At 47.0% G+C, this 144,179-nt stretch overlaps 1 pseudogene; it reads right to left on the bottom strand.

Moving 5' to 3' along the window:
- Positions 1-33,603: 33,603 nt before the first annotated feature.
- Positions 33,604-132,916, bottom strand: LOC142590327 (calcium-binding protein E63-1-like; annotated as a pseudogene).
- Between the last annotated feature and the right edge of the window lie 11,263 nt (positions 132,917-144,179).

Here is a 144,179-nt window from a genome sequence, read left to right as displayed (position 1 = left end):
CCTCCCGCTGCTCTTCTGAGGGATTTGGAATGGGGTCAACTATGGGATTAAATTGGCATGCCCACGCCGTGTGGTAGAGGTTAGCTACCTCTCCACAGTGTGGAAATTGCGGAGAGTATACTGTAGGGTACCACTGGTGTAACTTAGCTGGCGTTGGGTATGTATTGGCTTGTAGTCTCCTAAGGGTGTTCTCGTCTAACTTATTGAGGGATTTATGTGGTGTTGGGTACTCCTTCCTGGCTGTTCTATATGGTGCGAGATTGTCAGCATACACTGCTCAAGCAGTTAGGTCCCAGCACCTTTCAAGGTCATCAAGGGGAGACGCCCGGTATAGAAGAGCTCGGGCATGCCTGTGAGCGGCTTCGTTTCCTCCTGGTAGTTCCAGATGACCGGGAAACCACATGACTGAGACTTGGCTGGGCGGATGCTTAACCAGCAATGACAACTCTGACCTGTGAATTAATCCATTATTGAAGTTGCGAGAGGCGTTCTGGGAATCAGTGAGCACAACAGCGTTGGGGTTAGATGCTATAGCTAATGCAATAGCTGCTTCCTCTGCGTGAGTGGGGTTGGATGTTTTCATCGAGTTACTGGGAACACCAGTTCGTTTCTGTCGGGCTGTACGTATTGTTACCTAAAACATCTTTTAATGCGATAGAATTATATGGCTCATGAAGCAGAAAATCCGGCGTTGTCGGCATTGGCGTGACCACGGTGGTCCAAAAGCCAAGTGAGCCAATCGAGGTAGTTGACGTCAGTAGACGTGTGTGATGACTGTGAAGTAAAAAAGCTTGCAGATACTTTAGCATACGCTAAAGCGGTTGAAGGCTAAACCCTGCGCACTCACGACACATTCATTAAATTACTTTATATTCACATTCGAATGCGTTGTTACTTCCGATTAGTTGTTTCCTTCTACCAAAGGTCGTGGGCTTGAGTGCCTTAATTAACATAATCGTAATTAACTGCACTTGTCCTAATTAGCACCACTGGCTGTGGTTTCGACTCCCACCAATGGTTGTGGGTGGCACCATCAATTTTCGTGCCATTGAATCGTGGTGCCATAACGCCAGAAAGAGAATTATCGGCCCTGAGACATTTCAGGCTTTCGCCTTAACAATTAAAGCAGAGCGAACTAAGGCAAAGTAATGAAATGTAATGTTAATTAAGAACACTCTAATTAGCTGAAATTAAGTCAAATGTTATTAAGACAGGATGAATTGAGGGCGAGGTTAATTAAGGCAAGTTTCATTAAGATAGATTTCATTACGGCACCCGAACCCACTATTATTGGTGCGCGTCGAACCCAATATCTTTGGTATTAAGGCGAAGTTAATTAATGCAAGTTAATTAAGGTATCGTTAATTAAGGCACTCGTACCCCCTACCTTCGAGGGGAGTCGAACCCACGACCTTGCGTTGTGCGCACCTTGAGACTAACACCGTTGGTAACGAGACTGAAAGAACATTGACAACGATCGAAAGAGCATGGGCGTCACGCGGTGATTACAATGCTTTCGCATTCATCGACGTAGGGATAACTAAGTGCCGCTTGAACTTTTTTAGGTGCTAAGGGTGTTATGGGCTGTGTTACGTCTCAACACGACCAAGGGCATTAATTAGACGTTTAACACAAGGCAACCCCACCCATTCATCAGCGCCCATCCAGAAGTCAACGCAGCTGACACCGACTGCTGACGGGCCAACAAAACCTGACAGCCTGAACGAATGCTAAAAAGGGCCAACGTCGAATGCTATCGTGGAAACTTGGAAAAGGGGGCACCATCGAGACACGAAAGATGCGTACACAAGGGATGGACGTTAGACACGGACGGACGCTCCAGCGTCCCAGATCGCTACGCGCTTGCTAAATATGAGGGGGCGAAGATACAACATCGGAGGCAGAGTTCGGCAGAATGGTGTGACATCATGGGCGGAATATTGCGACCGATTCGACAGTTGTGATTGGCCGCGATACAGTAATCAGATTCCCTAGTCTACTCACCCGGGGAAGACGACTCTATTAAAACCGGATACCTTTTGATGCAGTGAGAGTGGCTGACGTGTGCTGATGGGAACTCGGACGCTTAATACGCTCCTGTATGGAGTGGGCGTCCGTATCCAGAGCCAGTGTAAATAATGTAAAAAAAAAAACACTCTTTCCTTCATTCCTACTACCAGACTTACTCGTCAATGGGCTTGGTGGATTCCTGGCCCAAGCGCCACCTCGAGCCGCAACAGCTGTCAATGCACCTTCTCGTTGTACACGTCAACACCATTCTGATAACTGGAAGTCGCAAGTCGAAAGGCATTCAATACAGGGTCGTTTTGTACTAACAGGTCACTGTGTTCTTGAGGTGCCTATCCACTGACTTTATCCAAGAAAGTATTCTGCCCGGATTTATTATTTAATTACGTAGAACAGAGGTGCAACCGTTGCTACTACACTGCAGGTCGAAATACAATGCTAATATAAGCCGTTCATCAGTCAAATGTTTTGCCGAAACCCTTTCTAGCGGGTTTTAGTGATATCTATCGGTTCATCAACACGTTTTAGTTGTTTTAAGTGATTCGGGTGGCGCTGTCTGATGATTATTCGCTACAATAGCAAATTGAAGCAATTAACGGCGCGTGCATACATTGGTTCTAAGGAATGGATGTAATTGAATCGCTTGCATCCTTCAGGGAAAAGGCTGTCATGGCAACTGAACGCACCCGTTGTATGGGTGTTTTGGTTTGCGGAAAGACATCTTTATAGGGTGTAAGTATAGACAGAGTATAGTACCCTTAACTGCGTCAATCGGTTTACCGTGTATTCCTTCCTCGGCTTCCTTGAAGGGACACTAAAGCTAAATACTAACTCGACGTAGTCTGTTTAAATACTATTCCTGAAACTTCGCAGCGGTTGTTTCGGGCCAAGAAAAGACAGATTTCGAGAAAATCGCATCCGAAGGGTCCGAACACCTTAATGACAATTCAAATCTCCCGCCATCCAACCGGGGATTGGTGACGTTGCATACGCCGTCGCCGCGCTTTGCAGCCGTCGGTGAGTGAAACGGCGCCCAACAGACGGCGGTGCGGTGTTTTGCACAAAACGCGCACGCCCGGCCATGAAGAAACCGAGCCCCGACAGAGCGGTGGATTCGTCGCTGCCGCTACTTTTGGTCAAGTGGCCTGGTCTGTTCGGGCATCGCGCGACATCACGTGGACCTGGATTTCTCTGCTACTTGCAGTTGGTGCGAACCTCGCGAGCCAGCAAAACTAGCGCAACACTATGCGATAACGAAACTACTGCAGCTACTGAACGCGCGGGCGGAGTCGAGCGAAAACGAAACTTTTCGACCGCCCGCATCGTTGTCAAGCGTAATATCAATGAGTTGTTTTTTTCTAAAAGAGAAATAGAACTGGACAAGTAGCATTTTATTTCGCCCTATATTGCAATACAGTGATGATTCTTCTAACGATTGGTTGGGTACTAGTCACAGAACTTAAATGAGGAGTGTCTTTGTCATATGAAAGTACTGGAAGGTCCCGGGTTACTCAATTTCTCGGTTACTAAGGTTCTACTCTCGATAGTATTGACGCCTTAGAGATTCTCGGGCATTAATTTATCAATTTAGCTTGACTTAATACTTGCCTTTAGCGTCCCTTTAAGAGGAAGCTTTAGCTCGGGGGGTCCTTTATAAGTACATGGGACAGGATAAATCGTTTTTCTTGGCAACCACTGCACCAAGTTTGATGAGGATTCTTGCATTTAGAAGAAAACGTTAAAACCTAGCTGCTGTAGGTAGCGAATTTAGGAGCTAAGTGGCAAGTTATTTTGAGAAGGAATGTTAAATATCGAAAATATTCAGAAAACGAAACCATCGCGTTAAAACTCAACTGAGCAATGGACGATATCGAAATTATGGAAGTAGCCCCTATAAGTACATCTAAAGTGGACAAAATTCGTGTAATATACATGAGTCTGAAATAGACCACTAATATGTAGGTAGGACGTTTGCAAAACCCTCGTAAACAATGCTACGAATTCACGTAAGGTGTAAATTGATGTATCAACTTTTCCCGCTTTCGATGCTCGAACAGATTCAGTTTACAGAACTGCGATAGCTGTTATGCAGAGCTACAAATTTGTAAACTCCGTGCTTCTATATTTTTTGTTTGGGCTTGCCAATTTAAAAAAAGAATCCTGCTAGAAATTCAGGCCTGGAATCGAAATTCCGATTCAACAGCTACTTAACTTTAATGTTCTCTCTCAAATGCAATAAATTTCACTAAAATCGGTCAGTTGGTTATCTCAGAAAAACGTCTCTGCGTTTAACATGTATTTGAATAGGCGGCATCGGAGTTGGGCCCGAGCCAAAGCTTCGCTGTCGACTAGCAAAAATCTGTCCCTTTGGTATCGTCGCCCCACCCCCCATTTTTTTGTACATCGAAGCTGTTTACGACTACGCTCCCGTGCATTTTTCGTTTGCGGGTGCAAAAACATGGGCCGATCCCGACGATAGTGTAGAAAGGGTCCAAGCGCAATGACGCATACCACTGCGGTCGTCGGGAGGTTGGCAGAGGGACCTGTAACGCGCCCTTGAACTACCCTTGTCACACCTGGGACTCAAAGAGGTTCCAGGCGCGAGGGCAAGAACAGAAGATGTTATTCGAATGTTAAAAATAATATTAAGGGTAAGAAAAAATCGAACCAGAAAAATGAAGTGTAAAAGTAAACAGAAAATGACACAAGAGTCAGTTCATGGTATGGTGACCATAGGGCTAATGATGCGCCACGTGGTGATGGTAGACCTCACGGGATGCAAAGATAACTTCGCTCACGACCAGTTTTTTTTTAAAAAGCTACGATCGGAGCGTAGCCCAAAAGGCCGACCCGCATCGGCTATGTCTGTAAATTCGCACCGTCCTCTCTTTGTCGGCGTTCCAAGCGCTTGCGGGTCTAGTTTCCTTCCGCTCTTCCGTGGTGGCGCTGTCATCGAAATGTCACGCGTGTCTACTTTGCTCCGGCTCCTCGGGGCGGCTGTCCCGTCGTCCACGCGAATGACAATAAATTTGTTTGCGTACCTTTCGTCACGATGACCACTGATCAAGGCAGTGCATGAGTTCGTACCTTTGTTCAAAATTCTGTGTCATCTCTGTGTCGTGTGCAAAACGGCTTCGCTGGTCATACGCCTTCAGAGAGTGCAGTGGCTCATGATTTTTTTTTGTCGTACAGAACATTCCTATAGCATGCGTGAGTGAAGCGGAAAACACATTTTACGTTCCGGTATTTTCTTGACGCTTTTTGTGCGTGTTCGACTTGCGTTATTTTCAAAACTCAACTTTCGGCTACTTTTGCACTGACTATTGTATGTTGCGCTCCAACATGTAGTTAAAGTAGCTGGTTATTGTGGCCTCTACTCCACCGCATGCGCATACACTTACCCGCCTCTTCACTTTGTTTTCAGTTCTCTGTAAAATACAAAATACTCACCGAGCGCAGTTAAGAAAGATTCGCCACTCCGAGTGACAGCGTGTTGGAAGGATCGGCATGGGGCCTGTCGTGCCAAACTATGTGCCTTGCCTAGAGGGAGCGTGCGTGTACCTTCGATGACCTCATCACGAATGCTCGCGCCGAGAGGCGTATATGCACAAAAACGCCACAACCTAACGTATAACAGCTCCGTTGTAAGAACGCCTAGACGTTTCTGATTATCAAAACTTGTTGCTGCTGTACAATTTGTTGTCTATTTCGTGGCGTTAGCCTCATCCTTCTATTATAACGCTCCTAGTTTCAATTCAGCACTAAGTGGTAGCGATGTAGTGCCTACGGTTTTTCTCACCATGCGGTCTACGGCGTGAGCGAGCGTATAAGTACGACAGACGGCCATTTTGCGATAGGAAGATGGAAGTCAATACGATAGCATATATATAAAAAAAGAAATGACGAATGAAATCAAGTGCCACCATCGATACGAAAATCATGTGGAACGCTCGAGCAAGAGTGATGCTTTGAAATAAAATACATTTCACGGACGGAGCAAATAATTATCGTATGATCCTACACACAGAAAGGCACACACTTGGCACACACGCACGCTCACACACATCTACATAGAAAATCGTACTGCCCCGTATCACTGAAAACACTTTGTCGTTGACAAAAAAGAAAGCGCGCAGGGGGGTATTTTGTAAATGTGCACCTAGTGGATATGTCCATTTCGTTTGCTGTTGAAGTTATGATTGGCTGGGCTTGCGTAAGCTTCACAAGGAGACAGGCGCCTTCAGCCGATCAGTACTTCAGCAGCAGACGAAATGGACATGTCTTCTACGTGGACGCTTACAGAATGGCCCCCCAGCATAGCACCTATAAAGGAGCCACTGCGTTCGTGTTTTGCATACGCAAACCCAGTAACGGCAAACATGCCATCGGAAGACCAGGACAAAGAAAGGCGACAGCAGACGCTAGCCATCGTCGCGGACTGGAAATGCGTATTATAAACGCCGGACTAACGTCTGTCTCGGGCGAAATGACGTCACTCACGTCTTTCAGATGTCTCGTGCAATGTTTTTTCCATAGTTTCCTCCTCTCACTTAAGAAACATTTCATAGGCGTTTGGGAATTCAACGCAAGAATTTTCTTCCAGACGGCGACAGTCTTACCAGTAGGGCTAGTTTCGGTATGGAAAATAAAGCGGTGCCATGACACTGAGGGCCATAGGAAAATTCAACAGCTTTTGCATATGTAGCTCTATCTTTTCAACCTACATAGCAATAAAGTGAAGCGATGTAATTATGTATAGAAATAAAATGATGTTTTTGGTTATTTTCTTTTTCGGCGTCTTATATCTTTATGTCGTCACTTCATTTGTTGCTTGCGCCAACGGACGGCGCCTTCGCTCTTATCGCTTCGGCTGCCACTCTCTTCGTCTGCTGTTGCCGCTTTCTATGCACGCGCACGGTTCTTCGTATGCTCTGCAGTTAAACATTTTCTTTCTGTGCGGTCGAACGTTCCGGCAATGTTGAAAAACTGACGAATACGCATAAGGCGTGCTGCGCGACTGAGTGGTGTGGCGACTCGGGGAGGAAAAGCAGGACGGAATTTTTTCGTTTGCCAGCGGACGAGAGGTAAGCACAGTTTTTCTGCAGTCGTTCTGAAGAAACAAGCGTTATCCTTATCAAAACGGGTATAGTACGAAATGAAAAAGCTTCCGCGGTTGTTTTCAAGTGGGTAGATATCTTTTGTTTGGTGCGGCGCATTTTTCTGCGGTGTTGTAAGAAACTGAAGCTACTTGTTGACAGTTGCACATGGGCCGATCGATGCTAGCTCACGCGCAGCCGGAAATTTCTCTTCGATATATGTTAGCCGTCGCTCTTCATTTTTTTCCACGAATAGAAAACTTGCTATTTATATTTTCATAAGGTATTTGAATGCTTGCTGCACAAAGTGGTCACTCTGGAGTGCATTTAGGTGACCACTTTCTTGTGACATTACCACCTTTTAATGTTCTTGAACACGGCAGAAACCAAAAAGAAAACAGAAGTCAGTTACGTAGCTGTCACTGTGTTTTTAATTACAACCAGAAGTTCGAGTTACCTGCGCGTCGACCTTCAACCTGTGCCTAAAAGTAAAATTGTTTCATCGCTTTCTCGTACTCCCAACTTTGCTTTCACTTTTAGGCGCTCTTTAATCATTACCACGCTGTATTTTGCCCCTATTTGGCAAATTTACGTTAAATGGAGAGACCTCGCGGGGTTGGCATAGTAACAGATGTACTGTACGTACAACGGCTACCGCCCCTACTCGGACCCCCTTCAAAGGAACAGACTACGCCAACCAGGCCAAAACGAGACTTCTGGTCGGATATGCCATTAGTTGGAGTGGAAGAGCGGTCCCTGGGGGCGGGGGGGGGGGATCGATGAAGTTAAGGAAAACAAGTTACTAGTGGTTGCGAATATGTGCTTCTGTAGTTCATTATTTTCGCACAGAAACCACTTCACTGGGCAAGGCGCGAGTGCCATGAACACGGTGAGCGCTGTCTTTTCCATGTTTGCTACGGCGCCGTGCGCCATGTGACGTTACGCAGCGAAATTTGCCCCCCGCGTGCCAAAAAGCCGCGTGCTTGTCAGTTTCTCTTCATCGCTTGCTCGTCTGCGGTGCGCGATGTTCCCGATTACGTGGTAAGCTAAAAAGCCGAACAGTTTTCGCTGTCAGTGAACGAATTCACGTTCGTAAAAAGTCGCGCTGCGCTTGGCTCTACAGAATGCGATAAGGCGAAGCCAGTTCTTTCCGCGCGCTTCCGTTTTCTCCCGAAGTTTGGTTTGCTGCTTCATAGCAGAAATTCTTCCGGAGCAAAAATTCTAATGCAGTAATGCCCAGCAGCTTTAAACGATCGGTAGTTTTCCTCTTATGGGTGTTTTGCCAGGATATGAGGTTGTGAAACACTCAATTACCTAATGCTTAACGAGATAAATAAAAAAAAACATTCATCGATCAAGAACACTGGCTCTAAAGAACTGATGCATAGTAGCTATAGAGAAACCAGCCCTGCTTGACATGTTACACGAATATATATCATCACTAAAACTGTGAACTTGGCGTATTAAAGTTTGAAATTGTATTAAGCGTATAACCTTTGAAACTTCAAATTCTGCGACCAAACATAATCGTAACCGACCTGCATGAGTTGAAAGCACTTGAAGGAAAAAAAAAAGCGCTAAAGAGATGGAGACGAAAAGAAGGAACATGTACGTACGACGGATGGTCCGTCGTGTCGCTGTACTGAAATATAAGCGAAACAGCAGCCTACTAAAAAAAATATTTTGCTTTAACAATTGTTGCATAGACCTGCTGCAGTAGTTCTGCTATGCGTGGCTTATGATGAACATAAATGACATCTATCTGCGTCTGAAAAAAGAGCGTGAGAGAAAGTCCGCTGCAAAAACAAAGGTTCAGAAGCTTGAAAATTTTGAAACATTTTCTTACTCATATTGTATTCTTTTCCTAATTCCGATAGCTCTTAGGGAGGTCTCCTGATAAGCCTATCATTACAAAATGTTTCGGTATATCTCAATATTTACATTAACATCGTGCAGCGTATTCTTTGTGCAGACAATCACTGCTCCCACATTTGCACCCTCCTCTTTAATATTATTACATAACTACCCCACGCGGATGTTGGGATTGTAGAATCTTCTTGAACTAACTTCAATAAAGCTGTGCAAGTACTAATGTTACTCGACACTCTTAACTTCAGTGGTTTCATTAATACGGCAAACATGTGCGTGTGTGGGGGTTCGGTGGCTGCTTTCGGCAAAGGCACGAATAATCTTTATAAGAAAAGAAAGCATGCTGGGCCAGAAACGAGCGTTCTAGAAAAGTTGAAATGCGTTCGCCTCCTTATTGCGTCGACATCGAAATTCTCATGACGGATGACCTCCGGCCAATGATTAAACTATGCTTCAAACAGTTCGCACGAAACTGAGCCTATGGGTTTTGTTAAAGAACGTGCATAATGCACGTTCAGCGTACTAGTGGAAGGTCTTGAAAACCATACAAAAGAGAATTGTTCTGACCAGTTTGCCCTGATACATTGAATGAAGCCCGATTTGAGTTACTTAAAAACACACTCCGGAGACCCTGGTTCGATTCCCACCCAGCCCATCTTGGAAGTTGCTTTTTATTTATGTAGTGCCTTCCGTGATTTATTGCTCACGGCCAACGCCGCGGACGCCGACGCCGACACCGACGCCGACGACACCGGCTTTTCTGCGACACGAGCTCCTTAACGCTATCGCGTTAATATTTCTCCCTGCCCCGAAGCTATGCGTTCAATAGCACCCTTGTGCATAACTGTGTCCTTGCTCTACCTTAACTGACGATCAAGCGCCGATTGACACATGCCTTTTGTTGCATTTACTTTTCGTGAACAAAACATTTCGGTGCTATTTGTTGTTGTTATCTTGGAACTGTACAATTTATGCTTAGATGATGATAGAACAAACGAAGCACATTACAAATTTTAAGAAACATCTGCAATATTCTCGCGAGTGATTTCGTAGTAATACCTTGTTCACAACGTTAGCGTTCCGAATGAAGCTCTAGTCGACTTACATGTATCGCGAAACAACACCAAATGTGAAAAAAAGCTATGGACTTTTCAGTAAAATTTGCTAAATAATTATCGGCACATTAGCACAAGGAGAGCTATGCAGAAAATTTACTAGATATAGCTTGTTTTTTAGACTAGGGAGTATACCCTTTGTATGAAATGAAGAAGATAGTTGTTTTTGGTGATATGCAAAAAATATGCATCTGCTGGTTTTGATAATCTTTTCACTATTAAAAAATAACTGCTGCGATAAAATGCTTTGTTAAAATTGTGCACAGCAAACAAACACGGCCTCCTTAGCAATTTTCTGTCTAGGAAAAATTGTAGGGATACGAAAGGCAGGAAGGTTAACGGGAAGATAGATATCCAACTCGCTGCCCTGCTCTGGGGAAAGGGTAAGGGGAGACAAAAGATAGAGAAAAATGCACGCATATAGAAAGAGAGGAAGATAAAAAAAACACACGAAGGAAGTCGGGAGTGTCACAGTCGTTCAAACAGATCGCTTGACCGGAGGAACTTAAGTAGTGCCCTCATCGCCTTCTGGTGTGCTTGTGTGCTTCAGTGCATGAAACGACGTTTTGTTAACAAATTAACTGGAACGCCAATGCATTTCTCCGCAAAGTTAGGGAATTTATATCTCGAAACTGGTGTCGTCCTGAGAATTCGTTCCAAGTGGATCCGCCTTGCGAAGTCCACTGCTAGAATTTGTAAATGGCAATATGGGCCATATTGTAATTAGGTAACAAGTTAATTAGTACATTTTTATTAATTAGTCGATCTTGCACCTCAATTTTTTGTGCAAGTATTGTCCGCCGCGTCGAGTACACCAGCTGATGAACTAGAATTGTGATATCTGTCACTGGAAACTTTTAAAGATTTTTGAAAGTGTTCGCTGAAACACCCTGTATATTTTTTTGAATACAGAAAGCAACAAAGAGAGCGTATCCGTCTAATAAGAAAAGCTGTTACCACCAGGATTCGATCGTATGACCTATGGAACACAAGCCTGGTACTTCACCACTACACCACGCCAGCTTTTCGTTTTTCTTCGTTACGTGGGAGCAGAATCTTAAGCAAAACAAGAAAAAAACAACAACAAAGTGCTACAGAAATTTAAGGCGGCTGAAAACACATTGAAAATTCAGACAAGCACGTGCAAGCGTCCAATAGAGGTATCCAATGCGGCGCTGTTTCTTGTGAAGCATACACACTACGAACGTAGGCAACAGATTGCTGAAAAAACGAATTGGGTGTGAATGCATTGCCATGTCAAGATCCAGGCGCAGCTTTAGTTTCGCGTCTCGCACAGACATGGTAGATGCGCTATCGCCCCTCAACCAAAACTTACGCCTGTATCAGAAAGAAAAAAAGTTGTCCGTATTCATTAGTTTGCACGGAAGAGCCACACCACTGATTTTCTTATGCGATTGGTATTTTAACTTGAAAAAAGTCCTAAATGAACCGCCAACCTGGCACGTTGTTTGGGCTGTTAGTGCCTGTTTTCGTAGCCTTCCCATGTCAAGGTTGGCCACTTCCGACATGTCGTGCAGCCATTCGTCTCCAAGCCCCTTCAGTGCCATAACTGCATGAAGATATACCATGTTAAGGGCGTCTGTGCAAAGAGTGCGGTTTGTCCTCGCTGCTCTGAGTCGTGCACTGTGGATGTTTGCCGCGCAACAAATTTAAAGAGCGGTAGCTGTGATGGCTCCCATGGTTCGCATGAGTTGAACCATGCATTTCAATCGACACGTCTGTCTACTCGCATGTCTTCTTCAGAGGCGTATAGGGTAGTGCTGGCAGCCTTTGGCTATAGCGCGCGCGCACACACACACACACACACACACACACACACACACACACACACACACACACACACACACACACACACACACACACACACACACACACACACACACACACACACACGCACACACGCACACACGCACACACGCACACACGCACACACGCACACGCGCACACGCGCACACACGCACACACACACACACACACACACACACACACACACACACACACACACATATATATATATATATATTTTTTTTTCTATAACGTGTCCCATCGGCGCTCATCGCTTCTTGTGCTGACACTCTAGACACGAAAAAAAAGGTTTATTTAAGAAGACCGATGCGAAAGTTGAAATATGGAGTGATTTATCCTTGCTAGACTTACGGATTCCTAAAACCAGACGGGCCGATAGCGTGTAAACGGACTCGGCGGATACGCTGTAGTACGCTAGGCCTAAGCTTCGATGGAAAGGAACGATTTTGGCGCGGGTACCGGGCTATTGCTAAAATGTATTTGAACCTCAGAACCTTTCAGCCATTTTGTTTTAGTACCCTAGGGAAACTGGAAGCGCACGAATCGCCTCAGCTTTGTTATTGGTGTGATAATATAAGTAAGCGGCAGGCTTCCTGGGGGTCCGTTCGAACGCGTCTGAGCGACTTCTTGGTTTCGTGTCGACTCCACAACAGTGCGACAACGGCGACAACTCGCAGTCATCGGTCGAGCACAAACTAATAAAACCAAGGCGACCCCTCCGTTTGCGTGGTTTCGTTCAAGAATGGCGCTATTCGCCCAGTCAGAAAGGAAAATGCAAAAAAGAAAAACGAAAGCTATCTTCAGTGGCAAATATGCATGCATACAGACGACAGCTCACGCACCTTTATCCCACGCAGCGACACGAAATGGACATTTATGACTCCAATATATAGCGTCATTTAGGACACGATATTAGTATGTAGCGATGAATACTCAATGGCGCCTATACTCCTTGTGTAATGGAACCAGTGGGACACAAACGCAGCCAGCGCAGTTTCTAGTGCAAGCCAGCGAATTACAGCAAGAAGCAGCGCGTGTAGAGTACACGCCACTGCGCCCCAGCGTCATGGCGGTGAAACCAGCGTCTCGGCCAGCGTGACCCAGCTCTTACCCAGCGTTCTCACTGGAGTTCCAGCGACTCCTACTGAGCGCCAGCGTCCCCAGTGCTATTCAGTGTCAAAGAATGCGTTGGGTTCACATTGGAAGGCACTGGAATGCTGCTTCTTCTTTAACCTTCTTGGTTTTTTTCGCTCTCTTTCATTCTCTCTCTAATCTTTTTCTCCCCACTCCCCTTACCCGGTGCAGTGCTGTTGAGGTGCCCTCCCTTGAGAGACAGTTACGGCACTGCAGTTTTCTCTTCCTTTCATCTTAAAAAAAATCACTACCACTAAGACAATGGTTTTTGCAATAGGGAGTGACACCAGGCGGGGAGATTCCTTGGCAGGCTGCGTGCGCGGAAGCGCAGGCCTGTCACTCGCAGCGTTAGACTTCTCCCCCTCAATCCTCTTCGTGTTTGCCTGTTTACTTGTGCTCGAAGGTGATTAGTTGGGTACATTCTGCACACGAACAGCACCCCGTCTTGTACGCTTCCATCGACGATTACGCCGGCGTCATACAGTCTGAAAATCTCCTCTGTGGGGTGAGCTGTCTCTAACCATTTGTTTAAGAATGGCAATTTCTCTCTTGATTTGCGGGCAGTTTCTGGATAGGGCATCCTGGGAGCCGTCACAGCTACCGCTCTTTAAGTTTGTTGCGCGGCAAGCGTCCACAGTGTGCGACTCAGTACAGCGAGAACAAGCCGTACTCTTTGTGCAGACGCCCTTGCCAGGGCCAATCTTCATGCAGTCATGGCACTGAAGTGGCTTGGGGACGAATGGCTGCACAACACGTCGGAAGTGGTCAACCTTGACATGCGAAGGAATGGAATCGCCCTTGAATGCCAACTTTACGCAGCGGGTGTTACCAAGGCGAGGCACATGTATGATGATAACTCATTCGGTCGCCGGTTTGATGAGAATTGGCAAGTCCGAGTTCGTTATGGCCAAATCTGTTATGTCGCGCTGTGGTACGCAAAAGGACTACATGGTGAACGCAGAAAAAGGGAACATTTATTGTTCGCTCCGCGCGGCTACATATATATGAGGTCCATGACGTACACGTCACGTGTCTAAAGTCCCGCATGATGTCCCGGGTTGCCAGCTGCAGACACAGCATCATCTCCCCCCTACAGATGGTGGTGCATAGGAGCTATGCGTTGTCGAGTTGTCTTTCGGAATGAAGTCTCTAGGTTTGGAGCTTTGACCACCGGCATAGCCTCCCGGTCTGACTGGCGGCTCAGGTCCTTGTGCAACCCCGCCAGATAGTCCCGGCATGCCACTCGCTGTCTCTCGGCTCTTGATCTTGTTCCGTTGGTTGATCCCTCGCTGTTTCTGCTTGGCCTTCTCGTCGTCGTACTCGATCTCAAAGTCTTCGTTGAATCCCTTGCTGTGTATCTACTGTGACAATTCTTGCTTCCTGTTATTCCTTCCCTGTGGCAGCTATCCATCACGATCTCGTCCAGGTTCGTGTCCACACTAGTTGATCCTGTTGCCATTTTTGCGGACTCGTGTTCTGCTTTGTATTCGTTGCTTGCATGCTTGGTGGGATGCAGTCGGTCTTCATCCTTATTTGGAACCCAAGTAGCAACTCTGCAGGAGACTTTCCTTATTTTCCTGGGGTGCGACGGTAAGCGCACAAGAATCTGGCCAGCCGTGTCTGCATCTTCACCTGGCTGCTTGCTTGAGTCGTTCTTTGGCTGTGCGTACCAGCCTTTCTGCGATGCCATTGGATTGTGGATGATATGAAGTTGGGGTGAAATAATGTATGTGATTCTGATGCACGAAGTCCTGGAAGAACGGAAGGCTTTTAGCGTCTCCGCTATTCCGGCAAACGGGGGTGGTTCGGGCGGAGTGCCGGATGGGCGGGTGCGTAAAGGTGGGGGGCCGGAGCGATGCAGCCGCCTGGTGGCGTAGAGCTCAACCGGACAAACACGGAGCGAAATGTGCAGTAACGTACTATCTTCGGCTTCGCTGCTGGGGCAAATTTTTGGCAGTGGCGTAATTTTGAACACGATTACTCTGCTGTCGAAAATTTACACCAGTAGCAAAGCAGAATATAGTGATTGGCTCTGTGTTTATGTGGTTGAGCTTTGCACCACCAGCTGGCGCCCCCATTCTGGAATTTGAAGACGTCTACCCAGTGGTCGATTTAGGCACCACTGGCCTCCTTGAAGCCCTTGGGTTCAGCGGGAGCAGTGGTAAAGCAAACATGTCCGCAATAGGTATTAGTAAGAGGCGATTGGAGGATTGTTGAAAGAAAAGTAGAGAAATGACAAAAGACGGAGACGTACAGAAGCACAGTTCGCAGAAGGGGATCAGAAAATTTGGGCGTGGTAGTTCATAGTGTTTTTTTCCATTGTTTAACCTAGGTAGGACGTTAGGCAGTATAACAGCAAGAGCTTGGTGGCGCAACCCACCGCCCCGTTCCAAAGGGGACGCTCATAACATCCATCCATCCATCCTCACGTTTACGCCCCCGCTCATCCGGCAAACCGCTACCGCTTGCCGGAATACCAGATGCAGTAAAATTAGAGAATTTTAGCGCTCCAGCCGCTCACGTTTACACTCCTGCACATCCGGCAATCCGCCCGCACCATCCCCGTTTGCCGGAATAGCAGACACACTAAACGTTTCTATTCTCGGGTGACTCGCGCTCCGACGCCGGCGCAGCTGTCAATACACCAAACCGCCCTTTCCCGCAGCTACTTTGATCTGGGAGCAACTGCGCTTTCTTGCGTGAGCACGCCGCCACCGAAACGTGTGAGCCAATGCAAGCTTCTTGACTATACCGGACGCGCGCCTGTACTAACGTTTGCTAAGGCCGATGCTCCCAGCCAAGTTCTGTTCATGGCCATACGGTTTCCGAGGAGCTCATCCGCTGCTACATTCTAGCACGTCAATGCCAAGACAGGTCAGAAGCTGGACACATGTGCTTCAATATGAGTGGTGAATTTGCTGATGCAAAATCGTGGCGTGTGTGACTGTAAACTATGTTCGCGGCTCGCTAGGCTCTGTGTTATGGCACAGCTGTTGGCAGGCGAAGCTTCAGCGTTGGTTGCCCCTAGCCTCAACTACACATTCATGATGTGCGATTATTTATTTATTTTTTTTATTTCCACAAGCAAGGATGCACATGGTTGTGGCGGAAAAACAAGAGGAAAAAGCTGCAGAGAAAGCTGCTTCACTGGCCCCAGGTTCCGTTTACAATGGCAGCAGCAGGGCAGGTGGGAAACGCGTTTAAGAAAAAAAAAGAGGATAGAAAGAAAAAAGAGCAAACATACCAAGGGCAAAATTCACAAAGTACGACCGTACACAGTCAAAATCGCAGAAATACTTCATGTAGATTTTTTGCGGAACAAGTGAGCACTTCGAAATTGCATCTGGTGAGATCATTGAGTAAACTGGGCAGCCAGTGGCATAACATTTGCTGGCCATAATTAGTACGAAGTTGAGGAACACACCAAGGCTCAGGAGCTCGAGTTGTGTAAGGGGTTTCCTCGTTTTGTGAGTTTAACGAGAGAGCTGAGGGCGCCGATATTTTTCTCATGTCTTCTGTAGGTTGACAACAAGCGTAGGTTTATTAGGTTTAAGCGCGCTGAAAAGAGGAGCGAAATGAAAATCACGAGGCTTATTACAAATGACAAGAAGAAATTTCTTCTGGATAACAAACAGCTTGTGAATATTTGTGGCTGAACTTGTTCCCCATACGAGGAAGCAGTAATTTAGGTGACTTTTGACGGTGACAGTACATTGTGTTGCTATATTGATTCATAGTCATCGTAACGTGGTTTCTGCCGCAGATTTTTTTCAAGAACCGCTTTCGCTTGAGGGTGCCTTTGTAGCTTTCTCTTCATTGCCACAAAAAGGTGTCCGCGAGTTGGTGCTGTGCCGCTATCGGCACCGCATGCGGAGCCCGCGTGCAGAGACGCGGAAAGGAACGAAAACGAAATGAACGCACTACGTCAACGCTCCACTACATAGGCTCGGTGGTGGAGCCAGAGCAGCGTTCCACCTTTCGCCACTAACAAGAATGTTGCGGGCAAACACACTGTAATCACGCAGGTTGCAATGTGGGCTTGTTGGTATAATGCATTTTCAAGGGGAGTACGGTAGCGCGATTAGCGCTGTGTGTGTCCCTATGTGTCTTTTGTCCCGTCTTTTAATCGCGCTACCGTACTCGCCATGTAATCACGCTACCGGTTCTGTTGGGCTGCTGTATGTGTTACTCGTCAGGTCAGAACGGACGGTGAAGACTAAGCTGTCGTTTAGGCGCTGACTAACGCCATTCGTTTACCGTCGGTCTCATGTCGTGCCCCATTGGAGTGGCGGGGGGGGGGGGTGCCACCTGCAACGCCAATGACGGCGCTCCCCATAACGCGAGCGTTGTGAGACGCCCGGTAGCTGCCAGGGCGCTGTTCCTTCTGCTCAGCCGCGGTGCCTTGCGGGCTCCGTGGCGCCAGCACGGGCCACGCGCTTATAGTGAGAACGCCGCCCGGCGGGGGTTCAAGCACTAAGCTAAACCTTGCCGTCGCTGCCAACGCCTTCCCGCTTTAGAGTTAAACAGCCAACTTCTTATTTCTGTGTTTTAATTAAAAGTAGAAATAGCTTTCCCGCGCTTTCACTCGCTTCGCTGTCTATAATCGTCGTGTTGCTGAAACTAACGGAAAATTGAGCCCTTCAGTCTCCTTATTTCTCGACATCTGCGATTCGTTACATAAGCCAAAGGAAGCCATGTGTGAGCATTTTCCCTCACCTTGCCACTATCGCGAATTTCTCTTAAGCTTTACGAATTCGGGCGCGTTTTACGATTTGAAAAATGTTGCATAAAGATTTATAAAAACAAGTTCCGCTTGTGAAAGTTCGGAGGACCTCTAACGCTCCCTTGGAGTTGTTCCTGTGCATGGTGAAAAGAATGCAAAACGCGTACTTGCTTCGAGCAAGTTTATACAGACAGATTCCTGAAGCAGTAGCGGAAAAAGTCACTGTGATACATAAGCGATGCGCTGCTTGTCGCTATTAGGTGTGCCAAAAATTGTCTCCTGTGTGCTGCGTCGAGACCGGAATAATTTTTATTAAGGTGCATTATTACTTACAGCGCGAACGAATCAACAGGGACAAAGAATAAAGACGTAACATTTGCCCAGCTGGCTACCGTACTTCAATAAAGCCTGCACGTATACCTGCAAAGGCGCGTGCTCGGGGCAAAAACAAAAGGCGTGCTTAGGAAACGAGATAAAGACACGAGATATGCGCCATAAAATGGGGTTGGCTCAGTGAAGAACGTTTCGAATTAAAAATTGAGCATTCGTTTCCCCTCATTTCATTAGCTGTATGATTTATTACATAAGCCAACGTATTACTTCAGCAAATGTTTTACACTGGGCATGTGTAGAAAGGCTCAATTATAAAGCATGCACTTACGCCATAACATGCACAGGAGAGCATTATCCAAGTGGTTTAAGGCTTCACGCCAGCCGCTTGGTAGTGGCGGGTCGGAGCCCTGACGCGTGGTTTCGTTCTGCCGCAGCCGGTGTTCGGCGACCGTTGAGGATATACGCTGACCTCGACACTCTCCTGGAAAACACAGGCAACGACTCGAGGCCACGGGACTCGGCCAACTATCTCTGCTCATGGGGGAAAAACGGGCAAGGGTTGTCGGGTAATAGGGCGGCGCGGCCGCAGGCACACCTGGGTTGTAACTGTTCTCCCAACGAAGGGCAGTTGTGGCAGCTGTGATGTGCCGACGGGCTGCGCCGATGGCATTTTGCGCTGGTATAAGTTTATCAGTTGTGCTCAAACATTTGCACCAATCATTGCCCGTTTGGCTCTTGTTTGGGACCGTGAATGATGGCACCCGGTGATACGCTTAGGCGAAACGCTGGGATGTGGGAAGGCTTTGAACGCGTCGTTGCTGAAATATGAAGGCTAAAACGGGCGCAATTTCTTAAAAATAAATTGCATCTGACGTCAATCACGGAAGCTAGTTTTACATGCCACGAGTTCTGTGGGTCGCGAGTTCTCTCATCAAAACGCCTGCGCAATTTACACGGCAGTGCTTTGTAGATAGGGAAATGCACCGAGTTGTTAGGCAGTGAAACACGCTGAATGCAGTCAACCGACAGCATAAAAACTTTCAGCGACACATTTTTGTATAAAACGCCTCACTTCAAATGAATCAACAAATAATTTTTGCTATGCTTTTCTTGACTTCACTAACTGTTGACTTCACGTGGTTATGCCTACCAAAAATCGCGCCCCTTGTTTATCCCTATTTTTCGTACTGAACGCTTATATTCTAAGTGGGAAGTATCATGGCTCCTCGCTTTCACTTTTCGTTAAAGTGCATGTGTGTTTTCATAACATAAATTGACCGTTTTATCTGCGGGGAGGAAGGTAGCACTTCTTCCAGCGCCGCGCCGCTCTCCTCCTGGCACTGTCATGTGGGGATCGTAGCTTCTCCCAGCGGCAGCTTAGAATGGTAGAGGTGTCATATCAAATTCCTGCGATTCTAATTGCTACGATGCCAAATTATTGAAAGTCAATGGTCAACCACGATTCTGTATTCGGCTGCAAGAATAGCTTTCGGAAGTTAATGTGAAGTGCCTCTCCAGCCACGGCGACTCCGGAGACCCCGCCGCTGCGGTTGCAGACATGCGTCCGCTTTGGGTTGTCAGCACAAATAAATAGTCGCTGTTTTACCCGAAAGGTACGAAGTATGGATAGTAGTTTTATCGGCCGCATTAACTTGGAAACATTCGCTTATTAACTGAATTAACAAGTATGGTGTCTGCACGCGCGAGCAAACATCAACACATCACACTCGATGAGCGCGAACACTCGCGGTGAAAGCGCTGGTATGAGCAAGCGCGGCAGCAGCAGCGAGCGAAGCGCCCTTCGTGTCGTCTGTCGCTTCAACGCAACAGCGGCTAGATCACAGCGCGCACAAAGGTATGAACCGTCTGCAGATCCCTTTGAAGATAAGCGCGCGCGACCGCGCGCGGTCGTGCAAAGTACTCCGCTGTTGGAGGAGTCGAAGTCGACCCCCCCCCCCCTCCTCCCTCCCGTGCTGCCTCCCCGTTTTCCTCCATATATGGCGCGAGAGATCAAGCCGCCATCGTCAGCTCCCCTTGCGCCCGGTCGTGAAATGCGCAGTTGCTACCGGAGCACAACGCCGCCCCTCCCCCTTTTCCCTCCCTCCCATTCCCACACGGACTTTCGCGCGACGGAAGACGGCGCGTCTGCTATGCGGTTTCTAACGTTTTCTCCTTCGCGCGCGCCAGATTAAGCCGGGACCATCGGCTTCCGTCGCGTGGTTTCACTCGAGCATATAGCATACGACGCACGGCGGTGGTGTTATCGCACTTGGAGTTTACACGGAACATCACGGCGACGGCAGAAATGCTCCTGAAGTGCCCACATATTTGCGATCGCAATAAAAGAGACTTGGAGCCATCAGCTTTGTCGCATATAGTTTCAGAAGATCTTGTTTTCAGTGAGAATACAGCGACGAACCCGGCGCCCGCGATCAAACTGGGATGTGGACGAAAGGTGCGTATTCGGGTCGGTCAATTAGTGCGAAGGGGCGAAGTCATCTATTCGCGCACGTACACTAAAGTTATTCTGTTCAAATCTGTTCGAAGATTATCACGCTTGGCAACCAACGTTCTGGGGGAAGCTGAGCGAGGACGTGTTGCGAGAATACTACTATGTGCCGACTAAAAATTAAGGCGTGTGCTTTTACGTTCTGTAACCAAAGCCATGCCTTCCGTGCGCCAGCCGTCCCTAGTTCTCATGGCCTATACCGTGCTTCCCAATCTCAGCGGCCTGGTGTCTGTCTGGTTGGCGTCACGCATCGCGCGCTATATTACTTCGGACAATAAGTTGCTGTTGGAAAGAGTAGTTGAAAAGAGAGCAGACACCGCATGACACACGGATATATCTCTGATTGTGGTCACCTAAATTATGTTTTAATAGCGTTCAAGGCTAGACATTCAATCACACATTGCAAGCGTTACGAATCCACAATGTCCAGACTTGAATCGCCTCTTATTTCGATCGCGGGTAGAGCTGGTGGCACACCGTGTAGGCCTATCGCTGTTCGATATTTCGGCTATATCGAAGCTCAAAGCTTATAACGAATTGCTAAGAAGTTTGCCAAGTGCAAAAACTTCTTAAAACCTCTCAGGAAAACGCGAAAACTTGCCACTCGTCGTCAACACATGCTCACTGTGCAACCTCCAGCGCGATTCCGCATACCAGCATAGCACCGGGCGATCGACGGCGATGTGATCGCAAAGTGGCGGCGCTTTCGCTAAAACGTTCTGTACACTTACCGACGATAATTTCTACATAATTGTAATGGGTTAGCACTCTGAGGGCACTTTACGGACTTTCCGGGGGCTGCCTATCTATTTTTCTGTGCGTGCTTGCACCTAACCATTTTCCATCCTACCTGGGTCACTGGGTAGGCTATAATCGAATGGGTCGCGCGTCAGGTTGCTGTGCTGAGGGAACAGGGTTCGAAACCAACAGTCGGACTAACTTGCGTGGCTGAGTATGCGGCAATGCTCACGTATGTGCCGTTCTTCAATGAGCCTCGTTCAGGCCGACACGTAACACTGCAGGTGCGGAACTAGGTATGCACTGCTGTACAGCGAAACTCGTTGATGCCGACCTGGAACACTGGGTATGTGCCACTCGCTCTGTTCTGGCCTTCGGTGAACCTCTTCGAAGCCAACTTGGCTTCAAGAAGGCTCATTGTGGCTCAGTGATTCAATGGGGTCAAAGGTTCAATGTGGCTCAGGGCTCCCTTTAGACACCCAAAGGCGCCCTGAACCACTTTTTATCGAAGTCGGTAACTGCACTTCACGTAGAAACAGAATATTTCAGAAATACTTTGAAACATAAAGTACTTCAATGCGTTTAGCAGAAGCTGAGTTATGGCAATCAAAGATAGTATTTGATCCCGTTCGCGGTGCTCCTGGTCCTTCTTCAGTGCCTTGCACTGCGAAGGCTACGGAGCGGGGTGGTGCCCACAGTGCTCGCCTACTGCACGTCACCGTGGCATGCATTTGAAATTTCATTTTGGCTGCTCACATAGACGCCGCTACTTCCGATGCAAGCGCCTATGACGCGCAAAACTCGGAGCCTATCCCTCAGTTTATGGTGTCTCATTCCTTTGAGGTGCTGCAGTGCACTAGATAGCTACGCGTGGCTATTCTCACACCGAGTGACATGAGTAGCACTAGCACATTTCCTATCGCATTTATCTCCACGACAATCACACAATTTCCGAGGGTTGGACAAGCTTCACTTTCATGTTCGCTCGTGCCAGGATGTCAGCAATGCGAACATCGGCTAAGCGATGGATGGTGTCGCACTCTGGACTCGCGCTGAAAGGATTTCTAACCGAACGAGCTTCGACCACGCTGGCGACACACCTTGTGGGTGTGAAACTCGTGAAGCAGACAACCTGGTCTTCAGATGTTGGCGTTCGGGCCTTGAGTGACGTCACCCTCGTGTAGATACTGATCAGAGCACGCTGTTGTCCTCAGCCAGCCGCAGGGAGCGGGCTCATCGCTGTGCTACGGACGTGCATAGTGGCTAATCCGTGCATGACCGGGATGGAGCACACGCTCACACTCCTGCGCTCCAGTCTGGCCGCGCTAGGTGGCGCGGATCAGTCTTGTCTTACACCAGCTTGACCGACGAATAGTAGCCACTTCAAAATTGAGTATTTTGCGCAATAGCACAATACGAAGCGAAGTCTAGCAGGACGTCTGCAGCCAGGAGCAGCCAGGAGTGAGCGTGCGCTGGCAGGCGTACGTCTGGTTCTGGTCTGACCTTAGGTTTCTCATGCTTCCAGGCGAGTTGAACGTTCAAAAGTAATCGAAATTAGCGGGACCCGACAGCTACGACACCCTGACAAGCTGTGTGGCCAAGGTTTAACTTCTGTGCGGGCGGACGCGGTCGGGAGTTAAGAGCACGATATTCGGCGATGCTACGAAGCAGTACTTCCGGAAGTACCTGTTCCTATCGAAGTTCGAAATGCGGGTTTTTATCTTACTCCAGGCAGTTGATTGAACTGCGTCAGTAAATATACACAGCAACAGTATAAAGAAGCGTACTGATCCAACAACCTGCTTGATTAATGTCAACTGTGGGTCAATAGCAGCCGCGTTTGCCAATCTGCCGTATGACGAAATATGGCAGCCCCTAAAAGAGTGAAGAAAAGGCTCCTGCTGAAAAGAGTGTTTGAGGGAAAGGGCATTTTGCGCTCTGCTGGCGAGCTCCACGTGTTGCAAACAAGCGACTGCAGAATTTGGCCGAGATGTTCACCGCAACATATGCTAAGCGCGGACTGTGGTTGTTTTCAACAAGCCCGAGGCGAAGTTCAGCGCCTCTTTGACAACAAGACACGGACCGTACCACCAATCCCACTCTTCAACCACATATTCTGCACGTACAGAACTCTTTAAATGTGAATTATTTGCACGATTCATTTTTTCACAGGTCCATTTAGTTGAACACAAATAAACTTCAGCTGAATGCGCCCAAAACAAAGTATAAGAACTTTGCTCCTCTAAACAAACCAATGAACTTAGATACGGCTAGCTTCTTTCAGCGTACACGGCTAGATCAGACTAGGAAACAAAAATTATTGGGAGTGTGGTTCCAAGACAACCTGTCCTGGAATGCACATGTTAATAACTTTACTTCAGTAGAGTAATTGGATGCTTATGCAAGTTTTGTTAATTATTACCGAATGCTTAAGGATCGGCTCTACCAAACGCTATTATATTCTAGGATATCTTGTTACACTTCAGTGTGCACAGGGAACAATAACAACCGTAAAATTATAAGAGGTTTTCAGCTTTAAACCATAATGTTTTTCGACTAAAACAATTTACTGGCCGACCTCGAAGTTTACCTATGAAACCTATATAAAAAAATATAGGGAATTCTCAAAGCCCAGCAAATGCTTGTTTTTAGGCCGGGTAGAGAGCATTTAAAAATAAATTGCATATTGTGCCTAACCGTGGCCCAAAGAAGGCTGTATATTTTTACAGACAATTTAAAAGGGATGAATGAGAAAGCACTAGGGCAGGAAACGTGTAGAATACCCAGTATCTCCTCACTTTGAAACAAATTTAACAAGTTCCTCTATTTCAATAAGGAAGTGTCTAAAAGGGTGGTGAAATCTGTAATAACTGAAAATGATGTGCAATATACCTAAAGTGAATAAATTTCTTCGAGTGAAGCTTTTTTCTCGGGTGTTTCAGTTGGAGTGTGTCACTGTGTTTGGCTTTGTTATGGTATTGTACAAATGTATGTAAAGCACAAATATTGAAATAAGGGGTTTGCTTTTGTTGTGGTTATCGCTATTTTGCGTTGTGTTGTTTTCAATGAGTAGATGATACATCCATATATTTTTTTATTCATGTGTTCGTGAAGCTGTTTCTATAGATTGCGCTGTTGTGGCATATTTATGTTTTCATTTTGTTATGTATATTCCTCTAGCCGGACGGCATGCGGAGGAAAAGCTAACGTCAGGCTCGGAATTTCTAGCTTTTCCTATGCTTTTTCTGTAATCAGGCCTTGTCTGTAACATAAAATGAAATGAAACTATTGAGGACTGGAAGTTTTGGCGTACCCAGTTTGATATGAATGACTTTATTCTTCATGTGGGGAGATGCTGAAGGACCATCGGTGCTTTGGTGGGGTAGTTTGCGTGAGTGTTATTTGATTGCTGTGTTGACCACCATGCGCGTCTTACTGTTCGATTATGTTACTAGAATATCGTGTATGACTTTATTTTCTTGTGTGTCTGAACGTAAATTGTACCCATCCTGCTTGGACCTGTACACGGACAGTGATATTTGATAAATAAATAAATAAATAAATAAATAAATAAATAAATAAATAAATAAATAAATAAATAAATAAATAAATTAATTGTAGTAAAGAGGAATGCCCGGCGCCACAGCCACATCGCCAGTTGCCCGGAAGGCGCGACTCGAGATTGCCTGAACTGATCTGGTTGAGACACGCTGCCTGCTGCTGTCTTAGACCGTACTCATATTAGATTCTGGTGGAGGTGCTGCGGTTTTCTCCCAACCTGGAATTATGAATTCTGCCATCCGTCATGCCTGACGACCCCAGCCTTACTCCAGCCATCGTATTTTGCGGTGTTCAGCGTCAGCGGGATCATGATATTTTCAGCGGCACAGATGAGAAAGACGCTGAAGATTGGCTGGAATCGTATGAACGCGCCAGCAACACCAACAAATGGGACCATCCCCTAAAGCTCGGCGACGCGATCTTTTATTTGTCGGGCGTCGCCAAACTGTGGTTTAAAAACCACGAAGCTGATCTCCACACGTGGGCTAGCTTCAAAACCGGCATCGCAGAAGTTTTCGGCCGCCCTGGCGTGCGCAAACTTCGCGCTGAACAGCGCCTACGAAGCCGATCCCAGCAAACTGGTGAAACGTTCACCAGCTACATAGAGGACATCGTCGACCTCTGCCGGCGTGTCAACCTGACGATGGCGTAGGCGGACAAGGTACGTCACATAATGAAGGGCACTTCCGACGATGCCTTTCATATGCTCCTCTCCAAATACCCAGGCACTGTCGTTCAGGTCATTGAGCTTTGCCAGAGTTTCGAACGAGCTCTGCAGACAGCGCCTTCTCACGCGGCGCCCCCCTGCGTCCGACGAATCCCTCGCGAACATGACTGCGGCTCCTGAGATGGACTCCCTGCTTGGCCAGATCAAATAGTTCGTCCGTGCTGAGGTCGCTCGTGAGCTTTCGCTGCTGTCCTCAGCCACGCCACCACCTTCGCCTTTGCCGGCCAACCTTCGCCAGGTCATCCACGAGCAAGTGTGCACAGCTCTCCCTTATGCCCGCGAGGCTACGCTTGTGCCGAATCCCGTTGCTTTTCCCGAGGTGACTGCACCTCTCAGCTATGCCGAGGTTCTCGCGCGGCGACCACCTCCGACCTTTGCGCCATCGCCATCGGTCGTGCCACTGCGTCCAGCTCCTCACTTCGTTGAACCGCGGTGCAGCAATGGACAATGGCGCACTCCTGACAACCGGCCAATATGTTTTGCGTGTGGTGTACCTGGCCACGTTGCACGATTTTGCCGTCGCCGCGCAACGTCATATCGCCGTAGCTTCGACGCCGCACTACACGCTTCCGATACCCGTCATTCTCTGCGTCTCAGAACCCCGGCCAGATGTCCTCCTACTCGGACCACCGCCCTCTTGTTGACCACTGTTCGCCATCACCTCTTAGCCGCTCGCTTTCGCCGATGCGCCGTTTTCCTTCTTCGCCGGAACGGGAAAACTAATCGTTGCAGTTCCAGAGGCAAGAACTGCGTCACCCACGAACAGACCAAGACCTCTCCCTTCTCCGACTAATGTTATTGACATATATGTGAACGGCGTCGCTGCACTCGCCCTCGTTGACACTGGTGCCGCAGTTTCAGTTATTAGTGCCAAACTTTGCCGCTCGCTCATAAAAGTCACGACGCCACTGTCCAACGTGTCACTTCGTATTGCCAGCGCAGACCGCATCACGCCTGCAGCTGCGTGTACTGCTCGCGTTGTGATCAACGGCCTCCTCTACAATGTTGAATTTTTGGTGCTGTGTTCTTGTTCCCACGATATTATTTTGGGCTGGGACTTCCTCTCCGCTAATAAGGCCGTCATCGACTGTTCTCGTGCTGAAGTGGAATTTCAAACGCTGTGTAATGCCCCACTCCTTGACGCTCGTGAACCTGAAGATAAAGTATTTGTTGCCGAAGACGTTACAATTCCACCGCACTCATCTGCCCTTGCCACAGTTTCATGCAAAACATTGTTGCTGATGCCAGCGCACTTTTTACGCCATCTGCGATTTTCGCTCGTCGTAAACGTTCCCCGCAGCCTTTCGCTCTTTTGGACGTTCATGCCTTCCTCTGTAGATTGCTCGTCGCCAACCGATTATCCTGTCCTCTCACTTTGCTTCGTGGGGAGTGCGTTGGCTGTGCCCAGTGTGTCGACCCTGCTGCCGTCATTGACATGCCAACTGGTCCCATCGCCACTCATGAGGTCGCCGGAGTGACCTGCAACCCCGCGCAGGAGCCGACTTCGCGCGATGTTTTACATAGCTCCATCATCGACACGCTGACTGTTTCTCAACGCGCCCAGCTTCTATGCTTTCTCGACAAGTTCCGTTCGTCTTTCGACTGCCAGCATGTTCCCTTGGTCCGAACTTCAGCTGTTTGTCATCGCATCGACACGGGTACCAGTGTGCCACTGCGATAAAGACCATATCGCGTATCCGCGACAGAGGGCCGTGTTATCGACGGCCAAGTAGCTGACATGCTCAAGCGCGGCGTCATTAAGCCTTCGGACAGCCCCTGGGCATCTCTCGTTGTTCTTGTTAAGAAGAAGGATGAATCGATACGATTCTGTGTCGAGTACCGTCGTCTTAACAAAATAACTTGTAAAGATGTTTACCCTCCTTCGAGAATTGACGACCCCTTTCACTGTCTCCAAGGCGCGGAGTTCTTCTCTTCTATCGACTTACGCAGCGGCTATTGGCAAGTCCCCATGGCACCCGAAGACCACCTAAAACGGCCTTTGTAACACCAGATGGCCTATATGAATTTCGTGTTATGCCTTTCGGGCTTTGCAACGCCCCCGCAACATTTGAGCGTATGATGGACAATTTTTGCGTCGTCTCAAGTGGAAAACGTGCCTGTGCTACTTCAATGATGTGGTTATTTTTTCGCCCGATTTTCCAACCCATCTCTGTAGGCTGGATGAAGTGTTGCAGTGCCTAACTGCCACCGGCCTTCAGCTCAACCTGAAGAAATGCCACTTTGGCGCAAGTCAGCTCACCATCCTTGGTCATGTAGTATCTAAACGCGGTATTCTTCCTGACGCCGCCAAGCTCCGTGCAGTTGTTTATTTTCCCAAACCTTCCTCCGTAAGAGAACTTCGCAGCTTCCCTGGCTTGTGTTCTTACTTTCGCCGCTCCATTCGGAATTTTGCGTCTATCACCGCTCCCTCGAATCAGCTTCGACGGAGCGACTTGAATGACTACGCCTGGTCGTCCGCTTGTGACGATGCCTTCCAAGAGTGGCGTCGTCTACTGACCTCGCCGCCTATACTGCGTCACTTCGACCGGACAGCTCCGACCGAAGTACACACCGACGCCAGCGGTGTTGGACTCGGCGCAGTCCTCGCGCAGCGCAAATCTGGATTCGACGAGTACGTCATTGCATACGCAAGCCGCACCCTCACCAAAGCCGAAAAGAATTATTCCGTTACGGAGAAGGAATGTTTGGCTATGATCTAGGCACTTGGTAAATTTCGACCCTACCTATATGGTCGTCCCTTCGACGTAATTACAGACCACCATGCACTTTGTTGGCTGTCCACGTTGAAGGACCCCTCAGGTCTATTACCTCGCTGGGCTTTGCGGTTGCAAGATTTCAATGTGCGCGTTGTCTACAGGTCTGGCCGCCGCCACACCGATGCTGACGCGCTTTCCCATTCGCCCATGTCCACCGAAAGCGATGCCTGTCTCTCTGCCGTTCACCAAGTACTTTCGTTCCCAACAGGCTGCGACATGGCTTCGGAGCAACGCAAGGATGCCTGGATTAGCACTCTTATCCGCTTCCTTTCAAACCCGTCGACTGTTCCTTCACCTTCTCGAGCTTTGCGCCGTCGAGAATCTCACTTCGAAATTCGGGATGTACTTCTCTATCGTCGGAATTACGTCTCTGACGCCCGCAAGTGGTTGCTGGTCATACCTCGACATCTTCGTGGTAAAATATGTTCTGCGTTCTACACTGACCCGCAGTGTGCACACGCGGGTGAGTTCAATACATACACCCGGCTTCGCTCCAGGTTTTATTGGCGTGGCATGTACACCTTTGTGTGCAAGTACATTCGGTCGTGCCCTCAGTGCCAACGGCGCAAGGTTCCTGCTCAGCATGTCTCTGGTCTACTGCAACCAATACCGTGTCCTTCGATCGCATTGGCATTGACCTGTATGGACCCCTTCCGAGCACTATTTCCGGGAACCGCTGGATAGTAGTCGCCATCAACCATTGGACGCTATACGCAGAAACAGCCGCTCTGCCTGCTGCCACCGCTCGCGATATAGCATCCTTCCTCCTGAAAAACTTTATTCTCCGACACGGTGCACCTCGCGAACTTTTGAGTGATAGAGGACGTGTCTTCGACTACCCTCGACACCATTATTCCGTACAGACCCGACTCATCCGAATGAACGCCCCTCTCTGAAGGTGCCCGCCGCGCAGAGGAATGCCATCAGATCGCCCGTTCCTTTACAGCCATCGGACCAATGGAAACAAAAATCTAGACTTGACGATGATCACCCGCACTGTAACTTTCTTCCGGACTCCCTTGTGTTGCTTTGAGTTCCCGCCGTTCCTGCTGGACTCTAATCCAAGCTTGTGTCCAAATATCAAGGACCCTACCGTGTTGTCGCGCGGACATCGCCTGTGAGCTATATTGCCGAGCCTGTCACGCCCCCTACAGACCAACGCTGTCGTAGTCGTGAAACCGTCCACGTACGACGTCTGAAGCCGTATTACGACCCCATGATTCCATGTTCACCATGAGTCGCCAGGATGGCTCCTTTTCCTGTGGGGGGCGATTGTAGTGAAGAGGAATGCCCGGCGCCGCAGCCACATCGCCAGTTGCCCGGGAGGCGCGAGCTCGAGATTGCCTGAGCTGCTCTGGTTGAGACACGCTGCCTGCTGCTCTCTTGTGCTGTATTTATATTAGAAAATAAATAAATAAATAAATAAATAAATAAATAAATAAATAAATAAATAACGCAGCTGGATGCCGGCGCGTCTGTAGGTGTAGTTGAAATGGCTATATATATAATCCTATTCGTTTTGTGGGGGCTGTGCTGTGTATGAGCTGTTAAGCAAGAGAGTGGTTACAACGGCCAACAAAGATCGGGCAGGTTGGAAAAGAAGGCTTAAAAGATGACGCTCTTAAAGATCTTAAAGATCAAGAGCGTCATCTTAAAAAGATGACGCTCTTGATTGCCTCCACGGTGCTAAATATTGTTCAGCAATAGGATATAAGAAAATTTCTGTGGATGATACGAACCAACAGAAGACCACGTTTTTCACTCCTGACAATCCATCTCAGTTAACTAGTGCCTTTAACGTATCAGAGACTGTATCGAGGGTTGAGATCGTCAACCGGCCTTTGTTTCCTAGAAGGCCGTCATTGTATTTCACCATCCACTAGAAACACACATCAAGCGCCTATAGGCTATTCTCAACGTCTTCCACAAGGCTGAGTGAGCTTGAGCTGATGTCTTCGAAGTGTCACTTTGGGAGCCACCGACAAGTTTGACCTAGAGAACCTCATTGACGCTTTTGGTCTGCAACTTGACCCGGAAAGAAATTCGTGCTGTCCCTTGTCCTGTACGCCGTCTTGATATATATGGGAAAATATTCTCGCTGGCTCCTTCACAAACAAGAAGATCGTTCAACATTCAAACGACTAAAACATGAGGTGATATAAAAAACGGTCCGGCAAAAAAGCACATTTCGCAACCATGGTTATAGTCAATATAAAATTAATCGACACCAACGAAACAGAATGATTTCTAGTTACTCAAATTAAGCACGAGTCAATCAACCAAGTCAATGATCAATATAAATTCAATAAAAATGAAAGCAGACCATTGTGACCTTTTGAAATCCCATCCCGACTTTTAGTGAAGCTGTTCCCTTCGAGCGTGCGTACTAAGGATTTAAGTTGATTGCAAATAAAAAAGAAACTTATAAAGCTGTTCGCTTAATACTGGTCTGTTAGAAGACTTGCCTGCATACAGTGCTTTAGAGCACGTTTTTAGAAGCTTTTCACAGGGATTGTTATCAGCCGCACACCCTTAACTTCACTAGCACAGTTGAAGTTGAATTCTAATTTTTATTGGACTTTAGTATTTAGTTCTCTCCAAAACGAAGGGCTAAATTTCTTGCTTTTCGTGAAACACCTTTATAACGCGCAGGAGTATTTGTAATCGTAAGTTATTGCACAGTCCGTAATTAACCCACAGACTTCGAACTTCGCCTACACGCTACCCATATTAGGTTCTTTATTTTACCTAAATTAAAGAATGTCCCTTGTTTGATTTACCGCGGATGCCAGAGAAAGTTAATGAGAGCACCATACTCTATCGCATGAAAACAGAGAGAAAAGAAAAACCAGTGTTCAGAAATTATTTGTAAATCCAACACAGTTAAGGTTTCGCCGCATATTACAGTTAACATGCCTCCAATTTCCAGCTAATGGTACCTTCACATGGTGTACAGTTTTTTTAGAGCTATGGGAAACATTGAAGATAATGGTCACGTTGCACTGTACAACGCTTAGATCATGTGACAGTTTTGCCTAAATGCCGAAGCAATGACAGCGGCAGAAGGTTTAGCGTTGAGCTTGAACTTTTCTGACCGTGCTCTAAATGTTGGCGTGACGCAAGGCACAAGGAACAGTGCCCTGGCAACTACCAGGCGTCTTGAAATGCTGTCATGATGAGGATCGCAGTCGTTTAACCTCAATGGCGCGCAAGGTGAGACCGACGGCAAAGATCAGGCGTTAGTAAAATACAAGATGACGTTAGCATGACCTTTACTGCTCAGACCATATCATACACCCAGCAGGGATGCTAGTGTGACTGTAGTGGGCGTGCCAACAGTGCCCGCGAGGTGTTCATAACTCGAAGGATGCTCAGCAGCATTCAACGGGATATTGACCCCCCTTCCCCCCAAAATATATAAAGTTGGCCCACTACCACATTTCAAGTTGGCCCACCCCCAAATTTATGTTGGCCCATCCACAAATTCCAATGTGGCCTATGCCAAAATTTTAGGTTGGCCTACCCCCAAATTTAACTTGGCCCGCCCTCAGATTTCAAGTTAGCCCACCTCCAAATTTAAGTTGAGCCACCACAAAATTCCATGTTGGCCCATCCCAATTAGGGTGGCGCATAACTAAACTTCCCGTTGGCCGATCCCAGATTCAAGTAGGGCTACTCTTAAATTTGAACTTGGCATGCCTCTAATTTAAGCTGGCCTTCCCCCTAATTTAAGTTGGCCCACCTCCGAACTATAAGTCGGCCCAATCCTAATTTAAGTTGGCCCACCCCACATTTCAAGTTGGCCCAATTCCGAATTTGAAGTTCGGCCACTCCCAAATTTAAATTGGCCCACCCTATAATTTCAAGTTGGCCAACATCCAAATTTCAGTTGACACACGTCCAACGTTCACGTTCACCCAACCCCAAATTTCAAGTTGAGCCAGTCCCAAATTTCAGTTGGCCTATCCCTATTATAAGCTTTCCGATGCATTTTCTAAGGAGCTCTACGTATCTGTATGGGTATTCTGTTCTTATTGTTTTCTTTAAATTGCTCCTTGTCGCTTAGAAGCTATCATTAAGCTACATTTACGCTATCATAATGGTTCATTGTCCGAACTTCGCAAATTACGCATTTTTTTGCTGATACAAGGTATTACACTTTTCGCATGACAGGGCCGGGGAGCTCGCCAAAGAATGTTTACGCAATAATAAATATGATTTCCATACTGTGGCACACACACAGAACGGGGGAAAAAAGGCCAGTAAGGGTGTCTGTGTGTTTGTTATGTTCATGATGGTTTCCATGCATTGGCACATGGTCGCAGTGGGGTTTCGCCAAGAAGCGGGCGGTACATAATGGCCATGCCAACTAGCTCTTTGAGAAGATCAGCGCGTGTTGATGATAACTGTGATTTCCATACTGTCATAACCACAACAGCGAGAGGCCAGGAAGCGTGTCGGCCCGTTGATTGTGTTTATCACGATTTTCATGCAATGACACATTGCTACAGCGGAGGGTTGGCCATGAAACGGGTAGTACATGCCGATTCGAACTAGCTTTTTCAGATGATCGGCGCTTGTTGATGATAATTATGATTGCCGTACAATCTATCATGCACATACCCAGAACGGGGCATTGGCCAACAAGTGGCCGGTTCATTTACAATATATAAGAAGAAATGAGAAAGTACAAGCTAATTTTTGTCACATTGCCTATAGCATGGTTTCGCGAAGGCAACATATGCGCGCCAGCTTCCTTTACGCCAAAGAGTCAGGGATGAAATGGACTTATTTATGGCGCTTCATTAACCGCATCTAGAAAGTTTCATTTCACATAGGTTTCGACATGTACGTTGGGCATAATTCTTTAACGGTCTCGTATGTCCCTGACTTGTTTTCCGAAAGTGGCTGCCAGAATCCCGTGGGGGCAGTTGCAAAACTGTTCCTTAGCCGAGCTTTGAAGGAAAATCAAGGAGCACGAGAACTTGTAGACGCCAACGATTTCTGACATACTTACATGTAGTAATGAAACACAAGGATTTCAAAATCAATTCACATCCCGCCACATACATCCCGTCTTACAGCCGGTGCGTTGCTTGAGGACGTCAGGTCCCCAGAATAAATGTACGAGTTTCTAAGGAAAAGGAACACAATGAACACGTCATGTTCTCCTGTCGGACTTGTGGAGCAAGATTTATTTGCATCCGGGGTACTGGTTTTACACAACACACTCCTTGAGCAGATAACACTTTCTATGTACATGTGTCATGGACGGAGCGAACAGCCGCCTGAGCCGCCGAACGGCCGACAAGGCGTTTGAATTCCTCGCCGAGGGCCGCTGCAGTCGGGTCCGTGCCGATTGCGGGCGATGAGTATATCTCGATGATTGAACGCATCTTTGAATAAGTTAAGGCTTTCATGGCATGCGTCGGGTAGGGACGGCAACGCGTGACACCGCTATAGCAGGATTGTGACGAACTCTGCAAAGAGCGTAAATAGAAGCCACAAAACACATTTAACAGCGGGTGATATGCTTAGAGGCACTGCTTGGTCTACGTGAGAGCAGCTGAACTCCGAAGCAATGGATTTACATATTAGCTTTCAAAACTTTAGAAGCGATTGTGTTGCATTTGCCAGAGGAGTTTTATATAAGCATCTTCCCTTGAAGCAGACAAGAGAAGGCATTTTAGAGCACAGTGCTCTCCACAGACGGTCAAGAACCCCGCGCGGTCAAACCTAGTTCGGATACCACACAGCTATGTATCCTCCATAAAACGTGTGTTGCTCTAGGACGATAGTTCCCATAACACGTTTTCCGTATTACTTAATTCTGTTAAGAGAGACGACTAGTTGGAAAGAGTCTGAACGGACCCGAAGTTCGGTCCTACATCTTAATGTCTATGCAACAAAGTTGTTCGTTTATTCCGAAAGCTTGGTACACTTTAACAACACTGCACGATTATATATTTTTTGCCGCTTTTGACGCTGCTACAGTTCTTATGGAACACTTGCCCATGTATCTGATTTCTTGTTACCTACCTTCATAGTTTATCCTCCCGTCGTTGTCGATGTCTGTGGCTCGAATCATGCTGTCCAGCTGGGCCTCGGACATGGGTTCTCCGATCATTTCCATGGCGAGCTTGAGTTCGTCCTGCGCAACGCATTACGATGGAGCGGGCAATGAATTGCGCGAGTCCTGTGCATTCTATTTCCATCAAGCCTTGGTCACACGTATAAATTACGGTTATGTCATGTTATGCATCGTCCGACAAAGTATTGAGTAAAAAAAAATCTGCCTCCATTCTACCCTGTGAAAATGCATCTATAGGGCGAAGCTGTTGCCGACGTTAGACAAGCGCAACGTATACGTTAAAGTACCACCACTCCAAATGACATTAGACGACGTTACACAAGCGACGTACGCACTCATGCGCGCTCATGTGCGGAAGTAGAGCATAGATTCTCACTCTTTCGGGCTCTCAGCCAAGCGCAAGTGCCTTATTGAGCTAAGGGGATGTAATAAGTCAAGTGCCTTAGAGAAATACGTAAAGTATGACTTACACACAACCTGCAGACATGATAGCATCGGACTAATTCGAATTTACGAGAAACCATAGTGCTGTTACGCAGAAAATGAAACACAAAGCCCTTTTCCAGCTGCCGCTGGAGGTCTGTCTGAGTGACCGCGGCCGCTAGTTTGTGGTACTGTTTTTTTGAGTGAGCAGAGACCGAAAAAATTCCGCGACGATCATGATACTCCCTAACGCGAAAATTAAGCTCAGCGTATACATGTCTTCGTTTCGCGATATATTCTGGCAAAGAATTTGAGAGTGACATGTAGCAGAGTCGGCGATCGTCGAAAATCTGATCTGCGGATCAAGCGCTTCGGCTCTTATACATGACTTCTCGAAAGTTCTAGTTTAATCGCTAGTGCCGTGTGGCTTCCAGAAAGTACTCCACGATTAGCGTCGCGCGTACGATCAGATTACGAAAGAATCGTAAACCATGACAATTGAAACAAGCGCGAACGAGACCAAACCAAGCTAACCATACAAGCGCGAGCGAGAGCTGACGTGGGCAGACGACAGTACAAGCGAGCGGTCCGGCTGATACCATATACGAGGTCGCATCGAGCGGTCGCACGGGTCCGCATGACACCAGTTTCCTGCGCGCACGTCATTGAAGGGGCCGCTCTCATTGGTCGCGGCTTGCGTCTTTATATTCCGCTCCACGTTCACTCTTTCATTTTTCGCTGTGCTCATTTGTTCGGTTACGCCGCCGATGCCGCCGACGCTCGCCGCAAGGAACGGGCGCCTAAGAGCGCCGCTCTAAAATACCGGCCATCTAGAGGCTAACAGCTTTGCTGTAATATCTCGACTAACTACAGGCTAAGAGATTCTCTGCAATATATTTTGTAATAATAACATATTTTCATCAAAAAACGTACCGTAAGTGGAGAAATAACTTGTATGTTGGCATAACACTTGCGCTAAGTCAGGCGGGACATGTTATACTGAACCATATTGCTCCAGACTTACAGAAGACCAGGGTTTTTTCTGCTCTCGCATTCGAATCTGCAAATGTGCGCTTATTTAACTATATTTGTTGTTTCCATAAGCAAAGCGTTGGCGCATCACATGCCAGACTTGGTCAGAGGTGGTCTAAAATTGAAGTGTACTTCTTTACCTTGCAGCTAAAATGGTGTCTGAGACAAAGTGATCACGTCGCAGAGAAACTTAAAAACCCACGTCGCCTAACAGTTATACCTAAGAAAATACCCAGTTATACGCGGGAACCACTGAAATGGAACTTCTGCTTAACGGTATGATCGTAATTCATGAACTTTCAGCCAGAGATACACATCGTATGCATCTCTCCGTTTCGAAGCTAAACATTCGGCAGTTATCTGCCTGGTTGATGACAGCTGAATTAAAGAGCAAATTAGGAGCAACCAAAACAAAATAAATTTTGTTGGAGTTTTCCTTGCTCTTTAGCCTTTTTTGTGTCATACGCGATAGGACGAAAATCAGGAGAGATTGTCACTTGTAGCTTTTACCTAACAGCAAGTCTGCAAAATAAACGCATTGTAACGATACTGGTGCTTCGGCTTTTTGCTCACGTTCGGAGGTGAGCTGGCGGCATAAGTAGCTTCGGCAAAAAGTAAGCAACACTTGGGCGAATATCCTGAAGAGATTGTGCTGCCTGTGAAGAGCAGCGCAGTTTGTTATCTCACCGCTGAAATCTTGAGCTTGGTTCGAACTGTATACACAGTTGCTTAGTGTTGTTTTCTTCTGCGCTTTTACCTGATATCGCAGCACTTATCTGCACCTGCACTTAGAGCCAGAATGGCCCGTATGCTCGACAGTGGCGTTTCTTTCATGAAGTTAACACTCAAGGGAACAAAAAGTGCGCTAACAAGCATTACAGTATCTTTAAGGAAGGATGAACCGTTTCTTTGAGCAAAATGTAGTGCTTTTGTTAGGCAGATTAGTTGTCTATAAACCTCATATTTTGATGGGGGAGAACTGATTTTATAATTATGTTTTGTTCGGGATAAGTGGTCAATTACTACAGCAAATTGATTTGTTTCTTGTGTTACTTTCTTTAGTTTGCGAATGTAGAAAACGAGTATATCAGTATACGTAAGGACAACAGTGTGATGCCGGATGGGCACAGCCATGAGCAGTGAACAATTGGAAAAGTCAGAGATCAAAATATTAGCAATTTCTTGTGTATAATTATGTGATGTGTCTGTTGAAAAGAAGTCTATAGGTGTACCCTCTTAAGCAAAATTACGCCCTTTGGGTCGTATCTTGCCACACTACAATAATCGTCATTCGTCTTCTCCGCATTTCCTTTCTTTAACGATGCAAGCCCGGTACTTCCAAGTCACGAACGGCATGTGCGTTATGAGCACGACAGAGCATTCTCGACAAGAAAGTAGTGAGCGCGGCGTTTTCAAGGAAGGAAACGCAAGCAGGACAGATGGCGATTATATTTGTGTGGCAAATATACACCCCAAAGGGTGTACATTTGTTTAAGAGTGTAGGTTGAAGAATCATGCCAGGCTTTAGCCATCGCTGATCAAGCTCATTACGTAAAATAATTCAAGTATTCATGGTGCTTTTCTGTATTACAAGGTGTATTCCGTAGGCATACTAACGGCCCAAAATAAAAGGACCGATAACGAGAAAGGAAAGCAGAAACACCGCGCTTCCTACAAATATTTTATTGCGGGATGATGCGTTTGTTGGAATGCCAAGGGAGTGTGATTTTACTGCATTCATCACTGCTTATGAGCCGTTAATATGGATCCGTACTACGTTACCAACATACCCGACTACTAACATGTTGTTGAGTCGCACATTGAAGAAATGACGCCCAGGGATTTCAGGTCATTTAATTTATTCGTGCAAAACTAAATAGCGTTAGGAATGTCCGACTGGCTCTCCCTATACCCGTATTTTGTTTCTGTTCAAACTAACCTCCAGAAACAAATACCTTTAGTTTGTATTTTCATCTTAAGCTAAATCGCTGAATATTTAGACGAGAAGAACATAAGGATACAAAAGTAATGAAGAAAACATGAAGCAAAAGCAGCGTAACTGTGACTGGGTAGGGTTGAAAAAGTTGTTCGACAACACTTCTTGTCAACAACCACATTGAGAACTTTGTTGAATACTTGTTACCTTAGTGCTTATAAACGGGTGGGGAATACGTTTTTCCGTTGGCAGCCTTGAAAACTGCACGTGAAAGTAGAGGCGAGCGAAAGATACCTTTGTGATGTAACCGTTGGCGTCCTTGTCGAACACCCTGAACGCTGCCAGCAGGTCTTCCATGACGTCATCCTTGATGCTAGTCTGCCTGGCCATCCAGGCAAGGAACTCATCTTCGCTGATAAGCCCGTCGTCTGTAATAAAGGAGGAGGTGTTAAAGCTTTTGCAACGTTTGCTAAACCACGTTGGATGTTGATAATAGCGTGCGCAGGCAGCATATCACCTGATTAGGACGTTATAATTACTCTTTCTCCACGATATATAGCTGTTTCATGTAGCCTCAACCCCACTTCGCTGCTACCTCGTAAGTGATAACAGCCCTGATGGCTGACTGTTGCTACAGTACTGCTTTAATATTTGCAGCAGGAACTTGGCTCTATGACTTAAGTCTGACAGATCCTTTGATTTCCAAGTAGACAGCGACTTTTGATAAATACCTTGTGACAAGTATTTTTTGTGCATTTTTTTGTTCCTTTGCACTACCATGACCTGATCATGCTTGGTTTTCTGATGGTGTTATAAAGCTATAACCTTATGTTTTTTCTATTTTCGCCATGACCGACGGACGTTTTTGGTTATTGTTTTGTTATTTTGTGACACTGTCTTGTGTATTCGTTATTATAGGTATTGAAACTCTGCGCTCGCTGATTTCCATGTAGAACGATGTGTAACGCAGATACGCAAATACCGTTTGTGAGATGAAAGTACAAGGCGCTCAGCGCCTAACAAAGAAAACGGACGCAACATATAGATGAAGATTATACTTTGGGGATAAGATGACTCCAATAGGGTGCAAAGATGGTAAGGGTCAATTACACGTCTTGAGATATATTGCAGTTCTGTACTCGATTAGATTATCAGTGAAATAAGTGGCTTGTGTGAGAGTGACGCAATATAGTTACTGTTGAACGAACATAGAAATTATGGGACAGTACACGGATTCGTCTAAACTTCTTTCAGGCTTCAAACTGCCCAGCTCCTTGACGCTGATTTGGCTTCATTGTGCGGCGATTCTTAAAATGTCCTAGCCTCCAGTTGCTATAATTGCACTCTCCTCTGAACACTAGAAATATAGGCGATTGTGTGGAGCATAGAAATAAAAATTGTTTACCATTATGAGTGACCCCTTTTAGAGTGTTATATAAAATATGTGGCACATGTACTGTAAATTGTGATTGTTTGATCTACGGCAAGTTGCGTGATGGGAACGTAAACACTCTAAGAAAAGTTTACACCCTTGTGAGTGCCCCTTCTGCCACACAACAATAATCGTCATCTGCCTTGATGCGTTCCCTTTCTTGAAAACGCCGCGCCCGCTACTTTCGTGTTGGGAATGCTGTCATGCTGATAACGCGCATGCCGTTCGTTACTGGAAAGTACCGGGCTCGCAGCGTTAAAGAAAGGAAACGCATCAAGGCAGATGACGATTATTGTTGCGTGGCAGAAGGGGCATTCCAAAGGGTGTAAACTTTACTTAGAGTGAGACATCTCACTTTTTAAAAGAAGTTATTCTGGGGCAATAATGCTACACGGCTTCAAAAGCAATGAAAGGTTGACGTTCACAAAGTGGGTACGGCGTATTTATTTATTTATTTATTTATTTATTTATTTATTTATTTATTATTTATTTATTTATTCAAAATGCCTTACAGGCCTGAAGAATGGACCTGTAAGGTATCTTGAAACCCTTTTGTGGTGTTCGTTCGCAATGTGCTAACAAGCCTATTTATGTATTTTTTGGTAGAGTGGTGGTAGTCCGAAAAAAAATAAGTTTAAGGGTGGGTCGTTAAAATGCTTTTATTACCATGACCAACTCTCCTTGGCACTGCGTTAATTTAGCAGTGTCAGTAGCACTTAGCCACACATGCTCCTTTCGTAGTATGCGAGGGTGTAAAACTTGACGCCTTTATTCATGAAGAGAGCTCTTGCATTAAAAAAAAACTATTCTGCTAAGGTTCGAACGGTAAAACTTCATGTCTTGTTTAGAAAGGAAGATAATGGTATCGTTGAATGATGTTGATCAAAGAACCTATCGAACTATTATGACAATAAGGAGTAAGGACAAGCGCAACTAAGGAATATAATGTAATTGTATAGTTCTACGATGACACGAAAAGACAACGGGTTGGCACGTACACACGGAGCATGGTGGCTATTATAAGTCAAGAGATCTTCACACAAATCGTACATTGTGCCACAATGTTGCTCACAATATTTTTAAATAGCGTAAAGATGCGGGCTACGGTGTCTATAGAAAGTAGGTCATCGGAATCGTAAGGTTACATCTCCTATAGACCCAAAACTTTATCAAGCTCAAAAGGGCATTTGCGTGTTTGAGCGCATTGACCGCGCTCATATTGTGTCTTTACAGAGAGGTGTTAAATAATAGGCCAGATGTTGAACTTGATTGAGCAGTTCGGTTCCAATTATAGGTTGCCCCAAATTACCAACCAGAGGGCTGGCTTACCGCTTCATAGTTTGTCTTACGTAGGCAACAGAGATGAAATAACCATGTCAAGTGTTTTTTCGACAAGTCAAAGCTTAGCCAGCGGAGTATTGTAGCTGTGATTTCGTATTATCATTAATGTCGTGATTATTATCTTCGCACACATAATAAACCATAGGAGAGAGCGAGAGAGAGGGTATAAAACATGTAGCTTGAAACTGCACCACAACCGGAAAGGCGGAGTAAGAAGAAGAAAGAAAGGCAAAGCAAAAAAAAAGAAACACCAAATACGAAGTAAGGGCGCAGACAATAATATCCGCATAGCGCTTTTGGAAAGCGGATTAGGTACCATGTATCAAGAACCTGCATTTTGTCAGCTGTAAGTTACACTATAGAAGCAGCAGATATTCTAGCAGCGTCTTGCATGCAGCGTTCAATTAAGCGGAGATAAAACGCGACACCTCCGAAACTAGTGACTGACTTTCCTTCGCCAACACTAGGCGGAATCTGGCAGTTCTGATGTATTGTTCGAGCACATAAATTGGAACCCGATGCACCACTCCTAAAATTTTAGGATAGCCTGCCCCACTTGAGCTAAATTTCCCATTTTCCACATTTAATAAAGCAGAATGAACCAGATATGGCGTGACTATTAAACTGAAACATATGGTATATATACCGCGTCTCTCCCTTATTCAAAATGGCCCATACACTCCGTAGCATAATCCTATATAGTCATAAGGGTTTATGCGGTCACACATGGGTTTTCATATAGGAAGCTATATGATCACACAATTTGGACGGTTGAAGTATGGGGAGGGGAAGAGGGAATGCGGGTATACTTAGTATGGTCGGGCTGGCAAATGGAGGGTGTTTCATCGGGGCACTCACCCCTGCCCGATGCCTGTACGACGAGCTTCTGTATCATGGAGTCGTTGAGCAGGATGCCCAGGTTGTCCAACATGTGCTTGATCTCGGCGGCATTCACACGGCCGTCCTGGTTCTTGTCTAGCAACAGGAAGGCCGCCTTCAGCTCTGCGTGTCATGAAAGAGAACGTGCCTTTTTCTTATTCAAAACGAGGTCAGAACCATCTCCGTCAAATTTTACTTCAGCAAAGAGTCTGTGTTGGTCTTGAGAGTGCACACAAGTTACCCTTAAACGGGCAGCAAGGAAACTAACGGTGAATAAATTTACATTTGCACACCTTTATTATTAGCTCTTATTTCCATGTCTTTCAGCGAACAGAGCTTTTCATTATGGCAGAAGAGGCGCACCGAAGTTAACCTTGCGCATATCCCGAGCAAAGAAGGGGCAGAGGGCCTAATGATGGTGTGGTATCCACGGATGTGACGGCATTTTTCGCGTACCCGGGTGCCTTCTTTTTTTTTTTTGTTGGAAGAAACTCGAGAACTTGCCAGATTGCGTTTCCGCTTACCCTCAGTGCGTAACTTATGGTTTTTATTAAGAATCAGGTGACCAGTAGGGTGTAGATGATGTCGAAATGTCTAACATAGTGCCCACTGACAGATGGGGCTGCAATTTCAGTATAACGTCAACACCCATGCATCGTTCCGATGCATTTTTTAGAGGCTTAAACATCTGTGCTGATGATAAGACTGACATATTAGCAATCTCACAATGTTTATGGAACGATGTGAGTGAACTTTTTCATTCCTCCATTTCTAACTCTGGGTACCGCGCACGCACAAACGCACGCACTCAAGTGCCCTCACTTGATTGATCACTCATCGACGCACGCGAGCACACAAGGAAACACACGAACACACGCACACACGTTACAGATACTATGGGCCCGACACATACAATGCACTTCATTACGAGTGCGCGCAAATTCGGCCACTCACTCTTTCAAATCACTATATCTGAAGCGAGTTCCAGGCGAGAACACTACAATGTGCGATATCCACACGTGAGCAATTTACGAGACGGAAGAAGTTGCAGTCTCATTGTAAATGCCCCTGTTCGCCAAACATGTGCATTGTTTAATGTGTCAAGCAAGAAATGTCAGCTCTTCGTTCAAGCGTGAACAGACTGAATATTTCAGCCGTTTTTTACAGGCTAACATAGTATACCGACTCATGCACACGCAGAAAGAAAGAGTATATGAACATTGGGTACTCATGCCATATTTCTTTATCATTTTTTTTCTTACAGTGTCACTGTACGTCTCCCCTTGTGGACTTTGTTTCCAATGAATAAAAGGCTCTGTCTTGTGCTAGCAGCGAAGCAGGGAAGAGCTGACACTTTGTTGTGCCGCTGAGGCGGCCTGTGCCGGGCGGCTTCGTTTGAACATGAAAAGCGCGTACGGTGGCAATTGATATGCGGTAGGCTGCTGACAACGAAGGACTGCAGTGTGCCGCTTTGCAACAGGCTCAGCGCCATTTTCCGAAAGCCAGGCGCGCCTTTCTATATTTTGAGGGCTTGATGCCGCACCACGATAAACATATCCGCGTTAAAGGCAACTTGCAGCTGAAGGCGTCAGGCTTTTCACCGAGCCCTCTCACACCTCCCAAGGAAGATTATTGGTACCTTTTTAAATTAAAGCCGTTATATATCTGATGATGCGTTCAATAATTCGCGTGTAACTTCAGAATGAAGTTGAGCAAGTGATTGACAATTGGAGTAGCGAAAATTGGGAAGACAAAGCAGAGCACAATTTGTAAAACAGTTCGTCGGAAGGGGAACTGAGGCACACACGAGAATTTCAAAATCAGATGGATCTCAAGGACGCGAATTATTATTGAGCTTTGCAGCAGCGTCGAACCGCACAGTTCAACGTGGGACCGAGAACATAATATGAAGCATGGAAAAGCAGAATCCTGGTTGGTCTGGACCGAGGGTCCTGTGTCTGGGCCGTCATGGAACGTGAACTGCGCTAGAGTTAATTTCTTTGCATTGCAGATCTGGATCGACCCTACAAAGCACCCGGATTCTTTTTCATGGAGCCCGGTAAGCTTAAGGCGCTAAAATAACAATAATGATGATGATGACAAAATGTATTTATTAAAGGATGGCGCGAAGGCCTATAATGGGGAATAGGAAGAGGAGGGGGGAGGCGTATTCAGAGCCGTCCTAGGAGCTGCGCGTCCTTGGCGAAAGCCAAGAGCGAGTCCAGAATGGCCCTGTCAGAATCCATCGATCCAGTTGCCGGTCTAATCCACTCCTCGTAGGACGACACTCGCACCGCTCTCAGGTGGTGGTCCCGCTGTTGAGCGTGTCGCTGGCACTCCCAAAACAGATGGACTGCGGATGGCCGCGTAGCCATGTCGCAGTCAGGGCACCTGTGTGGCGTATGGAGCGCTTCTTGGTCCGCGGAGGCTGTGGGATGGCCGGGTTCCTGCGATGGAAGGGAGTTGGGAGACGGAGATGGAGGGCGTCTTTCCCGGCGTGGCCGGTACTGTCGCCACCGTTCCAGCACATCCGGTGTGAGGACGAAGCCGGAACGGAGCCTATGCAACAGCACCTGCCCCGACCTGGGAAGACCCGCTGGAAGTGGGTCTGGGTCTGAGGGCACACTCGCACGGAGTTCCCTCTTGCGTCGGTTGGTTGCTGCTCTCAGAGCTCTGTCGGGGTCATACGGGGCTCCATTTGTCGTGTTGCCTGTGCTGGTTGTGAGGGCTTCTGAAGGATACCGGGAGACGACGCGGTTGGAAAGAAGGGCGCGCGCCGCCTCGTGGGCTCTCTCATTTCCCTCGATGCCCTGGTGACCAGGGATCCAATGAAGTGTTGCAGTGACCCCGTGGACTTCCGCGCGCCTGAAGGCCTGCTTGACGAGGAGTACTTCCGATGATAATGTGTGGCGCGACTTGCAGGCATGCAGCGCATACTGAGAGTCGGTGTATATATCGATGTGTTTTAAGAAAGATCAGCAGACAAATAAAAAAAAACATTGGCATTAGTTTAGCCAATGTATATACCCGCACTCTGGGACGCCATATTTGTGTAGCTAATCAATATTTGCAATTACATTTTGCCGCAATATACGCAAAAAGTTGTGCGTGTACGTTCTTGAGGCAAAAAGCGCGCTTCCTTTAGTGCAAACCATAAAAGAGGTACCTCATATATTTAGAGCACGTGAAAGGGCATTCTGCTTTCATGGAAAAATGATCTGCAAATACCATCAGCCAGCAAGTTTTTTGGCAGGAATACTGCTACCACGGCGCCCGCGGGACTGTGATGATCCATTTGCAAACATCTGGGAGTAAGGAAACAGAAAATTGGAGGGGTGGGGGAACGCTCGAACCGTTTTGCCTGCATGCAACCTCGTAGAAACGATTGTTATTTTCTTGTTCTCTCCCTTTCTTTAATTCGGTGAACCTGCCGCAAGGCATAAGTGTAAAGAAATTATCAATAGGCGTCAAATAAATGCATGCAGTCCTATTTGATGCCGATACTTCAGAAATGAATTAGCACACCTGTCCATTACACAACGGGTAGAGTCATCTGGAACATTCGGCTTTAGTTTGGTCTCTCTAAGTATGTTGGGCCGAATGTCCATAGTACTATAATACAGCCACAAAATATGACGAGCGGATGCAATTGGCACAGGTACTGGGCACTCAGGACACTTTGCATCTGATTGTGGCTTAGAGAAACTTGTTCTGCAATAGCGCAAAACAATGCGCCGCTTTCCACAAGCTACGCGTTCAGGCATTGTGCTTCATCCTACATGTTATTTCCTCTATGAATCCTTGCTCACTTTATCTCCTGAATGATTACCGTAGATTCGTAATGCACCTTTGAAACAGACTCAGGTGCCTTGTAATTTCGATGATTTATTTGAATTTCATTTATGTTGCAGAGAAGCCCATTGTTCTCTTGTCAGCGCGACAACGACCATGAAGTCATCCGGGCTTCACAATAGCTAGGGCGAATGCTGCGATTACAACCTGCGCTGGCTATAAGTTTACACGCTCTAATGGTTTGCTGTCGTTGTACAGTATCGGCCATTGTGGCGCAGATACCGGCGTCCATTTCAGATGTGAAAGCAGCGCGCAGTGGGCTCCAACATAATATAAAGGCGGCAGAATTTGCTCGTCGAGTGCAACGTTCGAAGGAAAATTCTGTTTTCTTGTATAACCTCGGATATTTTTAGCAGATCACAGATACGTTTGTCGAAAGCTCGAAATTTGCAAGCCCTGATTGCATAGGACACGGCATTCTTCGGCACTGACGCATCGCCGACAACGGCACACTCAAAGAAAAACAGACGAAAGTGAAAGAAAGAGCGGGATCAGGGGGTAAATAGAAATATTCAAATGTGGTATGGCTGATAATTGAGTGAATGATTGATTGAAACTATTTTTTTTATTCGACATGAAAATTTTACGAGTCGGATTGGACGGCAGCCTAGCTGGTGTCCTCCGCTGCCTTGGTCCGACCGACAAGCTACTGCAGTTGGTCAGGGTCCTCGCTGCGAAGGATAGCCTCCGATTGCAAGAAAGGGTGTTGGCGATGGGGTTTATACCACGCGGCTGAACTGGCAAGCCGATATCTTGTGACATTGGCCCGCGAGCTCTCCGCAGTACGGGCAGTGAGGTGTGATTTTGTGAAAGATGAGGATGCATTTGTTTGTAGCCTTTCGAGCGTCTGCTCCTCTAGTCTGCTAAGGTCCGGGTGTGGTGGAGGGGAAAATCATTTGACCTGTCTGTAGTGTTCATATAATTTCCCATAGCGTTGTGGGTTCGTGTCTGTTTCCTGGGTCACTAGTGCGTGTGTCGGGGAAAGGTCGGTGTGGAAGGATCGCGAGCGAGCTTGTTGGCAGCTTTGTTTCCTCGCGATGTCCACGTGGCGGGGGAACCAGGCCACCGAGTACCAATAATTACAACGCTTTATAGATACGATGGCTTCTATCTGTGTCTTATACAGCACATAGCGTCCACTTTCACAAGACACAAATAACAAACCACCAGAACGCGCATGCATGACGAATACCTGCCAACTCTCCCGAATCCTTCGTACTGTTTCACAAATTTCACATCGTTCTTCAATTTTACGGATCTTGCGTCAAATTTTATGCAAATTCCTGCTCCCGATAGAGACTCGCTCATCGTACTCCGAAGATGTTCTTGCAAATCTTGCAAGAACATCTTCTACATCATAACTTAAGAACATCATAAGAACATACATAAGGACATCAGAGTATCCCTCTGGTGGCCTTGCAATTGCAAGGCCACCAGAGGGATACTTGCTTCGGGCATGTTTATTCAGAAAGGTTCCTACAGCAGGCGAAATCGGCAACAGTATAGTCGCTCAAACGAATGTGCAGCCTCTGATCTTTATAGCCTCTAGCTGCTTATATGCTGTGTCAAAATAAACGTTCGTTAATAAAGTTCTTATGCATGCCGCAAAATGTGTGTGCTCGCACCAAGTAAAAGAAAAAAATCGGTAATATGTCTTTCCCCGTCAGATCTGCAATATCTGTACGAATATTAAAGTTCACTGGTGGCCATGTAGGCAATGACTCTCCGTAATATGTGCGTCCAAAGGCAGGCGCCACAGAAGTTCTCAAAAAGGAACTTCTTGTAATTCAACCTGCATGAACTGCTGTATGATCTATTTCGCCACGAACTATTTCGCCTTGAAGTTGACTTATATTCAATTTGAAGTAAGATGAATAATGCCCTTGCAGAAAGCCACTTTGCTGATAATTCTCAACACTATATTGAGAAGGGGAACCAAACAATCATGATTTGGTATATATATATATATATATATATATATATATATATATATATATATATATATATATATATATATATGTGTGTATGTGTGTACACGCACGGTCGCCGACTATCATCTGCACCGGCCAATAGGTGTAGAAAGCGCTGTGAGAAATACGTGGAAGTAACTGTACTAAAAGTGAAATAGACCAAATGATATTTTGGGGAATGGGAGTCGGTGGACTCCCGGACGACCGCGCAAGGGCAAACATGCGGAGTGGCGGCAGAGGAACCGATCCATGAACGCGATTTATCCTTCACGTAGCCCACGGACGGGTAAAGGAAGCGCACGCCTATTGGTAAGCCTTTTAGAACCCCCTGTCCACGGGCACATGTCTATACCCCACCGAGAAGCGCGGCCACAGGGGCGTAGCTCAGCAAGCCCCTGAGCCGTGGGTGCTGATTGGCTGTCGCCTCGCAGCGCGGCCGAAACGGCTGATAGCGTCGCTCGCGTGTGCTATTCTTCCTCGTTGTGTACCATTCCGCCCTCGGTCGGTTGCCGATAATTATGACAAAGCGCGGGTCACACCTCTCCGCGCACTGCCAGGCCGCTATTGTTTCGGGCGTTGGCAACACGTCGCTGTCAGGCCGCAGACGAGATAACCTGCGTGGCTCCGCGATAAAAGCACGTTGTGTGCTAATCGGCACAACCCGGTTGTAACCGCATCTGAGAAATGACTCAACGGCTGCGCCCGATAAGGGCTCCTTGCTAGAGGCGAGTTCCCGAGCAATTTCTCCTTCAGAGTTGAGGAAGAAATGTTGGTTCGAAATTGAAATATCCCATTGTGCGTTTTTTGAGTGAGAGCGCATTCGTGTATTGGTTGGTGTAAGGACGCCTGTAAATCATGATAGAACGGTGAACAGACAATAGCAGTATCTATGATCTGTCGTGGGCAGCACACACCATCAGCATGATTTGAATCGCGAACACAAAAGAACCATCATCAGAACTGATCATGGAAGTGCGCCGGGTAATCGCTCTGCGACCGGTTTAAGAGGATGAAATAGGGACGAGTGTACTTCCTTCCTAAAGCCTGAATCAGGACACTATTGCAAATACAAGCGGTTCTGTAAGCAGAAGAACGCATTGGAGTCGTTTCCGACTTGTTCGCGTTTAGGTTTTATGCTGAGTCGCCAATGTTTTGATACACATCCCGATTCATAAGGCGTTGAGTGCATCGTACGCAGTGTAATCGTACGTGAAATGAGCACGTGGTGCATAAAATTCAAACCGATATTGCTTTATCTTATTGATACGTAACGTTGCAAAGAAGCACTACCTCAGATTTTCAGAGGCTTGGCGATGAAGCGCCTTGGAATCGTTCAGATGCCCTGGTGCTCACTAACACGCATCCAAGTCTAGTCCCACGACCGTTTTGAAATGTCATCGGCGCTCGGCCACCGCAGCCACGAACGGAAGCTGTGAGCAAGCAAGCGCACGTCTGCAAAGCCGCAGCAGCTGGTGGACAGCTATTGGATATTGCATTTTTGTTTCATTGTTTCACTTTCCTATCGCAATAGCATTCACTATTTACTAATTGCGTAAGTTCTCTCCTAACAACGCGGAGAAAATACTCGGCATGCACGCCTTACAAATTATAGCGTTATAACAGCCGTGTTTCTCAAAGCGTTGACATAAGCCGTCTGCCATCGGTGGTTACATTCCGCGTGCAACGAGGTCAACGAAAATTTGAAGCCTACTTGCGTAATTCAGCAAGCAAGTTATCGCTGAATGGCTGACATGTTCTTTTGCTGTGCGCGGAAAGCCACAAGTATGTATTTTTTAAAATGCGGAGGAACCGATATAAAGCGGCTCATTATAGCTGGTGGAATTACACCGTACTCATTATAGATTTGTAGCAACTTATGAAGTTAATGTGTACGTTTTCTAGTGTTTCAATGCAAAGTATTATTGACATATATCTTATGTGAATTCTTGCGCGGGGCCTGTGAAGTTGCTCAACATATAAACTGTATATATATTTGTGTGTGTGTCTACAGTTAGTACTTTCGAAAGTTTGTCCGGCATGCTTGCTTTCGAAATTTTTTTCCCGTGTTTTAGTAGGTAGTATTGGTTTGTAAATGCGTCTTGAGACAATTGGCCCAAAAGTAGGCTGTGTATGCATATGTGTGTCATTAGTAAAGAAATGGAGAACAAAGGAAGCAATTTAACTTTCTCTCGTTTTTAGTCGAATTATAATTTTGGTATGGGAACGTAATCAGACATGCGAACAAAAGGTGCTGGGGCTTGTACATTCTTAATTCTGTCAAGGTCTTCTCTCTACGTCAGAGGCTCCACTTCGAATATATATAAAATATTTAGTATTTCACAAAGAAACTCCTACCCGAAGTTAGCTGCAGGTGTCGAAATTCCCCCCAAAAAGTTCCTTTCTTGAAGGATAAAAGCCAAGCTGCCATATATATTTTCGAGTGCGCCATGTAGTGCAATCGGATCTTAAGCCCTGTTGAAAATTAGCATGAAGGAGAAATGCTACTGCGCGGAGCGCATTTAGCTACCACTGTTGTCACCCCTTTTCAGTGGGATTCTTTCGTAATTCGTGGCACCACCATGAGCATATTTCGAAACGATTCCTTTCACTTCGCGTTTTTCCAGTCTTTCTTCGTTGTATTTGCAGAAAACAGCGATCCCGTTATCACCGATGTCGGCAACTCGGCGAGACATTTGAGAAATAAATAACATCGAAAAAAAAATAACGTCTTTCAAGATATGGGCTAAGAACTCTAAAGGAAAAGAGCTATCTGCTCTAAATTTTATACCAACGGAACGCTAACGGCGCTGTACTGGAGATCAGCTACACGACCTCTTCTCAACAGACGCGGTTAATTACTCGTTGGATTACACGCTTGCGGAAGATATGCCTTGAGTCGCCATTAACTTGCGAAATGCTGAGATGGGTCTGCACATATATCTCACGTGCTACAGGGCTGTCGTATGCCGTTTGCAAAGGCCAATATAAGTGCGTGGGCTGGGAGTTGCTTTGCCCCTGAAGCCTCGCCATCGCTAATCTTCTGGCAAAGCAACCAGTGCTCACGGATTCACCTTATCGGGCTGCTTATAATGAACACGACACGTACGACTAAACGCTCTTTTAGAATCTGTCAGACAAGCGAGCTGGTCCTGCCAGATATTCTCTCTAGCTGGCGTGAGAGTGCGAACTGGGGTTGCTCTTTTATCTATATCTAAAGAAATGTTCCGCTCGCCCTTCCATGGCAGGGGCCCGGTGTTTATCAGTTTGTGCAAGCAAAATAGAACAATGCACAATGAGTGCTGCCGGAGTGTTGCGCACGACACGCATCTCTGTGCACGGGCGAGTCAACCGGCAGGGCCGAGGGGCTCGCGACTGCCGCGCCCGTTTCTAGAGACGGCCGTCCTTGTAAATTGATAAAAGATAAGCGAGCACAATAAAGTTGCTCAATGGATAAAAGCGAAATAGCGTGGGCGTGGCAGCGGACTTTTTGTGTCAGAGAAGATACACACACGCGTGCTCTTGGGGTATAGCGATCGCCATTGTTGACATTGGAGGCTGAGGACGTGCGTGGACTAAATCAATAAACGTTGATCTTGCGTGCTACAAGTGCGAGAAATTGAGGCGCAGGCATAATAACGACAAAAGAGGCGAAGAAATGCGCAGGATCTCGACATTGATCGTTCCTCTGTGCTCTGTCCGCTTCACAATTTGCACTATAACATTAGAGCATCAAGCAGGGCAGGTTGTAAAGCTTGTTCGAGTTTTATAATGGTCGTACTGGTTTTTGTCGAGTATGCTGACAGGAGAATCGTACTTTTTGCGAAACGAACTGAAAGCAAATGATGCCATATTTTGACGTGGGCCAAGAACACTCCGACGTTGATTACCACCTTCAGGTTACATTACAGGTCGGCAAGTCTAGGTAAGTATTACTTACGCTTGCTAGTAAAGCATCACAATACTTGAGAAGCGCGCATGAAATAGGGCATGGACGAGAACAAAGGATGAACAGAATGAGTGCCTCCTGTGTTCGTCCTATTCCACGTCCTTGTCTTTCCTCATGAGCATTTCAGTAGCACACGGTGATGTTGTTTTACCTCTCCCAGCCTTCATGTATACTGAACGCCATTTATATAAGACACATGGGCCACGGAAAGCTGTGTTGAAATCCGTACCTACTGCAAAGCTCGTGATAAGTGAAATTTTAGAGCTCAATACTGACTAAAAATAAGCACGGCTGGCCGGAACTAATCAGGAACGTCTTAGTATACATCAAAAAGCAGCACGGATATCTCGTCAAGAAGTCATATTTCAGTTGACGTAGCACGCGATACATTGTGTCAGTGGACCTGCAAGTCATAGAGTTCATTCTGGCGCTACATACTATATGAAAGAACTCATGCTAGCGGCTACAAAAGCATTCGCAAAGTATTATTCATTGACGAATCCAGTTCTAAAGTTTCAGGCAATTCAGTTGCTTTGTGATCATTTGCCTGGAAAGAAACGTAACTAGACTTCATTGCGGGATACGGTATTAGAATACTATCATGTTCACTTAAAACATCGAAGATTGCAATCAAATTTTAGCGCTGGCCGCGCGCAGACCTACAGAGATGTCGAGCCAGAAAAGTAGAACGGCTATTGTGCCACCAGGACTTTCGCGGCACAGTGTCAACGTGCTGATGGTGGGAAGCTCATTGTAGTCCTCGCTGATTAGTGCCACTAACAAGTTGCTAACAAGCAGCTGGGAAGCAGCGAAAGCGCTGCTCCTCAAACACTAGAGACAAACTTGTCAACCGACCTTTCCTCTCGCTGTTGACAGCGTCGTAATCTGGCGCCAGGAGACACGTCGCAGAAGTCATGTCGACCGCAGATGTCTGGTCTCCTCCCTTGTTTGGTGCCGTGATGGGTTACTACTGGATCGTTCGGGCGCTACTAGCTAAATTGCTTTGGGGGGGTACCGGTTTAAGATTCAGGGGTGGTTGCGTGGCGTAGGCTTCTTTAGTATGCCATGGCTTCTTCGTTACTGTCCTTGCGTGGGGCAGGAGGAGTTTGGCTTCCGGAGGGCCGTAAGGGGCGGCTGACTTCTCCAGCAAGTCCGGCTGAGGAGACAGTGAAAGCGCTGCGGGCGCTCTGGGCGTCGCGTAGTGTCGCGACTCGCGGCACGTTGGCTGCGATCAGCTCTCGCTCCCGGTTGACAACTGAGTTCGCTCGGCCCCGTGCGGCCGATTATCACCGCTCAGCGAACCCGAGATAACAACGCGCATAGCTGTGTGCCGGCATGTCTCCAATCGGCGCTCTCCCACTCTCCTGGTCATCCCTCATCCTCCCCTTTTTTTGGCATTTGTTGCTGCTGATTCGGATACTTCGCAGCACGCTGCCATGCTACAAACGAACGAACCGAGGTCTGTTTGCTCGCTGGTTCACTTGCCTTGCGTTCGTTAGTCCATTGTTCGAGCTCTGGACTGTTCTCTCACTTGGCATGCAATGTGCTCGCGCTGTTTCGATTCTATCGCTCATAACGGAAGGGGTGTATTATTTCTAGAACGGCGGAGAAGTTACGCGAAGTGAACCAGGTGGCTTGATGATCTTGGATTCGCCTTATACGAATCTGACAAACAGATAAAACACACATTTTACAAACGCACTTGAACATGTCCAAGAAATCGCTTGCCAATTTCAGCTGTCATTTATGGCAAACCAGTTTTGCGGAATTCAGCAAGGTGTGGGAAGGATCGTGAAAGGAAAAATTGACATCTACCGATAGGTAGCACGAACCTACAACGGAGACCCACCTGGGTTTCTCAGAAAGAAAGCTTCGTGGTTGAGGAAAAATTCGCCCTGGCCTTCAACTGCGAAGTTTTCTTTCTGCGAAACCCGTCTAGTTTCCGTTGTAGCTTCGTCGATGGATGGATGTCATGGGTGGATGTCAGTTTTTCCTTTAGGCTATCATTGATGTTATGAGAGAACGTGACGGCGACCAATGAGCCGTGCCGTCGTCCCGACATTTCAGCATTTCAAGAGAAGGGTGAAGGGGGGCGGCGGAGCGGAGCGGCGGCTGCGACGACCAGCGTTGCCGCCTTCTAAAGCGACACTGTGCGTGCTGAGCTTGTCCTGTCTCCCAAACACTGACGAAGTTTTTGTCCTCGGTTGCTGGTTTTCCTCCCGTGCTGCAGGTTTTCTCCGTTTATATGCTTTTCGTGCATCAGTAACAGGCAACGACGTTTGTGATGAGCCCTGAAGACTCCTACTCTGCTGGGATATCCTCCCCGCGGAGCTTGCCATGGTAGATATGGTCTTGGATTCGTCTGGCGGTCAGCGTAGACTGCCCGCGGCTCGGAAGCGCCTCAGTTTGGCAGTAGGATCCGACGCTACTGATTCTGAGCTTTCTTCATGACTCAAGATCGGGAGATTCGGATGCTTTCATACCTGTCCAACACTATCGTCCAAGACGGACGTCTGCGGCATCGTCCTCAAGTTAAGCGACTATCATATGCAGCAGCATCAAAACGAGAGTTGCTTTCATGCCCGTCGACGCGATGGTGAGCCTGAATGCTATCTCCCGACAGAAACTTAATGATTTCTTCTTCAATCTTTCCCCTGGACTAATGCAAGAGGCTCACGTGAACCGCCTTTGAACGTTGTAGCGCGTAGTTTCGCGTTACTGTGTGAATTTTCTCTTTCTTTTCCATTTTTTTCCCTCTTCTTCTTTCTCCTTTTATTCCCTTTACCCCTTTCCCCAGCACAGGGTAGCCAGCCGGTAGTTACACTAGCTTACCTCCCTGTCTTTCCTCTCCTTTGTCTCCTCCTCCTCACGTGAACCCCTGGAAAAATGCAATTGCCGTTGACACAACTGATGATAAGGTAGTGCAAAAATCTACTTGGTTTGTCTGAAATCTGTGGGGTCCACCCGCGGCCCTGCATACCACAGGGTGGAAATATAGCAGCTGGTGTCGTATCTGATGTCGACGTGGATCTGAAAGACGACGTTTTTGAGAGCATGATCGTATGCACGCCACCAAGAGAAATAATTAGCGTTTGAAGGCTGGGCTCGTCAAAGTGTATGAAGATACTTTTTGCCTCTGGAAAGCTGCCTAGTCATATAAAGGCTGGACTTGTGCGCTATCCTGTTCGACCTTTCGTACCACGGCTTTTGCAATGTCATCAGTGTTTTAAGATTGGTCATGTTCATGGCCTATGCATCAGAGATCTGGTCTCTGCCAAATGTGGGGGGAACAACCATGTAGATTCCTGTGAAAGTCAGACATATCGGTGCCCTAACTGTAATGGTGAACATGTGGCAACGGATAAAGGATGTCTCTCATTGAAGAATGAACTAAATGCACTAAAAGAGAAAGCTAAGAAGAAGACAGCTGGAGATGAAAGCTTCCGTTGCCGTAGTGCTGCTCCAGCGACTGGAAAAGCGGCGCGTTCAAAGAATGACAAAGACACAACGCATCGGAAAGTAGGGGAGCGGACCTTCTGCCTTTCAGACACATCGTGGCCAGCGCTGCCATCGAACTCATTGGAACAAGTCTCTACAAAGACTTCGACCACAGCGGAAAGCACTGCAAACACACCGCCTCCAATCACACCGCCTGCTCCTGTTCATGATCACCTGGCCCCTTTAGTCGCCCGAGCTCCGAACCCGTCTTACTACTCTGACTGGCGTTCGTCGAGGCCTATCTGTTATTACTGCGGCTTTCGAGGTCATATCTCCAGCTTTTGAGTTTTGCCGACACCGCCAGCAAGACGAACGTCGTGGTTACGCTGACATTGCACGCGATGAGTCGCCTCCTCGCGTCTACCGCACTTATGACGATAATCCTCCCGCTCGCCTATCTCCAATACCACCCACAACCCACGTGCCTCGAGACGCCACTCCCCATCGCCGCTTCAACATTCTGTTCCGCCACTTTGGCCTGTCTCTCAACTCCATGTCCAGCGACAGGAAAACTAACCAGTGCATTGTTTGGAGGGAAAACTGCATCACCGCGTCTCAGCCGACGACGATGTGCAACTTGTCAATCTTTTGAAGATGCTTGTCAACGTCATCAGATCTCTACTCGCCGGTCGTCAGACAGCAGCAGAGCAACTTTTGGGGGCCTTCGTTCCAGTCCTCGACGGCCTTCCGTAGACGTTTTACCGGAAACATTTTTAACAGTTGTCAGCAGCCTCGCCCCTTTGTGCTGCGGAATGTCAGGTCGATGCGACCGCCGCATGCGGATCTAGTCCTTCGACTCATCGCTACGAAGACTCCACCAGACGTTATAGCGCTTCAGAAACTAACGTAAGGAAAGACGAATAGCAATTGCCAGACTTCGTGGGTGTCCACGGTAACACTCGATGCGTGGAACCAGCTTGTGGCTTTTTCCAGTGTGTGGACGTGGTGCGTGCACGCAATGCTTCGAAATCATCAGTGTACGTGCGTGCTGACTAGGATTTCGCGGTTCTTGACACAGACGGCATCTGTGACGATGAGTTTGAGTGTGTAGCTTTTATGTCACATTTTGGCATAAAAACGACTTGCGGCTCTTGCCCGCTTTTAGTGTGATCAAGGAACCCGTACGGGTCCCGAAACGTCTCTATGTGTTTTTTCGCCTTGACTTGGTCAGTGGCCGCAATTTCTTCATCAACAGTGTGTAGCTGTTGCTGTGAGCCTCATAGGTGTGCCTACGACGGTGGCAAGCATATACAACATGCCGACATGTTCTTCCGATACCTCATTACTTGAGTGCATAGTATCTCGGTGTGGTGCATCGTTTGTGTTAAGCGGAAGCGGAGATTTTAATGCCCACCATCCACGATGGTGTAGCCGTCCCCAAGATAATGATGGGGTACATATTAACGAGATCATTATCAAGAACGATCTCCAAATGCTGAATGATGGTTCACCTGCATCTATAGGTAGAGGAAAGGAGCATTCCACTATAGACCTTGCGATATCAACGAGAGATGTGTGCTTAGCCTGGTCATGTGAACCTGACCCGTGGGGCTCGGATCACCTACCAATTTGGTTAACACCAACACATACTGCGGCTCGACAGGCTGTCGTGTATACAGTGACAAACTGGGACAAGTTCCGTCAGCTGATCTCAGAGGCACCATCTCAAGACAGCCTGTTCAAACTGATGAGTGAGTTTTTACGAGAAGCTATAGTACAACGACGACGGAGTATCGGCAAACCAAACCCCGATCTAAAACTTTTGCGGCTCCGCGCATGTCGACGGCGCGCTTATACGCGGGTACAGCGCTCTAAACGACGCACCGACTGGACTATGTATAATCGCATTGATGCAGCCATACGCCGGCATAAAAAGCAACTTCGTCGCAAGAGCTGAGAAGCATTATGTAGTTCGTTGCATAATGGAAATGGTTTTGGAAGTGTATGGCGCATACTTAAGGCTCTACGCACTCCTAAAATCTGCAAGAATCCTACGGCTGCCTTGTGCATAGCGACTGGCCAGTCACCAAAAGTTATAACGGAAGCATTTGGAGCCATTTTCGTCTCTCCTGCATCCAGTGACATCACAAATGGTAACCTTCCTTCTTTGACAAGTCACAGTACCATAACCGCTTCCTACGGTCCAGGCTGCCAGATGGACGAGGCAGATTTCACTCTTGAGGAACCGCGACACGCGCTGAGCCTCTCCAAACGCCGCACTGCTCTAGGTGAAGATGGTGTGACGTATCAAACATTGCGGAACGTTGACAAGAGTTTTCATGGCCGTATATTGGACGAGCATAATGAAATATTGAGAACCAGCGTAATCCCCGATGAATTGAAATCTTCCATGGTGATACCAATTTTAAAGCCCGGGCGCCCTGCAAGACACCTCAAGTCCTACCGGCCAATATCCCTAACTTCAAATGTCATCAAGTTAATGGAGCGAATGGTCTGTTAGATGTCAGGCTAGAGAAGCAGATCTTTTTTTCCCTGATGTCATGTGTGACTTTCATCGCCACCGTTCAGCTCTGGACAGTGTCCAGAGCTGTCCAGACCTTGTCTCAGCGCTCGAATTTGCTAAAGGAAACAAACACTCCGCCTACATGCTCTTCCGAGACATACAGCAAGCTTTCGATTCAGTTTCGCGTAAGGCGATTATTTTCGCTCTTGCTACCGCGGGAATTTCGGGTCGTCTGCGCCGCTTTGTGCATAATTTTCTATCTGAGCGCCGGATGAAAGTGCTTGTCGGAGAAGTAACTAGTGAATACTGAAGTGTGAAGTGTGGTGTCCCACAGGGCAGCTTTTTATTGCCGCTTTTATTTAGCACCGTACTCACCGCGCTTCCAAGTCGTTTGCCTTGGGACAGTGACTTCGCTGTGAGCATAGCTGTCCACGCAGATGACATTGCTCTGTTGATAAGCGGCCCTCCTTCGTACCTTGGTCCGCGGCTTCGCGCAAGCTTGCAAAGAGCTCTAAACGCTACATCGGAGTACTTGGGTGAAGTTGGTCGGCTCATATCACCTGCTATTTCGGCTGCAATTGCATATCACCCGAAACAACGCGCTCGTCGAACAATGAGCCGACTGTAGCTTGACGAAACGCCTATAAACTGGGCGCGACAACACCGTTATTTTGGGTTAATTATGGACGATCGCATCTCTTGGCGTCCTGCCATTAAATTTGTACGACGCAAATCGCACTCCCTCCTTAGGTATGCGGCCGCCTTGACTGCTAGATGTGCTGGCTGTGACCAAACAACGGCTCTCCAGGCGTACCAGTCATCTGTACTCTCAGGCGTGATGTATGCGTTACCAGTCTTGAACATACCACCTAGTTTGATGGCCCAATCGGAACAAGATCATCGCGTTGCCCTTCGACTAATGCTTGGATTACCCCGTGAGGCGCAATCTGTTGCATTACTCACTGAAGCGCATCAGTTACCCCTGAGGCTGCAAGCAGACCAGAGAGCTCTGCATCATATTGAGCGTCTGCACCGCACATAGAATGGCCAATCGCTTCTTGATCGTCTCATTCACCACCCGTTATCTCGCATGAGAAAAATGGTATTATTTATGACTATCACTGGCATTTCTGAACATGCTGCTTCAGTGACGCCTCCGCTTCTAAAAGATATCACGAAACACGTATTCTCCATTTATCTCACAATCCCTGACATACGCAAAAAATCTGATATGCCTCTTTCGGCAATATTCCAATTGGCTCAGTCTCATATGTCTGAAAGGTTGGCAGGTTATCTTCAAGTATTCACAGATGCATCTGTACACAGGGACGGTCAACGCACCTCTGCAGCTTTTTTTCTGCCCTTCAACTCAAGTACGGCGTATCTTTCAAATACCTTACCCAACATCGTCAGCAACTGCGGAGCTAGCTGCGATTAATGTTGCACTGAAATACGTGCAAGAGGAGTTAACTACATCGAAGATTACCGTCTTTACGGACTCCTGCGGTGCCCTTAGCAGGCTACAACGCAGTGAGATTGATTGCCCAGTTGTGTGCATCATTACTGACTGTGCAAGCAAAATTTCATCACGTGGAGTATCTCTCGTTACTCAATGGATACATTCACACGTAGGAATCGCCGGAAAGGAAGAGGCTGGTCGACTGGCTTCAACTTGCTCTCATAACAACTGTGATTACCCGGAAATTTTGTGCAAGCTTGATGACACTCGTCTGCTGATTCGTCGCACCTACTCAAGCAGCCTCCAGAGCAGCGCGTCGTCAATGGAACGTTCCCGCCCCGTGTTCGCGGTCGAGGCTTGCCTCGTCGCGCTACAGCGCAACTACTCAAGCTGAGGGTAGGCTGTGTGAACGTGCACGAACGTTTATACAGACAAGGACGTGTGGCCAGTCCATCGTGTACGTCTTGGGGCTGCTACGAGGCACTTCAGCACCTTATAATATGAGTGTCCCGCTTTCAGTGCGCAGCGCATGTCACTGGTGAGAGACTATCATCTCCTTGGCCTGCGGTGTACGACCTCGACGAATGTTTGTACCCCAGTGGTTGTGCGTCTAAACGTGATCAGGCTCATCGCGCTTTACTCACTTTTCTAGAGTTAACTAACTTTGTAGCGTCAAAACTACTCTATTCAACATTCTGTAGTAGCGTGACCTTCAGTGGCTGGCCCTACTGTATATGATCTGTACTGTGTGTTCTTCATTATTTCGATTTGCCATAACACACTAGACGTATATCACTTGTTCTGGCCGTGTGGTCGGACCCACGCAAACAAGGATCAAGACTCCGCCAGGCTACGAGAAGCATTACGCAGCACGGACCTGGCGGAGCAGCTCTGGGCCGTTCAGCGAGCCCACGATGCGGCCAGGGTGTTAAAACTCCCGGTCCCAACGTGGGAGTAGCCTGCTCTGTGGGGCCTTGCGCCCCCGTAGCTCGCAGGACCTTTCAGTAAAGTTATTTCATCCATCCATCCATCTTCCTTTTCTCTTTTCTCTCCCCTCCTTCCTATTTTCCACTTCTGTGCTGCTGTCACCTCCCTTCTGAAGAGTAGGCAGGCGTTGTGTCTGTTCCCGTGGTAGTTGCCACTCTACCCCTCGCTTTCACTTCCCTGTTAATTGTATATATGTGTTCAAAACAAATAATAAATAAACACTGGTGCATACCCACCATGTGGGATCGGCCAAGGAGGAGGCAGCTTCCCGTACGTTTAGAATTAAAGCAAAAGTAGATTTGAAAGTAGAGCGTGGGACTAAAGAAATGTAATTTAGAATTTCAATGAACATATTGTCGAGAATTTTTGATAAGTTACCATAAAGAAATGAAATAATAGAAATAATTGAGGATTTTAGAAATTCAGCAAGGTACTCTTTTTGTCTCTCTAATAAAATTGCAAACTCGAGGAAAGCATTCCTTTGACTGGATCCCAGTGAAGTCAGCCCAAAAGAAAGAATGGTTGACGAGGTTAGCGACAGGCCAAGTTTGCTAAATGACTTTTCTAAAAGTCTTCTTTGTCTAGAAAATCGGCGGCACGAGAGAAAGTAATGACCGATAGATTCAGGTGCATTGCAAAAATAACATGGAGGGTACACAGCGAGATCATACCTGTGTAAGTAAAAAATTACAGGCGGTATCCGACATCTCAATTTCGTAAAGGAAACTTCCAGTTACCATGAGGAACACGCAACTATTATTGCACGGGAAGCCAAGATTTTGAAATTCCGAAGACGGTGTTAACATGGATATTGAGAATTTCGCGAGATAGAGAAATTTCTGTACCTAGCCGTGGTGCACATAAGCTGATGTCGGCAAAACAGATATGATAGGGTCATTGAAGGATGCTCGTGCGAGTCAATCAGCCATATTGTTCAGGTGCAACCCACGATGTCCCGCTACACAAAGCAAACATACTTTCCGTAAGTACGGAGGTACTTGCACCTCGAGCACCCACCGCCCAACTTTATTTTCTTCCGAGCGTCGATCAAAGTGCCCCGCGTTGCAGCGTCGGAATTAACTAATCAACTTCTTCAATATTATAATTAGACAAAGAGTGTCAAAGAGAAAATTGTATAGCAACACGAAAAACCCCGGTACAGTTTTCTGTTGCTGAAGATGTGCTACGTAAGTGTTTTTCCGAGCGTGAAAAAAGCCGGTGAATACACGCAAAGTGCCTCGAGTGGCCTGTCGCGCGGCGATTTTGCGCGTATTTGTGGGCTTCTTTCACGCCCGGAAAAACACTTTTATTGTAGCACGTATGGAGCAACAGAAAGCTTTATCGGAAGCTTTTCGTGTTTCCGCCCAATTTTCTCATTGACACTTTTCGCCTAATTACAATATTTGAGAAATTTATTATTAATTAAGACTAAATATGTAATTAAGCCAAATGCAAAAAATAATCTCAGTATATCTAAGCGACGGCAACAACATTACTTTGGTTCTGTCCAGAAACGTGGAATCTGCATATCTGTAAATCTTCGTGCATGATTGTTGGGACACCCTGTATATTCAAGGAAAAAAAAAATTCGCGTAAACATACAAAAACTTGGGGAAAATAACAAATTGCTGCAGTGCCTTCATAACGGGACTTATTATTAGTTGAAGGGGTAAGGCATTCAAAACCTCTGTTACAGGGTCTCGCTGACAGCGTAACACCGCGCTTCGCTGACGAAAATCGTCAGCTATTGTTGGTCTTGAAGACTGGCAGCTTGGGCCGGTAACTCGGCGGAGGCTTGGGGATGGGGGCGAACGAGAGAAAGCAACGGCCGTGGAGTGAACTGGGCCCATTTTCAGAAAGAGTAAAGCTCTTAAGAGGAAGCTTTAGCTCGGGCCCAACTCCGACGCGGCCTATTCAAATACATGTAAAACGCAAAAACGTTTTTATGAGATAGCCCCTGGACCGATTTTAATGAAATTTGTTGCATTTGAAAGAAAAAATTAAATTCTAGTGACTGTTGGAAGCGGAATTTCGATTTAGGGCTTGAATTTTCTTAAAACGATTTTCAAATATTTGACCGTTTGAAAAAAAATAGAAGCACGAAGTTTACAAATTCAGCAACACTGATTGCACAACGAGAAAGGCTCAATTCCACGGAGCAAGGTCGAACACTTCTCCGTCGATTAGGGTATCCACTCAGACCGGCACATTGTAACGACCAAAGAGAACTCCTCCCACCGAACATACGAGCTCAGATCTCCGTGTCCGGAATCCCTAAAAACATGAGCGAGAAATACCACAGACAATGGCGCCTTGCACGGGCCAGGACACTCGAACGCAGGTTCGGTAGAAATCCGGAGGTTTATTACACGGACGCGTGCAAACAGGATAGCAAAACTTTCACTGTGGTAGCCACAAACGCACAAACTACTATTCCCGCAGCAGTCAGAACAGGGTTGGTGGCCACAGCAGAGGCTACTGCGGTGGCTCTGGCTATACGTGACGCTGAAAATAGAGCACGTTCTGAGTTAATACTAACCGACTCGCAGTCGGCATGTCGCCTTTTCATGGCAGGCACCCTGCCCAAACTCACCATCAAAATCCTAGGAAGAAATCTAACGGAACACCACGCTATTACGTGGTGTCCGGCGCACGCCGGAGTGAGCGGTAACGAGAGGGCGGACCGCCTCGCTCGCGAATATAGCATCCGAGCGACGGAACGCACCCTAGTAGAATCTCCGATCACAGCAAAAGATATCTTGGAGGCACAGAGACGAGGAAGGCAACGGTATAGCTTTCCAGACACATCCTTGGACTCAGCGCAAATGCGGGACTGGCGCCGACTACAAACCCGTACATACCCACACCTACTCCTATTACGCCACATACACCCCACCCGGTATCCCAACACTTGCCCTTGGTGCGGAGGGCGGCCATCTCTTGACCATATCACATGGTCGTGCCAGAGTCGGCCACAAGAAATCCAATCACCCCTTATGGGGCAAAACTTCAACAGTAGGCAGTGGGAGGTGTGGCTAGCCAGCACGGTGCGGGAGGACCAACTGGCCCTTCTCGACCAAGCCCGGCGTGCCGCGATCGCCAGTGGGGCCCTGGACTGAGGGACCCACCCACTGGACCTGAATGTGATTTTTCTTTTTTTTAAATAAAAGTTTTATACTACAACTACTACTACATAGCTCTGCGTCAAGAACTGATATAGCGGTTCTGTAAATTGCATCCATTAGATCATTCAAAGCGAACAAATTCAATGTGTCATTTTATATCTTACGTGAATTTGTTACGTTGGTTACAACCGTTTCGCAAAAGTTGTATTTTTCTATGAATAAATTTTTTTATATTCATGTGCAACAAATCAATTTTGTCCGCTTCAGATGTACTATTAGATGCAATTCACAGAATTGTATCATATTTAGTGGTTGAGTTAGAGAGTTGTAAACTTGATAGTTTGGTTTTTTGAAAATTTTTGGTTTTGCCAATTTTTAATAAAACATTGACGACCTAACTCAGAAATTCGAAAACAGCAGTCACTAGATTTTAAGTTTGTCTTTTAAATGCCACAAATCTCGTCAAATTTGGTGCAGTGGTTGCCGAGAAAAACGAATTCTCCTTTTACATGTATTTAGATAGGAGCACTCGTGCTAAAGCTTCCTCTTAAGAGGAAGTTTTAGCTCGGGCCCAACTCCGACGCGGCCTCTTCAAATACATGTAAAGCGCAAAAACGTTTTTCTGAGATAACCTTTGGACCGATTTTAATGAAATTTGATGCATTTGAGAAAGAAAGTTAAGTTCTAGTGACTGCTGGAAGCGGAATTTAGATTTAGGGCTTGAATTTTGTTAAGATTTTTTTTATTCAAGTACCCTGAAGGCCAATGCGGGCATTACATAGGGGTGTTACAGTGAATTAGTGATAGATACAGTATACGCATTTAAACAGATAATGCATGCTACATAAAATAACACAAGCGGAAAAACAGGAAAACAAACAAAAAGAAACCAGTAAGAGCAATACAACGACACGTCCTAAACGCTGAGATACATATAGATTAAAAATGGGTGTTACACAAAATCAACGTTGCTTGGTCACGTTATACAAGGAAAAATACTTGACCAAAACGTACACATACCAGCAGATACTGCATGACACAATGAAAAGCACAAGCAGAAAAAATTTTATGCGGTACAAGTGACCCTGCGCTAACCTAGAACAAAACCGTTTGCGCAAGGAACATCAAAATATGGTGAGGGGAAAAAAAAAGGCGCGCAACAACACAGTGATGCCTATAACAAATGAGCAAGAGAATACTATGTTAGTACGTTAAAATACTGTTTTAGTTTTGCTAGGAAATCCTCGTGTCTTATAGAGCTTATACGATTTCATTTGGTGACATATTCCAATGATAAATCGCGAGAAATAGGGGCGAGTGTCTCAAGAAGTTAGTGCGCGCAAGAACGGGCTGCACTTTAAAGGAATGATCAAGGCGCGGGAAGATACGATGGGCGGGCCTGATGTGGCATGCGCTGAAAGATGACCCGCAGTGATAGATCTTAAAATATTCTACAGCTTGAAAAAAATGTAGAAGCACGAAGGTTACACATTAATAGCTCTGCATAAATAACAGATATCGCGGTTCTGTAAACGGGATCCATTAGATCATCGAAAGCCGACAAATTCGATATGTTATTTTGCATCTTACGTGAATTTTTTACGTTGACTACAAGGAATACATCTACTTAGGACAGGTAGTGACTGCGGATCCGGATCATGAGGCGGAAATAATCAGAAGAATAAGAATGGGCTGGGGTGCGTTTGGCAGGCATTCTCAGGTCATGAACAACAGGTTGTTATTATCCCTCAAGAGAAAAATTTATAACAGCTGTGTCTTACCAGTACTCGCGTACGGGGCAGAAACCTGGCGGCTTACGAAAAGGGTTCTACTTAAATTGAGGACGACGCAACGAGCTATGGAAAGAAGAATGATAGGTGTAACGTTAAGGGATAAGAAAAGAGCAGACTGGGTGAGGGAACAAACGCGAGTGAATGATATCTTAGTTGAAATCAAGAAAAAGAAATGGGCATGGGCAGGACACATAATGAGGAGGGAAGATAACCGATGGTCATTAAGAGTTAGGGACTGGATTCCAAGGGAAGGGAAGCGTAGCAGAGGGCGGCAGAAAGTTAGGTGGGCGGATGAGATCAAGAAGTTTGCAGGGACAACATGGCCACAATCACCACATGACCGGGGTAGTTGGAGAAGTGTGGGAGAGGCCTTTGCCCTGCAGTGGGCGTAACCAGGCTGATGACGATTATGATGATGATGACAAGAGTTCTGCAAGATATGTATTTCCATTTTACTAAATTTTTTTATATTCATGTGTAACATATCAGTTATGTCCGATTTAAATGTACTATTGTATGCGATTCCCAGAATTTTATTATCATTTTTCATTGTTGAGGTACAGTGTTGTAAACTTGATAGTTTCGTTTTTTAAACATTTTTGGTTTTTGCCAATTATTAATAAAAATTTGGCGACCTAGCTCAAAAATTTGAAACCAACAGTCTCTAGATTTCAAGCTTTTCTTTTAAATGCAACAAACCTCGTCGAATTTGGTGCAGTGGTTGCCGAGAAAAACGAATTCTCCTTTTACATTTATTTAGGAAGGAGCACCCGAGATAAAGCTTCCTCTTTAGCTAAAGCTTTTCGTACCAGCCAAACATGATGGGGGACGTACTGTTACAGCAGGCGGTCATCCAGTGAGAAACAACACTTATGAACAAAGGGCTACGTGGATTCGGCCAGTCATTCGGCACGAGCAGTAGAAAAAGCGTGCCGCTTCCGATGCGAGCAGTAGGAAACGACTTTTCTGTCAATTGAACAATACAATTTTTTTTGCGACAAACGGACTATTGGAAGTCATCTTAGGTTACAGTGTGCCCACGACAAAACTACATTTAATAGTAACAACAGTATATGTGCAGGGAAACGTGGCTTAGCGTTTGATCATTCGAATTTCTTTGCTCGCAGTGCACAGATTCGTCCTTAAACGTTTCGCAAATTTACGCGCAATTGAAATCAGCTTTGCGGCTATGTAGACTATTCGCAGTCACGGAGTGCGGAAGTTTGCTGACGCCCATAGCACTACATACTGTTCAGCACGGATACTAGACAGCCGAGTGACATTAAGGGCAGTTTCGCTTTGTTGATCAGCGGATAGACTACCAGCCTCTTTACAGTCGGTTTGACGACAAATGAATACCTTCTTCCGCAAGCGGGATAGCCGAAAGTGGACGTGGAGGAGCCCGAACGGCGAGACTAGAAATGAAATAGACTTCATACTCTGCGCTAACCCTGGCATCATACAAGATGTGGACGTGCTCGGCAAGGTGCGCTGCAGTGACCACAAGATGGTAAGAACTCGAATTAGCCTAGACCTGAGGAGGGAACGGAAGAAACTGGTACATAAGAACCCGATCAATGAGTTAGCGGTAAGAGGGAAAATAGAGGAATTCCAGATCAAGCTACAGAACAGGTATTCAGCTTTAACTCAGGAAGAGGACCTTAGTGTTGAAGCAATGAACGACAATCTTGTGGGCATCATTAAGGAGCGTGCAATGGAAGTCGGTGGTAACTCCGTTAGGCAGGATACCAGCAAACTATCGCAGGAGACGAAAGATCTGATCAAGAAACGCCAATGTATGAAAGCATCTAACCCTACAGCTAGAATAGAACTGGCAGAACTTTCGAAGTTAATCAACAAGCGTAAGACAGCTGACATAAGGAAGTATAATATGGATAGAATTGAACATGCTCTCAGGAGCGGAGGAAGCCTAAAAACAGTGAAGAAGAAACTAGGAATTGGCAAGAATCAGATGTATGCGCTAAGAGACAAAGCCGGCAATATCATTACTAATATGGATGAGATAGTTCAAGTGGCTGAGGAGTTCTATAGAGATTTATACAGTACCAGTGGCACCCACGACGATAATGGAAGAGAAAATAGTCTAGAGGAATTCGAAATCCCGAAGGTAACGCCGGAAGAAGTAAAGAAAGCCTTAGGAGATATGCAAAGGGGGAAGGCAGCTGGGGAGGATCAGGTAACAGCAGATTTGTTGAAGGATGGTGGACAGATTGTTCTAGAGAAACTGGCCACCCTGTATGCGCAATGCCTCATGACCTCGAGCGTACCGGAATCTTGGAAGAACGCTAACATAATCCTAATCCATAAGAAAGGGGACGCCAAAGACTTGAAAAATTATAGACCGATCAGCTTACTGTCCGTTGCCTACAAAGTATTTACTAAGGTAATTGCAAATAGAATCAGGAACACCTTAGACTTCTGTCAACCAAAGGACCAGGCAGGATTCCGTAAAGGCTACTCAACAATAGACCATATTCACACTATCAATCAAGTGATAGAGAAATGTGCAGAATATAACCAACCCTTATATATAGCTTACATTGATTACGAGAAAGCGTTTGATTCAGTCGAAACCTCAGCAGTCATGGAGGCATTACGGAATCAGGGTGTAGATGAGCCATATGTAAAAATACTGGAAGATATCTATAGCGGCTCCACAGCCACCGTAGTCCTCCATAAAGCAAGCAACAAAATCTCAATAAAGAAAGGCGTCAGGCAGGGAGATACGATATCTCCAATGCTATTCACAGCGTATTTACAGGAGGTATTCAGAGACCTGGATTGGGAAGAATTGGGGATAAAAGTTAATGGAGAATACCTTAGTAACTTGCGATTCGCTGGTGATATTGCCTTGCTTAGTAACTCAGCGGACCAATTGCAATGCATGCTCACTGACCTGGAGAGGCAAAGCAGAAGAGTGGGTCTAAAAATTAATATGCAGAAAACTAAAGTAATGCTTAACAGTCTCGGGAGAGAACAGCAATTTACAATAGGCAGCGAGGCACTGGAAGTCGTAAGGGAATACATCTACTTAGGGCAGGTAGTGACGGCGGATCCGGATCATGAGACGGAAATAATCAGAAGAATAAGAATGGGCTGGAGTGCGTTTGGCAGGCATTCCCAAATCATGAACAGCAGGTTGCCGTTATCCCTCAAGAGAAAAGTATATAATAGCTGTGTCTTACCAGTACTCACCTACGGGGCAGAAACCTGGAGGCTTACGAAAAGGGTTCTACTCAAATTGAGGACGACACAACGAGCTATGGAAAGAAGAATGATAGGTGTAGCGTTAAGGGATAAGAAAAGAGCAGATTGGGTGAGGGAACAAACGCGAGTTAATGACATCTTAGTTGAAATCAAGAAAAAGAAATGGGCATGGGCAGGACATGTAATGAGGAGGGAAGATAACCGATGGTCATTAAGGGTTACGGACTGGATCCCAAGGGAAAGGAAGCGTAGCAGGGGGCGGCAGAAAGTTAGGTGGGCGGATGAGATTAAGAAGTGTTTGGATCAGACTGCTGGTACGATCTGTTGGGAACTCGGCGCTGACGCCCGTGGTTGTACCTGGGTCGCAAGCCCCAAGGGTAGCGTTGGCCTGGCGGCCTGGGGTACAACTGGAAGCATCCGAAGGTCCCGGCAAAGCATGAGTCGACTGGTAACAACGAAACAACTTGTTTATTTTAACATCGCAAAGAGTTGGCGGTCAGGTTTGACCGTAGTAGAGAGACGGGAGAGCACTTCACTCAACAGAAGAAATCGGAGCCCTCCTTTTGGCGTCCGGGGGCAGCTGTTTTTATACTCTCGCAGTTGAGGGCAAGAAGGAACCCCTCAAAAGACGAGCACGTGAATGTACAATGGGCTAATGGTGACGCACACTGTCGTAGCGATGCCGTAGCACCATGTCGAGCACGATCTCGTAGCACCCTGTCGTGGCGCTGCCGGTCGGACACAATGACTGTAATGAGAGGATGGTCCCTGCTTTGGCATCGCCTGTTTCGGGCACAATGACTGGAACGAGATCCCTGCTTTGGCATCGCCTGTTTCGGGCACAATGACTGGAATGCGAGGATGATCCCTAGGCGGTCGCATCGCCGCAGTCGCGCCTGGAAACACCTGGCGATGAGTGTTGCGGCGACGACGATCGGGCCAAAATGTCTGCCGCCCCGCCGCAGTCGCGCCGGCCAAACCACGTGTCGCAGGCGAAACGCAACAGACCGCCCCGCCGGGGGAAGGAGATCCCGATGGACAGGGGACTGCATCCGCTGTCCGGAGGGATGTCGCTCGATGATGCTCATAACCGAAGTCGGGCGTCCCTCGACGTTTCTTGAGCGCAGCGCACAGAGAAGGCCTCGTTCTCTTGTTCAGGTTCGCACGGGACACTGCAAAGTGACTTCGGGAGAGTTCACATTTTTGTTCTCGTTCCCGGCAAGCGTTAGAACTACGCTGAAACTCAACCGCTCAGTCAGCAAGCACGGCACAACCCTCACTAAGCCCTGCCAGGCTCTTTCCCCTTTTTATACCACTGCCTAGTTCCTTACAGTAGTCTAGCATCACTCAGAACGCGTCCACAAATTGAAAAATTGCACTAGAAAGCATATCATCACTTTGAAACACTAAACAAAAGCAATATGTTAAAAAAAAATCCTGCCTCAGGAAGAAAACATCAGTAACAAACAATTTTGAGGCTGATTCCTACGTTAGGGGCTTCGACTTAAGCCATCGGCGTTACCGTTGAGACTCCCCTTTTTGTAACGCACCTCAAAGGAATATTGTTGTAAAGCGAGGCTCCAGCGCAGGAGGCGGCCATTTTTGGGAGAGATGGTCTGCAGCCATTGGAGAGGGCAGTGATCCGTCTCAATGATAAACCTCGAGCCGGCTAGATAGCATGACAATTTCTGAACGGCCCACACGAGACATGCACACTCTTTCTCGGTGGCGCTATACGCCTGCTCACGACTGGTCAGCTTACGACTAGCATACAGGACGGGGTGTTCTACTTCTCCATTTTCCCGTTGGCACAGTACAACGCCCATGCCTCGCTCACTAGCATCGCACTGAACAATGAACCCTTTTGTATAGTCTGGCGATCGTAGCACAGGCTGGCTTGTTAGGGCACTCTTTAGGGCGCTAAAAGCTCTTTCCTTGGTCTCGTCCCAGACGACTGTTTGAGGCTCTGTCTTTCTTAGAGCATCCGTCAGGGGAGCCGCGATATCAGAGTACCTAGGGATGTACCTCTGATAGTAGCCGGCGACACCCAAGAACGACCGAATATCGGTCTTGGTGCGCGGTTGCGGAAAGTCTCGCACAGCGGCCACTTTTATTTCAGAGGGGCGGCGACGACCCTGACCAATCACGTGACCGAGGTAGACAACCTCGGCCTGTGCTATCTGGCACTTAGGAGCCTTGACTGTCAAGCCCGCTTCGCGCAGGCGGGTTAGCACTGCCCGCAAGTGTGCCATATGCTCAGACCAGGATGCGGAGAATATCGCTACGTCGTCTAGATACGGTAAAGCGAATTCTTGCTGTCCCCGCAACACTTTATCCATGAGACTTGAAAAACAGTATGGCGCGTTCTTCAAACCAAAACTCAACACTTTAGGACGGAATGTTCCCATTGGTGAAATGAACGCCGCATACCTACTAGCCTCTTCTGTAAGTGGAACCTGCCAATAACCCCTGACAAGATCTAGGGTGGAAATAAACTGAGCGCTACTAACTTTCTCAAGGCGCTCCTCGATGTTAGGGATCGGATAAATTTGATCCTTAGTGATGGAATTAAGCCTGCGGTAGTCGACGCAAGGACGAGGTTCCTTGCCCGGTACCTCAACTAAAATCAAAGGGGAGGTATAATCACTCTCACCTGCCTCAATAACACCGAGCTGTAGCATTTTCTTTACCTCAGCCTCCATAATATCGCTCTGGCGGGGTGACACCCGATACGCCTTGGATCGTACTGCCTCTGTGGAGGTAAGTTCTATATCATGAGTAAGTACAGAAGTCCTACCAGGCCTCTCAGAGAACAGACCTTGAAACTCTTGTAATAGCTGGTGTAGTTCGGTTTTCTGCTCAGGCGACAGCGGTGCTTTACTGATAAGGTCACTAATGACTTGGCCGGTGTCTTCCCTGTTCGTCACTGAGCCTAGTCCCGGAAGCTCGACTGGAAGCTCTTCAGGAACGTTTATCATCATGCACACCACTGCTTCCCGTTGTCTATAAGGTTTGAGCAGATTACAGTGGTAAACTTGCTGTGCTTTCCGCTTTCCTGGCAGACTTACCACGTAGTTAACGTCCGACAGTTTCTGAACAATTCGTGCTGGGCCCTCCCACTGCACGTCTAGTTTGTTGTTTAGCGATGTGCGCAATATCATGACCTCATCGCCAACCTCAAAACGACGGGCCCTGGCTGTCCGATCATAATAAACCTTGGCCCTCTGCTGGGCCTTTGTCATTGCTTCACCTGACAACTCCTGTGCCCTTCTTAAGCGTTCGAGGAGCTTAAGTACGTACTCCACCACGACTGGGTCGTCGCCCCTACCTTCCCATGATTCTCGAAGCATGCGAAGCGGAGATCGAAGCGAGCGACCGTACACCAGTTCAGCTGGCGAAAACCCCGTAGCCGCATGCGGCGCGGTCCTTAAAGCAAACATCACCCCAGGCAGACACAGCTCCCAGTCAGTTCGATGTTCAAAACACAACGCTCTCAACACGCGCTTCATGACGGAGTGCAGCTTCTCAACGGAATTCGACTGTGGGTGGTACACTGAGCTGTGTAGCAGCTTTACCCCACACCTTTCGAGAAAAGTTGTCGTCAAAGCGCTAGTAAACACTGTGCCCTGATCTGATTGGATTTCCGCAGGAAAACCAACTCGCGCAAATATGGACAGTAGTGCATTGACTATCTCAACTGAGCTGAGTTCTTTAAGCGGCACTGCTTCAGGGAACTTTGTCGCTGGGCAGATCACAGTCAAAATGTGTCTGTACCCCGTGGCTGTTACCGGCAGAGGTCCCACTGTATCAATAACGAGCCGTCTAAAAGGCTCCGTTATGATAGGTACCAATTTCAACGGCGCCCTTGATTTGTCCCCTGGTTTGCCCACCCGCTGACAAGTGTCACATGTCCTCACGAAATGGTCTGCGTCCCGAAAACACCCTGGCCAATAGTACTCTTGCAAGAGACGGTCCTTAGTTTTCTTAACTCCTAGGTGTCCGGACCACGAACCCCCATGTGACAAGCGCAACAGATCCTGACGATAGCATTGAGGCACGACCAGCTGATCGAACTCCACTCCTCTGCGGTCTAGATACTTCCGGTACAGGACTCCACCCCTTTCCACAAAACGCGCAGTTTTCCTGGCGATACCTTCTTTGACATTGCAGCGCACGTTTTCCAGGCTGCCATCCTTTTTTTGCTCGGCTATCAAAGCCGACCGGCTGACTTTTAGCAACCTATCAAGTCCGTCTGACGTAGGCGCGATGAGCAAATCAGTAGATAGCTCTTCTAACTTTCCCGTGTCGGGCATTTCCTCTCCAGTATCTGGCGCCTTTAACGTTACAGACTCAAGTTTATTCAGTTCGGGCGTGCTCGGAATATCAGCTTGCTGCGCCTCTGACCCTTTTTCGTTGTTTGATAACGTCGGCCCCGCAACTACCGCCTTTGCAGCGAGCTCCCGAACCTTCGATCTGGTTAAGGCCTGAACACTAGCTTCACCAAACAAAAGCCCCTTCTCGCGCAGGAGGTGATCGGACCTGTTTGAAAATAGGTACGGGTACTGGGGTGGCAGCATAGATGACACTGCCGCCTCCGTCTCAAGCGCTCCGAAAGGTCCTTCAATAAGCACCTTTGCTACTGGCAGACACACGCTATGAGCTTCCACGGCTTGCTTGATCCATGCGCACTCGCCCGTGAACATATGGGGTTCTACGTAAGACGGGTGAACTACATCCATCGTAGCTGCGGAATCGCGAAGCACTCGGCACTCTTTCCCGTTCACGAGGAGGTCTCGCATGTAAGGCTCGAGAAGCTTCATGTTCTCGTCAGTGCTGCCTATTGAAAAAAACACAACTTTTGGTGTTGTTTCCGGACACTGCGCCGAAAAGTGACCCGGCTTCTGGCACGTATAACACAAGCGCGCTCGCCTCATCTCGAACCGCTTTCTGCGTTTGGCTGCCGCCGTCTCTTTACGTTTGGTCGGACTGCTTTCGCTCGCATCCGCACTACGCGTGTCCCCCTTTGCTCTCATGGGTGTGAACTTCGGCCTCTCAAACTTCGAGCCAAATTCACCCTTTTGACCGTCCTTAGCTCCGCGAGCTCGACGCGTCACAAACTCCTCGGCTAGCTCAGCGGCTCTAGCCACCGTACTCACGTCTGGCCTATCCAAGACCCAGTATCGCACGTTCTCCGGTAACCGACTATAAAACTGTTCTAGCCCGAAACACTGCAGAACTTTATCGTGGTCACCAAACGCTTTCTCTTCTTTGAGCCACTCCTGCATGTTCGACATAAGCCTATACGCAAACTCTGTATATGACTCACTTCTGCCTTTCTCATTTTCCCGAAACTTCCGACGGAACGCCTCCGCAGACAGCCGGTACTTTTTTAGCAGACTCGATTTTACTTTGTCGAAATCCTCTGCTTCCTCTCTATCCAAGCGAGCGACTACGTCGGCCGCCTCGCCGGGTAACAAAGTGAGCAAGCGCTGTGGCCACGTTTCCCGAGAGAACCCCTGCTTCTCGCACGTTCGCTCAAAGTTAACCAGGAACAAACCAATGTCCTCTCCAAGCTTAAACGGCCGCATCAGGTCCGTCATTTTGAACAATACGCGTTCTCCTGCACCGTGTGCCTGACTTCCATTACGAGCGCGTTCCATCTCTACCTCAAGACGCTTCATTTCCAAAGCGTGTTGACGGTCACGCTCTTGTTGCTCTCGCTCTTTCTGTTCTTTACGTTCACGCTCTTCTTTTTCTTTCTGTTCTTTACGTTCACGCTCTTCTTTTTCTTTCTGTTCTTTAAGTTCGCGCTCTTCTTTTTCTTTTTGCTCTTTAAGTTCGCGCTCCTGTCTTTTTGCAGTCTCTCTCTCTTCAATGGTCTCAAGGCATTCCGACAGCTCGTCATCCTCAGCCTCTAACTCAAGAATAGCCTTTATCAGTTCCGGTTTTCTTAGTTTGTCTGAGACATCCAGACCCAACTCTCTTGCAAGCTCCAACAATTTCGGTTTGCGCAACGACTTCAAATCCATGGCTGCTCTGAATGCTGCTTTCTCTACTGCTTACTATTGTCTTGCCGCAACTAACCCGGCAGCAACGACAACCACAATTACCAGCTCTGTTTCTAACACTAACAAAAGCCTGGCAAAGCTCAGAAGAAGAAAGTCCCGCACTCACCAAACCTCGCAGGCAGGAATTCCGCGCAGTCGTTCCGCTGCAGGCAACCAGTCGTCACACAGGGCTCGTTGCACTGCTCCCGGATCGTCGTTGAGCTGCTCAGCATACAGTCAACTGCATCTCTTCGCTGCTGGCCTCCGTTGTCGCGATCTCACCGCTGGCAGACAGTTGTTTGAAGTCGGAGGCGATCTCACCGCTGCCAACCAGATGTTTTGGATCCGTAGGCGATCTCACCGCTGCCAACCAGATGTTTGGATCAGACTGCTGGTACGATCTGTTGGGAACTCGGCGCTGACGCCCGTGGTTGTACCTGGGTCGCAAGCCCCAAGGGTAGCGTTGGCCTGGCGGCCTGGGGTACAACTGGAAGCATCCGAAGGTCCCGGCAAAGCATGAGTCGACTGGTAACAACGAAACAACTTGTTTATTTTAACATCGCAAAGAGTTGGCGGTCAGGTTTGACCGTAGTAGAGAGACGGGAGAGCACTTCACTCAACAGAAGAAATCGGAGCCCTCCTTTTGGCGTCCGGGGGCAGCTGTTTTTATACTCTCGCAGTTGAGGGCAAGAAGGAACCCCTCAAAAGACGAGCACGTGAATGTACAATGGGCTAATGGTGACGCACACTGTCGTAGCGATGCCGTAGCACCATGTCGAGCACGATCTCGTAGCACCCTGTCGTGGCGCTGCCGGTCGGACACAATGACTGTAATGAGAGGATGGTCCCTGCTTTGGCATCGCCTGTTTCGGGCACAATGACTGGAACGAGATCCCTGCTTTGGCATCGCCTGTTTCGGGCACAATGACTGGAATGCGAGGATGATCCCTAGGCGGTCGCATCGCCGCAGTCGCGCCTGGAAACACCTGGCGATGAGTGTTGCGGCGACGACGATCGGGCCAAAATGTCTGCCGCCCCGCCGCAGTCGCGCCGGCAAAACCACGTGTCGCAGGCGAAACGCAACAGAAGTTTGCAGGGACGGCATGGCCACAATTAGTGCTTGACCGGGGTTGTTGGAGAAGTATGGGAGAGGCCTTTGCCCTGCAGTGGGCGTAACCAGGCTGATGATGATGATGATGATGATGACGACAAATGTCCCCTTTTATCTTTCGCGAATCTTTCTCCACCCTGCGTACTTCAGCAGAACAGTCTTCGTATATTCAGTGTCAACCGGCGCTTCGCGTTGTAGATGAATTCTGCCTCGCTCTGGCGATCTGCTAGCCCTTGGGGATGTGATGTTACTCCAAGTATTTGTCCAATTCTCCCGTATGGTAGAATTTGCGACCTTCTCAGCTCTCAGGTAGGGATGGCCGATTAATTTTATCATTCGATTGGCAAATAATAAATAAGAATTTTAGCATTTGGTCAGTTTATCGCTTTCGATGCCGGGTTTTTCATCGATTAATTGATTAATCGAATTTATTGCCGGGCTCTTTTGGAAAGGTTGAAACACAGCTACCTATTTGTGTAGGACAATATTTTATTTCTTGGGAAGTGGAACGAAGGTTAAAACAGGAGTGTACTGTAAAGGATAATATTTAACTTGTTAAAGACTAAATGTTGTTGGTACTAGAGGCCTTTGAAAAGGTAAACAATATATAGTATAATGTGGCACGTAGTACAGAATTAAATAATATACATGGTGCTAGTGAATCCCTGTACAGTACAGTTAACCAAGAAATAAGAAAAATGACAAAAGTGAAAGGTGATGTCCAACTTAAGTGAGCAATAAATTGCAGTACATGCAGGGGAAATGAAAATAAAATTACTGGTATCAGATTTTAAAGCACCTGCTTTTTTCTACAGAGTGAAGGAATCGCAATTGGCTGGCATGTTTGGATGAAACCGATGCATTCTTTGAATGGCCACACAACCAGCATGCGAAAATCGACGCTCGGACGCTACAAATTTGCTGGAATCGAGACGAACTCCATCGCTATGTCAAATACATGCTCCAGAACCACACGCATGTTGTGCGACGTCTTTAGTGGACTGGGAGCGGCACGACAATCAACGACTGGGTTGCTATAGTAAACCTTGGATTGTGAAGGCATTGCAATCCTCCGGCTTCGGGTGGCGCAGTGGCGTGTGGGAGAAGATAAGGAAGGCGCTCGGTTCGGCATCGCTCGGGACTCGGAAAAGCAACTGACAGTAGTCGCTCTACCAAATCCGTGCAGTTACTGCTTGCGCGCCGCGATTCCAGTACGATTTCAAAATTTTCTCGACACTGCTGTCGAACTCTCGAAAACGACGGGGGCTACGTCTCGGGTTGATGTTAGTTACACCCGCCCTAGTTTTTCAGGTGTGGCTATATCCAGACTTGGCGAACAAGTCTGGGCACACGCGCAATGTTGCCGTCTGCCCCACGACGCGCACACGAAACAGCATATCGGTGTTGGCGACCTGCCCACGGGCCGAATTGGTGCCAAAGACTATCGCTAGAAGACGGTGACGGAAACATTCCACTGACTCCGAGACTCCCAGAATGGAAGGAGTAATGCACTGTTGGTAGATTCGGTTGGTTGCTTTGGAGCATTCCAGATCGCTCTGGCGGTGCGCGTTGCATTCAGCTGTTTGAGAATCGTGCGCTCGGAACGCATTGGGCTGGTTCCTTCAGAGAGCCGCGGCCAGAACCTTCGGAGACGCTCTCACTTTAAAGTTAGGTGCGCGACTTTGATCTGTCAGAGTTACAGTCACGTGACTGCTGCAACTTCTGTTTGCGCGGCATCTGCAGTTGCGGGTGCCCCTGTTGGTCCACCGTATTTGCTTGCAAGGAAAAAAAAATACACGAAGAAGAAGCCCTGATGCGTTTCTGCTTGTGCCCGCCGATTGCTTTAGCGAGCGAATGTACGATCGACTCCGGTATGCTTTTTCTTGCTTCGATCTTGGTCGGGCTCAGCATAGGTAGGTTTTGAGTTGGAGTACGCTATTGGAAGTAGCCGAATGTGCATACATTAAAAGGATGCGCTGACTGCGGTGGATAAGTTAAATTCAGAAAAACTTCGATATTTCGTGCCTTCTTGTTCCATCCCGTCGCTCGATGTAAAAAAAAAATAATCCTCCGCAGATGTATGCCGATCTTGATCCACCAAAGACAACAAAGCTGTATACGAGCGCGTTCTCACACGCTTCGGAAGTACGAAGCTGTATACGAGCGCGTGAATTCGGCGTCTGTGCGTGCTCGGCGTGAAGACGATGACGACGCCCAGAATGCGTGCGAGAATTCCGCGTCAACAGAAAAGCTAAACAAAGGTCCAATCAGACGTGCCGAGAAGCAAGAAACACATCGGTGGTTCGAATCGGTGGAAGATGGCTTGGGGTGCGAAGGTGCGCGCTCGTATGGTCAGAGGGACCCTAGCGTGCAAGATGATCACCCATCCGCGTAGAAGCTTCAGCGATGTCGCGGCGTTTCTCGATGACGAGGTACTTTGATGACAGCTGGGGCGGAAGGCAGCTGAGGTGCGGAGGAGCGGGCTAGAAGGGCGCGTCGAGACAGGCCCGGTGCGCAAGGCCTTCACTCGTCCTCCTCAAGACTCCCGCGATGGCCTGGCGACTCCAGACATCAATCACTGTTGATGACAGCAGTGGTCAGGAAGCTCCTGAGCATCTTCGGCTTCTGGGTGAAACGACGCAGCAGCTTTGGTTCTACTAGTCCATCGACCAAGTCACTGAGTCGTTCGGTTTCGGACCGCACAGAGGACTGCCTTCCTCAACTAGGATTCGGTGACTCTTGCAACTTTTTTTTGTGTGGTTAAAGTTGCACGGACAGTTAATCTTGAAGACCTGGATTGTGTTGCGGGACTGGTAATTATTGTAACGCACCGGGCTATTAGTATCCGGTTTTGCGTTTTTACACATTTTAAGGTAAGTTTCCCGTGAGTGCATATGGTCGTTTTTTCGTTGTCAATATAATGTTTCCCATTGACTTTCGGCATTTTTACACTTCAGAACCAAGGCAACACTTAGGTTATGAAAGTCACTCCCAAAGCTTACCACATCCCAAATGAGGTCCACGTCTGCTTGTTGGCGCTTCTAATGGTGACTGAGCACCGGTGCTCCGGTAATACGGCTGCTTTAGGGCTTCCACGCAGGAGGCTTTTCTAGACAACGCCGTCAGCTTTCATCGCCGCAGCCGTACAAACTTCGAACTGGCCTCCCATGAGGAGGTGGTGCAATGCGATGGGAGAAAAAAAGAAATAAGGGACTACCTGTTAAAAAAAATGAACAACGCTCATATAAGTTGTCAATTGTGATGAGCTATACGCAAGGTAATTTTTATATGGTAACTTACTCGTACGTTTCAAAGCAATTCCGGGGCTTCGACACACGTTGCGCCGTGTTCGGCCATGAAGCCCAAGCTACTCAAATCGCTATAATCTGACCATCACGAAGAGACCACTAAATGATGCAAGCTGCCAACGTGGACGGCTAGGCTGGAATAAGCGTTGCATAATATGGGGTGTGCGGGGGTGCGATTGCGCCACATTAGGAGCGGAGTCCAGCAAGTTGGTGCGACACCACGAGGCGAGTAGTGCGACCACTTCGATCCGTCTGATTGGCCGGGACAGAGTAATCGAATCTCATCGTCTGTACACGTAGAAAAAACAAGCGCTTAAAAAGATCTTGAGTTGTGTGTGCAGAGTGTTTCTCAGACATGAGGTGTGATCAAGCATGTAAAGTGCTCCGACACGGACTGTGGTCCTCTATCCGTGGCGCCAGTAGTCAGTTGTGAAAATGTAAAATAAACCAACACGTTTCATTCAATCTCGCGCCTGCATCTCCTCACCACGAAGCAACTCTCGGCGACAGAGACGTTCGACGGCCCGGGTCCACTTAAGGGGACAGCTCGGTATAGCGCAGGCCAGCTACCACGTTCTAGGCGCTCCCGCGGCGTACGGAGGCGACCCTCTGTGTGACGCCCCAGTTCGAACCAGGAACCCCAGACCAGGATTCCAACCTTAGCTTGTACTATATATATCGACCATGCCGTCCCTCCCGCAGGCCCTCGCCACCACACAAAACCGTGACGGAACTCACCTTAATGGCTTCGCTGTAAAAACTTTGCACGCCTCTGTAGCTCGTCGCCTCGTAGCGTTAAAGAAATATGGAGCGCGCAAGACAGATGATGATTAATGTTTCGCGCAGATTAATATTTTGGGCTACGTAGTTTACTTAGCCGACTTTTCATGACCCGAAATAGGTGGTTTAGTGAGCGTCGGCGTTTGCTTGTTCGTGAAGCATGTCCTAATTTTCAGGCATAATGCTTGGAATACACGCAAGAAACTCGTACACAAGTAAGGGAATGAAACACAGCGCAGCATCGCCGTTTAGTTTTTGTTTACAATGTTGTGTTTATGCGTCCCGAGCAACGCGAATGGAGATATCAAGTGTAAACTACTCTGCCATATATAGGGATGAGCATCAAGTAAAATATTAATCCAAATAATCGGAAGGTTCTGTTGGATTATTTAGTCAAATAAACGGATTTATGGATTACTTACGTCAGGCAAAAAAAAATGTGATTATATTGTGCATAAATTTTGAAGCAAGAGCAAGCCGTGCTGTTTCAGTAGTATAGGCGGATTATTTTAAAATCGCGTCGAAGGCACCGCACTTGAGTGGATGCCCACCAAACGTGTCAAACCCACAGAGGCGTAATCGTAAGTCCACCTGGGGTGAGGGTATTCAATTGAGAACTTTCCCGGTCGGTTTGAAGTACAGTGCGCGCAGACTTCTTTCATTCCGGTTTCTGTCACACATACACGGCAGGCGACACCTTAGGGCTCATTCCCAATAGGAACTGGGAGAAGTCGCGCGACCCAAATTGGCCGTAAAGCAACCGCTTGCAAGTAGTCACTTTGGTTAAGTAGCGACTGTTTTGAGTCAGTCCGCTCGCTGCTCGCTTTTTGTGTCGCGTCACAAAGCTTCTAAATTAATCAGCGGAGCCCACGCAACGCGTCTCTTTACTCTGGCGCTTATATTACGTGGCGGTGTGGCGACGGCCAAGTCGAGCTAACCGGCGTGAACGTCGGTCACCGTCGATTAGCTCCTTGCTCGCGGTCGGTCACGAGACCTCTGTCTATCGGCGGTGTGAATGCGCCTTTAGTCGTGAGGCTGTCGCTTGGTCTGCGATTCTCTTCATCGCTGTCAATCAAGCGAAGTGCGCTGATCGGAGCCGACGCCTGCTTGGTTTTGACTCGCATGTCCTGCACTTCATCTTAACCGACGAATCGAAAAAAAAAACCTTACAAGAGATCGAATACGATTGCTGTAAGATTAACCGAGGCTAGAAACGTTTAGCGAAAAGTACGTTTCAAATTAAACGTAGTGCGAAGACACACATGACGCCTGCACGCTTTATTTTATTTACAGGTATGAGCAAGAATTGTACACGTTCTTTTCCAGTCGCATCACTTTGGCTTCGTGCGGTAGTGCGCAGGCAATGGTTCCTGCTGTGAAGCGCGTTTTGCAGCATCGCAAATACGTGCCTGCTCCTGCAGGACGACAGGACGCGGATACCCATGTCATGCTACGCGTGGGATCCACGCGACCGGGATCGACTGAACTGGCGGGAAACACCAGTGTCAGGGGCATTCGCAAAAAAAGCTTCGCTTTAAAATGATCAGTTAGTGTATTGATTGATTTCTTACTCGATCACTCGCTCAGACCATAGTCAGCGATCGCGTAGATGTTTAACTCATACTTGATCGCTCCAGAATCACACGCCTCGTCAGCTACATTCCGCAAATAAAGACAGTCGCAGTCGCCTCAACTGCGGCCCTCAGAATTTACTGCGCAGTCTCCGTAAGTCAGGTGAATTCGCCTCCAGATTTTGGCGCTTGATAAGCATGTACTGACGAGTTCATGCTCAACACAGAAAAAGCCAACAACTCGTATTTCTACAAAAGTATTGGAATTCACGATAGGACAGATGACAAAGCCTCAACAACCATCGACTATCGTTTTGTTTTCGCGATTCGAGGTAAAACAAGCACGCCAAACACTCGCGAACTCTGGGAATTTCAGCAACCAGTTGGAGCCGGGAAAATGACACTGCTACCCGCGTAGCAACTAAATGATGCCGCGAGTCGCACAATGCTCTTCGAGTCGCGTTTGTGGGCAGCCGTGCGATAACGAACGCACTTGCATTTTGTGCCACTGCGTCCAGTGTGCACGGGTTATCGGCTCGTTTGCACGTACTTAACAAAACGCTCGCAGAACAGGCGCGAGAAATTTCCAGACAAAAGCGATTGTTCCGGAGCTCTAACGTGACCGGGGAGCAGCACGATGTCCTCACCGGTGGCGTGCTTAGGTTTGCACGGCTGCAGCGTACTTTAGTGTCCCTCTCCTCTTCTGCGCCCTCCTCGCCTTTTGTAAGCCATGTGACCAGAAAAAACCTACCGCGGAAGGCAATGCTATTCGCTTTGACACTAAACAAAAGTTACCTCCTTTAAGCGAAGGGAGCGTTTGGTTGGGCTGTTGAAACAACCTTGCGGATTTCCGCCCCTGATTTCGTCGGCGGTTACGTTAATTTGACGTCAAAAGTTTGAAAAAAAAAGTCAGGATAGAATGCTCTCACGTTATAGAACGCCTGATGTATGCGCCCTACTTGGTGCTGTTAGCGGACAATGCAAGGGATTTAGGAGGACTCGTGAATACATGTTGGCAATGAAGCGACTTGCGGGAATTCGAGATTCGTGATGTTTATTGAAGAGACGAGTAATAGATGTCGCATCAATTCAACATAAAGTCATATCCATAGTCCAGCAATATTAGTACCTCGGTGTATGCATAAACGAAGGAAATACTTATTCAAGCGGCCACGAAGATAAGCTGAAAATGAAGGGGCAGCGGAATGCAACGATAATGTAACACGGAGCCTGTGTCTGCGATAGACATGAGGCGGGTGCGAGGAATTCAGAAAGAAGTAATGCGGGCAGCGCTGGAGTTCGCAAGCGCCGTTGTATGTTTAAAATGAAACATTTCGGTGGTGGTCGGAATTTAACCAGAGGTCGGTTAAATTCCGACCTCATGTTTTAACCTGGGCATGTGACCCAGGTTGAACCAGATTTGCGCCAGTGCAGGGGGACGCGAGTTGAGCTTCTTGTGGAGTCACAGAAGTACATAGCACAATTAGCTTCTACAGAAAGATTCAGCAACACGGTTAAAAAGAACTGGGTGGCAGGAGTGCACGAATATGTGTACCCGAACAGCGTGGACACGGAATGGAGGGAGAGGTTAAAGTTTGTAACGAAGTTCAAGTTAGTGAAAAGTCATTAACCTGAAGTCATTAAAACGAAAATGGGAGAAACAGACCGTAAACTGAACGCAAAAAAAGGAAACGAAAGAAAATCTAACTCAAGGAAAATTTAGTAATCCCGCTAGAAACAAGTTGGCAAAAGAAATCCACATGACCCATCAAAGGTAGGACCTGACTGTCAGAGGCCAAAAACGTAGTGCAGCGAAGATAGAGAAAGCAAGGACAGGAAAGGAAGGGATGTCAACCAGAAGAGCACCCGGTTTGCTACCCTACACTGGGGGTGGGGGAACGGGGAAATATTGGCAACAGAATGAGGCATGGTGGCGGCTGCAGCAAGAGTCGTCAGACGACTTCGCCCATTTTAATGGATGACAGGATATTTCACGTTGCAATGATTGTAGGCAGTGGCCTCCTTCCAGAAGTGCTTGGGTTGAAAGCGGAGCGACACATTAACTTATCAGCGGTCGAGATAAGTGAGAAACGTGTAGAGCATTAGCAGAAACGGCTATATGTGGATTCCATGCGCTGTGGCAATCAGGAAAAGCGAGGTTTTCAGTGGTGTTAGCGAAGAACTCTGACCGTTTCTTTTTTTGCAACTTTTGCAACTGGGAGCCACACTTGCACGGCAGACGTTCAGTAACATTGAAAACAGCAAAAAAGAAGACTAATACATTTGGTGAATATTGTTGATAGCACCTTTATTAAGCATATTTGACTAGTTCCATGATACGTCCCAGCTATTATTCAAGCTACTTCGTGCCAGATAGGCAGCCGTCGACAAAGCTTTTGTTGGTACACGCAGCACAGGGCCTTCGTAATGTGAAGTCCGAATAAACCAAACAGCTGTTTATCATCCGGGGCATTCTTTAACCTATGTCAATGATATTGTTATATTTCTGACTGTGCTTATTGTCGCGTTCATGTATGTATGTAAAAAAATACAGTACGAAAAAAGAAACCTAGAACCGTATGCTGCGGATACATCACCCTTTTCAGCGCAGCAAATTCAGTTTGTTTGTGTGTCCCGCCAACATGCTATGAGATGAAGTCGAAGCACGCACCAAAATATTGCAATGGTGGGAGTGAAATTCAAAACGTTCATTTTTCTTGGTTGGTAGCGCAAATTACTTCGATTAAAATTTCCGTGGCGAAAGTTGGTATGCTTCTCAATTGTATCTGATTCTTTTTGTGTATTTTTGCAGGGACAGCCTTAGTGTGTTAACAATTTCTAAACATAAGCCCAAATAGCATTTTTGCTACAGTGGGGCTTTTATTATTTTATAGTCTGTGCGCAGCACAACGGCGAAAATAAAATATTTAGGAATAGTACGCTTTAGGGACAGTTCTATAAAATAAATAAGTTTTCTTCCATGACCGTGTTTTGTGAAAAATTTCCATATAACGCTATTATGTGCGCATTTTCACCTCGGTGTTAAGGCTTAAAGAACATAACAGAATTTTGTGAAACTGCTTTAGAATGATATCACAATGTTCGGACAACGCAAAATCCCAAGATTGAAATGTTGCGCGAAATGGGCAATTTTGGCAAATTTTTGTTTCCCATCTGATTTTCCACCGTTTGGTGATGTTTAAATGGCCCTCTCGGGATGCGAAAATTTTTTATGCTCAGAATATTTTGGGAAAGTATTACGCAAGTAATGCTTACGTGCGTGTAATATTTGTGTCGTTTTTTGAAAGAAAATGTATATTGCTCGGGATAACGCTCGGGATAAGGACACACGGGGCAGTGCTTCAATGACAGAGCTTGTCAGCGTAGCAGTAACGTAAAGAATGGCAATGAAAGTCCTTTACCGGGACATTGCAACAAGTGTCCATGCAATCCCATATTTGAAAAGACAAAATTCATAGCGAAAGAAAAAATATTCGCAGTTCCGCCGAAAGGCGAAGCACCGATTGCGATAGCAAATTAGTGGATAGCTGTACGAAGTAAGGATAGTAGAAAGCGTTGTCTTTGTGTGTCTGCTTCTTTCCACGTCCTTGTTCAGTCGCGCTTACTCATTTTATCATGGATTCAAACCAACTAGCCCGTCAGAGTGTTTGAACTAAATTAACCAGCACGGTGTCACGCGCACACAGGTAAACATGAACACACACCGGTCGATGACAGCGGGAGCTGTCTGTGAAAACGCTGGAGTTAGGAATCCCGGCAGCAGCCGCGAGCGAATTGACCTCCGTGCATATGTCGCTTCAACGCGTACGAAACGTCCAAAGCACAGCGCATCCGAAGCTACCAGCACTACGCGCACTATGCAAACATCGCAGATCGCTTTGGAGATGAGGCCCGCGCGGGCGCGCATTTTAGCCACGTCACAGACCGCTTTCAAATTAAATTAAATTAGGGGTTTTACGTGCCAAAACCACTTTCTGATTATGAGGCACGCCGTAGTTGAGGACAGCGGAAATTTTGTCCACCTGAGATTCTTTAACATGATCCTAAATCTAAGTACCCGGGTTTTTTTTGCATTTTGCCTCCATCGAAATGCGGCCGTCGCGGCCGGGATTTGATCCCGCTATCTCGTGCTCAGCAGCCCAACACCATAGCCACTGAGATGATGATAGTGATGTAAATAAAGGAAGGACGCTTGATTCTGCAACCCGCGAGGGAGCACGGCAAAGCGTCGTCAGGGGAGAGGGAGTGGGAAGTGAAAGATGATGGAGAAAGAGGGAGGATGTGGCCTAATAGACTCCACTATGCGCGACAGGTGGCAGTCCTCAGTAATGTTGCCAGCGTTGTAGCGGGCGCTTATAGGGTGTCTATTTCCGTGGAACTTATAAACTCTAGCAGGCTTCGCAGCGCAGGAAGGTGTGGACACACCGGGAACAGCAGGTCAGTCTCTGTGGCCGCTGGAAGGCCGTGGCGTCTGTAGGCGTTGATCACTGAGGAGCGTTCCTGCGCCAAGGATGGGCAGGCACAGAGAAGGTGCTCCAGAGTCTCGGGGTCCCCGCACCTCTTGCAGGCAGGTGACGTGGCGCGGCCCTTGGCGTACAGCCGGGCCGCAGTCCAGGTGCAGCCAGTCCGCAAGCGCAGGAGTGTGGAACGGTCTCTCCTGGAGAGGCCGTTCTCTGTAAGCGGCTTGGGGGCCCTGCCACTAGCCACTCGGGGGTCCGGGTGAATGGAGGTGAGCAGGCACCGTAGCCGATGTCTCGTGTAGTCCGAAGCCGCTACCGCTCTGGTAACCGGGACTACATCATGATGGGCAGCTTTGGCGTAGGTATCCGCCTCCTCGTTACCGGCTACGCCGACATATGAGGGCAGCCAGTGGAAGGATATTGGGATTCCGGCGGTGGCTAGAGCCGTTAACTTGGCAAGCAGCAGCAGCACTGTAAGTCCTGCCCGCCGTGGGTTGACGAGGGCCTGGAGCGCTGGCTTGGAGTCGCACACCACCGCCACCGGCTGCTGGGGAAGTGCTCAGCAAGGAGGTCGGCAGCCAGGTGCAGCCCCGCGAGCTCAGCTGCAGTAGAGCTTGCTGTAAACGGGAGCCTACACTACCTGTGACAGGCGAGAGTTGGAACTGTGCATGCCGCTGCTGCCGACCCACTGGGGAGGACTGAACCATCCGTGAACACCAGCAGGTGTCCTTCCAACTCCTCTTGGAGCTTGCAGGCTGCCGCCTGCTGCAGGGCTGCGGCTGGTGCTCTCCTCTTGGCTATCCCCTTGAGGGAGAGATGCACATCCGGAGGTCCATGATGGGGAGGAGGAAGAGTCACTGCCACAGGTAGTTGGGGAACTGTGTCCTCATAGAGGCGACACAGGCCGCCCATACGTGAAGCCGGCAGGCTCCGGAGCCGGTCTAGGAGAGCCTGGCCGTCTGGGGCGCGATGTAGCCTGTCAATATGCCCGAGTCCCCGTTGCAACATGAGCAGTGACAGTGGCCATTCGCCGGCCTCAGCCAGTGTTGCGGCGATCTTGGAGTGCCTTGGAAGCCCCAGGACATTTCTGATGGCCGTCCTGTGCAGGACCTCTAGTTGTGCTTTCCTGGCATGCGTCAGGGAAACCAGCGGCAGGGCATACAACAAGGACGATGTTGCTGCAGCCTTGTTCAGGCGCATGGCCCACTTGGTGGAGCATCCTCGGCCTCGTTGAAGGAGTCGGCCCACGGCTGTATGTACACGGCGCACCTTGGCGCTGAGGGCCTTAGTAGCCGGGATCCACGTCAGCAGGTGGTCTATGTTGAGGGCAAGGTACGTCACTGTCTGCTTCCACGGAAGGGGGTCGGTGCCGATTCTCAACTGGTGGATAGCCACTGAGAAACCACGGCGGGTACCGCTTTCAAGACACACAAGCGCCGGCAACGCTTTCCTACGGCGTCCACCAAAGGCGTCTACTAAGGCGTCCGTGATTCGCGTGGTCAACGCCGTAGGAGACGCCGCGGTTGTCTCCACTCTGTATGGGGCGGTGGGCGAGGAGGACATCGAGGCACCGTAGCAGCCGCCGGGGAGAACGCCTATCCTCCCTCGCCTCACCCCCATGCCTCACGCGCCACAGGAGAGGGCACGCATCCGGGCCGCGTTCCTCGCTCGTGGACGCGAGATTGAACCGCGTTTGCCGGCTCGCCCTCACACGCTTTCGTTCATACGGAACCTCACGGCGACGGTGACGGCAGAAATGCGCCTGGAGTGTCCATATAATTGCTTTCGCAAGAGAGAAAGAGAAATAACAGAAGCACATTAAATTCAAAAGCAAGGGGATAAATGTGTAAGTGTTCCCTTTCTTGCTTTCTCGGAAAAAGAAATAGCTCTTTTGTGCATGAAAAATTATGATGTCGCTGATTTTGCTGATTTATATTTCACTGGTGTTCCCATGCCTATATGCTAGAAAACGTATCAAATGGCTGGAGAACTTCAAGTAAGACTTCCAGGTGGCAATCAGTGCTTTTTTGTGGTATTTGTTTAATCGTGTCCTTGTTTTACTTGTGCTGTTTAACCTCAGTTCTTATTGTGAACCAACTGGCCCCCATCAATACCTTACTAATGATATCCATACTATGGTACATACCAACAACGGAACATCCGGCAAGAAGCATGTCCGCTGGTTGATGATGATGATGATTTTCATATTCTGACATGTACCCACGATCAAGGATCTGACAAAACGGGCCGCTTACATATTCTGCCTTACGCCAACTCGTTTTTTGAGATGATCGACGCGTGCCGACAACGATTTCCATACAATTGCGCACGCCCAGAACGGTGCAGTTCGCCAAGAAGCGTGTGGTACAATGGTACATGGTCACGACGGGGGATTGGCCAAGAAGCGGGAGGTGCTACATATGGTGCCAATGCCAGCGAGCCCTTTGAAATGACTGTCCCGTGCTGATGATGATTATGATTTACCTACTATGGCACATGCCCACAGCAAGGGAGCGGCCAAGAAGGGACGGGTATTCTTCAAATAGATGAGAAGCAACGAAAAGAAACCGGAAAGAAAAGTCTATATAAGAGCTGTCACATTGCTTAGCACGGCTACAGCAGAGCACACGCGCGCGTCAGTTACCTTTACGCCAGACAAGTAGAAATGATGGTGGGTAAATTTAGAGTATTTCAGTGATCGCTTCGCGACAGTTCCGTTTCACATACATTCCAACATGCGCGCTAAATCTGCATAATTATTTTTTTTGTGTACGGTTGCGTTGTAGAGAATTGACGTGATGATTCCAGCCCGCTGCGAAATTTGTTGCTCTGCAAATAAGGACGCCGATTATCGTGCGCTTTGCATATGCAGGTGCGGTGCCTCGCAGCTGGTAAGCGCGACCGAGGTCTCGCACTACGCGGCGCTTCCATCGGCACCGTCAATACAGACATGCACGTTGCTAGAGCTGCGAGCATGGTCAAGACGGTACTGTAGGATAGCGTACCGTTGTTACTGAGCTACATTTGGAGTTCGCCCTGCTATAGCGGCATGGAGGCAAATGAAGCGCGAGTGCAATTTTCGATTTTGATGGGAGGTCGCTACTCGTATTTATACATGCAGTATGACGTCTGTGTGTGTTGTGTGTGTAGTGTGCAATTTTTTTTTTCGATAGACCCGTACAAATGTCGCTCGCGATGACCGCGTAGCCAGAACAAACGTGCGAGAAGCGACGTATACGTGGAGAGTTTCCGCGCGCTTCGTGATTGTTGACGGGTGGCAACGAGCATTTCTTTCGAACGGGCGCGACGAGCGACCGTATGTGAACGAGCTCGCTTAATTTGCCGCCGACTGTCGCGCGACGAGTCGCGCGATATAGTTTCCCGATGTGAACGCGCCTTAATAGTTGAAGTTCGCCGGTTCGAGGGCAAACGTGACTGCTACCGCCCAACACCAACCACGAGAATGGGCGAAAGAGCCAACAAAAGCTATTGGCTTTTAAAAATTAAGTGATTTATGTGCAAAGTTAGCGGAGTGCAATGTGAATGAAAAGCTTCAAGACTAAAAACTTCCATAACTTGCTCAGAGACTGCAGAATACGCACAAAGCCGTCCTGTTTCTTATACTTCGTCCTTCCCAGGCTGGCAGAACGATAAGAAGTAATGGGAGTAGTGGACAGTAATGGGCACCGACAGGCGTATCATTTACTGCGCGGAGATGCTTTTAGTCATCGTGCGTACGTAGCACGTGCGCCGTGTCCTGCGCCTATAACTTTTCTTAAAGATTTCTAAGGGCTTTCTGGTATATGCCATCGTTCTCAAGGAGAAAAATTTCCGTCCTTTCATGCCTTATATTCCAGGGTCTCAAGGCACGCACGCACACAATGGGTCACAAGTGAGTCAAGTCACTCCGGTCGTTAACACTCGAAAGCATGTAAACGCCCGGGACGCTTAGTAACGCCGACTTCTTTCTTGCGGTGCGTGGTTCAGCGTGGGAGCAGTTTCTGCGTATTCCAGGTTGTCAGACGAAGAAAGGGTCTCCGCGTCGTCGTCGCCGTCGTCGTCGATCGAGACAACGGACGTTACTTCCTCTCCTACAACGTTTCTCGCCGTCTCGAGCAGCTTACCGCGGTAACCGAGGACGTCCGTGTCGTTCAGGCTGCCGTTGTAGTTGCCCGCGGTCGAGTGACCGCTGACGACGGTGAGTTGGGCGTCGCTGCCGTGTTCGGCAAAGATGGCCGCCCCGAGGATGGTCAGAAGCGCGGCCATTACCACGAAAATGCTCGCGCCGTAGGCCAGGTTGGCGCGTCGTTCGTGGGTCAGCTCGGATTGCTGCCGCATTCGGGCGTCCCCGACGGCCAGCGCCTTGTTGAACTGCACCGGGTCGACGCGGGCGGGGTCCTTGACCGGAGACGAGCGACTCTGTTGAGGACCCGCCATGATGGGCGAGAGGACGGCGCGAACGCCGCCGCCGCGAGCTGCGGCAACGGTGGCCGACGCAGGATGCAACTCGGGTCGGTGGTCCACGTCCAGCAATGCGTCCAGGTTCGTCATGGTCGAGTGGTACGCCGGCGGTGGACGCTGCTGCACGGCCGTCGACTGAACTGCCGGCGACGGTTTGACCGACGCTTTCAGGGCCGACGGAGCCGTGGGTTTGTCAGTGGCAGCCATTCCTTTGCCTAAAGGTTTCGATGTTACCGGGCGTTTGCGCTTGTAAAGCGCTTGGTGAGCGAATAACGGTGGTTTGGCGAGGTCAGCTGGTTGCGGACGGAACCTGGATCGGCGGTGGATGTTCTTCTTCTTCGTCTTCCGCATACCCTGACGGCCTCACGTGAACGAGGCCGTGGCGGTGTCGTTGCGAGCGTAGTCGTTAATATATGGCTAATTATGGTAGACAAATGCATTTGCAGTGAAAAAAAGAAAAGTAAAGCAACTAAAACGGCCTCATATGATTGCACTGACGCACATTTCAGAGACTTATTAAGTGCCGTCTTACTTCGAACGCAGGAAGGAAGAAGCAGCTTTTACTCCAGGTGAGAAAATAAATGTGAATGCCATAGTCAAATAACCAGAATTGAAACAACCCGGCCATATATGGGTAACAATTCATGAAGAAAATTGAAATAACAAGGCAGAAAAGACGGTGTAAAAATTAAATATTATTCTCGGGTTTTACGCCCCGCGAAACAACAATCTGTTTATGAACCGCGCCATAGCAAGGGACTGTTCATTAATTGTGAGCAACTGGGGCTCTTGAACGCAAACCTATACCTATGTACATACACGAGCTTATTCCACGCCCATCGGAATGCGGTCGCCGCGGCGAGGATCGAACCCGTGATCATGAGATGAGCTACAGTGGCCAGTGAGGTGCAAAAAACGGCAAGCACAGCTAGATCATGGGAATCGGGAAGCTTGCTGGGCCTGGAGGTGCCATGCTTGGTATCTTCCACGGGTAGCGTTAAAACCAGCCCCCGACGGCACGTTTCCGGTTCGGTCTACACGGCGCTTTTGGCTTATACTGCTTATACGGCGCTTGCAGTAGGTGAAGGGGTGGCCAAGGAGGGGCGTCTTTCGTCACCCCGACGGCGCTATCGCTCGTGTGCTGACATCGCGCACACATGGCTGGACCTCGTGCGAGACTCGAATGAAGGCTCCCGGACCAGTTATTCCAAAATTCGCATTAAGAATATCGTCTGTGGCGTCAGGAGAAATGGGCCGTGGGCACCGGTGGCGTAATGCAATCCTCCTTCGAGACCCCAAAAGCCTGCTCTTGCATCGAGAATCTCTGAGGACACGAAGCGCATATTGCGTTCTCACATTTGCTTTTTTTCATAAACGGTGTCCGCGTCAAACATTCGTTCTGACAACGTTTTGTGGTACGTTGAGGTCGCACTTGCACCACCCTCTTTTACGCTTCTTCATGAATGAACGTAAGAATGAAGATGTGAGCTGTTTGTACGCTAAGGTCGCACGTTTAGATTGCCGTGCAGAATTGCGATACGCGATCCTAACGTCACCCTAGTGAATAGATTTGTATCCAGGGACTTTTGCTACTGGTGCTCAAGAAAAGCGGGTTTGGTGTCTTCCGAATGATTGTATTTTCTTTATGCGAGTTACGGAGAAATGTGTGCTGACTATTATGCAGGTGTCCATAATGTAGCGCACGCAACATAAATCTATATAACCTGCGCACTTTCGCTAGGTTTAAGTAATCACATGACAGCAATAAGCTTAGCAGCTAAATGCTCAGCACCGAGTGCCTCGTGTCTACGCTAATGACTTTTTTATTTTTTATTTTGCAATGGAATATTGCAGTCGACGGTGAACTACGCAGACATCATCAGCCGTATGGATTCGAGCAAAACTTAACTCCAGTAGACTTTACAAAACGGTGGAATTGCAGTACACGAGCGATTATTTCATAGTCGAGTGTATGATATACCCCAAGATTGGTGTGCGCTGGGTTGTTACGACGCGCGCTGGAGGGGGGGGGGCGAGGCAAATAAAGAAAAATTGTGTTTGCGGGACCACCGTGTTTGTATAGGGCAGATTTTGTGCCAACTTGTTTGGTGTATAGTTGCACAGAGAATCCAGGTGTGCACGTGATCGGTAATCCCATTCCAGAAGAATCCAAATGAACCAATAAATATGACTGCGCAATTTGGTCAGGCAGTCTGAGTAAGCCTCTATAATTTAATTCCTAGGTATCGGGCAGGTATTTCAGTACAAGGAACCTCACTGCCACCTTGTATGATCGTTCTTTTATTTATTGCGCTCATTCCGCGTAATTATATGTCCTTGGAATTTATTTTCATCACTTCTATTTGATGGAACGGCCAAAAAAAGCAGTGAAGGAAGCGGGCAGCTTAAAAATAGACGACTTTATCTGTAGTCGCACAATCGTGACAAAGTCCATGCAATCTCTCAGCTAACTCTAAAAACCCGTGTCAAGACCGTCGACGCATTATAAGGCTCTAAATAAGGAAACATTTATTTATTTGTTGAAATATTTATTTAAGAACGTGTCAAGTGTAGATCCCCAGCCGATCAGTACGTACCATGGCGACCACAAGGCCGTTGCCACAACTACTACGACCAAGAAATATTAAACCAGCGATCAAACAATAAATGAGTTCGTACCTTTGGTGAAAATTCATTCTCACCTCTATGTCGCGTGCTATACATCATTGGTTTAGGCAGGCAACTATTCCTTTGAACGGCGTGCCACTCAGTTTCGGTTATTCTTACGACAAATTGAACAACGCATTGGGAAGCGTGTTTTGGTTGTCGTCACCTACTAGGAACTCTCGCCTATGCGTCGTACATCGTCGCTGTCACGAGTCTCGCGCTCAGTTTAGCAACGTCTCCTGCGCGCCGTCGCCGAGGGCGACGATGGCGGGGCCGTTACGAAATCGTCGTGCTTTCCCTCTTGCCTCCTCTTTGCCCCAAGAGCAAGTTAAGTTATGGGGTTTTACGCACCAAAACCACTTTCTGATTATGAGGCGCGCCGTAGTGGAGGACTCCGGAAATTTCTACCGCCTGGGGTTCTTTAACGTGCACCTAAATCTAAGTACACGGGTATTTTCGCATTTCGCCTCCATCGAACTGCGGCCGCCGTGGCCGGGATTCAATCCCGCGACCTCCGTGCTCAGCAGCCCAACACCATAGTCACTGAGCAACCACGGCGGGTGCCCCAAGAACAGCAGAGGAGGCAGGATGCACGCGAGCTAACGGCGTAGGGCCTGCGACGGACGTTCCCCGATCGCCAGGCTTCGATGCAATCTCGGCCACGAGGTCGTGAGCCGAAGGGTTCAAACAACTACGCGGTCGTCTACTACTTTCCGTTATCTCGAAATATCGTGGACGTTGTGTTGTATGTCGGTGTCGCTCGGGAAGATCGCGGACGCCTTCGGGAGTGGCGGCGAAGGTGCGGTTCCGTGCAGGGGGTGTGATAAGCGCTGGTGAAAGCGAGGTCAAACTGGATCTCGTCGACTTAAAGCGCAGTGGAGCAACGAGATTCGATAGCAACCACGGCGTAAGCTTGTTTACAATCCGACTCAAACGCCCTAAGGCAAGGGCGCAGTTAGTGACTAATATGCACGTCGTTTCGGCTCAATTTGATCATGCGGCTTTACATTTCCTAAGTTACAGCTCGGCTGTAAGAGACACCGTAATGGGCGGCTTCAGATTAAAATTTAGCATATGGGGTGGTCCATCACTGGACTCCCACAAAAAGCCACTGCTGCCGGCGTATAAATCCAAGCTGCGACATCATACTCTTGTGCTTGTGTCACACTGACGTAAATGTTGCTTTTTTTTGTACATGGGACTGGTTTCATCAACTCTCCGACTCGGTTTGAAGTAATGCCGGAGGCCACTCATGATTGTAGCCGCAGGAATTTCGGCTGCTCCCAGACAAATCGAAGGAACAAGGGACCACAGTCCTGTCCAACCCCGCTCCCGCTCCAGGCTTGATAGTAAAAGCACCTCCGATTGCGTTGGGTTCGAGGGCGGGGTTGAAAAATCAAACAGGCGGGTGTCTTCTGAGCGCTGGAGTTTGAGTAGCCATATACAGAGCGTGCTGTCGGAGCGCTCTAGAGGGCTCGAAAGCCAGCAGTGTATCATGCATTAGTAGAAAGTTTCCGCACATTTCGCTGATCACTGATAATGTAGTCCGAATTCATGCCCCAGGTTAAGTGTTCTCCCAGGCAACCTTTCCTTATATAACTCATGCTGTTGTTATTTTTTGACATGTACCGGGAATCTTTGCTCTAAATTCTCATTTCTCTCTCATAGTTGATATTTGGATATAACTTGAGATAAAAAAGTTTTCCGGTATGCAAAAAAAAAAATTTTTTTTTGTCTTAGTATTAATGGATCCTGATATTCCTTTACATAATCTGACCCGTGCCGTTTTATATTCTGCTACGCGTTTTTCTTTAGCTCTGCATGCTGCTAGCTTAAATTGCTTTTTATAGAGGGCAATATGGGCCGCCATCAAGCTGTTGTTAGGGGAAGCTTGGGCACCCAGCCTTCTGCATCTTTCTTGATGTAAAGAATATGCCGTTTTACTGCTTATTATGTCCCATTTCTACACGTCTATTGCCTTCTGGCTATGGGTCCAACTTCGTTTCCGCAACTTGCTTATAAACAGCCTGTCTATGATGACGACCGCTACGTTCGCATCATTATAAAAAGCCTGTCTACCTTTAACCGATAACTGTAATTCTTTCTTGCGCTGTCAGCGACAATTACGGAACGCTCTAAAACTGCCAGTCAAAGACTCCCTTGTTGCAGGCTCTGCCCACTGCCGGAGATCGGCGTGTTAGCGTCTTAAAAAACAAATATCTCGCCAAACGCCGAGTAGCTATCCTTGTCACCGCCGTCGCCGCAACTATAAAGGACGTCCCCACCCCCTCACTTCTCGTTATGCAACCCTACCGCTCCCGCGGCGCTTCCTTATCCGGGCGAGCTCGTGACGACACAGAAACAAACCAACGAGCGGGCCGCACGTGAAAACGCTGCATAAAAAATGACGCGAGAAAGGGAGGAACGGGTTGGGGGGGGGGGTGCGGTTTCAGGCACGCGTTCCCGCACGGTGTATACACGCGGCGCGCGGGGTCGTGGCACGCGAGGGAAAGCAGGCCGGCGTGTCAAGATCGCTGCTCCGATATTTCCGGTATACAAGCCGCGAGCGTCGCCAGCGCGGCGCGGCGCAAGGAAAAACAGGCCGCACGTTGAGGCAAGCATCCCTTCTCTCCCCACGCCGCTTCCTTCTCTCCGCGCTGTCGCTCAACGGCGGCCCGATTTAGAGCGGCTGGCATGAGACCAGCCCTGTTGCCAAATACAGCTGATCGTCGCCACCGCGAAGAAAAGGCGCCAGCCAAAGAGCGCCGTAGTATACGTGTTCCCTCGTCAGCTGGGCTCTTGTAACGCACGCTTGGCAGCGGTACTCCACTTACCACTGTACGATTAAATTGCGGGGTTTGACGGCCTGAAACAGCACCGCGTTCTACGAGAGACCCCACTGTAGAGGGTTGCGCAATTATTTTGACCACCTGGGGTTACCTAACGCTTACCAAAAACAGGATGCATGTGCGTTCGTGGCCCCCGTCGGCATGCTGCTGCTGCGGCCAGGGATCGAACCCGCGACCTCCTGCCGAGCAGCGTGACACCATTGTCGCTAAATCACCGCGAGGCCGTATACCACTGCGCCATTCTCCGAAGGAACATGCAGTCCTTTCTTTTACCAGAAATAATACTATTTTGCAGCATCACGGAAAGCCCACATCGGCCTGGCTGAAGCATCCAGTTCCCTTGAACAAGTCGCAGTTTCGCCCTAAAGCCGAAGAGTCGGTTGCGATACCAAATTCGTGGACAGCTATACGAAGTAAGGCTAGTAGTTCTATCGGCATCAGTGGTAATTGGTGGTAATCAGTGGTAATAATTATCCTACTGAGTTTGATAAGGTATTCATTATTAAACCCGCGGCGCATTATTGAACGATTGAAAAGTAAGGAGTGCCTATTGAGGGCAAGTTGAATGTTTTTAAGCAACACAACATTTGGGCAGTAGTCGCTAACGTCGGACGACAATGTACCAACACATTCAACAGCAAAGTCTGGGTCCATGACGTAAATGTCTATATAGCGGTTTAGTTGGAAGTAGTAATACTTGTGGTTGTCACTGTCGCATTTGTAAAGCCACTCGAGTCCATTAGATTATTAAGACCGAGCGATGCGGAATTGTCTTCAAGCACGTATTAATTAAAATCTCCTCCCAAGACCACAATATAGTGGTTAATAAAACAAAATTCTAGAAAATTGTTTACGTAAACAAAAAGGGTCACTGTTTCCACCCAGGGCCCACAAATAAACGATAAAATATGATTTTGTGATAACTTCATAGCGATTTGTTGTAACTGAAAATTCCTTAAGAAGTTCGCATGCACGTGTAGAAAGATTGAACATATTTTGCCAGTCTGCCCCCTCGGGTTCCCCTGTTAAAATCATATTTTTGTTGTGGTTGTCATTAGGTTTCATTATATGTAAAACAATCAAAATGTACGGAAAGGACACGTGTGAGCTCATCTAATTGATCGTGTTTATGCCTCGTGGAGGGAAAATGTAAGTGCGAGGTTGAGAACAAGTCTTTCTTTTTCATCCAGGTTCCCGCTTCAGAGGAGTATATGTAGAGACCTAGCACTGCACTGAATAATCGTGGAGTCTCTTTTTATATCAGTAATATAACCACTCTGTGAAACTTTGAAAACACGGCATGAGAACGGCAAAAGGCGCGAAATATACGAAACTTACATGTTATACAACAAAGACAAGCCTATTATGCGTGTACGTACCCTAAATTATTTTTTTTTGATAAAGAGGTCTACCTTTTGTAGGTATATTCGCGTGCGGGGCTGTATTAGTGGCACCTAATAAGGAATCACATCTAACCACGCTGTCAATGTTTTACTTCCCCTTGTGCTGCCCCCTTTCCAGCATGTATTTATATTTTTCGCTTATTAATGTTTGACGATTGACGATTAGCGATTGACTAGTAGTTACTAACAAATAACGTTGCTTCCAGGTCAGCGCTTTGTCATTTATCTGCTTTTTTTTGTCCCGTGATATTGCGCTGTTTCAGGTCTGACAAATTTTGGGGTCGTCTTCGCATTGCTGTCACGACTTGGGATTCGCGTTAGTGATGAGAGGCTGTCGTCACTGGACGAATAATCTTTAACGTATCGTTTCAATTATACTGCGAAGGAGAGCGTCCGTATTAATGTCTATCTTTGATTTAAATAATTGCGTGCAAAACTTGCTATGCTCGAAAATAAAGCATGATGTTCATCTGACGCATGCAGTAAAGCCAACTTACCTTTAAGCTGGGAATCCGATAAGGCAGCTACGTGGCAGTCTCTACTCTGAAAACGAAAAGAAATGTACAGTGAAGAGCAATTCTTAAATTAAGAAGTGGGCACAAAGCTTCTGAAAAGAATAAGCTGTACTACTCCGTCACCGAAAATACGCAAATCAGGAGATCAGTAGGCTTAATACTTCGAGCCAATTGTGGACGACTTCGAGAGACTTCGTTTTTTTTTTCATGTCGCGATAACGATTGGACTGGCCAGTAGATGTTTTCGACGCCTATTAGTATGTGGTTTCGAATAACCTGGTGTTCCGTGCCAGTATTTCATATTTTTCTAAGTAATTAGCACTGTTACGCTGCCAATATACGTATTGCCCTTTACGGAATACGGGAACGATGGAGACACACACTCCAGCAGCACGACTAGGAGCAACATCTTGTGGTGGTTTATTCCATCGTAAAGCGTGCGAGAGATTTCTGTACTTCGTGCAGTTGTCATCATAGGATAAGATGCACGATACAGATGTGATTATGCGGCTGCAGACACCGTTAGGACAGCTGCTAACTTGCACATAACCTTTTACACGCTAAGAAAATTTACACCTTTAAGTGTACTAAGGTTGCGAAATGATTTACAAGTCACACTCTTAGAAGGAGTTAACGGTGTAAGTTATGAACAGTAAATGCCCTTAAGGGTGTAAATCCTTTCACAGTACACAACCCCTCAGTTTTCGAAGTCTGTTCTTATTATCAACCAGTTTGTTACGATTCACTATCTGCTAACTTTCGGCACTAGCGTGGGAACCACATTCGCTCCCAAATATGCCTAAGTTTTCATGGGACAGCTTGAAGCAGACCTGATAAAATCCTACCCTTTAATATCTCACATCTGTCTGCGTTACATTGACGACATAGTTATAATATGGGAATACGGTACAAGTGCGTTAACCGACTTAATTAGGCATTTCAACTCCTTTCACCTGAGCATTAAATTTACTGCTCACAAAATTAAAAACACCGCAAATAGTCATACGCACGAAGTGAAAAGGAGCTTTACTTGTACCATTTCGAGTGTGAATTATATGCTTGAATGTTCCAATGTGTCAGTGAAATGGGACAATGAATGAACGTCAGGTTAAACGTACATCGCCCGGACACAGCTAAAGAGCTTCTCAAAGCCGCCGCCGAGCATTTCAACCAACCAGGTCATAACTTTGATGAACCTAAACTATACACTTTACAGTGAAATTTCCGTTCTGAACCAGAAAGAAAGTACAAAAACTGATACGCCATCCATAAGTTCAAGACATTGCAGCCAATAGGCATAAACATTTCAAAGGGAGCTTTAGAATTTATTCTTTGTGCTAAATTTCAAGCTATAGGCAACAGTACTTAGTTATTTTCATTTGGTTAGTGTATTTTTCTTCTTTCCTCGCCTCCATTTTTCATTTTTTCTTTTATTTATTTATCCATTCGATTTTAGTAATTTTTTCATGACCACTATTTTCTGCCGCTCCTTTTATTATCATTTTGAGGGAGACGATAGCCCACTGACCACCAGCGAAGCAGGTAATAACGGGGTGCCATGCGCACGGCCGTTGACAGGCCGGCTGACACACGGCCGTGTCACCGGCCGTGCGCATAGCACCCACTTATTTTCAATTCTACACCCTCGGCTGCTAACACACCTTCGATCGTTGCCTCACGCCACTCGCCTTACCCCCTCTCGCCTTTACAAGAACCTCACCTATATAGACTGTGCCGTGGAAAGCATATGCCGCCTTGAAAAAGACAAGGCCCCTTGTCGAAGCGTTGGCTCTCGCTTTCTTGCTTCTTCTGGTTTTGCTCATCGTCCGGCATTTCCACCTCCCGCTTTCCCCGTGTTTTTCCTTGTACACGTGCTGTAGTATAAACATCACTACACATTTAACTATATCAGAATAAGTCTTGGTAGTTTGTATTTATTGCTACTGCTACGCTTGCGAATGTCCCACAATCGGACTGATTTAGTAAAAAAAAAAAACTACATGCAGCGAGATACGCCGACGCCGTTTACTACCCGAGCGAGACGCAGCACGTGCTAAGCGACAACGACAGAACAAGGACCGAATACACAAACGTTTTTGTTCGCAAGCCCTCTTTGCCATTGGCTGGCGGGCTTCGCTAATAATATGTTCAGCGTCAGGATTGGGTGGAATTTCTTTTCCCGGATCACTATAGCACAAGAACGTTTTATGAATACGGGTCCAGGAAGAGAGCTTGGTGCAGCAACATCCATGCAGAGCGACACCGAATCGGCATATGTGGCAGCGATTGCGCTCGCCACAACAGCCTGTCAGGTACAAATGACATTTTTTACAGACTCACAAGCAGCGTGCAGAAATTTTCAGAAAGGCCGTATCTCCTCAGTGGCACTGGATATACTACCCAAACTACATAAACCCACCAGACATTCATATTGTGTGCGCGCCTGGACACATTTCGCTAGCGGGGAACATGCTGTAGCCGGAGGTCATACCTACCGGGCTTTCTCGCGAGGCGATGGTACTCCTATGCCTATCCCAAAACGATACACAGATATCCTAGAACATTACAGACTAGACTGATGGAAATAGCCACCACCTTATCCCACGCTTAGTAGGGAGGAAGCCGGGCAGCTGCCAAGACTCCAAACAAACTCCTCCACACAAGCCACATTACTGCAGAAGATACATCCTACACTATATGAATACAAATGTCAGTTCTGCGGAATACTCAATGCGCTCTGTCACATAATTTTAGAGTGCAACGGTGTCACGGAGGTGTCAGCAAATCGAGCGCCATATGAACAGCAGTGGGTGGGCCAGCTGATCAGCGACAGGTGAACAAGGCACACAGCTGAGGGCCATGACATTCTGGACCAATGAAAGTCACTCACCTGAGCGCGACATTTGCAAGTTCGCCGGCTATATTTAAATAGAGTATACTTCATCATTATCACCACGCATGTTGTGTGCCCAGTTTAAAGTCTGCGCACGTCGGCTAAATTAATCACAGCGTATGGCCTCCGTGAGTGCAGACTACCGTGGCTTCATCATCGTGCGAGGTGTACACGGCGCGTACAGGCAATTTCGGCCACATTTTTTCTAGCTGTTGACTAATAAAGCGGGCTCTACAAAGTATCTTTTGAAGCAACTTTCTTAACTTCGAAGTTAACTTCGAAGCAAGCATGCTAGCGTTGTTGCTGAGCTGCTGTGTGCGTGCACTGGTGTGGGTTCAAAGGACAGCACATTCCAGACTGACGTTATCTGTGTGTAACAGGGTGCCGATGGTCTGACTTCGCGCATTATTGAAGTGCTACGACAGCATTCTGGGACGCCTGCTAGCTGCCAGGGCGCTGTTCCTTCTGCACAGAAGGAGTTGCATTGCTCGCTGCGTCGCGCCAACATATCGCACAACGTCCGAGGAGTTGAAGTGCAGCGCTAATCCTGTCGCACTGGCGCACATTTGCCCCGGCCGTTTCATTAGGCGATAGGTACGAGCGAAAGCTTGCGAGGGTAGGTAAGCCGAACAGTATCTTGATGCGGCGGTGTCTTCGCGAGCTCGCAAGTGAGGAAGGCGGGGAGATGCGCGCGCGCTAGGAGGGGGCGGGGAAAGTGGCAAATTTAGTGCTCATCTCTTCTGTTTCAGCTGCTGCGGCTGTGCGCAGCAGCGTGCGTCCTGTCTTGGAGGCAGTCTGCGCTGCTTTCGAAGTCTAGCCTATCGGATGCAGCTGATGGTGTCGTGTGCGCTGCGGTCTCGCGCGCCTTGCTCTCGTCGAAGCAAAGCGGCAGCACAAAGCGGAATTCGCTCACCGCTGCTGCCGCTCTTCCTCACGCCAGCGTTCTGACAGCGAGTGTCCGCGGTCATCCAGTGAGATGCGTTCGGGTTTGCCTGTGCGCACGTGCTAACGTGCTTGTTAATTTAGTTCGTAAGCAAACGTCTACAGCAGTTTATGCAGATGATACTTACTTGGTATAGCAGTACAATATTTTTCTATCGCAATCAGTGCTTCGCCTGTCGTGCGAAACTGTCACTTCCTTTTCACTTTTCAATGAAACGTAAGAGCCAATTTCCTCTGTCTGTTCCGGCTCCATGGTCTGCTTTTTTGCTAGAGCAGAAATTCGGACTCTCGGTTATTCATGATGATCTATATCCAGTGCGGCAAAAACTGGCCTCTTAAATCTGCAAAGCAGGTTTTACATGTCGCGATGTATGAAAGCAGTTGGAAACCAGGTGGAAGCCCGCGCTGTCTATGTTTCTTCTATGTTCGTGCCTCTTTTCACGCACGGTTTTTTGATGTTGTGTTCTATTTATGTGGTTGTAAGGAACAACAAATTGAATCCCGATTTTCCCTTTGTTCTGCTGCCTCATTGCATAATGAAGCCGTAAATCTTTGGCATCCTTGATGCGGTGAAGCAGCACGCAAGGTTTTTGTGCGGCTGTCACTAGAACATCATAGGCGTGTTAATTTTTTTTTTCAAAGGCGCGCATTTTGAAGAATTGGAAACAACGTATGGATAAAGCACGTCGCAAACGGGAGACTGTGGCGAAAATAACCCTGTATAAACCAGCAGTCGCTATAAAGCGAAACCTTGCGTTAGATGGTGTGGGTCGGACGAATTCAAGCGGCAAGTATTCAACTGCCAATACGTCAGTGGTATGGTCTGGGCTGCAAAGTTGAGTTTCACATCGAGGATCACTAAAACGTATTGACATCGAATCCCGGCCACGGCGACCGCACTTCGATGGGGGTGGAAAGCGAAAACACACGTGTACTTAGCTTTAGGCGCGCGTTAAGGATACCCCGGTGGTTCAAATTTCCAGAGTCCCCATTACGGCGTGCCTCATAATCAGAAAGTGGTTTTGGCACGTAAAACTCCACAATTTCATTTTAAAAAACTTCTTGACAAATGGCGGCAGAGACACGTACCGTGAGAGGTACACTGAAACATGTTGCTGGTGTCTATTGTCAACGCCAGTTGTCAGGCTGCTGACAGATGAAAAAGGGAGAAACATGATGCTTAAAGGCTTGTCGGTACTTGAAATATTCAAAAAGCCCATTTAGATACGTTCACTTTAAGAGTTCATTTCAAATTATTGCTGTAAATATACACTCACCGAGGCTTTCACCTTGGATGGCGAAGTAGGTCTTGGCATTGCCGACCGGCTGGTTGTGGCGGCCTTCCGGGGCGGAGGAAGTGGCATTGTGATCCTCCCCCGGCCAGGACTTTGGTTTGCGCATATCCGAGCGATGGCCAGGACCGAAGCCAACAGGGGCCATTGAAGAGTGCATGTCAAAAAATAGAAAAAGGCAGAGAGAAACACAAGCATAATATTGTAACTACATACTTTTGGAACGTTTCATTGATTCATGCATTAGAAGTGTTACAAAGAAGTTTGCTGCCAGCACCTACGAACAGGAACTTGCGGATTAAACAACATCACGATGCTCATTGAAACGAATCCTTGCAGCAACAAAATAGTTGGATCCCACCGTTCTTTGTACCTTGACACGACGCTATCGAGGGTACATTACACTTTTCCAAAAGCCTCAGCAGTAGTCGAACAAGGCATGTCTCAGGCCGGTGCCAACATTTTGACGAAGGGTCTTGACCTTGTGAAGGCAACAACCGCTACAACTTGGCAGCGTTTTTATTGCTCACGATCCTTTGCCACCAAATGGTCAGGAAAATTAGGCACGTCCGGCTTCTTAACCCCCGCCGTCCTTGAGTAAGAGTGAGCTGTACGAAAGCTCCTAGCAAAAGCAGGTTTTGCTGTGACGAAAACAGTTTACCGAAACACTCGCTTTCGCCTGACACATGCCCTGTTTCAACTGTTGATGACTCGAAGCCTCCAGGTTCCTGCGGACTCGTGTCCACTTTTGCGTTACGCAATGCTTGTGATAGGGCACAAAATTTGTCAGCATCATCAACAACAGCGATGGTTGCTCAGCAGTGGAAATGTGACTTGTAGTCACTCTTTAACAAGTACGAGAGAGGCATACGTATCCGCATATTCTACAGGGGAACAGCGCGAAAAGACGAAGGACAAGAAAGGGGACATGCTTAAAGAGGAAAAGAACTGCGACTTCAGACTGGACGTGACGAAGGAGTGCTCGTCCTGTCCCCTCCTTCTTCGCGTCTCGTCTGAAGTCGCAGTTCTTTTCCTTTTTAAACATGTCGGACCAGCCGGCCCAAAGTTACCCCCTCTTGACGAAAGGGGACACACACCAGCACTAGTGTGCGTTCCCCTTCTTGTCCCTCGTCTTTTTGCGCTGTTCCTTGGTAGAGTATGTATGTGCTTACTAGCACGACGCGTCATGGTATCCGCATATGTTTGCGATACCAAGCAAAGAGAAGAGTCAATGTCAGAACCCCCATCATTATTGTCGAACACACAGAATAAGCATTTAATGAGGCAAGTTGCTTTTGCATATCCGAGTAAATTACGCTACGCAGGCGACTGGTAAACCCAACGACAAAGAGACGAGACTAACCCACGCCCAGGAGGTGGCTTGCGCACTTCATCTCGTGCTTTGCCGCGTAACCCTTTCGTCGTCTTTACCAACAACCTGTGTAACAGTCACAGGGTATAAAAAGAAACGTTACGTTTGTTGTATCACAGAGGGAAGAAAAATCTGGCAGTGGGCAGGAAAAAAGTAGTCAATGATATTAGAAACTGTCAGGTTAATCACGGGCGCTATTACGTAAACTTATTCCTATTTGTTTCTTCCATTTCTGCCGTTGGCTTTTAACGATTGGCAAGAAAAAAAAAGCCTTCTTGAGCACGCCCACTACCACTGTTCGTCACACCACTTCATGAAAAGCGCGCACACTCCCCATTCTTAATGATCTGTACACACTGATTATGCATAGTGAGGCCGAAAAAAAAATTCTTTCCATATTTGCGAGTTTTTACGGATTACCTATCCGCTACTGGCTAAGGTTTTTTTTATAGGATCCACCTGCTTCATCTGTCTGACACGTGACGTGAGAAAACCGCGAAATCTCGTGACGTCAAATTGACGTGTGTGTAATGCAGTGCATTAATATGTCTCACAAAACAGTTTTTTTTGTTATAGACGTAGACTGTCACATTCGAAAAGGAATACTAAATCGATGACTGCCTATTTTAACATGAATCTGAAGAAAGGAGTACGAGAGGGTAGACAGAAAAGCTTAAGCGTGCTACTATTTTTCTTCATTCCTTTTGATATTCAAAATATTATGTTTCGTGCAGTTGTGCTGCTTTTGTTGACCGAACATGCTTGACAGGAAGTGCGCAATGAGATAATACGCGGCCTCTTGACAATGTGTACAATGTGTGCCAGGATATAATGAAAGAGACAAGCAAAGTTGACCCATAAAATAATTCACAAGGAGTCCCGTTAGCCTAGTTCGTGCAAAGTGCTCTGAATCATACGGAAAAGGGGTCACTGCAAGGGCAAAAAAAACCAACATGGGTATGCGGATATTCAGAATTTCGAATACTAATCGAATAGCCCCTGCTAGCCGTTTCATATGCGATTCGAGAATTCGCAATTCGAAGTTGTCGAACATTCGTTCCATTTGAAGATATAAAGGGCAGGAAAACTTATTGGATTCTCGAGAGAAACAGAACGATGGACACAAGGACTGTTCTGAAGAATTCTCCTACATGATAGCTCGGGACGAAACACAGGGGACTGCTAATTTTTGAGCAATAACTTGAAGCATTCGGGGAGAATGGCTTGCTTATAGGCGGCCTACATACGAACTTGTTTCGATTTATTATTTGGCCCATCTTACGTTTCTTGCATCTTTTTAAAACAGTGAACAGTGCTGTAGTATCAGACTTCTCTCCTTCAGAGAATGCTACTCACACCTGCTAACTTGTTGTTTCCTTGTTTCATTAGTGTCGTTACCATAGTGCTTGATGTAATTGAAAGAAGTTTATCATATCAGTTTTGAACGGTATTACATGTTTGTGTCTATAACCAATATTTGTTTTTTACTGAATATAGTCCACGCAAATTTCACATTTGATGTTGATTAAGGAATGAGAACATATTATACACACTATTTGGCGATCATTTTTTTGCGAATATATGTAGTTGGCTGGATGAGTAAATTTTACTGCTTAAGCACCGCTAGTACGAAAGCGTAATTAGGCACGTTACGAGGCCTGTACGTATTTAGGGTTCATAATGAGCCCGAGGAGGAGGAGGAATAAACTTTTCTTGTAGAACCAGCACTTTATGATGGCCGGGCCTAAGCCTCCCACGAAGGGACGTCGAGGGCTTGCCTCGCCGCCGCCTCGCGGGCGTGCTGGGTCGCCCAGGTTTGGTCGTCGAGGGCGGAGCTCCGCAGAGCCTCATGCAACCTCGACGAGAGAGTCGTGGTGTTAGTCTGGGTGTACTGTGCTGGGCACTCCCATAGCATATGCGGAAGCGTAGCCGGGTGAATTCCACAGCACCGGCAGTTGGGGGTAGTGTAGACGTCCGGAAATATAAGGTGGAGGCGGGCGGGTGAAGGGTACGTGTTTGTTTGTAGTAGACGCAGGGTGGTAGCCTGCGCCCGGCTGAACTTTGGGTGAGGCGGGGGGAAAATTCGGCGACTGAGGTGAAAGGCCTTAACGAGATCGTTATAAGTTGACAGACTGTCCCTGGTGTCCAACTCATCTCCAGTGACTCCGGCGCGGTTGACTAGACCTCGCGCAATGGAGTGGGTGACCTCGTTGAGATTGGGGAGGTGTGGGTGGACAGGGCCCGCATGGGCGGGGATCCATGTAAGGGAGATTATGCTGTCTTTAGAGTGTGGTGCCTGGCGGAGGATGCGAAGAGCTTGGGGAGAAATACGGCCTTTGCTGAAGTTAGTAATGGCTGAGCGAGAGTCGCACACTATGGTGTGACAGGTGGGATCTAAAGTGGCCAGGGCGATGGCCACTTCTTCAGCCGTCTCGGAAGTGGGGGTAGTGACGCTGCAGGCGTGGTGTAGGGCTCCATCGCGTGTGGCGACGGCCACAAATCTTGTGCCATGGGAGTATTGGGCTGCATCAACAAATATGACGCCAGGTACGTGGGCAAGGGCTTTTATGATAGCTCCGGCCCGAGCTTGGCGCCGGGCCCTGTTATATTCAGGGTGCATATTTCTAGGGATAGGGTCTATGTAGATCCAGCTACGGATGTCGGTCGGGATCGGTTGTTTGGGGCCCTGTTGCTGATGGTAGGTGAAGCCAAGCGTGGACAGAATAAAGCGCCCCGTTTCAGTAAAGGTGAGCCGTTCAAGCTGAGAGCGTTGTTGGGCTTCAATGAGTTCGGAAAGGTTGTTGTGAACTCCCAGTTGGTTGAAGAGTTCAGTGCTGGTGCAATGCGGGAGCCCAAGTGCTTGCTTGCAGACCCCTCGTATGAGGGTGTCGAGCTTGTCTTGCTCAGCCCGGTACCACTTGAGGTACGCAGCAACGTACGTAATGTGGCATATGACAAAGGATTGGACGAGTCGGAGAAGGCTTTCTTCCTTGAGTCCTCCTCGTCGATTAGATATTCGTTTAAGAAGTCGTAGGGTGTTTTGCGATTGGGCACAGATCTTGTTGAGAGCCAAGGCGTTGGAGCCGTTGGTAGAGATGGTGAGACAGAGAACCCGGATACTAGGGACGTGTGGGATAGGACTGCCATCTTGAAGGCGTAGGGTGATGGCGTCACAGGGTCGGTGATCAGATTGGTGTTTGGGAGGGCGACCCCGCTGAATGGGCTTGTATAACAGAAGCTCCGATTTAGCCGGCGAACAGCGCAGTCCGGTCCCTTGGAGATAGGCTTCAACCGTGTCAATCGCTGTCATTCAAACTTTTCTTACATATGCGAACGCATCCGGCGAAATTTCTCCGAATATACTCTCTCGATAGTATCTGGTTCTGGTACATTTAATCACTGACGATGGAAAGCGACCTGCTTTAGCTAAGTGCATTTACATGAGTAGACAAAGTTCTGCTGAAATACCAATTAAAAATTCTGATTGGAACCTTGTGCTTTTTCCTTACTTCGTGATAGAAAATAAATGTCCAAAATTATAGAACGCAATTGCTTGCCTCTGTCGATGATGAACAGGTCGTACCAGCCCCGATGAAAAGCGATGACAGGCAAGTCGTTATCATTGACATTTGCTTACCTTACAGCTGAAAGACGTGCAGATAAATGACTTTGGCAACGTTAGCAAAACACCATCACGCGTGGTGTTAACGTACATTTCGATTGTCGGATTAATGTCAGCAACATTCTTTATAAACCATTACGTCTGCTGACGCGATGCAGGTGATGAAACAAAATTCGCCTTCAATGTACTCGGCAACCTGATTCAAAGCAGCCACTCATGGGCCACTGCGTATGTTAGGATGCTGGAAGGGCTAACCACGAAGGCGCAGGGGTGTACGTTTTATGTGTGTTGTAAGTTGTGAGGTGAAGCCTAAGACAAATGCCAGTAGCTTTGCAGGGAGAGTGCAGAGATGCAAAATTCGCGTTGGTGGCCGACCGTCTGCTGTGCAAGAGGCATTGCCAATACGGGCGGTACTTCGATAACGCCAATTCGCCCTGTGAGAGACCACCACGGCAGACGAAGCTCGATTAGATTATAAGCGATAACGGAGGCTTTGCTATCACAAAGTGGAGGAACAGATTTCTCTAAACTCGGCAGACGCGGTAACCAGCCTTTGTCACGAGGAACAAAGAGTCTGCACAAATTTCGTCGCGCGAAATGCGTGCTGGCCTCCTGTGCAATGGGAAAACCCTGCATAAGGCTTTGCACGCAATCTTAGTGACGGAAAACAAACGCACGTAATAGTACTGGTGTGGCCAACGCAGGTTAATTGCGCTACATGTACGTTTCTAATTTCTTGTTTAATTTTCTTGTTTCTGTTTCTTGTTTAAGCACTCCGCAAGTTCCTGGGGCCGTCGGCCAGTATTTAAATAGCTGTGAGCTTCTCCAAAATTGTATATTTTTTAAAGATGAGATTGATCTGACGCATTCCTACAAGATCATTGATTTTTCATTGCGATAACTAAAGAAAACTCACATTATCAATCACTAATGTTCTTTGAAAATATCACATTTCACAAAGTGAACTATAATTAATTTTTTTAAATGCACCGCAGCGTAACACATGCCTAGTACGCAGTCTTTCTTTTGCGATTTCAAAGACGCTGCACTCAAGTCACGTTTTCCGGGCTTATGTTAGGTTCGGCTTTCTTTAGCGAATAACAAGAACGTGTTGTTACGTCTGTAATTGTATAGCGGCGTAAAGCATCTACCCAATGCACGTCTCAAATAGCGATACCTTGTTGAGAGCTGAAACACAAAAGCAAGATGTGAACGAGAACGTCTGACACGAGAAGCGCCGTTCTAGTCGTCCCCGCCATTGTTTCGCACTTCCAGTGAATATGAAATATCAACTGGATCAATCCCAAACTGCTTACTTTATTATTACTTGGAGGTAAACCCATTTCACAGCATGAACACACATGTCTATGCCGCTGAATTCGCCTTAAGTAGCTAAATCCAACCCGTGCCTTCTAAACGAATTAAGAAAAGATGTATGCTGCGGAGAGAGCCATATTGAGGAAGCCGTTGAAAGCTGCAATATTGCAACGAATTGCGAAGTGGATCTTCTTCTGTCAGTCATGGAGGAAGAAGATTTTCATACTGCAAACCGGACTTCCACTCTCAAAGAAAAAATTATTTCATTACCGCAGGAAACGTAATTGTGAATTTTCTGTGCTGGCATGGGACGAAACAGAGAAAAGAAACGAAAGTGTGTGAGTACGAAAAGCTGTGCGAAAATATGAAACATATGGTTATTTTACGTGCACACTAAAATTTTTTACGAAAATTACATCAGAATAAATTACTCCCATTTTCTTTTTAAGGGCGCGAATGTTTCCAAAAAAGAATAAGGATCATCTCATGCAGATCATGCGGCTCATAATCTTAATGTCTTCATACTTGACCGAAGCACCATGTTTTGATTTTTTGCTTTAGTTCTTGCCGAATTTCTTTTCGACGTTTCGTGCCACAATTCTGACGTCTCGCACCAGATCTTCTTAACTTTTAAACAACCGGCCCTTTCCCTGCCCAAACTTTCAATCTTTCCGCGTTATTAAAAAAATGTTCTAAGGTCTACATAATCTGTTTGCTACGAAGCCTTTAGAACGCATCAGGTTAAAAGAGATGACGCAGCACCGGAGCGAGCGTTTCAAAATACGCCCGCACAATGTCTGCAGCGTGATTATAGCATCACTGGCTCTGCGCCGAGGGCCCTGCGCGGAGGAACCTTCATATTTTATTTCTTCACGTTCTCTCTCCGTTGCTGTGTTTATTATGCCATGACACCTCGCCGGGACACCGGATGACGAGTCACGGTGGGTGCACACCTTTGTACGTGTCCCGACCCCCACGAAATATGCTTGGAGTGCAAAGATCCAGCAGGTGACGATGTGGACCAGGAATGACATCTGGCTTGGGGCCAGAACTGGGACAACGACATGCAGGGAATCAGCGACGGGTAACGGCTACTCGCTTTCTGTTGTTTGACCTATAGAACGTGGCCAATATGTGAAAGTTAAGCAAGGTACTTCATTGTTTACATGAACATTGGCTGATGCCACCCAGTTCGTGCACAGTTTCACTTGGATAGCTAAGCATCGTGACTGTTTAAATATTTATTCCCTACATGGCCGCAGTTGTGAGCCCGGGTGGACGTGAACGATAATAGAGGGAGGAGACGTCCTGAGAAATCTTGCTCCGAGACAACGCTTGTCGACAGCCATTTCTCATTCCTGAGAAAAAGGCTGAGGACTTTATTTGATTGGTTAGGAGCCTCGAGATCCTTGCTGTGGCAAGGATGGCTGCTGAGGTTACCCGACCCCATTTAAAAGTTTTTATCAGTACCCATTGTTACTATCTTTTTCTTACTCCATCATGAGGTAACTCTAACTATTTAAGCACTCAACACCACCGACGATTAATTACATTTTTATAAAATTACACGGAAAATTCTCTTATACCTCGAGCTTGGCGCATGATGGCCTTAGTTGCCTATGTGCCATAAAACACAACACAACACAACACAACACAACACAACACAACACAACACAACACAACACAACACAACACACGCACGCACGCACGCACGCACGCACGCACGCACGCACGCACGCACGCACGCACGCACGCACGCACGCACGCACGCACGCACGCACGCACGCACGCACGCACGCACGCACGCACGCACGCACGCACGCACGCACGCACGCACGCACACACACACACACACACACACACACACACACACACACACACACACACACACACACACACACACACACACACACACACACACACACACACACACACACACACACACACACACACACACACACACACACACACACACACGCTTCTCTTCGAAAGCGTAATGCCTCGCACCACCATGCTTGTTTTATTCCTTTCTACTGTCTGTCCTCTGCTCTTATAGTTCATCTGTAGTGTTGACAAACCATAGGAACTATAATTGTTTCATTAGTCAACTTTAGTGGGGCCTGCTGGACTCCAGGGCAGTGCTTCGTTGCCTTCTGTCGTCGCAAAGATCTGAATGTTGCCTACTCTAAGCGTGTTTCGACGGAAGACAGAGAACCGTCGGCAACGAGGCGCAGGGCCCCAGTCAACCGTGTGGCCTGTCCTCGTCCCTGCCTTGCTCGCTGGCACGGCTCATAGCGCTCATCAGTCTCTGACATAAGATCGGCTGGACCGGCGCCACGAGACAACGCTTGGGTTGCCCACAATTAGAATGGCGGCTTGGGTACATGCGCTGCGCACCAGGGGACCCAGTTAACATTGCGCGTGCATGCCGCCAAGCACGCAGGCTGACTTGGGTCAATTCGCGCGTTTGTTCTGTTTTGAGTAATGTCAGCTTGAAACGAAGTCTCTGATTCAGTGATATTCTTTTAGCTGCCCGCGTGTGCAAACTGGTTTAAGATCACACTAAAATTTAAGCACCTTTCCACGACATGTGTAAATCAATGTCATTCGAAGCATTGCCTAACGACGACACGGCGCATAATTCTTGTTTCATTGTCGATACCCGCTGACGTTGAATATCACGCCTTTGTCCCAACTGGCCCTCGCGCTGTTGCGACATTTGTTGACGTCGGACATCCAAGCGTCGTCGTTTTGTGTGGATGTTGCACGGCTGCAACTTGCAGTCCAGTGAAGACTTGGCAGCGAGACGCGCCGCTCCGCCGGAACTTCGTCGCAAACGTGGGTCACGTTTTGACAGTGGGGCTAGTAAGGGGAGTACTACCTCGCCGGTTTTCATGTGGCGCTGAAAATGGTCGGTGGAGACCGCCGCCGAAGGCCGTCGCAAAAGAACAGCTAAGATGGCCTGCGTAGCGGTCAATATTTTTTTTTGCTTTGAAGCACGGTTGTCAGTTAATATATAATGTACCTTATGTACGCCTTGTGCGAATGCGAAACAAATTCTTTGCACGGTTAACTCTAAGCAGTAAGTTTTGTTAGGACAGTAATCCGCAAGGTACGAGTTTGTACCGCTGTGGAGGTGAAAAATGACCGCGTAGTAACTCTGAAATGTAGCAGCCAGCAACGCGGACGTTGGAGTGCACAGCCAGACGTCGGCATCGGTAGGGCCGACGAAAAATGCAGGAGCATGCGTCGGTTATAACTCGGGCTATACAGAAGCACTGCGCTCGGATATAGTAAAGCATTTGAAAATGTTCCGGTATAGCGAAGGATTGACGCCGGATATAGTAGAGCGTTTCGAAAGTCTTGGGTATACCACGGGCAGTGGCAAAACAGGTCACCGGGACTTCCGAAAGGTGTCAGAACGCGTTTATAATACTTTGCTGACTTTGATCTATGAGTCTCTGGCTCACTCTACGTGTTATTCTTGGCACAAGGTACGGAACATGAAGCGAGCGGAACAGGAAAACAGGAAAGACACAGAGAAGCACCATTGTCTGTTTCCTTTTTTGTTCCCTCGCTTTGCGCTGCGTCCTGTGCGCCAAAAACAATATGCATTGTAAGCCTAAACATCAACTGGTCTAAGAATAATTTATCTTGGAATGAGTTGCTTACTTCGGCATGCCTCTGCGAGTCTTTTGCTTTTCGTGTATAGCAGAGTTACACAAGAGGAATTTGAGCGAAGGGTTCTATGAGCATGCTGTTGTTTTCACTTGCGCTACCTGCACATCTATAGTGTGAACACTGGGGACTCACACTGAGCCATTGAGTGATGTTATGCTGCTGTAAATGAAATGTATACAATTAGTTAAATGAAACCGTAGCTGGCACGGTGGATATTTTGTGTATCTTTAATTTCTTGGTCGAAATAATAGAATATGATTGAACGCAATGAAAAACGAAACCCAGCCACCGCACGACCCAAGCGAAGCCACATAGTAGCAGCTGTAGAAAGCTTCGACTTAAAACTAGAGAGGGGTGAATATCACCATTCTGGAATAGAAATAGTAAGTATAGAATATTGAATAGAACATCGAATAGTCAAACGCAGCCGCACATATCTACAGCAGGGATGCATATTTCGGTATAACTATAGGTGCCGGGCCTGTACTGACACTATAGTGCAACAAAGGCAACTTGCAATGAGGGTCAATTAGGATGAGTTTTAAACCCGAGACCACTCATTGTCAGCGCAAGCAACACGTATAGCCTCTGAACATCTTAAAGCCTGATTGCAAACAAGCTTTCAAAGGATAAATAGCTGCTGTGTGCCTAGCTTTCCAAAAACGTTAAGTGAATCCCTGCCGAAAAAAAAATATAAATAATTGTGGAAAAATGAAACAAAAAGCTACTGTAGGACTTGTGTCTCGCAGATACATGTAAAAGAGCCTGTTACCAGGAAAATATCACAGATTGTAGCATAAAATATGAAATAGCTACGTGACTTGACTACAAAAGCAGTAAATAACAGACAACAAGCAAACATAACAGGTTATCAAGTAGGCTTCCGCCCCCTTATTGAGTACAAAGAGCACATGATGCTTCTTGTTTCTGCACTGCTTCGAAAACATTTGTTGTTGATTCACGTCTGATAATTAGCAATACTTAATTCGTTTAGATGATGGAGAAGTGTAACCAGACTTTACCAGTCAGTTGTCGCAAACTACTTTGTCAATTTGAAATATTCAAATACGAAATAGTCCATTTTCGAGCACAAATGGTTAATGTATACATTGAATTCGTGTTCGAAACTTCAAATATTCGGCCAGGCCTACTTAAAACCCACAATAAATTGGTTTAGCCTAATATATGGATTAGTAGTGACCCGCCGTGGTTGCTCAGTGGCTATGGTGTTGGGCTGCTGAGCACGAGGTCGCGGGATCGAATCCCGGCCACGGCGGCCGCATTTCGATGGGGGCGAAATGCGAAAACACCCGTGTGCTTAGATTTAGGTGCACGTTAAAGAACCCCGGGTGGTCAAAATTTCCGGAGTCCTCCACTACGGCGTGCCTCATAATCAGAAAGTGGTTTTGGCACGTAAAACCCCAAATATTATTATTATTATTATTATGGATTATTAGTGATTGGCCAAAGCAAGCCTAATATGGAGGCCACCTTTCAACAAGAAAAGTTTTGTGCGTCAGGGTAATGTTGTGATCGGCCGCTCACCTCGCGACAACATCCGGCCATGGCTAGCGCGAATATGGAGAACGGGCCAACGACCTCGTCAAAATGATTCCGAAAACGGGTGATTTATGGCGAACGGGGGAGTACATCGGTCAGGAGACGTTTGGGCAATTAGCAAGGATATGGTCCTTTACCTGACACAAATTTCCGGACAAATTGGCACGTACACACCGGATAGGAGGTCAGTGCAATAATACGTTCCATCACCTGTCAGCCGCCCGAATTGGCATGCCCACGCCGGGTGCGGAGTCAGTGTACCCCTCCCCATGCTTGTGCCCAGTGATGTGTGTGCGTTTCCGACAAAGCTCCCTTCGGAGGGAAACGGCAGCAGACCTCCGGATTGGTGGGGCCTGATGTCATCGGTCTCCTGATGCCGGATTGGGGGAAGTGACTGAACAATTACCACGCAAGGCATAAAAAGAGCCACGAATGGCGGAAGTGATGGGCTGCTACAACTCCATCATGAACTTTTTCTGTATTACTTTGAATTTTCTTGTAAATATGTAAATGTAAACGTGTTTGTAAAACGTCCCGAATATCGGGAACAGCCTCACGTTTCCTTACTCCTCCATGAGCAAAGTGAATTCCACATCTTTGGCTCCGGTATAATTAATGTCTTAAATCGTTCCGGTTATGCCGGAACACTCTTTCAAGGCTTACTTTTCGTTTCTTCCGCGGAAAGAAAGCAAGCTTAATTTAACGTATTTCTAAGATATCTAGCGAATTAAGCTATAAGAATCCCGAGTCATGTTGGTTCAAATCAAAGCGCAGCGCATTTGCGTACCACGTTTCACTCCGTAAGGGTGACATACAGCCCCTCAATTTATGTTTAACGGGAAACTAGAGGAAAATACTAAGTCAAGCTAAGGTGGTATGTTCGTGCTCGAGAATCTCTAAGGCGTCGATATTATCTAGAAGAGAGCCTTAATAGCCGAGAAATCGAGGTAAATGCCGGACATGATTAGAGACTCCCCCGACACATTCAAGCATTTGCTCGATGACGAAAGCACTCCTCAGTTAAATTCTATCACTAGTATTCAACTACTCGTTGCAAAAGACATTCTCGTATTGCGTTATAAGATGAAATAGAACGATATTTGTCCAGTTCCATTTCATGCTTAGAAAAAAGAACTCATTGAAACCACTGTTGACAACGACGCGGGAGGTCGAAAGGCTTCGTTTTCATTTGACGCTGCGCTGTCCCCGCTTTCGCGTTTCAGTATTTTCTTCATCACGTAGTGCTGCGCTGGTTTTACTGGCCCGCGAAGCTCGCAAAAACTACAAGTAGCAGAGAATTCAACTTCCATGTGATGCCGCGGGATACCCGAACGGTGTACCCCACTTGAGCAAGCTCGGTGCCGCCGTCTGTCGGGCGCCGTTTGACTCACAGATGGCAGCAAAGGGCGGTGATGGCGTATGCAACGTCACCACTCCTCCGGTTGGGTGGCGGAAGATTTGAATTTGAGGAAAAGGTATTCGGATCCTTCGGATACAATTTTCTCGTAAACTAAGTCTTGGCAAGAAACAAGCCTTGCGAGATCTCTGGAATGGTATTGAAGCAGTCCACATCGACTTATCACTTGCCTTTAATGTCCCTTTAACGTATTTAATTTGCCGTGGTGCACAGAGTGTGTTCGGACTTTGGCGACAAAGAAAAATCAGCATGCTCGCTACCACGGAGTCTTCTTTCTTTCTTGCATGTGTGGAATTGTGAATGCGCAACGCCTCCTACGAGGTGCGATTCCCGCGCTCGCAATGCTGTGTGATATGACACTGCTGCTGGTACGGAAAGTTTGCGCATCTCGTACTTGTGAGGGCGAAAGAATAGATGCGATTGCAGCATTGTTACACTATTACATAAAGTAAGGCTCAGCTGTACCGGCAGTATGAATTGCAGTAAACATACGCTAAGTGAACACACGTGGTGTGAATTGCGCAGAAACACAACAACAGAGAGATGACTTGATGATCGCGAGTACCATCACTTAGAACTTTTTAGGTTTGGCGTATTTCCGGAAGAGCGGAGGCCGGGGTCATTGTGGTACTGACTTCAAACAGCATTCCACAGAGTCAACGTGGACACTGAAATGCGGAAAGTTTCGGCATTCCTCCCAGAAGGTGCGTCTTTCAGTGACGGCAAATTAGTAGACTTCAGCATGGGAACGAGACGGCGGAGGGTTTTTCAGAATTTCATCGAGAGACGCCAGGATCGGTGGGGGTATTATGTAAGTGCTCACCTTGTGGACATGACGATTTCGTCTACTGCAGAAATACTGATTGGCTGAGGACGCCTGTATTCTTCTGACGTGTACAGCAGCCCACACATTCAGAACACCAGCAGCAGACGAAGTGGACATGTCCACTAGGTACACACTTACAGAATATCCTGACTGGTTTGGCTTTATCTTCTGACGAACTTCGGCCATTGACCTCTCTCCGGTCGTCAGCGAAACCCTGGGTCTGGTATGCCTACTTCCTCATTTAAAAGGGTGTGCTTTGTCAACTTTCTGTTCATCAGAGTAGGCTTGCTGCACCGTTACGAACCACCGGACCGGTTGGTTGGTACATTACCTCTACCCTAGCGAGTGACCTAGGGAAGACGGAGTGGCTTTCGGGGACATCCTCAGTGTATGGAGGGTGCTCTCAGAACGATGTAGTCTGCTCTGACGTGTAGCTCATGCTACGATAACAATGCACTGCACTCCGTGCTCCAGCCAGTACGAGTATGCGTTTTCCTTTCAGAAAGGTCGCCCCTTTTTTCCCCATGGGAATAAACCCCCTGTTCTAATTGTACAACCTCCCGACCTCGTACTTATCACCAAGATGGCAATTCTCGTCGAGAAAGTTCGGACGACGGCGTAGGCCCGCTTAGCCTCCGTGTGACGTCCCGGTAGTGTAGGCCAGCTACCTGTCTCGAAACGCACCTGCTGCTAGGATAGAGAGCAGCCCTGAGACTTCGTGACCCCGACTCCGAATCCTACAAACTACAGGGTCTTGTCGACGCTGTCTATTTTCATCGGCCTCACGTTCCAGCACTGCTAAATGCTCACGGAATGTTTGACGTGCGTCCGCTTCGAGCTTTTGAACTGCAAGGCTTCAATGCGAAATGGTTATATGCTCCATGAAGTGGAAACGCCAGCGTCCGTTGTTATCATCCGATGGTACGAAAACCCACGTGACCACGTGATGTCGTCGCGTTCCCGTCGCTGGGCCTGCTGCGGCTCACACTGCGAAATCTCGCGGCGAACAGCCACGGTGTCGGACATGGCCCACTACCAAAATTCTGTTAAGGCACATTAAAGAGTATTATGGTCCGTTAATGTGGATGAAGCTCGTTACGGATTAGAACAAGGCGGATTAAGGTGGAGCCTTGATTTAACTTAGACAAGGGCTAATGCTTTTGCATTAGAATCGCATGAGGATATTTGTGTGGCTGTAAACTTTTGCCAGGGTATTCCTGGTTTCGCCAACGTTTTCCTTTATCCTCGCACTCCTTTGCCGCAGCGCTGTGTCTGGGTGCCTCCGGTCACAACTGTGTTGGAACGCTGAGCAAATGCTAGAGCCACAGTGCAGCCGTGCCCTGGCGTTGAACTACAGCATGTGGCACGGCACGTTGTTCCTGCGTCTGAAACACGAAGTGGTCTTGGTGCGTATGTGGGTCCGCATTGCTTCAATGTGATAAGCAGTTTGCTAGAGCTCCTCGGCAAGGGTTCTGACCACACGCGGGGGCAAGCCTGCGCGACGTTAGGGACACGGTGCTTCCCTGCCCAGTGTGAAACTCTTTAAATGCGTAAGGATTTCAGTGCCTACCCAACGAGGAAAAACGTTCGTCCGTCTGCCCCTCTGTCCCTCCGTCCATCACGCAGGGCGATCGCTTTCAAGATACGACTCGCAGCAGCGAGCGAATTGACCTTCGTGCTGCCTCTCGCTTCAACGTGAACTAAGCGGCGAGAACACAGCGCTCACGAAGCTATCTGCACTCACAACAACCATCGCAATTCGCTTTCAATGAAAGGACCCGCCCGGCCACGCCATACGCAGCCGCCGCTGGGGAACGGCAGGTGGCGGTTGACAATGGTTCGACGCGAATGAATAACGCACTAAAGAGCGACCACGGCCTTTAGTGATCTCAACGTCATCAGCTCACCTGGCGCCGCCACCTTCAGTAGTTTTGTGACCTCATCAATTCACCCTGCGCCACCGCCCACAACAGTTCGAGGCGCCGCAGCGCCGTCGCTTATACAGGTCGGATCAAGTTGCGTAACGTTGATAATGACGCCGGCCTGTGTGGAGGTGAGGAAGTGGCACAACGCTTACAGATGCTTAGACAACTACCAGAGTAGTGTCTGCGTAAATTGCTTTTTCTCACATCAGTAGATACTATCGCGGGTACTACATGTGGGAAAGCGATGGTAAAAACAGGAAGGGGGCGTATAATCTTTGTTAGAGCTCGTTCCGTTCAGCAATGAATAGACAGTTTTGGAATAGCGTTTGTTGCCGTGCGTACTTCCAACGCAAGCACCTCTGTGGGAGGTTACGGTCCGTGTCTATTCAATCCTTTTAGTTTAACGTACAGGAATGCAAACGTGAGGAAGAGGTTAAAAGACAAAGCGCTGTCTGGTGCCTCGTGCCAAACGCATCCGAGCCAAGACGATCCATTAGCTACCATCCTGTTTTCGCTATGCGGACGCGTCTCGTTAGGCCTACGGCCGCCGGAATGGCCCAATGATCTCAGAAATAGGACGAGCTGTGCGCTCATTACTAACGTTTCAGGTAAGTTTAGAGAAGGTGAAAGCTCATTTCAGTTTTTACTGGCGATCAAAGAGATTGAGAGGGTAGCCATCACCATAATTCACGCCTAAGCGGTGGCCGTGAGTGCCGCCACGTTCGATAACGCTAAGCATCTGTGAGCATTATGAACGTTAATCTTACCAAATAACGTAAGTTACCATAACGCACGTAAACAACAGAAACCCAATAACGTTCGGAGCATGCGCAGTGAGGACAAAGTTATTTCCTTACGTGCGTAATACGTTTACGTTTGCTTGAAAACACTACTGCAAAATTATCTAATGCATAACCTAAGGTCCTACCATACAGCGTCTTCTGTGCATCAGTCCGGGCGATTGGAACACAAACACGCCTGGGCCTATTTGCCACTTCACGTTCAAATTCCAACTCAATGGGATATCGCGCAGTTAATCTGAGTAACGCTCCTTTGAAAACGTGTTTTAACTAAGGACGTGTGTAATTGGAAGTTTCATTATCAATGAAGGCGAAAAAGATCTTGTGGAGTGGTCATCTAATTGGTATTGTAATACAACGCAGCCAGCATTTCAACGCGCTGGTTGCTCGCGGGAAATTCTTGAGGATGTTGTATTCCGCTTCTGAGGCTCGTGCACGTGGCCTAACGGCTAGAGCGTCGGGCTGCTGTGCTAGAGGTCCTCAGCTCGAATCCCGCCGTGGAAAATTTCAATTATGTTAATTTAATAAGCACGTATACTTAGATCTACATATCCGGAACCTCACGGCGACCAGGGATGCCAGGGGCCTATACCTAGTAGCACATCTCGGTCCACATATTTTATGCTGCACTGCCTTCGGGATCGGCGCACGAAAGAGTCTAGAAACATTTACATACCCGATACGGAAAAGCGGCGATAACTTGCTCAGGAAGACTTTGGCTTCTAAGAAAGAAACGGAGCGATGAATCATTCGTGTCGTTGACGTGACACGACGTAGGTCGATAACTGCAGCTCAGGTTCCTTGTACGACGTGTTACGAACGCATTAGGCTGATTGCCCGTATCGGCGTGTGCGTTGTGACGAGCGCGGTACCGAAGCGCACGGTGGGAAGCGCGGGCGACGTGTATTGCCTAACGCCTCGGCGTATGCTACGCGTTGCAATCTCTGCAATACTCAACATATACATAAACTACTGTAAAACAATGTTTCAAGCAATTTATTGGCGGTTGGGGAGAGGGTGGTACAGTACATTTCCTAAATGTTCAGTCCATCCCGTACTCCGGGCACAGTTAGAGATCAGCGAGAAATGCGCATGGATTATTGGCGGTGTGTGAATGGCCTTGTGCAGTGGATGAGATCACACACAATCAGAGAAGAAAGTTGGCATAGGTGGAGAGTATTTCAGACTTGAATTATGGTTAATCAGCGCTAAAAGGGTAATACGGATATCTAGAAACTGCAAGCAACCATTTACCGGCATCTTATTTCAGCGCGTTAGCTTCAGCGAAAGTCTACTCCGATAAACTTACTGCTTCCGAAGAAAAAAAACATCTTCTCAACTGCCATTCGCCTCATTCCCACATATATTGAAAATGGGAATAGCTCTGAACTGCTTTCGCATCACCGTACAGGATGAAGCCGCATCGGTCACAATTACCCAACTTTTTTTCACGCGTTCTTGTGCTGCGTTCTTGAATAAGTAGGTATCGTCAGTTATGAGGTTATGAGGTGAACAGTGCTATTATAATTAAAATCGCTTAAATGCAAGAAGAACGGTGAAAAAAGATTTACCCAGCAACTAGCAGTGCCTATGCAACCCCCTTCCCTCCTTACTATGCTCAGAAAAAACATCATGGCCAACACGATCTTAGAGTAATCGCACGAAAGAAGCTGAACTTGAAACTTAGAGACAGTACAGAAACGCAGGTATAGTAGGATAGGTCTAACTTTACTGCTGACGCGCTAAACTAGCAAGTGGAATGGGAGCTCCACAAGGAAGTGAGGTAACGACAAGAGGTCCGAAAGATAGCTTATTTTTCTTTTAAAAGGGCCTGTATGAGCCTCAAAAGGTCGTTTTCATTTCATTTACTTTTTCGCAAGTGCTTCGTTTAGCAGGCATTTCAAGAAAATCCTCCACTTCTAAAAAAAAAAAGAATGGTCGTGTTCAGTGGAGTGTTTTTCACTGAAAGCAGCTTTGCAACCAAAGCCTTGCCCATATTTCAACGCGCTAACGAACTTTTCTATTCGGCAACTCTTGGTTTGCTCTCGATGTCATATTTTGGCAACTTAAGAATTGTCCCTTTCCACGCCCTATGCCTGACTGTGGTGTTGGAATTTACTGAATAACACACTAATTGAAAAAAACAGAAAACAATATAAATATGTGCATGCTGAGTGGTGTCTTTACCACGAGGACTACTTCCTAGGTTTTCATGTCCATAGATCTGTGGCTCGTTCAGGCAACCACGTGTCTGTATACAGTTGACATTTTCCGACACATACGCCGGGTGTACCCCGTAATTTCAGCCAAACATTAAAAATACGCGAATTCCACATAGCTGGACAGAACCAAGGCAATGGTGTTTGCCGTCGCTTGGAGATTCCATCTAATCACACATAGTCTTAATTAATGAATCAACTTCTCAAACATTATAGTCAGATTAAAAGCGTCAATGGGGCAATTGTCGAGTACCATGAAAAACTCCCGATGCAGCTTTCTGTTCCTCTATACATAAAAGTGTTCATCGACCCGCCGTGGTTGCTCAGTGGCTATGGTGTTAGGCTGCTGAGCGCGAGGTCGCGGGATCGAATCCCGGCCGCGGCGGCCGCATTTTGATGGGGGCGAAATGCGAAAACGCCCGTGTACTTAGATTTAGGTGCACGTTAAGGAACCCCAGGTGGTTCAAATTTCCGGAGTCCTCCACTACGGCGTGCCTCATAATCAGAAAGTGGTTTTGGCACGTAAAACCCCATAATTAAAGAAAAAAGTGTTCATCCAAGCATGGAAGAAGCCCGCGAATACACGCGAGATTGCCGCGTGATTGGGCGCTCAGGGCACTTTGCGTGTATTCGCGGGCTTCTTTCACGCTCGAAAAAACATTTGTATGTAGCACGTATCGAGCAACAGAACGCTGTATCGGGAGGTTTTCATAGTGCTCTACAATTTTTGCATTAACACTTTTCAACTAATTATAATATTGTAGCAGTTGATAAATTAATTAGGATTAACTATCTAATTAGGCAGAATGCAAAAAAGAACATCTGAGTATGTACGAGCGACGGCAAACAAAACTGCCTGGGTTCTGTCTAGCTACGTGGCATTCCATATCTTTAATGTTTAGTTCAAGTTGCGTGGGATACCCTATATTAGAGCAGCGTCAACTTATACGCCTCTCAGTTTATTATTCGCTAAGCTATTATTGAATTGCTAGAAATGAGCAACACTCAATATCCTTAGACTGGTGCGGCGTCCTTTCAAATGTCTATGCTCATTAATGTGGTTAAAAGAAACAACCGTACAACAGAAGGTCGAAAGTGCCGCTATAGTTCGCGTCAAAACTATAGGGCGAGTAGGAAGATGTGACGTCACTAATTTCATGCTCCCACCGCGCATTTCGTATGCTTTTGGCCTGTTATGTAAAATATTATAAAAGTTGCTCTAGGGTGAGTACCTGATCTATTTGTAACGTTATGTAATAGTATTTTAAGGGAAAACATTTAACTGGCACCCAGCTGAGGACGCCGAAGTCTGGGACATCCCGAGGCGGTGGTGCCGGAACTTCAAGAATGCGTCACCACCGAGGTTTCCACTTTGCGCTCTTTGTGACTCACCAACCCTCCGTTAAAGGTGAGAGGATTGGTTGTGGTTTTCTTGAAGTGAAATTTAGGACTTTCATTTAACCTGACCTTCCTTTTTTATCTATACGCAAGGACACGAACAGAGGAGGCATTTTTTGGACAGAACCACATGCTGTCACCAGACACTGGAACCGAAGAAACATCTCGCTTAGAACGACAGAAAGCTGAGCTAGTTGGTAAGGATTTATTATGCAAAAAAAGAAGTGAGGCGTGCAGACAGGACACAAGAGTAGAGAAGTGGACAACACGAACGCCGTGTTGCCGGCGTTCGGGTTGTCCACTTCTCTACTCTTGTGTCCTGTCTGCACGCCTCACTTTTTTTTGCCGAAGAAACATTTCAGTATAACCACAGGTACTCTTCCGTATGCTTTCCTTGACTGTATTATCTGTTGGTCTCGCTAGGTGGTGTCTAAGAGAAAAGAATACGAGAACCTCGATTTCTCTTGTGCCCGTTTACGGTGCCGCGAGGCTCTAGACTTTGGCAGCGGTGCTACCTTCAGGTAGCACAGCATGGCTTAATGAACAGTTTGCCTGCTTCCTATGTTTGAGTGACGCCTGCTGTTAAAAGGACGTTCCGCATCCACCGTCTTGGCCGTTAGCGGCACTGATTAACACTTCCAACGTCAGATTTTCAAGGCATATAGAAATACAGAAGCAAGCTAGATGGGACAGCTCATGTTACCATAGCTAAACTGGTAAATAATCACATCTGTAATGAAGCAAGTGTGTATTAGGGATCCCACCATCGCCAAGTGGCTTTTTTAAAATTGTGATTAAACTTCCTAGCATATTTTGCTCACTTCAGCGTGCTGCTGTTATCTGATATACCGGGTGCTTATGCGAAAATGTTCAGTAATTTCAACATTTTAGAACTCATCAGTGGCAGATAGCACAATTATAATCCTTGAGCTGCACTGCCCAAACAAGCGGACATTATTTGGACGGGAAATTGAAATGCATATTGAACTAATTAACAATTCACTAATGATATTTAACGAATTAAGTTACAGCACTTATTATAATTTACAAATTGTAGCCAGGGAGTTCGCAAGGTAGATACAATCGTAAGGAATTTCAAGGATGACACCAGTTTTGAGATGTTAATTCCCGAACTTTGCAAGGAAATGCGTTGTGATCCAGTTACTTTTGTGCCTGAATGCACGAAATGGCGTCCTTCAACATTGTAACTGGAACTACAAAGCATTTTTACAGCAAGCCTGATGGTGCATATCTCAAAAATGATGTCATCCACAGATTTATTCTCAGCTAGATATGCCTTGAGGTCTCACGACGTACAATTTGTAAATTGCGCTATGTGACGCAAGGTAGTCGGTTTTAAACTTCATTAGTGAATTTTCGTTAGCACACAATTTATTGCGATTTTTCGTGCAAGTAATATCTGCCTGTTCGTGCAGACCAGCTCCAGCAGTAGAATGGGGCTGTATACCGCAGGCGAGTTTTAAGAGCTACTTAATGACTCCGTAGAAACATTTTTTGTAGCCCTTGAAGTGTTGTTCGCTCTCGTGATAACAAACAAGAAAAATTACGCGTCCGACTGATACAAGTGAAAATACACGCTCTTCTAAACTGATAATGAAAATTAGTCTTACGCCCGATAAAGACGTCTGTACAATCGCGCCATAGTTCATTCGAAGTCATACCCTAACTGAACAGTGCCAGCAGTACAAAAGTCGCTGCAGTTCTGAGGCCGCGTTTACTGAAGCTTTCTCTGTGACATCCGAAGATGTCTGGCTTGAAGAACGGACCCCTCATACATGCAGTTGGTAATGAACACGAAACTATGGAAATCTGAGAATGACCGCTACAGATTGTACCTAGAGTTATCTTGAGCTATGCGACCATCTCTACACTGCTCGAAAGCTAATCGCATTACCATCGACAGTGGTCCAGACATAGGCTTTGCCAGAACTTTAAGCGGTTAGCTTTCTTTGGAAACTGAATTGATTTGCTTGTGGCTGCTTAAGTACCTTCGTGGGCCGATACTGAAGGCAGCGCAGTTTGTAACCGTGGAGGCACCCTGGAATGTGCAGATGATACTTTATAAGTACTGAACAAGCCAATCTAGCTGTGATGGAGTCTATTTGTCATGATGGGCAAAGGCGATGACGTGAACTTTAGTGTTACACTATGCAGGAACAAAAACGACCTTTTTCTCGCGTCTCATTTTCGTCTATTTCGAACAACGTTAGGTTATTGCGATGCAGTGTTTAGCCTCTGTGACCTGATAACTAGGATTGACACAATAACCTAAACTCTGGGTAGGGAAAGTTTAATACTTCGGCATTTTTGGGTCAGATAGCTATTATTGTCTTAAAAGAAAAACAGTCGAACACCATAATCATCTTGCCCGCTGCGATTCAACTGATGTGATGTTGCAACACAAAAATTTTGCGCTCTTTTATTTCCCACGGCCAACATCTAGAATGCCGTGTTCGAAGACGGGAGTACAGAAATTCATTGCCACTCTTTTCCTTCTTTCGATTAGTATAAAACAGCGAGACAACACAAAAAGAAAGGAAAACAACTGCTTTCAGGAAGGAACATCATGTTTTTTGTCGGTTGCAGAAGTAGAAAGAACAAAACTGAGAGAGAAGATAGTGGCACAGCGCCACGCGCGGGACATCAGAGACAAAGTCGGACAACTGCAGAGCGCAGTCCAGTCTCGTGGCTGAAAAGAATTTCCACAACAGCTTTTGTGGGTCCCAAGCAAGACGTCAAGAAATCCGGGAGACCCGAGAACAAAACACCACCCGGAGTCTTTCACACGCACTGGGACCAAAACAGAGTCAAGGCCGGCACCGGAACCGAGGGTCAGGGCGTTGGGCCTTCGATCTGCACCACCCACACTTTCCCTATGGCAGTGTAAAGGGCGAAAAGGAGAGGAAGTAGGGGGAGGCCCTGTCCCTGCACTGTCCGTCACGGGCTGTCGTTCGCACGCTTCCCATAGCCGTACGTTGAGAAAAGGCGAGCGTGAACTGAATTGCCGATCGGTACGGTTCTAGCCAGTGTATCTATGTACGTATTCCGGCGACGTGACGAGCATTAGCGAGCGTTTCCAAGTCCATGTATATGCGCGTGCTGGTGAAACGAAAAAAAAATACGGTGGCGGCGGGGACCCCGTAGAGCCCCTCAGCTGCGTCGTATTTGGCGAAACACGCTTTAGGCGCAGTTAATTAGGTATAGGTGCGAGTACACACCATTACAACGTAATTGACTGGTACGAGAACATTGTCGAACACGCTTCCTTTGTTTCACTTTATATTCTCGTGAGTGCTTGAACGCCCTTGTGGAGTACGTTCAGCATTCAGATGGAATATTCTTACACTGTAGCAGCCACAAAAAGCGGAGGTGCCCTATGAAGGAATCCTCGAAGAGTGATAGTGCACGCTCCTACACAGTATAGTCACAAGTATAATGGTGACTAGAAATGTTCTTTGCGACAGTGATGGTTCCGTTTGTTCGAATGGCTATCGGTAGTCGGTGTGAAAATGTATGTTTATCGTTTTGTATTGCCGGACAAGGTCAGCGCCATTGAAGAGTTACCTTTTTTTTTTCTTCGTATAGCTTTTTTAAATTGTGCATTGTGTAGTACTTCAAAGAATTCAGAAAATATTATTTGGTGATTAGAGCACTTGCGTGTTTCAATAACAGATTTTCCTAAATATTACTAGCTACCGCATTCACACTACTCGTTACGAGTACCTTCTCAACATTTTTCAACAAGCGGTGGATTTGCGCTGAGGGACACACAGTGTCATTTACTTCAATGGTTTCTCTAGTTTATCGCTGAAACGACGAAATAGCGACACCAAATGAAGACAAACTTACATAACAAAGCTCTTTTCTGTCAATTTGTTTTTGTGTGTGAGCGCGTGGCCGTTAATGCCAAATAACATGACTCTCCTCACGTACCAACAGGGCCAAACTAAGATACTCTCACATCGGTCAGATCGGCCACAGGTTTGGGTTGTTCGTTCACTACAGTAGAGTTCTATGGGTGCTTAATTCTTATTTCAAATGTTTTTCCCTCGTTGTAAAAAGTGAAAGTGAAGCAGGACACAAATTAAAGTACTTAAATGCCCTCTGTAATTTAGGCCACTCTTAGCGTCATGGCAGCAATGTACTTTTTAATGCGGAAAAACCTGCTTTTGCCGGGTGCGAACTAGTTTGCATTTAGGTTGTAAGCGTAGTTACAGCGTGCTAAACTAATTTGACCAGTGCATTTAGGCCATTTTACTGTTACTGTTGTTCACGTTTTAGATATCAAACTGCCTCGTACAGGCATCCAAAAAGCCACTAGCTGGCCTCGTCAAGGTATGTGTCTCCCGGAGCACAAATCTTATAAATGTCATAAACACTGCGAAAGGTCCAGGTGTATCATTTTGTTCTCATTTTATCTCAGAAATGTAATGGCAAGCCTGCGCTTTGGCAAAAAAAGTTGTTTATTTCAATCTTCTCGCATTCCATGTATACCGCATCTATAATTAACGTAGCTCATACAAAGGTACGCACGTTCGTACACATTTGAAACTTCAGTGCATTGTTTTTTTCCATGTATCTTTCTAGCGCTGCTTTTTTGTTTGGTTATTACTCATTCGACATGCACTGATAGCCGTGATTAAATATGGGCTTTCCCTATACATTCAATATTAAATTTTTTTCCGAGGCCGTTTTCTTGCGTACCAAAGTGTCATCAGAATAGCCTTGGTTACTAGCTTGGTTCTCTTGTTTCGGCGCAATTATACGGTATTATTGTAAATGTCGAAATTTAAAAAAAACTTAAAATGTACATATGTGAGGGGTGTTCACACATTTTGGAACCACCATATAGACTGATTCCCCAGTAGAAGGAAATATTGCATTACGGGTACCAGAAAAAAAAAAAGAACGTACGCCAACTCTTGAGAAGACCTTAGCCGGACTGGTGCGTCAGTTTGCAAGTTAGTGAACTCCTAAGGATTACAGTGAAGTTATATTATGAAACCTTCTTCGCGGTACTACTGGAGCAATGGGAAGGTCGAGCTTGTCGGTCCTACATATCACGTGCGCACTGCTTTGTATTTCGTCAGTGATGGTTTTTAACCGGATTGTCAATGCGCGGATTTTTTGTGATAACACAGAGGGCTGATTTGGCCTGTGAGATCAGATTACGACGACCGACGATTGCGCTTGTCGCTATCGTTGTGCTCTGAATGTTTGTTTTTTCGGGGTCCAAGTTCGCCCGATGAACAGATTGGGGACTCACAGCTGTGACTCTGGCTCGTTCCTCACCGTCTCTACAGCGCGAGAACATTACAAGAGCTTCACAGAAGTGCGGAATAAATTGTCGGTTTTGTAAGCGCCAGAACCGAGATCTGATTATAAGGCTCACCGTAGCGGGGAACTACAGATTTTTTTTTACTGCTTGGCGTTGTTTAATATACAGCTAAATCTAAGTAGAGGAGCGTTTCTGCCTTTGGTCACCTCCCTAATATGGCCACTATGGCCGGAATTGAACTTGCGACGTCAGGCTCAGCACCTCAACGCCATAGAGAGTGGGTAACCGTGGTAGACCGTGCATGCAAAAACGTCGTAACTATAATGCACATATCATACGTTTTAGATTACAAAACCGCAATTTCCGTAACGCTTAGGCCGCCGACTGCTGAGCTCTTCGAGAGTATGACGAGAGGCGTGTTTCCGTAACCAAAGTTGGGGCTTCCTTTGCAAACAATGTATTGCGCTCTGCGATAAACGTTTTGGAGTACGTTTGGAGAACTTTCACACCACGTCTGATAAATCAAGATGTGTCTTGCTCAGGTGCATTTAAATTTGTGACAGCTCCAGGGAACTCCAGACATTGGATAAACGGATTGGATAAAGCTTGGGACCTCGGAAACGAGTCGGAAATAATTGCTTTGCTAGGTAATGGAGGTGCTGCATGGTTGCCATTTAGTTGTCTTTTCACTACGTCTGCACCGATGGTCGACCCTTCTAAAAGGTCCCCTCACCCCCCATCTCTCAGTTCTGGTGGCGCCTGCCCAAAACACACCAGTGCGTAATAAATAAAATCAGCACAGCAAAAAACAAACATCGTTTTCTTTTGTTCTCGTTGGCTTCACGGCAGTAGCCGTTTGCCAAGAATCGGGGGAGTGAATGCTTAATTTCTTTTCCTGCATAATATTCCACAACGAACGTGCTTTCTCTAAAGCTACGTCATCTAGGTGGTCCCAAAAGTAATCTAGTCATCCGCAGGCATTCACCGTGTCTCTTACTGTGTTGCAAAAAAAGGACGCTGCAAATGTTCCACGTGCATGTATTAGAGCTGCGGTCGCAAACACTCAAACGTATTCACGGCGTCTGCCTTAACGGCGTCGTCCGGCTAATGACGCCGAAGATAGGTGGCAGCAACCTGGGGGTCATCAAACAAACGCGCCCCCCTGCTCACCTACCGCCCACCATACCGTCGCGTTTATGTTCACCTGCTGCTCTCGTGCGTGGTAGCGTTAATAAACGCGTACGAGTCTCTATATATAACGTGGGTGCAAGATAGATATATGCAGGGGTATACATCCCGAGCTCGGCGCCGCGCGTATTTTCAGAGTGACCCCGTGGGGAGGAGCGAAGCCAAAAAACGTTTCGAAACGGAGACGCCCCGCGTTGATAGTTGCACCAACGCGCTTGTTTACACCGGGACCGGGATCGACGCACGCCGGTCTGCCGTTCGTCTTTTCGCCTGCGCAGAAGGCAGTACGACGAGGAAAGGATCGTCTGCTATTGTGCAGACGAAACTTGTGGCAGCCTCAAGGGGGGCCTTGTGAGCGAACGAGCGCTTGGAGAACGTCTCCCAGACAGCGGTACTTATCTGAGATCTAAACTATAGCACATCGAGGCGTTTCCGATTGGTCTGCAGATGGCACTTTGACATTGGAAAGTGCTTTTTTCGGTCATATCCATGGCTACGAAAATGTGCCTGGTGTTATTTTTACAAACCACTTTTGCATGTGAAAAAACATCTCAATATTCTTGTTTCAACGAAACATGCTAAAGATTTTAGTAAAATCATGTTATCGCTGCATGCCAAGACACCATGCCACATCAATTTTCACATCATCATCATCATCATCATCATCATCATCATCATCATCATCATCATCATCATCATCATCATCATCGTTCACCTCTATTTCTGGCAATGCCAAGTACGTTCGTACAAAAAAAAAGCGATAAAATGTTACTGAAGAAAGAAGTTGCATAACAATTAAACAAATAGTAATTGATTTTCTGAACAGACGACACGTGCACTTTTACTACAGCTTGTACGGGGTGATAATCTTTAAGTTTACCGGAATGTTTTACAATCACCTGTAGCAGATAGCATATTTCTTGTCCTTGACTCGATTGTTCGAAGAGGTGCAATTACTAGCACGAGAAATGGAAACAGATGTTCAACTAGTTACTGAAATTTCACCAATAACGTTTGAATTATATATATTTACGTCACATATTTCAATTTACAAGTTGTAGCCGATTAGATTGCAATACGTATCCACTTGACTTCAATCTCCAGGATGACACCCGCTTCGAGATATTATTTGCCAAAGTGCGGGATGAAATACATGGGCGTTATAGTTGCTTTCGTGCTTCAATGTAGAAAAAGACGTTTTGCAAAAAAGACTAAGTGGAACAAGAGTGAATTTTAACGGCGAGTTTGATGGCGCATCTCAGCAAATTGGTGTCGTTATGTAAATTCATTCTAAGTGATTGCGCCTTGCAAACTTGCCGGCTAGAATTCGGCAGTTGCAATGTTTGCCGTAAAGTAATTAATTAGGAAGTCAATTAATAAGCGCTTATTCAGTTGAATTTGTATTTTGATTTCTCATTCAAGTAATGTCCGCGTTCCTCTATAATCCAGCTCAAGAGTTCTAACTCTGTTGTCTGCAGGAGGCGATATTTAAATATTCCGATAAATCTAAAAAAATCACTCCATATAAAACTCGCCGCAATGGGCTTTGCATGATGTTTCCCTCGTTCGAATGAACATTTTGAGGCGCCAACCTGAGCAAAACAAATGTGATACACAGGGAACTGCGGGGCTAAGTAAAATAAAAGATCCGCGTTTTTTTACATTGAAGATCAAATAAAATGCTTGGCAGTAAATGAAACACTGCCCACGTGGAAAGCAAGGCGGTTGGATGCTGCGGCCTTTTTCAGAGTGCGGTGAAGACAGCGATGGCCGATTGTTGCACAGACGATGCGTAAAACGTTGGCGGATTCAAAGTTGCCCAGCGACTGAAGCCCAAACAATGAGAAGCACGACGGGCAGTCAAGCGCAGCAGCGGTTCCCGCTTAACGAGGGTTCCCGCTTAACGAGGCATCCCGCTGAGAGAGCTGTCGTCTCGCGAGAGCACCTTCGTGCATCTATTCGCCTGTGTAGTGCTGAGTGGGTCTGCGTGGTTTGCTGAAGCAGACCGTTCAGACCTATGGGTCGGCACCCATTTCGCAGCTCAAGTACGCGAGAAACGCTACAGATGCCCTCGTGAGACGATTGGTTAACCGATTTGAACGAAATTTGTTGCGTTTAAGAGACAGAGAGTCCTTCCACCGAGTGTAAGCAGCAGAATTTTGGAATTGTGAACTGAGCTTCAGCAAATCATGTGAAAAAACGTTAAAGGTTGAAAAAAAAATTGCGCATAGTGCTTGCATATTGGCAACTCTGCACCAGAGACAAATATTGCAGCAGCGTAAACTGAATCTCTCAGAGCACATTAAGCTCACAAATTTGATGGATAGTTTTATACCTTACAGCAAATTGGTACGATGTTCACGAAGGTTCTTTCAAAACTACTATTCAGAAACTCAGAGCAGCGTACAATTTATTAATATTTTCCACTTTACATGCCTTAACGAGTGTAGTTTGCAGGTTTTTAAGATCGTTTACATTGATGAGTTACACAGTTCTGTACTAAACGCTCCAACTTTTTATATTCACAACGTTCCATATTTTGGGCAAAAATAAAAAACAAATCTGTGGTTTTACGTGCCAGAACCCCGATATGATTATGAGCCACGCCGTAGTGGAGGACTTGGGATTAATTTTGACCACCTAGGCTGCTTTAACATGCACCAAATACACAGCACACGAGCTTTCTTGCATTACTGCCCATTGAAATGCTGTCGGTGTGGCCGGCAAATCCTCGCTAAAAATCCACGGAGAAAAAAAATCTGCCCTCTACAGATGGTAGATTCTAATTCGTTGTCCTGAAAGCAAAAATTGCCATCAGTTTTAGTGGATTGATTTATGAGTACATCCATACTTTTTTACCGTGTATTTATAGAGCAGTTCAGCAGTTAGTTAGTACAAAGGCCAAAATATTGCAAAGCTCTTCATGTGTATTTGCAGTTATTGCGAAGGCCTTCATGTGTACGCGTGCAAGCAAATGTTTCAAGTTTTTTTATAAAGCTTCAAGAAAAATATTGCAACAAATGTGCACTTGAGATACACTTCCACCCTTGTAACTAAAGAATACAGAAAGAACACCCTGGTGCCATGTTGCCTTGCGTAGTTTTGCTACATGTTGGTGCGGCATTACGAAATCTGCGTGAGTGAGAAATTTCGGCATACAAATTCCATGGCGAATGAATAATGTTTGTCGCTGTGAAGCTCGTTTTCGCCAACATTGTCGCGTAAGTACTTATTTCCTTTTGGTTAATGGGATCGACAAGTCTAACATGGAAACCATTGTCGATAGCTCCGGGCATACCGCATTCAGTGCCGTTCTTGACAGATGCGTTTCTATTTTGTTTCTGATAAGCTTGGCGACAATTCTCACTAGGCTACAGGAATGATCTTAATAAGCGCAGAAACGAAAAATAAAGAAACAGACCAAGACTTTACTCAGTTTATGGACCAACTAAAAAAAAAAAGAATAATTGTGATACGATCAGTGAAGACACGAATGACACACAGTCCAAGACAACAATGATGTGACGAAAGTAAAGGGAATACTCACCCGTCCTCTTTTTTCTCAATCTTGATTGATGGGGCAAAACCACAGGTAGGATTAAAAACGCCACTCGCGCACAGGCCACCAAAAACACACTAAATTTACCGACACCGACAGGAGCACTTCATACTGGGACCGAGGTGGGACGTACAAGGGACGACGTGACACGGGCAGAAATCGAAAAATAAACGGCCCCACGACGAACAGGGAAGGTTGTGCGTGCTTGGCGATGGGTAGCCTGGGTACTAGGGTGTTTTCAGTGCAGGGCGGAGAAAAAGAAACTACTACGAAGGGGTGGTTGGTTGGTTGGTTGGCGGGTTCAAAACAGAAGCACCTTGGTGCAGACCGTGAAGCAGCAGACGACTCTCCGCAGCAGACGGCCCACGGCGGCGGAGCAGACGGAGAAGCAGACACACACGCTGAAGCAGACGACCGCCGCCGAACAGGCGATCACCGCGAAGGGAGGCGGAGCCGGCGTGTCGTCTGCAATGATTGCGGTGCCTTGGCGGCGGTTTAGAGCGCCCCGTTTTTTGTGTTTCTAAAATTTCGCGCGGGTGAAGCCGATCGCACACACGCGCAAAAAGCGAACGGAAGAGCCGGGGCTGCTAATGCCGCGCACCACGCATCGCGGGGTTTCGCTCGGCTTGTGCGGCAGTGGCGGTTTCGGTTTGGCCGGAGAGGAACCCTGGGTCGACCGAATGGGCGCTGCGTGCGGCGTCCAAAAGTAGCAGACGACGTGCTGGCGGAGTTGTGAGGGGAGGGGGGATCAACGATGGGTGAAAGAGAGTCGAGGAGGAGAGGGTTTGGCCTGGAATACATACACCCACAGATTGTTGGGGAGAAACGGCCGGGCCTCCGATCCCCGTTGGTAGCTGGAAACACCAGCCTGAGGACTGTAGCGAGGGAACGGGAACAACAGCTAGACAAGAAAAAGCAACCGAAAATAAAACGCGTACCGCGGGACCATTCTGCTAGCGGCTCTCTATTTTTACGCCAGCGGTGGCCCCCTTCTCCGAGCACTTCACTGTTTTCATTTTTTCACTGTTTAGAAAACACGGCTCCTCGAGTGGCTAAGGATTGGCAGCAGCTTAGTCTGTCAACTCTCTCACTCGCCATCTAAAACCTTTTCTTAGTTTAGAGAACAAACGGAGGCAATGCAAAAAGATTCACAAGGGCATTGTGCTATTCACTTCTGTCTCTCTCTTTCTTGGCTCTGTCTATCTCTTGAAGAGAACATGCAACGTATCCATAATCGCGAACGGAGAAGTGAGCGTATCCTAAGTGCGCTTAAAAATAATCTTTCGGTCACCTCTGCTTGTCGGCTGTTCTCCGCGCAGTAGAGCATCGTTTGTTCTACTGGGACGCTGACAAAATGCTACGTCACTCGGTATGGCATAAAATACAAACTCCGAAAAGATTTATTTTAAGTCGAGAATATTATTTCTGATATCAAAACGGAAAGCTGAAAAACAATCGCGTGCTGTAACGTAGAAAAAGCCAGATAATGTTGCCAATCCGCGTACACTGTCTTACTGCATTAATATCTCACTGCCACCAAGCTGCTAGCGGTGGCAGTAAGACATCACTTCTGCGGAAGCACACAAGGCGCAGGAAAGTTCATGAAACGGATCAACTGTCCCCCATCTGACTGTAGCACGAAACCACAAATGGCATCATAAGGTGTTTTTTTTTCAGAAAAAATGCTTCGCAGTTCAACATATTTTTTCTGGACGCGAACAAATTTTTCTTCACCTGCGTCGCTTTCTCTGTGAGAAACCCGCACTGGTTTCGTTTGTAGCCTCGTGCAATATTCAGGTGGGTGACAACTTTTCTCTTTGATGCTACTAAGCTCAAATCGCATAAGTGCCCCCGCGTTCCTGCATGCATAATTGGCATTGTGGGGCAGCGAAGGCACTGGGCAGAACATGCCTAGCCCACTAACAGCCAGATCATTTTTCGACCTACCGCACCTGAGAAATCTGGTGCTACCTGGCTGACAAAGTAAACTTCCCAAATACAAAACGTGACATTCGCGAGGAATGAAAATGTTCATTTTTTTTTTCAGAAATGGCCATGCAAAACAAAGACTTAAATTTCTTTTCCAGGTGGCTGATAAAAACGCAGAAATTCTGGTGTGATTCTCAGTCAAAAATCTGAAAAGGAGTAACGTGTTAAAAGTTGACCAGCAGACTCGAATTCGAGCACGAGCAGCGCAGAAACACCAAGTATACAAAGCATTGATCTCAGGGCCGAAACGATGAATATGAATGAGTAATAGCGTTTAAAAAGTACCGTGGGGTCTGTGCAGCATTGCAGGAAAAGAGCTGAAGCGAAATTGTTTTTTAATATTGCTCGTAATAATTATTTTAAAGGCCGCTATTAAAGCAAAGTTTAAGCACTTTTTGCATATAACCCAGAACATAGCCCCCCGTTACTGTGTTTTCGAACTTGCTGTATCATACCTTTGTCCGTGGACATCAGGATAACTTGCACGTAACGCTTGTATGAAGCTTTTGGGCGTGATAAAATGTAACTCATAGTAAAGGCCGTAATTATACCACTGGTGAACAGTTTCAATTTCGAGTGCGCATTGGTCATAATGTGCCCTCATTTTCGTCAAACACGCTGTGAGTATCACACTCACTTCTCCCAGGAGAGTGGGCTAAGATTATACACGTTTCGTAACACACGCCTAGGAGGCTTTGGAGCACTTGAAAAAATAATTCACTCGAAATACGTATAAGTACACCAGAAACTTTAACCTTTTGCTGCGCGTGACCTATAACATGGCTCCTACTCCATGAGGGTTAGCACTTGCGGCCATATTTGTTTGTTCAAGACAACTGGGAAGCATTGCATAAACGGCTGTATAACGCTTTCGAACTCTTGAATAAGTAATTTGGTGCAAAGTGTGTAATTATTTCAGACAATTTAAAGTTCGTACGCCTATTACTCAAATTTCGTCGGCGCATTACCCATTAGCTGCTCCCTAAGTTTAACAAATTTTGAAAGCTATGTGGCCCGCTCACTTCACCGACTAATCGGGGAACGCGCCAAGCGCTTTATGTAACGCATCCATTAAAGTAGGAAGAAATTCATTATTTAATAGTTTCCTGGCAAAGTTCATAATTAACCGATAATCTTCAAGCATTGGCTGCGCAGTATCCCTAATATTACTCTTATTTCTACCGAATGGGATCTCGCCACCGCATACAGTTCGGCCTGAACACTGCGAATTTCTTGTATCACGGGCGAGGGACACTTTTATAGCACTTCTATACGTAGTAGTTTTCAAAACCCGTAATTAAGTGACACATTTAAGAACTCTGCGTCTACATTATCTATGAAATTCTTCACATTTAAACAAAACATAAACTCAGTGGCACATTAAGTCTTTTTTTATTTCAATGAGCAAACGTTTTACATAGCTCGTAAAACACGCAGTAAATAAATTATAGGTTTTTACGTGCCAAAAGCACGATCTGTTTATGAGGCACGCCGTTGTGGGGGAACTACGGAAATTTAGACCACCGGGGAATTCTTAAGGTGCACCTAAATCTAAGTACACGCGTGTTGTCGCATTTCTCCCCCATCAAAATGCGAGTGGCGTGGCCAGGTTTCGATCCTGCGACCTCGTGCTTAGCAGCCTAACGCCATAGCCACTAAGCAACCACGGCGGGTGTGAAACACGCTTCACACTTTCGAACGTTCCTGTCACGGTTATTCTACACCAAGCGTCCGAGACATGTCGTTCAATCATCTAAGATTTCACAGAAAAAATTAAATCTACGCTACCTTGCTCAGGGTCATTTCCCAAGTTGTTTTTGCTGAAGAACAAAATTCCTGTCACATGATGTGCTTTCAAAGTTTGTTCTTTTACGCAAAACATGCACGAGCAAGAAAGTGTAGATAAAATTATATTAATATTAACGCTTCACAACTGCGCTTGGAAAATTAGTCTTCAATATGGAAAGATGCTTATCAGCAACTTTGTTAGGACAAGTCTTCAGGAGTCCGTAGTTCTAAAAAACAAATCTGCTAAATTGAAATTTTTTTGCTTCCAAGATTACAGTTTATCTGTTTATTGTTATTATTTTACTGGTTTGCCGCGGAGCTGTATATTTCGGTCAATTTATTTATGCTAAAATAACACCAAGCATGTGAAAATGTTGGTATTGGAACGCTGTCGTCCAAAATTTCAGCAATGAGGTATTCCTCGTGAATATGCGACCCAAAGTGCTTTAGATAAGCCTGTTTAGTGATATTATATTTCCGTAATTATCCCATTTTATTTTTGTTTTAGGCGAAATAAGGATTTTCAAATTTGGCTCCCAATTAAACTTCGCATAGCTCCGTACTACCACTTCCCCGCAAAGCGCGGTGGCTGTCGCTTCAGGCGACGAGCGCGTGCACTTTTCTAGTGTAACGCCACCTTCTTCAGCACGTGAGGGCTCGAGTATGCAGCCCAATTTTGCGAACTATTACAAACGTTGTCTTTGTGCCCTCACGGGTGAGCACTCTCCGAGTTCACTTCTTTCATCTCATCCGGTTTTTCCCCCGTCTGTGTCAGCAGGCGTTTGGTGTGTTGCGACACTACGTAGCCGAGCACACGAGGGTTGGACCCTTCCGCGTATATCCGTGCGTGGCTAAGCCGTGTCCGGGGAAAACGGGATCCTGGGGGTTGGGCCAATTCCGGGTGTTTGTACCTTTACGACCCCTCGGTGGCGGCAAGACACCTCTTTGGCCTCCGATTCACGTAGACGGCACCCCCGGACTGCCCCACCCGTTGGAAATCGGTAGTTGCCTCTTCCTGTCCCCCTCTACAATGTTTGTCTTTCTCTCTCACTTTGAATCTTTCCTTTCTTCTACTCACTTCATTTTACTTTTTACTTCTCATTTTTCAGGCAGTAAGGGTTAACGGTGTGTCTACCCAGACTTGGGTAAATATATTAGGTTATGTCGGCGTTGTGTGGCTGACGTCTAAAGGTATGTTCATAACCTCGTAGCGTACCCTTGTTGGGCTCGGTGGTGGGTAGCTACCACCGCCGCTGAATATTCTAAGAATGTCATGGCAAATGCATTCCTCCACCCCTTCCAGACCGTCCTTACAAAAGAGGGCGAACCGAAGCAATGTTTGATTTCACCTTAAGTGGTAACGTAGAAACATTCCCACGCTACCATGTGATGCACAGTGAAGGACTCAAACCATTGAGGAAACTATCAAGATTCCTAGTGGTGAAATGCCTCGTAGAAAACATTGGAAAGCAATACAAGGCTTCAAAGATGTCAAGGGGGGACCTCCTTGAACTCAAAACCAAAGACCAAGTAGAAAAGCTCGCTGGTCTCAGCATTATCGGTGACATCAAAGTCACAATCTCAGCACACCGTTCTCGAACACAAGCAAAGGCGTGATATCAGTAGATTTCTTGAACGTGAGCGATGAACTCCTGGAAGGTTTTTAAGAACAAAATGTAATCAACGTTCAAACAATAACTATTCGAGGAAATTATGAACAAATCCCAACCAAACACGGTATACTTACCTTTGGTACCAGTACTGTATTTAGTACACTTGTTGCACGGTATGTGAAGATCAACGTAAGACCATATATCGCAAACCCGAGGCGGTGTTTCAAGTGCCAGAGGTTCGGACATGCATCGCAATCATGCAGAGGTAAAACGACATGTGCAAAGTGCAGTGCCAATGATCATCAGTCGGACAACTGCAATGCTCCTGCACACTGTACAAACTACAAAGGAGATCATTCAGCGTATTCGCGATATTGCCTTTGGTGGAAGAAAGAAAAAGAGATAATTCCACTTACGGTGAAAGCGAAGACCTGCTTTTATGAAGCAAGAAAGAAGGTATCACACTTACCTCAAACAACCTACGCCAGTGCGGTGCGGCAGGGGGCCGCACGCGCCACAGTGGTCTCAGGGGTCTACTGGAACCATAGTCAGTGGCCCAGTAGTAACTCCATCCGCCCCCTTGGTGGCAGCAGCCAGTGCTGCTCCATCATCATCAAAGACGGGCCTGCAGACCCCGGTTTCACAGGGTCCTAGGCTAAACCGAACTCCAAGGCCTGAGCCGCGCGTCTCAGCGCCTGGTTCTCGACCATCCAGTTCCTCGGAGAAGGCTATGGAGGTCGACGCAAAAACTCCGGCGTCATCGACGCCAAAAGATCAGCGGTCTCTGGAGCGCACTAACAAAGATAAGCCCTCAGTAACGGCGCCAAGAAAGGGACCGGTAACCTGAACGGTTACCGTTCATCTAATAGTAAAATACCTTTGCCACACCTCACCTACAATGTTGAGTGCATACACATAAAATAAAATTCTCAATTCAGCCACTATGGCTTTTATCAAACACTGGATTTGTAGAGGATTGATTAACAATTTAGGTGATATTAAGGACATAAGTTTTCGGCCGTCGCATTTTGCCTGCAGGAAACAAACTTAAGCCCTAAACACTGTCAATTCCTTAAAGGCTTCACCATTGTCCGAAGGGACCGCGAATGTTCCAGTCGCTTGTCAGGAGGATTCGCTATAGTCGTGCAGGGCGGTACTCCTACAGAGTATGTCCAGTTGAATACATCTTTGAAGGCCTTAGCCGTCACTATTCTGTCTCACAAAACCATCACCATCTGTGCACTGTATATTCCACCCCAAACCCATTTTAGTACTAAACACTTAGAAAATCTAACAGATCAGTTACCGGAGCCATTTGTTTTAGTCGGAGATGTTATAGCTCATTGTACTCTTTGGGGCAGTGTCAAAATTGACCGAAGGGGGCAAGTCGTTGACGATTTGATTCTGTCAAAAAATATCTGTCTTTTAAACTCGGGTGCGCCAACTTACTTCTCACCGACTTCCCGTACATTTAGTTGTTTATATTTAGCTTTTTGTTCGCCCTCTCTCTTTAGTGATCTTAAATGGTAAGCTCTCGACACGTCATACGGTAGTGATCACTTACCCGCAGTCATCAAACTCCTATCATCACCACAGACCTTAGTAACTAGGCCACACCGGTGGAAACTACAGCTCGCTGACTGACCGGTTCTTATGGAAAATGTGGAACTGGAAGTTGTCTTTTCGCGAGAAATAAGCGTTGATGAACTTAAAAAAAATTACTGAGGTTATAATCTCAGTGGCAGAAAGGGCAATACCCCAGTCATCCCATATTGTGCACAAGCAGCTAAATCTCTGGTGGATAAATGAGTGTACTGAAGCGAAAAAAGAACAAAACAAGGCCTAGGGAAACTTACGGAGGTACCCCAACTATAGCAACCTTTTAAATTTTGAACAGGCCAAAGCCAAAGGACGATTTATTCGAAGAAAGGCAGAAAAATTATCAATGCAAAAATACATATCGTCAATCAAAAATGCAGTCACATCAGAACGAATGTGGGACCAGGTTAGGAAATTTGAAGGAGTACTTATCATACACAATACCACTACTTACATGTCAAGGCAGACAAACAACACTACAAGACCAGGCCAACTTATTAGGCGAGTACTTTTACAGCGTCTCCCGCTCAGCGAACTACTCGCATGAATTCTTAAAATATAAAGAGTCGGCGGAGATACACAGACTGCCCACCATTGGGGCTTCAAGTGAACTTTGTAATAACCACCTCACAATTAAGGAATTGAACAGGATTCTTTCTACCGTTAACAAAACGGCAACAGGTCTTTAACGTGTCCACTGCACAATGCTGGCACCTTTATCTCGAGCATGGGTAGATACACTTGTTAAATTTTTTAACAAGATATGGGAGTATGGGGTAATGCCTACAGATTGGCAAAATGCGGTAGTAGTGTCTTTTCTAAAGTCTGGTAAACCCGTAACATCCCCTAGCAGCTATAGACCCATTGCGCTAACAAGTTCTCTAGCCAAATCCTATGAGAGCATTATGAACATTCATCCTTGAAACAAGAAGCTTAATAGACAAACACCAGTGCGGACACAAATAGGACTGCTCCACCACTGACCATCTCGTGCGAATAGAACATGAAATACGTGACGCGTTTCTACACAAACAACAATGTCTCATGGTTTTATTTGATTTAGAAAAGACGTATGATACCACGTGGTGATATGAAATTTTAAGAGACCTGGCTGACCTGGGAATTCGCGGCAGAATACTAAATTGCCTATGTGATTTCATGTCAAATATAACATTTCAAGTACGTCTCGGCACAACACTTTCACGCACATTTATACAAGAAAATGGCGTTCCACAAGGTTGCAGTCTCGGCACAACACTTTTCATCGTCAAAATGAAGTCTTTTAATAAAATCATCCCATCATCTGTAATGCACTTAATATATGTCGACGATTTGCGGCTGGCTTGTCGCGCTTCAGGCTTACCCATCTGCGACAGACAACTACAAATAACGATAAATTATCTTACACAATGGGCTGACAAAAATGATTTCCGGTTTTCAACACACAAAACTGTTACAGTTCTTTTTTCCCAGAAGCGAGGTTTACACTGCAGTTCAGTTCTACAACGCTGCCGGTCAAAGAAGACTACAAATTTTTAGGCGTAACTTTTGACACAGAACTGAACTACCTGGCCCACATTAACACAACTAAAATTAAAGCAAGTAAAGCACTAAATAGCCTCAGGGTTTTATCGCACAAACATTGGGGTTCTGCCTGAACATGTTTACTACGTATATACCGGTCCCTTGTACGTAGCATCCTCGACTACGGTAGTGTAGTTTATGGTGCAGCTAGGCAGCCGTACATTAAGCGGATTGATCCAGGTGATAATCTCGGCCTACGACTGGTGAGCGGTGCCTGCGGAACATCGCCTGTCCAAAGTTTATACGTTGACTTAAGTGAGCCTTGCTTACAGCACCGCAGAGCACTACTTACGCTTTGTTATGTACTGAGAATTCGGTCCTCACCACACCATACATGCTACAACATCGTAACACAGTGCAAATCACGGGTATACTACACAACTAAACCGAACATGATTCGGCCACTTGTCTTACGACACGGAGAATACTGTCAGACTTACGACGTTCCTCATGAAGTCCTACGGGTTTCTAAAAGGACACCAAGATTGCCCCCGTGGAGCAATTTTACACAGCAGCGTGACTGGATACTAACACACCTAAAGAAAAAAGACATTCCACAAGAACACATAATACAAGAGTTCCGAGCTATTCATGAAAAATATAAACTCTACACGGAATATTACGCAGACGGCTCTAGAACACAAGAATGCTTAAGTGTCGGGATCATAGCGAAAAATTGGGAAAATAGCATTCGGATAAATAATTTTTCTTGTTTTTACCGCCGAAGTTTATGCAATATGGGTGGCAGTCAAGAAAATTACTACCGACAAGCAGAAGAATGCTATTATTTATACCGATTCATTAGGTTGAGAGCTCTAAAACTTAAACTCTGCGCCTGAACCCCTGCTTGGCGGTATATTAAACATGGTATTTATTATGAAATACGAAATAACCATAAAATTCTGCTGGGCCGCAAGCCATGTTGAGATACCACGAAATGAAGCAGCAGATAGAAGCGCATCCATGGCAGCGCACAACAGCATAACTTACACAACGCTTCCATACAAACACAGTATCCGAGTGATCCGTAAGGCGCTAGCATCAAAATGGCAACAAGAATGGAACTCGGTCATAATTAACAGGTTACATATGCCGAAACCCCTGCTTGACAAGTGGAAATCATGCATTCACAAAGAACGCTTTTATGAGGGGATGTTATGTCGACTTCCAATTGAACACACGCACCTAACACAATTTTCTATTACGAAAAGAAGATCCACCAACTGGCGAGAAATACCATGTATCGCTTACAGTAAACCACATCATTATGTCATGCCCACATACTGAAACACAGAGGCGGAAACATTTCAACACTTTGTATCACTTGCATGTATCTTTACACTCTACCTTAACATTGGGCGATGAGCCGTTAGTGCCATACACTAACTGGTTCGAGTTTTAGATGAGACTGGGTATTTGCATCGACTTTAATGTAACGCAGCTGTTGCTGCCTTAACATTGAACCTTGTACTGTCCTGTGATTGGCGCAGCATGGCCTTAGTCGCTTTTGCGCCATTAAACTCGAATTAACTAACACACCCGGTTTTTCCGCACGTTTTCCTTAATAGTGCTGCTTCGGAAACTTCAAAAGAAACACCTGGGCACGCGCGTCCGAGCACACTAATGCGCGGAAGAAGATTCATTTTGAATAGAGCAGTAGAAATCGACACTGGCTACTTCTGCATGCCGCCAAACGAAAGTTGGTTAGAAGCCGCGCTATTGAGAATGCGAGTGCCTGTTGTGGTAATAAGCCGCATCGAAGTAATGCAAAGGAACAATAAATCTATGTTGTATCAACGACGAATGGTCTTCTTTTGCTCTTGCGCTGCGCCTGAGGCGGTATGCCTAGGAATGCTAGTAGCTTGTCTGTAAAATAAAGATTTTGCAGTGATTTGGTAGTTTTTGAAATCTGAAGCGTTTTGTTTGCAGCCCATAAAAATTAAACCAATAGCAACCATCACACGCGATAAAGTACATCGTACGTTTGTCGATACGCACTACAACTTTTCCATTGGTTATTTGGCGCTGACGTTGAAAGCAGTATTTTAAATGTTTACACATTAACTATTGTAAATAACTAATTAAGCTCACACTCAAGAAATGCTGCGACTTACTCAAGACAACAGTGAACGATACTAAGCTGACTGTATTCTCGCAACGCACACGTGGATAAATTAAGGCTTAGCACGAGTTAGCTTAAACACCATGCTTATATTGCTGTCAGTCGCCAGCAGCTAAAAACTAAAATATCCTGGAGAAGTTTCGCAAGCCGGAAAGTGCCGTGGTGTTTTGAAGGAGGTGCGTTTGGTTACTTTGTTAAACTTTCCACGAATTATCAACTTCAACCCCATGTTCAAGCATTTTGGCAGCCATGTCTCTTACAGAACTTGGGTCGCTAAGAGTGAAGTCACTCTTTATGCTGTTGGTAACCATCGCACTTCTCTAAGCTGTAAAATAAAATTATTCCACGCATCTGACAGGCTCACCATCCTGCATGAAAATCTTGATGCGAAATCGTCAAATGGCCCATTGAGTGAGCAAGTCGGAGTCTGTCATACGCAAGAGCGAAACGGCCCCTGATTTCCCATTGGCTGCGACGCCACGTCAAGAGAGCGCCTCGACGAGCGGGCGAGAGGGAATCCCTGCTGCCCTGTTACCTCGTCGGGCGTTGCGTGAGAGGAGAGGGCGTTCGCTGTCCGCGCAAGCTCTTCACAACTCATCGGAAGTGCTTAAGTGTCCTCGGAATTCGATCTGCTTCACGTCATTGGTTCTCTGTATAAGGATTCTTGATCATTTTGACTATAACCCAGGGCCCGCGTTGTGATTATGATGCAAGTGTAACACTAATTAAACTCTCGGCCTCTCGCTGCAACCATTACCTACTCGCGGCGACGTTGCTTTGTCATAATTGCATAAATATGTTCATAATAGAAACATGACTTTTTCTTCCTGATGTTCCTCATTACGGGTTACGAAGGTTGCACAATAACTGCAGGGTCTTCGCGCATCGATGTCGGGCCACCAGTATTTAGTTCCTCCGCTAGTCTCTGAGTCATTCGCTTTGGTAACTACTTGTTTTGAGATCATAACCTCCGACTGTGACAACACAATATTCCTACATCTACTTCTGACAGACGTGCTCTTCTGCACTGACACGCAAGTTTGTACTTGCGTGCTACAGCCACTCTTCCCATCCTTGCAGCTAATTGG

This window comes from Dermacentor variabilis, chromosome 8 (assembly GCF_050947875.1).
Source record: "Dermacentor variabilis isolate Ectoservices chromosome 8, ASM5094787v1, whole genome shotgun sequence".
Classification (NCBI taxonomy): domain Eukaryota; kingdom Metazoa; phylum Arthropoda; class Arachnida; order Ixodida; family Ixodidae; genus Dermacentor; species Dermacentor variabilis.
This window is presented reverse-complemented; position numbering and strand designations above follow the sequence as displayed.